Source organism: Dipodomys spectabilis, unplaced genomic scaffold (assembly GCF_019054845.1).
Source record: "Dipodomys spectabilis isolate Male_0828 unplaced genomic scaffold, ASM1905484v1 ptg000053l, whole genome shotgun sequence".
Classification (NCBI taxonomy): Eukaryota; Metazoa; Chordata; class Mammalia; order Rodentia; family Heteromyidae; genus Dipodomys; species Dipodomys spectabilis.
The window spans coordinates 31,477-165,535 of record NW_024870730.1 but is presented as its reverse complement, the minus strand read 5'-3'; the positions used below and the strand labels follow the sequence as shown (position 1 = coordinate 165,535).

Sequence of the window (134,059 nt, the reverse complement as noted above, 5' to 3'; positions counted from 1 at the left end):
GCAGTAATTGCTTCTTAATCTTTTGCCCCATGTAAATCACTTCCAGTGTTTTATGGGCCCCAAGCCTAAAGTTTGTGTTCAAAGATAGGAACTTAGTAGACTCCATTATTGACATGCTTACCAGGTGGTTCAAAGCCAGCCTGAGCAGGAAAGTCCGTGAGATTTTTATCTCCCGTAAACTACCAAAAATGCTAAAAGTGGAGCTGTGGCTAAAGTGGTAGAGTGCTAGTCTTGAGAAAAACAAGCTAAGAGAAGGCACCCCCAGGCCTGAGATCAGCCCCAGAATTGGCCCACGCACACACACACACACACACACACACACACACACACACACAGAGCCAAATAGCTCCTAATGGATTTTTTTTTTGGGGGGGGGGGGTCCAGTCGTGGGGCCTGAACTCTAGGCCTGGACGCTGTCCCTCAGCTCTTCAGCTCAAGGCTAGCGCTCTACCACTTGAGCCACAACGCCACTTCCGGCTTTTTTCTTTTTGCTTATGTGGTGCTGAGGAATCGAACCCAGGGCCTCAGGCATGCAAGGCAAGCGCTCTACCCCTGAGCCATCTTCCCAGCCCTCCTAATGGATTTTTTAAAGATAAAAAATTTTTCCTACTTCGTGTGTGGACACCTAGGCCAAGAACATCAAATGGAGGCTTTTTTAGAAGAACATTTTGTGTCATAAATCCCATTAGCAAAAGTATAGAGTTTTGCACTTACAGAAATTCAGATTGGAAATGCTGCTATATGATCCTGCCCTATGACGATCTTTTAGTCAGTACAAAATTATTGAGGATGAATCTAATGCAGGAGGCACACACCAGCTTTTTTGCTGAAACTATTTGATTTATTATGGCAGTGGAGGTAGAGCACCAGCCTTGAGTATCGTTGCTGCATAGGTTCCCCCCTTGTCCTTTGTCTCACTGCTTTGCTCTTTCCCTTCCCTTCCCTAGTTAAGATAAATGTATGTACAATACTCAGGGTACCAAAATCAAATACAGTGACACCAGGGGATAAACCATAGAGAAAAAAAAAACACAAAAGAAAAAAAGAAATAGTACATAGTACATTAAAAACAACAACAAATAAAAACTTTGTGTGTCCTTGTCTTGGGGTTCATTTCACTTAGCATCATCTTATATGGTCATATATACACACCCATTGTACTATTCTGCTAATCAGCTAAGATTATCCTAGATGTATACTAATAACTACAAATAAGGGAGACCATGGGATCTATGTTTCTTTGGGTCTGGCTTACTTCACTTAATATTGTGGAGAGCTGCGGGAGCCGCGCCCAAAGACAGCCCGGCCGTAAGGCGCGGCCACAAAAGCAACATTGTAGCTGGCGCGGCTGGGACCAAAGATGGCGCTGGCTCCCGCCTTCCGTCTTCCCGGTGACGAGTGCGCTCTGTAAAAAACAACTCCTTATATGGCTATGACTTGGCTCCTAGTTTGCTTCCGTGTTTGCAGCCCTATGGGTATATGCTACGTAGCACTTCGGGATTGGCCATCCAGGAAGCTTATAACCGGAACGCGGGGGCAGAGGGAAAGAGAAGCAGGAAGAAGCGGGCAGGAGGAGAAGCAGGAGAGAAGAAGCTGTAAACAAGGTCCTGAATAAAGAAGAACCTGTTGTCGCGTCATCCTTGCGGGTCGAGGCAGTCGCGACATAATATAATTTTTTCCAAGTTCTTCTATTTCCTTACAAATGGGGCAGTGTCATTCTTTCTGATGAAAGCATAGAATTCTATTATATGTGTGTGTATGTGTACATATATATACATATACCAGATTTTCGTGATCCATTCATCTATTGAGGGGGCATCTGGGTTGGTTCCATATCTTAGCTATGGTAAATAAAAGACCTAGATACCTAACTTTCTTTTCTTACTGGTTCTATTATATCATCAAAATAAATAGCAAACCAAGAGTGAAGCATGATTAATGGATATTGGAAATTAGTGAAAAGAGAAGACAGCTAATGACTTAGGAGAATAAAAGAAAAGATCAACTAAAAAGCTGTGCCAGATCCACTACATCATCCACTTAACATAAGACCAGTTTGTGCTGATGTTTATATTTTTATCCACTCAAACTCAGCTGCTTGGAAATAGTTTGGACCAGATAAAACTTGTGTTTAACTAAGTCTGTAGATTGCCAGGTAAGATTATGATGGGATAAAGAAATTAAGGATATGTGCAAGGAAGTAACTACATTAATGAACTGATGAATCAAATCTGGATATGGGCCATACCCATGTAATTCCAGAAAAAAATTAAAAATAACTGAAGGCACTGGAAAGCCACTTTTGTTTTTTGTTTGCTTGTTTGACTGGTACTGAGCTTGAACCCAGGACCTTGTACTCTTGCTTAGCTTTGTCCCTCAAGGCTGGTGCTCTACTATGAGAGCTGCATCTCCACTTCAATTTTGTTTGTTAATTTACCCAAAGTTTTGGACTGGAGTTACCTCTGTGCTCTTGTATGTTATAAGTGGCTGCATTGTCCTGCCATCTTCTCCTTGAGCTTTCCAAAGGTTCACATGGCTCACTTCTTAACTTTCTTCAATCTCTGTTCAAATTTCTCTTCATGAGAGAAGATTGTAAAATTCACATAGTACTTACTACCTAAATCTTCTTGTGTATGTGGACCAGAGGTATGTTTTAAACTCAGAACCTGGTAACCATCCCTTAGTTTTTTCACTTAAGGCTGGAGTTCTACCACTTGAGCCACATACCTTTTCCATCTTTTCGATGGTTAATTGGCATTAAAAGTCTCAGGAATTGTCCTGCCTGGGCTGGCTTCAAACCATGATCCTCAGATCTCAGCCTCCTGAGTAGCTAAGATTACAGACATAAGCTACCAGCACCTGGCACTTAAATTACTTTTAAGTGGACAGTTGAGTAATATTAAGCACCTTTACATTATTTTCACCTGTCAACAGGATCCATCTCTAACACATTTTTTTCTGTTGTACTAGGGATTGAACCCACGGTTTTACACGTTAGGCAAGCCCCCTACCACTATCAGGCAACAACACAAAAGGTTTAGGGCAAAAAGCCTCAGCTCCAGGAGTTCCAACCAACTAGATTCTGCTACCCATCCCAATGTGCTAGTTAAAAAAAAAAAAAAAAAAAAAAGAGCAAGCAAGGCACCCACAGTGGCTCATGCATGTAATCCTAGCTACCCAGGAGGCTTAGATCTGAGGATCATGGTTCAAAGTCAGACTAGGCAGGAAAGTCTATGAGATTCTCATCTCCAATTAGCAGAGAGTAGAGCTGTGACTCAAGTTGTAAAGAGCAAAAGAGCTCAGGGACATTGCCCAGGCCCGAGTTCAAGTTCCAAGACCAGGAAAAGAGAAAGAGACAGACAGACAGACAGAGGCAGAGACAGAGACAGAGACAGACAGACAGACAGACAGAGACAGAGACAGGGACAGACAGAGACAGAAAGGAACAGAGAAAGGAGGTTTAATCAAATGTGGACCATAAGGAAAATAAACAAAAGGACTCTATAACCCAAGACTATCTTAGGAGTACTGACATTAACTTTAGGATTAAGAGGAGGGGGAGCTTTGTGCAGGGTCTAGAGATGTATTTAATTAGGTGGTCCCAATCACAGACCTTGTTCAGTAGATCATTATCCCAGGATGTTGTGGTGGTGTCAAGTCACAATAAGAAAAAGGGATTTTTATCTGAGCAATAGCATTAGGTTTTGTCACAAGATGTTTATCCACTGATCTTGTCCTTCCTGGAGTCTTCCTATGTAACTAAGGCATTGGTGAGAGTAAAGACTCAGGCAAAAAAAAATTAAGAAAGGACAAAGTGGGAGAGAGGGCAAAATGGAGTTATTTAGGCTAGTGCCCCCCTTCAACTAGAGTAGGAGCACAAATATTGGTTAGCATAAATGAAGTTCAGGGAAGAGAAGAGCTCATGTTCTAATTTCCCAATCAATGAATTAAACTCCCCTCTCTGAGGATGTGTATTTTCTAGGTATTAAACTCTGTTCTTTGCTAGTTTCTCCCTCCACTATCATTTCTTTATAAAGTACAACTTTTCCTTGATGCTACCTTGATGTTTTTTTCTCATCTTTAGTTACCACTCAAAATTCCTCTGTCCCTTTTATACTTCCCCTGTAGTCTTCTGAAAACCAGTATCTCCAGTCCATTGATGTCTCCAAACGCATGCACATATTGACTTTTTGCCAAGTCAATTATTATCTTGAGAGCACACATGAGATTTTCTGGAGTAGACAGAGCTAGTTATTATTCCTCTAAAGGTAAATAACAACTATGTGGTTTTCCCATGCCCCTATTATTTCTCCTGAGATGACACAACAAAAGCCAGATATCACTATGTAAATATGGGACATATACTGTAGGAGAGGAACCACACACACACCACCACCACCACCAAAAAAAGTAAATAAATTTTAAAAAACGGCTGCAGTCCTTTCCCTACTAACACTCGCTTCAGACATGGAAAGAAGAAGACTCTGTATTCTCTTATAAATTAAGCTCACATGGGAAAGATCAGACCAGGCCTCTAGCTCTACAACTCAAAAATAATTTCTCCATGGTCCTGGCTCTCCCAAACTCCATGAAACAATAAACACTTGCCTCCCTATGTAAGTCTCTCTGGAATTCTCTCACTATCTAATTAATTAGAAATTGTCATTTGGGGCTTTCTAGTTTCTGTAACCTTTGCTAAAAAAAAAAAAACACTGGCCGGCTGGGTGCCAGTGGCTTACGCCTGTAATCCTAGCTACTCAGGAGGCTGAGATCTGAGGATAGCGGTTCAAAGCCAGTCCTGGCAATAAAGTCTGTGAGGCTCGTTTATCTCCAACAAGCCACCAGAAAACCAGATGTGGCCCTGTAGCTCAAGTGGTAAAGCCTTGAGCTGAAGAGCTGAGGGACAGCGCCCAGGCCCAGAACTCAAACCCCATGACCAAAAAACAAAACAAAACAAAACAAAAAATTGTAAAAAACCAACAACCAAAAACTCTGGCTCTGCAAGAACATAAAAGTAGTCTTCCACACCCCTCACATCATTTTAGACTTCAAGTTTGTTGTTGTCCATTAGATACCTAGTTGCGAATATTTGAGATTCACAGTGATTTAAACTGAAGAGCTTGTGACTAGGAGCCTGATCAGTCAGATTTGGGAGCCCCAAAAGTTCTAGGAAATCTAGAAACAGCTGGATTACAATTAGAATTACTCTACAAAAAGCATTTGATGGAACAGATGGTAAATGCCAGGTACCACAGTCACGTAGCTGCCAACAGTTGTTAGCTGCTAGCAGCAACACTAGAGGCCATAGCAAAACTTCAACTACTTCCTACTGCCACCATAGGATGGATTATCTGTATCATCATTCCCAGTTTAAACTTAGAGATTGGTGCATCCAACACATCCAGTAGATGTGTTTCTAACCCTAGCTGCAAAGACTAGGAAAGTGATCACTATCCTCTTGGCATCTAGAGTGAAAAGTGGTTCAAACAGTGGAAAGATAACCAAAAAAGGGAGGGATTTCAGATGCTAGACAGACACAAAACCACAAATTCCATAATTTTGCTGCTTTCTCTGTCATCCTTATTTCTGTCTACATCCATCCTTAATGCATAAGATAGAAATCATAGCCCAGATGTAGCCACCTCTACAACCAATATATCTCACAAGTGTGTTACTTTCTCTACCCCTTAAGCATTTCAAACATCTATCCTTTTATCTCCATCCTCATTACCTAGAGCACTATTGACTTCCATTATTTCCTCTTAGGCAAATTGCTTGTGTCCTGCTTGGATGCCCTGAGCCTTAATCATTTCAAACATCTACTCTTTTATCTCTATCTTCATTACCATGAGCACTATTGACCTCCATCACTTCCTCTTAGGCAAATTGCTTGTGCCCTGCTTGGATGTCCTGAGCCAGTCCTCACTCCTGCAACCAATCTTCCACTCTTTCACAGTACCAAAACCTTTCTAATATTGGAATGTTTCGCTTAGGTATCATTTGGTCAAATGAAAATAAACTAAGGTGGCAGCTGCAAGTTCAGTTCACTATTTTATCACCTCCAAATTATATCCTCTTAGAGGTACTTGACAAACCAAAACTGTGTTCTTGTTCAATCTGTGGCAGAATCGAATGTATTGGCCAGGATTGTGAACCAGGATAGAGCGCAAGATGGAGAACATTCAAATCAAAGACAAAACCAGTGTTTCAGCTCAGTGATGATTCAGAACCATGGACAGTGCTGCACATATGCTCACATGTGGATAGTCAGTACTGAAAAGCATCTGTTATTGTGCGCCCGAGTTGTGAGAGTGAAAGCAAGTTCAGAAGTAAATTTCAGGTACCAACTGATATCCACAGAGCTCAGATAGAGGAGTGAGACAGTCCATAAAACCCAAAGACAGATACTTCAGTAAGAAAAGGAAGTAGTGTATGCTCGAAGTATGGATAACATAACACTTGACATGAGACACTACAGTAGATCTGGCTTTATAGCTAAATTCAATATAATTTGATTCAAGCCCACAAATATTCAGTGGATCCCAACCACAGTGAGATCAGGGATTTAAGTTGCAATCTGGGTGTGAACAAATAAAGACTGGCAAATGCAATACATGCATTATGAATAGGAGTAATAGATTCTATTGGTTAGTTAAGCAGCCTAGGTCCTCTGGTGTCCTCATGATCCTGACATTTAGAGGCAGAAAGCTTAATGAATTGTTTTACAATAACCCAACAGAGATGAAGAAAGCACAATGAAAAGAAGCATTAAAAGGGGGAAAAATAAGGCGCACTTACTCCTATCCTCATGTTAGTTATCTTACCTTTTTCTCTAATCTCTCAAGTAAAAAAAATGTGACCTTACACTGACTTTCCTTGAGGAGTAAAACCACAAGCACACCTGCATATATGTCTCTGCTAATTTATATATATATATATATATATATATATATATATGAGTTGGAAACTTTCATCTTGGTTTTATGCAAAATAGATAAGTGTATGCCAATGCTGTAGAAAAAAATGGACAAGTATATAATGCACAAGGTTTGGGTGAGAGATATGGTTTCACACAATTGATAACATAGATATCCACAGATTTCTTCAATATCCCAAATGTACTTTTTCCTTAGTTTGCTATAGGATGCTTTCCTAGATAACACACTCAGTCTTTGATCATACATATTGTGGTAGCCTCTGCCCCTACAGCCTGATCCCAGAACTAGACATGTGAGCTGAGCCCACAGCCTGATGCAAGGGCTGTATACAATCAAAGCCTAGATCAGCTGATCTGCAATTGGTTTACAGACTCATAAGGATGAAAATAAGTGCTACAAAGACTTTTGTGGCTGTTTATTATGCAGCAAAAAATGATGAATTCAATAACTAATATTTTAGTCAATTAATCATGTAAGGAACTTTCATACCTATCAGTTCACTTAATTTTCACAATAACTTGTGGAACTCTCTTTGCATTGTACAGATGGGACAAGTGGTATTTAGGAAGCATAGGTTACTGCCTTAAGTTTCCCTAGCAAGTAAGTGAGGAGGAGATGTGATTTGAACTCAGATTTGTCTGTCCCCACTGCAGACCTTCATGCCCTACTGCTCTCACAATTTCCCACCATTAGTACATTCTGTATATCTACTACTTGCATAGTATCTGCTCAACAGATTTTCATTGAATGTCTAGTTAATAAGTGACATTTCCACCTAGCATACTAAATTGTGATTATTCTATATATATTTGTTTCCCTACCTTAAAATTTCTCAGCAATGAGGTTCACAAACCTTTTTTTTGTGTCACTAAGGCTAGGCTGGGAATGGCAATGCCTAATGTATTTTTGTTCTCCATGCACTTGGTGATCAGCAAAAGGGTGCTATATTTAAGCTTCCAGGAAATCCAAGCAGATTTAAGCATCATGATTATCCAGTGACACTATAAACAGACACAAAAGAATAACTTAAAAATAGTATGTTTCAATGAGTTAGCAAAACCTCTTATCTATTTCTTAAGACTTCCCATCTTTCTTCTATGTATGCCCATTCAAAAATCACTACACAAAGCAGGATGTTATGTTGGGAAAGTGCTGAACTTATAAATGGCATACTTGTAGGGAAAAAGACTTCGGAAATTCTGCATTTGGGGTTAGATATGTAGCTCAGTGGTAGTGTGCTTGTATAACACAGGCAAAGCCCTGAGGTGAAACTCTAGGACCTCAGAAAAAAGAAAAAGGAATTCCTGCTTTAATTCTAAAGTTTCAATTTTTTATTAACAAAGCTATGTGGTTTTATAAGGAGAAAGAATATTATCTAAAATTTGAAACAAATGTTTTTAACTTGTACAGGAAAATAATATAAAAAATTTATTACAAGACTAGGACATGGGAGTGTTAGGCTTTAAAGTGACTAGAACTGCAAGGACTTTTCTTGCCATGCTAGCTTTTACTCACAATCCTCAAATCTCAGCCTCCTGAATAGCTAGGATTACAGTCATGAACTACCAGTGCCATGCTCCATTCTTCCATTTTAACGCTTCTGGACTGTTTCCTACTTAGTTAAGATGAATAAGTGCAACAATGAACATAGGTGTGTTAGTATCTTTTTTGTTTCCTGACTTGTAATTTTTTGGATAAATGCCCAAGAGTGGTAATACTAGATCACACTGGATCATAGAATAGTTCTGTTTCATTTTTTTTAAGGAATCTCCAAACTGCCTTCCACAGTATTTGTACCAGTTTAAATTCCCACCAACTGTATACCAGGTTCCCTACCACCACCACTACATCCCTGCTAGCATCTGCCATTTGTATTCTTGATGATGGCCATTTTTACTGGGATGAGATAGAATTTCAGTGTTTTTTCAATTTGCATTTCCTTCATGGCCAGAGATATTAAGAAATTTTATGTGTTTATTGGTTATTTTTACTTTTGTGAAGTCTCCTTTTAGCTTCTTTACTCATTTGTTAGTTGAGTTACTGATTCTTAGTGAGTTTAGATTCTTCTGTTCTTTGTGTATTCTATATTTTGACAGAAAACTGTATGGTTAGTACTTTATCAAAGAATAATAGTAACCACTAGATGTCAGCACGTATGAAGTATAATCTGGCCAGTATACTGATGCAGATTTATTTTTTTCTTGTAAAGTCATGACTTATAGTTAAGAGTGTTTAAAAATTACATTATGTTTGCATGAAATACAAAAAATAACAAAAACTCCCTATAGTGACAACTCCTGTAACAAGAATAAAATACTCATTTAACTAGGGATACTGGTGGACCCATTGCAACAGTGAGATGTACAAGCCGTTATGTTGAAAAACGAACTTAACAACTTTGGTGGGGGCTAGGGGGAAGATCGGGTGGGGAGAGGGAAGGAGTATGGGAAGAGATGGGAAGGGGAAACAACTAGGATGCAACAATGCTTGATAAGAAATGTACTCGTTATCTTGCCCATGTAATTGTAAGTCCTCTGTACGGTATTTTCACAATACTCTTTTAATTATTGATTAATTTTCTTTGATATAATATATTGAGTAGGATTATCCTTATTTGGGTTTTCACAAGTTGTGCATTTCAAGGAACTGGTCTTTTTTTGTTGTTGTTGTTAGTTTTGGGGCTCGATCTCAGGGGTCTAGATGCTGTCCCTGAGCTTTTCTGCTCCAGGCTCTATCACTTTGAGCCACAGCTCCACTTCCAGTTTTCTGGTGGTTAATTGGAGAAAAGACTAATGAACTCTCCTGCATGGCTGGCTTTGAATTGCAATCCTCAGATCTCAGCTTCTTGAGTAGCTAGGATTATAGGGGTGAGCCACCAATGCCTGGAGGTCTTTTTTCTGTTTCTTCCCCCCCCCTCCCTCCCTTCCCGCCCCCTCTGTTTCTTTCGTTCTTTTGTGCTAGTACTAGGGCCTTGAATTCAGGGCCTGAGTCTGAGTCTGTCCCTTAGCTTTTTTGCTCAAGACTAGTGCTCTTTCATTTGAGTCACAGCTCTACTTCTGGCTCTTTTGGTGATTAATTGGAGATAAGAGTCTCACAGACTTTTTTGCCTGAAATGGCTATGAACCATGTCCTCACAGCTCAGGATCCTGAGTAGCTAGGATTACAGTCATGAACCATGGGTGCCAGTTCTTTCACTTTTGATATTAGCAATGTGTTTCCTCTCTCATTCTCGCTCCATTATCATAACTTGGCTAAAGACACCAATTTAATTTATCTCAGCAGAAAACTGGTTGATTATGTGGACTTTATTGATTTATTCTTAATTTCTTTCATTTTACCCTTCTGATTGTACTTTCATTTCTCTCTTTTCTTTGGATTTAATTTGATTCTCTTTTCTACTACCTTAAGGTAGAAACGTAAATAATTTTAGTTCTTTGTTTTTGGTACTGGGAAAGAATACAGGGCCTTGTGTATGGAAGACAATGAGCTACATCTCCAGACCTTTTTCTTTTCTAACATACACTTTCAATGCTATAAATTTCCTTTAAAGTGTGGCTTTCACAGTATTCTCATTATAGATGATACATTAGGATACACCCTGTTTCTTCTTCTAGTTGTTTATAGATCCTCTTATTATATGCAAATAACCCAAGCATACTCATGGCATTTCCTACAACATCTCAGTCCAATGTGAAGTAAGGAGGCTGAGTCTAAGTAATTTCTTATAATCATCCTGGTGCCTCTTGCTGGTTGGAGGGAGTTCTAAACCCATTGCTAAAATGCCTAGAAATGAGAGGCCATTCATTGACTGCAGATGCCTACTCAAGGTGAGCTCGGACTCTGCTTCAGAGAAATGCAGATGTCCTAGCCTTAAGAAAGCTTCGCATACAGAGAATGCTCTGATTCTGTCTTGATTACCTTCCTAAATGGCTTAAGTCAGCCATCTCTGAGCAGCCTCTAAGTATAACTTATATGGAAAGTTGAGGCATATCTTCCCTAGATAGAAAAGTTCTGCTGGTACCTGAGCTCATACCTGAGTACATCCATATAACATCTACTTTTGTTAAGGCTTGATCTCCACTCCAAGCATGTAGTTGTTGTCTTTAAAAGCTTGATGCAAGTTCTGTTTCAGGCTGCTGGTCTTTGAGACAGAGTCCACCATGCAGTCGCTGGTCCAAGATTCGACCTCTCAAAATGTGGCTTCTGTTTCTCACAATATAACAATGTAGTTCTGGGAAACAGTAAGAATTGACCCAAGCCTGTACATATCAAGACTGGAATTTTCAGGTCAGTACCCTTGACTAGTCCACGTGGCTTATTCTATGTGTGTGTGTGTGCACGTGTGTGAACACATGCTGATATTGGGGCTGAAACTCCAATTCTCACAGCTGGCACTCTATCACTTGAGTTAAATCCCCTCTTCTGGCTTTTTGCTGGGTGCTTGGAGAGATCAGAGTCTTATGGATCTATCTGTCTGTGCAAGATGGCTTCAAATCGTGATTCTCACATCTCAGCCTTCCTGAGTAGAATTATAGGATAAGGTACTGGCCCCTTTTATTTATTGGTATACATTGCAAAATTCTATTTTGTAATGCTTTTATTCTGGGCCATTGCTTTCACGATCATCAAGATATTGGTATGTTTCTCCACATCACCAGCCATAGCATGCTACTGGTTGGCAGTGGAAGGCAGTGAAGTGACAAATTATCATTTTCTGTGATACTGACTTCCAAAAATAATTCTTCCTAGAAATAGTTCTTTATTTTACTGAACTAACATTACTCCTACTCTACTCCTAACTCTACTTTTTACATAACCCTAAGTCAACTGGTAGTTTTACCTCAAAGCCTGATCTCAACCTTGAACCTTCTTGACACCTCTTTAGTAACACCAAGCCAAACTTATACTCAAATACTAGTCTTAGTCCAATAATAAGGCTTTCTTTACTCCTAAACTCAATTTGAATCCAAACCCTACAGTGAAAATCAAACTTACTTGCAACCTTAAATCTAATCTTAACTATAACCTTACCCAAGTCCTAAACATAACCAAAAGACTGTTGTTAACTCTAATTTTAACTCTACTGTGAACTCTAAAACACTAATGGTATCTATAATATACTTAATCCTAGCCCTAATCCTAAAATTAACCCAAACCCTAGACCCATACTGACTTCTTCTTTTTTCTTTCTTTTTTTTTGTCAGTCGTGAGGCTTGAACTCTGGGCCTGAGCAATGTCCCTCAGCTCTTCCCCTCAAGGCTAGCACTCTACCACTTGAGCCACAGCACCACTTCTGGTTTTCTGGTGGTTTATTAGAGATAAGAGTTTCACAGACTTTCCTGCCCAGGCTGGCTTTGAACTGCGATCCTCAGATCTCAGCCTCCTGAGTAGCTAGGATTACAGGCGTGAGCCACTGGCACCCGGCTCTAACACTACCCTTAAACCTAGTCCTTTCCATAACCGTAACTCTACTGCTAATCCTAACCCTAAACCTGATTCCAAACCTCAACCTGCTCCTTACCCAATACTAACTCTAATTTGTGTTTATACACTAAGGCTACACCTAATCCTAAAATACAGCTGCATCCTTCCTATAATCTGAAATCTAATGCTAAACCTAAACACTGAAATTTAATTCACACAGAACCCTAACCCCAATCCTAAATCTAACTCTACCCTTCTCCAAAATGTAATTCTAAGACGTTTGTTAACCTTATCATTAATTAATGATAGTTTCATCTTTGTATTTCTTTGCTACCTTAAATAAAAACAGAAATTTTCCATTTCTGTTATTGTGGATCTTTTCACAGTTATGCTTGCTATTTTAATTATTTTAATTTGTTCTACTTTGGAAACAGTTTTGACACCTAGAGCTTTATTTTAGTTGTTTCAGCTGCATAGTAACTTTAGGCTTTCAGGGCTTAGACTACATATCTGTTGTTAACTAATTAGCTTGGGCTAATTACTTGCATATTCTAATTGCCTGAGCTATCAATGCCTGAATCCACTATAATTTCTAGGATCTGAAACCTTGCTACTTCTCACTTGGTAGATTTGGCTTCTCTGTTTTGAAGCTTGGCCTCTGTCCCCTGGCTCCCCCATTAAAGAAGACTAATAGGAAAATATGAACTCCAAAATAAAATGTAATTCTTACCACTTGCTCTTCCTAATAAATGAATTGTAACTATGTAACACTATATATATATATACATGTATGTATATATACAGATACACAGACACACATAGTTAGTGTTCTAGGCAAGACACTAATTTTTTGAGAAAAGACCATTTATGTATCTTTCCAAATTTAGTTTCTCTTTCTCAACACTGGTTGTGTGTTTCTAGTATTTTGCATGTTTTTTTTCCCTAAGTCGATTAGTTGCTCAAGGACCAATTTTCTGCATGTCTGTGAACAAACTACTTAATACTTTCCCAAATCTCAGTTTTTCTATCCATAAAATAAGAATTATATGAACAACAAACAATATTAGTGTTCTGTGTAATATAATAAGCATATGTGATATAATAAGCACTCAATCAGCGTTGGTTGCTATTATTGAAACAAGTTGTTTCCAGCTGTATTATCTACTAACGTATAAATTCTATTAGAACTAGATAGTCTTATTCATTTCTGTACCATTTTGGGAAGCTTTTCTTGAAGTTGACTGACCTGTTTTATTCCTGCTATTGCCACCTCTATCCTTACTACTAATGGAGACTCATATTATCTCTCTGTAGGACTTAAAATCAGCCACAATAATTTTTACTTTGAGGAAATCTACCTACTTTAATATGATGTCTTCAATTGGGAAAGGAAGCTGCAAAATTGACTCTGGTCTTGTTTTTTTTAAAAGATCTAATTTTTGAGGCAAAGAGTACTGGCATATGGAACCTGGATATGTGCATTTCTATCAATATTAACTTATTAAACCATATATTAATTCCATTGAATAGCTTAACACAATTCATATAATTAATCATCATTCAACATGCTATTGACACTCTTCAGTCAAGGTAAATTTCCACACAAGGTGAACTGGTAGGGAATCTGTTATGGCATCATTTTATCCATGTGCTTATACAATATTAGTATTGGTAGAGAAGGTAGGGACCTACAGAGGTAGTCACAGATATATGTTTTATTTTGCTCTGCCAAACTTAGAGATCCACTTCTAGAATTAAAGTTGATTGAATTTTATTTAGACACCCATTTTGTGCAAATAGTTGCCTTTTCTCATATATATACATACACTTTCCCTACATATGTCTTAATATACTAGTAATAGTATCTATATTTAAATTTCTCTTCTAGAAACATGGCTGGGGACTCCTTTTCTCTGTTATCATTTTCAGCTTGACAGGCTTCAAGCAGTGATTTCAGATAAGTGGATCAGCCCAGGGTTCAGACTTGGTAAGGGGTATATGAAGCATGACTGGTTGTTGACCTAAACTCTAGTTTTTAAGTTACTCTTGTTGGTTTGTGTCAGTACCCACCTGTATCATAACTGATCCTAACTTATTCAGAATAGGGAAAAATGAAAAGGAAGAGAATTACTTAGTGCCTCATCAATCATTATGAGAAACTAGTGACAAACCTAGAGCCTAGTAAAGGAAAAAGAAAAATGATATAATGAAGTAAAGCAGTCAAGAGAAATAAAGTAAGAAGAGGAAAATAGAAAAAAAAGACATACATTTTTTTTAAAAAAATACCTATGAGTAATAAAAAAATAAACAGCTCTAACAATTGTTTCTAGTGTCATTGCTAATAGTCTCTTGAGGAAGAGGTTCTTTTGTTGTTGTTGTTTTGTTGAACTCTGGGCTTGGCTGCTGTCCCTGAGCGATTCGGCTCAAGGCAAGTGCTCTACCACTTAAGCCACAGCACCACTTTTGTTTTTCTGGTGTTAATTGGAGATAAGAATCTTACAGACTTTCTTGCCTGGGCTGGCTTTGAACTGTGATCCTCAGATGCCAGCCTCCTGAGTAGCTAGGATTACAGGCATGAGCCACTGGAACCAGGCTTAGAAGAGATAACTTTACAGAGTGAAATGTAGAATGTTGTTGCTTTCCTCCTCATTATGCAGCTTTTATTCACAGTGAAAAATCAGCAATTGACTCTTGGTAACATAGAAATATAAGTAGAGATATAGTTACTGATTAGGGAATTCTAATATGGACAGAGAAAGATTAAGTAATAAGACAATAGTCATCCACCAAAAGAGAAAACTTTCATACATCTTACAACTTCTGTATCATTTAGTACACATATCCTCAAGAATATGGGATCTAGGAAAAGCTGATCTGAGAAAAAAAGAATTTAAACTTCCACCAAACTTCCTAGGTAATTGTGGTGTGATTGGTTTTGGGGTACACTCTTGGAAACATAAAGTGAGTATAAATCAGAAAATGTATATAACAACTAAGAACAGAGTTTGGAGCCTAAACAATCACCATTTATTCATCATATGCCCTTTCCTTTCAATTTTAAGAGTTATTTTTTACCACACAAAAAAGTAACCAATCAATGTAGTGGTACATGTCTATCATCTCAGCATTTGTAAAAGCTGAGGCAGGAGAACTGTAAATTCTGAGACCAGTCTAGGCTACAACAGAAAAACTCTTTGGAAAAAGAATGATGGGGTAAGGAGGAGAGGGAGAAAGGAAGAGAGAGATTTAGAGAAAGATAGCAGCATTTAAAAATTATTTGCAATGCTGTGTTCCTGACAAAAATGAAAACAGTGACTCCAGGTGGTCCTTTCTGGTTTACACATTGTTCATGCCATAGAACATTAAACTATGTTCTGTACCTCTTATAATTTGTATTCAGAGAAAATTTTGAGTAACACTAATAAAACAAAATCTGTAGATAGATAGAAGTTCCTGAGTTTTAAAAACTTTGTGGGTCCAGCACTGGTGGCTCATGCTTGTAATCTTAGCTGCTCAGGAGTTTGAGATCTGAGGATCAAGGTTTGAAGGCCAGCTTGAGTGGGAAAATCGGTGAGATTCTTATCTTCAAAACTACTTAGAAAAAGCCTGAAGTGGCTCTGTGGCTCAAGTGATAGAACACTGGCCTTGAGCAAAAGAAGCTTAGGGACAGCACCCAGATCCTGAATGTAAGCCTCAGGAATGGCGGCAAAAAAAAAAAAAGAAAGAAAAAGAAAAGAAAAATAACAACAACAAAAATGGCCCAAACCAAAACCAAAAAAATGCTGTGGATCATCCTTTAATCTCTGTATTCAATGGTCAATGAGTCAGAAATAATTTTAGGTATAGAAGATGGGTGGTGATTTGAAGGTCATCAAAGGCTCTCCATTCCCCCCACCCCCAGGAATACCATATTCCTCCATGGACGGTTCAATACATTTGCCTATCTTGGAAATCATTCTATAACAGACCTGGTTAAATATCAACTACAGGAAAGGCAGTGGCCAATGATGATCTATACATACACATATATTTTATTTACCATCTAGTTCTCATCAGAGAGAAGTAGGTCTTATTGGAAGAATAACAGTAACAAATCATGAAAAATGGTCTTGGTGTACTTTCCAGAAATGAGTCAGAAATGTGGAGAAATCCTATGATAGAAGGTGGCAAAAGCTGAGCCCTGGTGACTCACATTTGTACTCCTGGCTACTCAGGAGGCTGAAATCTGGGGATCACAGTTGAAAGTCAGGCCAGGCAGAAAAGACCTTGAGATTCTTTTTTTTTTTTTTTTGTTAGTTGTGGGGCTTGAACTCTGGGCCTGGGCGCTGTCCCTCAGCTCTTCAGCTCAAGGCGAGCGCTCTACCACTTGAGCTACAGCACCACTTCCGGTTTTCTGGTGGTTTATTCGAGATAGGAGTCTCACGGTCTCTCCTGCCCGGGCTGGCTTTGAACCGCGATCCTCAGATCTCAGCCTCCTGAGTAGCTAGGATTATAGGCGTGAGCCACCAGCGCCCGGCCTTGAGATTCTTAAAACTCCAGTTAACTACTAAAAAAAAACCAGAAGTAGAAGTGTGGTCAAATGGTAGAGCACTAGCCTTGAGCAAAAAAGCTCAGGGACAGTGCCCAGGCACTGAGTTCAAGCTCCACCAGGACCAGCACACATACGTACTTTCTCTCTCCCTCTCCCTCTCTCTCTCTCTTCCCCTCTTTCTCCCCCCCATGTCACACACACACACACACACACACACACACGCACACACAAACACAGAGTTGGCCAAGGGTCTATATGAGGACCAGGATTCACATTCACATTTATCATTGTGTAGTTATTTTTTAGTTAGATGGGTGCTGCTTCTGGTCTGGTCTGGCCTAGCTAGGATAGTGGAAGAGGGTCTTGAATGGCCCCAGTTACCTATGTGACAGTTGACACACTACTGATTTTAGAGGTAACTTCAGCGGAGAGAATTTGGTTTTGGCCAGGCACTGGTGGCTAACACCCATAAGCTGAACTTCTCAGGAGGCTGAGATATGAGGATGGAAGTTCAATGCCAGCCCAGGCAGGAAAGTCTTATCTTATCTCCAATTAACCACCAAATAATCAGAAGTAGAGCTGTGATTCAAGGGGTAGAACACTAGCCAGTGCCCAGATCCTGAGTTCAAGCCCCCAAATAGGCACACACACGCATGCTCTCTCTCTCTCTCTCTCTCTCTCTCTAATTCTCTCTTCAGGCTGATGGAGGTGCCCCAATCTGGAAAATTATAACTGATCACAGTAGCACGGGACATATTGAGGTTTCCTATGGCAAACACTCCTATGAAGTGTTTTGACCCCCAAAAGGCATATGTCACTTTCATCCATAGCCTTTTGGCTACAATGAGTATATGGCCATTCCCTTCTCCAGCTGAAACTTCCATGTAGCAGTAAAGGAAATGTGGATATGAGGGAACATCAGAAATGTCTCCAATAGTCAACTCTTTTGGTAGGCCATATGGCCACGTCTCTCTTCTTCCCAAGCATAGAATCAATAATATTCTCTCCAAGGGAAACAACTCTTAAAATCCATTCAGTTATGGCATGGAGCTCAAAATTCTGGATCTTTGAGTGATTCACAATGGACTCCAACAAATCCCTGTGATTCTATTATGCATGACCAAAGAAATAATCAGTTTCCCACTCTCAGAATCACACCCACTACAGAACTGAGATTGCAGTTAACACTCCCATTCTAAAAGAGAGAAAAATGGGATAAACTCACTGGTTCCTACTCTAAAGCATCTTACTGGATGGATGTTTTGAAGATGTTCAGCCTCATGATGCAGCAACGTTGAGGATCATTGTGGCCAAAGATGATAACATGCTTTTGAAAGAAAAAGTTGACAAAGCTCAAAGGGAAAAAAGTCATTGAGTAATTAGATATTACAATTAGTGAGTGAAAAGGAAAAAACTGAGTGAATTGAACGGGCAAAACTTTTAGATAGACTAGTTGTGGCAAAGGTTTGTAGGGTCATGAACAGAAAGTTATAGCTGTCTTCATTGCTCCAAGAGAAGCTGTTGAAGAAAGCATTCTTCTAGGTAGGGGTGTGCAATGTTTTGCTGCATGACAGTCTTGAGCTCAATAATCATTGCTGAATGAAGATCAATAATTGTTATACAATTGAAGAGTACACTCTTACTTCCAATTGTTAAGAATGCAGGCATCAGCTGGGAACCCATAACTCATACCTATAATTACTCAGGAAACTGATATCCTGAAGATCATGGTTTGATGTTATCTAGGCAGAAAAATTCAGTTTGGAGACTCTACTCCCAAAATAGGCTAGAGGTATAGCTCAAGTGGTAGAGTGCCAGCTGAGCAAGCAAACTGAGCAATGGGGAAACTCTCAGTTTAAACCTCAGTACTGGCAAAAGGAAAAAGAAATTACAGGCAGCAAAAGATCTGAGAGATGAGAAAATCTTGTTGAACACATTCAACTCAGTATAAGTCAATATGCACTGCTATGACCAAGTGAAATAAAAAAGAAAGCAAATCTGTTTTCCTGATGAAATGACAAAAGTTGAGAAAGTAGAGAAACCTGTTGGTTCTCAAGTAGAACTACCTCCTGGTTTCTAATCTTTTGATCAACACAAAAAATTTTATATTAATATGTAGTATGATTCAACAGAGTCTTGAATCAACCAGGTGGGAAGGACTGTTAAAATAGTCACAAAAATACAAATTTACAAGACATAATTTTAAAAGCATTAGAATTAGTGATGAAACTGAATGATCAATAATAATATTATTATACAAATATACATTATACAATATACAATATACAAATTTTTTGTGGCTATAATAAAATATATAAATAAAGGGAGAGATATTACAAATATGGTTAAGATTAAAATCTGTGGATCTTGGATGGAGAAAAAATAAATATTTTAATGTGTAAATGAGAAAGAATGGCTGTTGAAAGCTTCCTCTTGTGAGTTCAAAATCTTTTACCTATATATTAAATTTTATTATAAAAGTGATGTACAGAGGGGATACAGTTACATAAGTAATGAGCACAAAAATCTTAAGAAGAAAAAAAAAAAGGTGAGCTGACAAAGCCCTGAGCACAGAGAGAGGCTTCATTAAGCATTACATGCAAAGGGTGAACTAATTCAGCAGTAATACTAAGTAGACACTATGTTGGAAATGAACTTTACAACTTGGGGAGGAGAGAAAGAAGGGAGGGAAAAACTGGGAGAAAAAGAGGGAGTGACACTGTTAAAAAAGAAATGTACTCAATACCTGACTTAACTCTGTATATCACCTTTTCTTTTCTTTTCTTTTGTCGGTCGTGGGGCTTGAACTCTGGGCCTGGGCGCTGTCCCTCAGCTCTTCAGCTCAAGGTGAGCACTCTACCACTTGAGCTACAGCGCCACTTCCGGTTTTCTGGTGGTTTATTCGAGACAGGAGTCTCACGGTCTCTTCTGCCCGGGCTGGCTTTGAACCGCGATCCTCAGATCTCAGCCTCCTGAGTAGCTAGGATTACAGGCGTGAGCCACCAGCACCCGGTGTATATCACCTTTTCAATACAACACAAAACAACAAAAAAATTACATGATCTGAATTGAAGTACTAGCTTTTTTTTCACTTTGTGAGTACTAGATAAAGGCAGTACAGATACTAATTTGTTCAATATATCATACAACTATTTACTTTATACCACTCCAGAGAGCAAGAAAAATAACCTGTTCACATGGGGATAAGTGATTGTATTGTAATTTATGTAAATAACATTACTGATGTACTTACATTGTCTTGGATCTCAGTTCTTCAGAAGTAGGAGTTAATTAACTTGTTTATGCTCACTTTAGGGCTCCTCTCTGCCTAAGATAGCCACAGTGCATCAGTGGCTACAATGATAGCATCCTCAATGCCCATGGTCTCCACAAGGATGGCACAGGCACAAAATAGATCTAAGTGGGGACTAGAATATGCACAAAGTCTGGTGTTTGCTTGTTTTGAGACAGTGTCTTGCTATATTACCTGGGCTGACCTCAAATGACTGGGCTGAAGTAATCCTCCTGGTTCTACCTTCCAAGTAGTGGGGATTACATGCAAATGTCACAGTGCTTGTCTTCACAATTTGGTGGGGGGGAGGAAATTAAGATTTCTATTTTGCACATGTAAAATGTATATAATGTATTAGTACACAAATTTAGGCATAAAATATACATACTGTATATTGGAGCTGATGGAGTTCTGAACATACCCTAAAATATGGCACCTTGGCAAGAAAAATGCAGGAATTTGAGGAACATAGATGTTGGGAGGATTCTAAGCCTTTCTTCTTCTTCTCCCCTAAAGCATATGAGTGATATTCTTTGTATACACAGAAGAAGGGAGCATCATTGCTTTTTCTTGGGTAGGGGAATGACAATGCTGAGAGGAATCTGTTCTATGACATCTCCCCACCATTCTACATTTTAAGCTACATTATTAAATGTATAAAAACACTTAGTCTAGGAAGTGGTGCTGTTGCCCCAGTGGTAGAGTGCTCACCTTGAGATGAAGAGCCAGGGACAGCGCCCAAGCCCAGAGTTAGTTCAAGCCCCACAACCAAGAAAACAAAACAAAACAAAACAAACACTTAGGCTTGGGTTGGGAAGGTGGCTCAGTGGTAGAGTGCTTGCCTTGCATGCATGAGGCCCTGGGTTCGATTCCTCAGCACCATATAAGCAGAAAAAGTCAGAAGTGGACCCTGTGGCTCAAGTACTAGCCTTGAGATAAAGAGCTGAAGGACAGCGCTCAGGTCTAGAGTTCAGGCTCAACGACCAACAATAACAAACAAACAAAACAAAAGCAAAAAGCAAAAAACAAAAAAAAAAAACAACAAAAAAAAACCCCCACTTAGGCTTACCTGATTATTCAGGTTTTTCATATCATGTAAATCTTGTTAATCTTATGTTTTACCTTGTTAATCTGTCATTTGTCAGTCAAATTTCCAGGAAATCCCCCTCCCAGGAATCTAAGAGGAAGAGAGGAAAAGAGGATGGCCTCCCCTACAGAAATGTGTGTTCAAAACACTTTTGAGTCTTTTAGGGAGTGAGGGCGGCAGAAGGAGGGTGATGGAGGGGGCAAGGGATGTGAAGTTCCATTATATTCATGTATGGAAATGTCATAATAAATCTTCCCTTGTACAACTAATAAATGGTTATAAAATGCTTTTAAATTATAGCAAGACAAAAAATGTAGAATATGGCTCTGATAATTTAAAATATAACTTGTAGCTTAGTGGCAGAGTACATGTTTAGTAGCACAAAAGACTCTGGGTTCAATTCTGAGTACAACACACACATAAAGTACAATTTAAAAAATTAAAAATGATCAACAATGATTCCTTCAGGATCTGGAATTGAACAAATAAATTATATTTTTTAAAAGCTGGAGTCTGGTCCTTTCTGGACTTTTCCAGCAACCAAGAGGTTGAAGCGAGGACGTGGTGGGTCTTCCTATGTGAAATTTTGGATTTCGCTGGGTCTTCCCATAGATGCTGTGATCAACTGTGCTGACAATACCAGAGCCAAAAACCTGTATATCATCTCTGTAAAGGGGATAAATGGATTAAGGTATGACTGAACAGACTTCCTACTGCTAGTGTAGTTGCATGGTGATGACTACAGTTAAGAAAGGTAAACTAGAGCTAAGAAAGAATGTATATCAGGTAGTGGTAATTCGACAATGAAAGTCATACGGGAGAAAAGATGGTGTGTTCTTTATTTTGAAGCTAATGCAGGTGTCATGGTAAACAATAAAGGGGAAATGAAAGGTTCTGCCATCACAGGACCTGTTGCAAAGGAATGTGCAGACTTGTGTCCCAGGAATGAGTCTAATGTAGGCAGCATTGCATGATCCTTTAATGCATTTGTAAAAAAAACCAGTAACCCATTATAGTTATTTGTTCCCCTCCCCCCAAAAAACAATAGTTGGAGTTTGTAGATTTATGTGACATTATGAATTGTAATAATAAACAACTTTTTTGCATTAGTTTTTCCTGGCCTGCTTACTATGTTCAACGAAGTTTTACAATTTATATCTAATCAACAACCTTACAGCTATGGATTTAGTAGATACCTCCCAAAACTCAGTATTTTTATCCATGAACAAAATAAAGACTTATTGCTGTCCAGGTCAGCTGGGTATAAATGCAACACCCTACTCAGAAAACAATGAAAGCAAAAAGGGCTGGGGACAAGGATTCAGGATGCAGAATGCCAGCCTTGTGCTAGGTACTGTTGTAGGTATGGGAGATATTAAGACTATGATAGGGCTTGTTCTCTTTGGAATAATTTTTATAATTTTAAGAGTAAAGCAAATTATCACCATGGCTCTATGCAGAAAGATTAACTGAAAAATGTAATTTCTAGAGGTATGCCTTAGGGCTTTTTATCCACTTCTGGTCTTACAAAGGCATTCCTTAATAGGTGTTTAGACTAGTAAAGCTCATCATCCACCTTTCCACATAGCCAACATTTCATCCAACAGATTATTATTATTTTTTGTTTTGTCAGTCGTGGGGCCTGAACTCTGAGCATGGGTGCTGTCCCTCAGCTATTCAGCTCAAGGCTAGCGCTCTATCACTTTAGCCACAGTGCCACATCAGCTTTTTCTGCTGATGGGTGCTAAGAAATCAAACCCAGGGCCTCATGCATGCGAGGCAAGTACTCTACCACTGAGCCACCTTCCCAGCCCCTAGATTAAAAATTTTAATGTCTCATTGTTCATTTTTGTGACAGTCTCACAATGTTATGATGATAATTTGAGATATAGAAAGAATAATGACTTGCTGATTACTTAGGATACCAGCTCTGTTATGTTTTAACATTTATTTTCTTTCAAGAATTCTCAGGACAAAAGGGATATTACATAAATACACATTACACCTGAAAGTTTTTGAAAGTCTTACAAAGCACCTAAAATAGTTATTTAAGAAGCATTTCCAAAAACAAATAGAAAGAGAAGCAAAGTTCATTTTATATGTGTGTCATTGTAATCTTCATTCATAAATAAAAAATTATGATTAAGCTTTTAAGTTATATCATACTTCAGATGGCAATAGATAATTAATTGCTGTTTTTCATTTCTAGTAATCAACATGGGCATCTATTTCCTCTCAATTTTATTTGAATCAAAATGCAAAGTAGGTACCATTGTAACAAAACATTTGTAAATGACTAATACAATGATTATAACTAAGAAATATATGTAAAAGAATCTATTACTTCTCAATTCTATTTGAATCGGAATGTAAAGTAGGTAGCATTATAAAAAAGTTGCAAATGACTAATACAATGATTATAACTAAGAATTATATATAAAAGAATCCATACTACTCAGTAAGAAATGTGTCATTTCTTAACATTATTAATAAAAAGCCATCTTTGAAACAACTCATTTTCTCATTAAGCCATTTTCCACTGGCTCTGGGGAAAGTTGAGTAATCCTCTAGGGAATCTGCTAGTTTCATTTGGAAATTTTTAGGAGAAAAGCAATGAGATTTTGCTTCTGATTTACCTGTCTGCATATATCTCACCCTTGAGACCAGAATTTTATTTTCTAGACTCTGACAATCCCATATATCTGAACTTTTTCTAATCTTAATCCAGAAGTTTCCTAATCTCAATCCAGAAGGTGAATGATGACCTTTCATAGTCTAAACACTTCTTAAGGAACACCTTAGCAAGACCATATAATTGGCATACTGCCAACAATTATATTTTTAAATCTTTCTACATACAGCCATAGTGATAATGTTTTATATTTACAATTACAGAAATTATTCCAAGGAGTTAACAAGCTCTATCTTAGTCTTAATATCTTCCATACCTACAACAGTACCCTTTATCCTTGTCCCCAGCACTTTTTGCTTTCATTGTTTTCTTTTTTTTTCTTTTCTTTTCTTGCCAGTCCTGGGGCTTGAACTCAGGGTCTGGGCACTATCCCTGAGCTTCTTTTACTCAAGGCTAGCACTCTACCACTTGAGCCACTTCTGGCTTTTTCTGTTTATGTGGTACTGTGGAATTGAACCCAAGACTTCATGCAGGCTAGGCAAGCACTCTACCACTAAGCCACCTTTCCAGCCCTCATTGTTTTCTGAGAAGGGTGTTGCATTTATGTCCAGCTGACCTGGACAGCAATCAGTATCTTATTCACGGATAAAAGTGCTGAGTTTTGGGCGATATCTATCTAACAGAGCTGTAAGGTAGTTGGTTAGATATAAATAGTAAAACTTCATTATTACACAACACTTTCAAGATTTATTCAGTATCAGTCATTTTCAAAGTTTTTCCAGATTGATCTCTGTTTTTAGTTTTACACACGTCAACTTTCGTTGGTTGAAATTTAAATCCTCTTTAATCAGTTCCACCAAATAGACCAGGCCACAAGGTTGTGTCAGTTTTTGTAGTTGGTTGGCCAGGACTGTTTAGTTCTCAGAGTAAGGGGAAAATTCGAGTGTACAGAAAGTTGTAAAATTTTATCAGATAGACAAAAACAGAGAGAAGACAAATATTTTTGGGAAGCTATACCACAAAATTAGGAATATATATACATATGTGTGTGTGTGTGTGTGTGTGTGTGTGTGTATATATCAGTATTGTAAGTTCTGGGCCTTTTAGCTCTTCCTGTGATAAATACCAAGTCTATATGATTGGATTTAAGGTTTAGTGTCTTTTATTAGGAACAGCTGATGCTAGGTTCCTTGAGCTCTCAACACCGTGCACAAGGCTCAGTGGATTCTGACATGCATTACTAATTACCACTTTGAATTGAGCTGCTAGAAATTAATTACCGCACAGCACCTCCAGAGAGTCTGTAGTGAAGGGTAAGAAGCCTGGCGCTTCCGATGAAGCTTTTGACACTTCCAGGGTGTCTCCTGCAGAAGTAAGGTCTAGGGAAGGGGTGGGGGTGGGGGAGGAGCGGGTGATATCGATCAAGATAGACTGCACTCAAAAACTGCTTTGTTAAAGGCAACTCCTTTGTACACTACTTAAACATAATAAAAATGAACGGATGAATTAAAAAGAGATTTTTTTTGACACTTTCCTACGAAGTCACGGGGTCCAAGTGGCAGGTGGGGAGTGCCCTGCCCTCCTCAGGGCGCGCTCCTAAGCACGACTTGGCGGTGCTGCACCACCAGAATGAAAAGCCGGGCACTCACAGTCTGAGCCAGAAGGGCCAACTGCGGCGACCGCGCGCTCCCGGCCCTCCCGAGAGCGCGCCTTCGAGGTCAGGGGCGGGTGGGGTGGAGACGGCGAGGCGCGTCCCCGCGCGCCCGCCGGGCCCAGGAATGAATGGAAGGTTCAATCTCGCGCGCTCGGCGCCAACAGCCAATGACGCGGCTGGGAGCGGCGGCGGGCAGGTGTGCGCGTGCCGCCGCCTGACGCAGGGCTCGGGTCGAGCCGGGCCGGTGCCGCCGCCGTGCCCGCGGTCCCCACCCCGTTCCCGCACTCCCGGTTAGCCCCGCTCCAGCCACTCGTCAGACTGCGGCGGCGGCGGCGGCGGCGGCAGCGGCGACGGCGCATCCGCGTCGCCTTCCCGGCCCGCGATGCGCTGACCCTGTCGGCCTCGCCACGCCGGGGCGCTTCCCGGGTCTCCGGGCCGCTCGCTACCGCGGCGCTCCTCCAGGAAGTGCCAGGCTCCAGGCCGCTTCCTCCGCCCCGTCCTCCCGGACTGAGCCCCACTCACGCACACACCCCCCTCGTCCTCGCTCCCAGCCAGGGCCGGCCCGGCGACGCGACCATGAGGCGCCTGAGGTAAGGCGGCGGGGCCCCGCGGGGCGCGCGGGCCGGGCCGGGGTGGGGTGCGCGCGGGGCCGGACCCGGCTCGCGGTCCGGTCCCGGGCAGGGCACGTGAGCCCCGTCGAGCCGAGCCGGGTGCCGCGCTCGGAGCGGGGAGCCAGGGGAGGGGCGAGCGCGGGGCGCGGCGGGGAAGTGACAGGTCCGGCCGCGAGTTGCGGCGCGTGCGGGAGTCGGGGCGCCGCGTCCATCCTCCGAGGGCCTGGGTTTACCAAAGCCAGCCGTGGTTGGGGGGGAGGGGGGTGGCGCGGGCGGCCGATGTACTTCCGGGTTCACACCTTTCTGTCGCAGCCCCGCGCCTCGGGGCCGGCAGTCGGGTGGGCGCGGCGCGGCCGCCCAAGCTCGCCGCCCGGGGTGGAGGAGGGTGGGGGCGAGCGGAGCCGGCCTCGGCCCCGGAGGGAGGGGGAAGAGAGCGGTGGCCGGGGGGGTGGGGGGGAGAAGGACAGGCCCCGGAGCGGACACGCTGCCGCGCGGAGCTAGAGGTGTGGGGGTCCTCGAGGCGGGGTCCCTCCCGCATCCGATGCGGGAGCGTGGGACGCGGGGCGCGCCGCCAGAGGGCGTGCGTACCTGTCCGGCGCGCTCTCCACCAGCCCGGCCGCTTTGTACCGGGGGCCGGCGTCCCGGCGTCGGGGATCCTTTCTGCCTTGGCATCGCAATTCTCGAATTAAAATCGAGTGTTTGAAGAGAACAGAGAGAGGTGCACGTGGCTTCAGATCGGTCGTGAAAAGGGTGGGAAACTAACATCCCGGAGGAGAAATGAACGATCCGTCTGCAGGAACGTTGGACCACTGGGAACACTTGTCAGCTTGTGCGGGGAGGATTTGGGCTACCGAACTTTTTTTTACCGGTTTTAATTAGGCGTTGGGCAAACCTTGCGGTGTCCTTGAGTAGCCTATTTCAGAATGTGTTTAGAACCCTCACTGCGGGGATTTCTTAAATGTAAGTAATTGTAAGTCCGCCATTTTGAGCTGTTTCATGGAACGCAGGATGAAATCTTAGGTGCCTCTGTTTCCTTGAGTTCCCCCTTCAGTGCTCTCTGTAGATTGGTTTTCATTTGTAGGTTTTTTTTAAAGGTTACCAAGAAGTATGTTTACTTGTTCCTAGCTCTCAATTCTCCAGGGAGGGTTTTTATGCCTGTCATTAATTGTTCATGCAAAAGAAAACACGTTATTCTCCTGTTCGTTGTAGTTTTTATTTCTTCACACATAATAGTGGAAGTGAAAATTATACGTGATAACTAGTATGAGAATATATTAAAAAAATTTCCACCTTGCTGGAGAAGTATGATTTAAAACAGTTTAAATCAAGAAAATAGTCATGTTTTAGTTTTTGTGTGATTCCTGATCATATTTAGCCAGATTATGCAAGAACAGTGTTTTAAAAAGGCAAAATTCTAAATCCAATAAAAATTTAAAACTTTTTGTCGATATTGTTTGTTCTTTTGAAACTTTAAAGATTAAAGTCGAGTTCCTGGAAATCGGGCCGATGTGTGATATTTTAAATGTAAATTTGTTGGGAGAGTTATGCTAATTTTTTTTCCTGCAGTAGAGTTGATAGAAAAATAGTATACAATAAGTAAAAAAAATATAATCTTCCATTTAGATTAATAACTAGACCTTTGTCCATCATGGAGGCAGTTTTTCTCAAATTAATCTTTGTAAGAAGTACAGTTCACATGCCTAATTAATGTGTTAAAAAAGCTTTAGAAATTAAGTGGAAACAGGCCTCTTTCTAGTAGTTGGGAATGGGCATCATGGATATATGATTAAGAAATTCTACTAGGATTTTCTGTTTCACAAAAAGGATCAACTAATCATTGCTTGATAATAACTTGAAGATTTAAGCAATTGAATCAGTTTGTAATGTGTATTGGATATTGGAACTGTTTATGGAAACTTCTCCATGTATAATGGATCTAAGTGATCTAATGATTATATACGCATTAGTCCATTTCAAACTGTAGAATGTTTTATTATATGTGCTCTGTGACCACCCTTTTCTTTTTTAAAGAAAGAATGAAAAGTTTGTTATGAAATTAATAAAATTCAGTACCAGATCTACTGGGTTGGTGCAAATGTAAATGAAAGCATATTGATATTTAAAATTTTGGGGCTCAAAGTTAGACTCATTTTAAAGGATGTTGCACATTTAAGTTCCCAAAAGCCAGCAGAATTGTAGTACATACTTTGGATCTAAGATTTTTCTTTGTGTGTGTGTGGTAACTCTGAACTAAGAAAAAAATTACACAGATCTTTCCTGCCTGAGACCTTAATAATGATTGATGTTTGCTTTTGTTACTTTTGGAATTTATAACACATTGATATCATAATTTATAGATCATAATTAAAGGAGAAAATGATATTAAATAAAACATGTATGCTTGGCAATTTTCAGGTAGAGTGACTGATGTCTCTTTAAAATGAAGTGCTCCAAGTTTGGAGACTATCTTAGCAAGCTGAGGTCAGGAAGTGATCTATAAGCATTTAACTTAATCCAGAGTTGATTAAGAAAAAAAAGGTGAAACAAAGATGTATCAACTTAAAAGAAATTATTAAATCTATGAACAATGAAAGGGGCATTGAAATATTTGGTCCAGTAAAGAGTTTTCTTATTTGGTATCTTTTAGTAGGATTTAGTTTTCCTTTAAAAATTTCAAGTGAACAGTGTTTTATGTTTAAATGTTTTAGAACCAGTACTTCACTTTTTTTGATCTTTAAAAGCAATATGTTTAATGAAAAGATTGTTTTGATGAATTACAAGAGGAAAAAAATAATTTCTAGCTTGCCAAGCAGAACAATGAAATTGCTCTACATTCAGATCCTTTGTATTGATTTATAGAGATGTATCGAGGAATATGTGGTATATAAAATTTAACTGCTTTGAAAAATTTGCTCACCAGTACATGTACAATAAATGTTCAATTTCTCTAACACCATGATGCTCTGTGGAGTCGCTGACCATAGTGCTGAATCAAGGCAGCCATATTGGTCACACTTCAATCTAACTGAAAGAAAACTGTACACAGAAATCGTTTGGCTTAAGTAGTATTACAGTTGTTTACAATTGTAGATCTATATTTCATAAAATTTTTTATTTAATTTTTAATGTTTTTAAAGTTTTTAATTTGTAATCATCCAAAAATTGGAGTAGTGAAATTTTATCCCAGAAGTATAGTTTGCTGTGCAGCATTGATTTTGAATAATGCCAGTAAAATCAATAGGATCGATCAATGCTAGAGATTTTCTTTCTTTGAAAGTGCCTACTTCCAGATTATGGGCAGCTGTTAGAACCAATATAATCAACCAATGAATTAACTCAAAAACCATACAATTTTAGTTGATATCATGGTGAGTTTGAGTATTTACCATTGTAAACAGTTTTTGATTCATGTTCATATCCTGGCATTATAAAAAATTAATATCACAATATATGACTATTGATCCTAGCAAAATTAGGAGACTCTCATTTCAGAAAAGAACAAATTAGAGAAAGTTCTATAATAAGGAAATTTTGAAGTTTCAGTGATCTGAATGTAGCACACGTAGGGAACATTTCCATTGTTTTAAGCAGGCTTTCAGTGCTTACAGTAATATATTGTGGTCTTAATTGCATGACATGAAACAATTGCACTGATATGAAACAGTTGTAGAAAGTATTGGAAAAGGAATGTTGTAATACTTTTATAATTTCAGCAAAAATATGCTATTTTAAGCTAGAACTTCCACATTATTTTCCTAAAAATAGAATTGGTAGACATGTAGTATCATCAAATTAAAGGTCAAAGGTGACAAACCAGGACAAAGAGCACGCAGCTCATTTTGAAGCAATCAGTTTCTAGTTTTTTCATGGTTGAACAAAAGCTTAATTATATAGAGGAAAAGGTCTTAAAGTTAAAGGAATACTTCTAATGTTGGAAAAATATGTTTCAAATTGCCTAGATGTGTTCAAATCAATATTTTATGGTATGTTTAGGAATGCAAGTGTTGAAGATACTGTATGTTTTTCAGATAATTTTTCAATGTAACATTTGTTTAGGATGCTATAAACAAATAGATTAGCTTTTTAGTAGCTTACATTTTTTCTGGATTTGTAAATTATTGCTATTATTTTTTCTTTACAAAAATGGTGTATTGGTTTATTCTTCATTATTTAAAATAATGTTTTTCTAAAGTATTACATTTATTTCACCATTAGATTATTGTCAGTGATGTAATCATGAATAACCTCTCAAATATCTCTTTTTCATTAAAATATTTTTAAATATTTACTGAAAATATTTAGAATCATTAAAAATTCTCATTTAGTTCTTAAATCTATGGTAGGGTTAATATTTTAATTTAACAATATATATTGGAGCTTAATGTGTGTTAAATAATATTTTCTTGATAATATTAAATGCAAGTGTTGTTAAGTTTTACTTAGAGTCTTTTTGTTTATTCAAATTATCTGCTATAAAGTGTTTAATCATAAGGTTTTGGTGGCTTCCAAATATAGGTGATACAGCTTTTAAAAGATGGATTTGCTGCTATTTTGACTCTTTCTTTAGCCAAAAACAAGATCTTAAAGTTTATCTCTTTGCTTAATGTAACCTAAGCAATGACTTAACCTGTGAGCTATTTTATAATAGAAAGTTATTGTTTCATAAAATGGAAAGTACAAACATTTGAATTGGCAAAACCAACTGCGCTAGGACTCAGTTGTATTGTGTCTTAGTTGTGTTTATATTTCAGAATTGTGTTTAGCAGTTAATGTTTGTGACTTAATCTGTTTTCATACAACCTTGACAGCATGCTGGTTTACTGAAATTGTTATTCACTGAAGTTTTTTGTTTTCTATAATTCATTCTTATTTTTAGGATTTGAAGAGCATAATTACAAAACCAATAAAATCTCAATTTGTAAAATGATTGAACAAGTTAAATTCATCTCTGTGATTCAGCAGCATTACAATTATTGTCCTTTAAAGTTATTTTTGTAATATATTAAAAGTTAAATTGTATAGTTTGTAACTGAAAAAGCACAACTTTGAAAATTTTCATTAAGTAGTAGGTTTTTTTTTTTTTTTGGTCGGTTGTGGGGCTTGAACTCGGCCTGAGCACTGTCCCTGCGCTTTTCAGCTCAAGGCAAGCACTCTACCGCTTGAGCCACAGAGCCACTTCCAGTTTTCGAGTAGTTTATTGGAGATAAGAGTCTCACTGACTTTCCTGACTGGGTTCGCTTTGAACTGCGATCCTCAGATCTCAGCCTCCTGAGCAGCTAGGATTACAGGCGTGAGCCACCAGCGCCTGGCTAAGTAGTATAGTTTTATATTCTCAAAATAATTTAAAACGTATATCACCAAGTATAAAACTATGTAAATTTAAAACTCCAATAAGTTTTTCTTTTTTCTTTTTTGCCAGCCCTGGGGCTTGTACTCAGGGCCTGGGGTGCTGTCCCTGAGGTTCTTTTGCTCAAGGCTAGCACTGTAGCCCTTGAACCATGGCTCCACTTCTGGCTTTTTCTGTGTATGTGGAACTGAGGAATCGAACCTGGGGCTTCATGCGTGCTAAGTGCACTCTACCACTGAGCCACATTCCCAGCTCCCCTCCCCCCCATAAGATTTTTTTAACTGCCAAAGTTACAGGTAAATATTTGTGTTGATATCTCAGTTGTATATTTACTTTACTTCTGTGTGACTGAGGATGCAACACTATGTCCAGTTAATATCTAAAATTACAGTGGGATTTTTAACTGCAAAATAATTTCTCTAGATTCCCATTAGGCAACCTTTGAATATAGTCTGTTTAGTAACTTACAATTAATAATAATTACACTAAGGTTGCAATTAGTAAAATTCTTACAGAGGAGAGGAGAGTGTAAGGAAAAAAATATATTTTTGGCTGGACATTGGACTTGAACTTAGGGCCTGGGTACTCTCCTTGAGCTCTTTTGCTTAAGACTAGTGCCCTACCACTTTGAGCCACAGCTCTACTTCTGGTTTCCTAGTGGTTGAGTGGAGATAAGAATTTCACACATTTTCCTGCTTGGGCTGGCTTTGAACCTTGGTCTTCAGATCTCAGCCCCCTGTGTAGCTAGGATTACAAGCATAAGTCACCATTGGGAAGTAAGAAAACATTTGGATAAAGTACCTATATTCACAGTTAGCACATTTATGTGTTAAATTTCCACATGTAATAATCTCAGTATATTTTCTATGTTAAGTTATAATCAATGTAAAAAAAAGTATTTTACTTTAGGTTGTTCTGATGGTTGTGTAGCATGTCTGCTATATGATTAACTGACATTTAAAGACTTTTCCTGCTACTTGTTCTAAAAAATTGCATTGTTGCCTGTTTTCCTTTCTGAAATATATTTTAAGGCTGATAATTGAGATGTACTCTAAATAGTTTTGTTATAAAATTTAAGGTGACTGGTAAATTACAATATATTTTAAAATTACATCTACATATAGTAATAAAAGTTGTCCTAAATATTTTTAAATTTTTTGAGAAATTGTGAATAAAAGTTTTGTGATAGTTAATAATATTCTTGATCACTATTTTTTGTGGAATTTTGCATTTTATTAGTATCAAGAAAAAGTTAAAAGGTAAATGTTTAGAAATAAACTTCTGAGTAATGTGGTTTGTAGTAGTATTTTATTTTTATTCATTTCTCAATTCTCTGGCTCAGTAGCTTGACAGTTTCTGAATAAACAAGACATTTAGTTACATTAGTGTTTTTTAAAAATCAAAATATTGGGGCTGGGAAGATGGCTCAGTGGTAGAGTGCTTGCCTTACATGCATGAGGCCCTGGGTTCGATTCCTCAGCACCACATAAGTAGAAAAAGCTGGAAATGGTGCTGTGGCTCAAGTGGTAGAGCACTAGCCTTGAGCTGAAGAGCTGAGGGACAGTGCCCAGGCCCAGAGTTCAGGCACCATGACTGGCAAAAAAAAAAAAAATCAAAATATTTCAGGGTGTTTTTAAAATTTTTTTTCTGCTTTTGGTACTGTACTAGGGCTTGAACTCAAGGCATGGGTGCTGTCTTTTGGGTGCTGGCACTCCACCACTTGAGCTACTTCTGAGTTTTAGTGGCTGATTGACAGTTACATTTTTTTTTCTAATGAAAAAATGATTTACACACAAAATTTTTTGTTTGCAAGTCTTTTATTTCCATAAAAGCCATTCTAGAGATTGTAAATCCAGATTCAGAAGTTTTATTAAGTCATTCATTTATTGGAAATTAATGTGCTAGGATTAAAATCATGAGTTAAAAATTGGAAATCTCCACTACCATAGAGCACAAATTCAAGTTAAGAGAAATAATATTTTTTAGAGAGCTAAGTACTATCTAGTACTACCAAGTACTATCTAGTGCTGTATTACAGAGTAAAGGCACTGTCTGAATTCAGTAAGAAACAGTAAGGAAAAGAGCTTTAATTTACATGGGGCTCAGGAACTAGTATAGTGAAGGATAGAGAAATGAATTCCAGGATTCATAGTCCTAATTAGATTTTATTTTCTAATCATTTTAGTGAGCTCTTATTTAACCAAAAATTGTACGAAGTAACCTATCCATTTGTAAAAAATTTACCTTGTTTTGGAGGAGTATTCATAAATTTAAAGAACTTAAATATTGTTACTCAAAAAAGTCACAAGAATATGAACATTTACATGTCAAACAACTTATAGAACATTTACACATTTACCTATGTTACATACAACATACCATTCCTATCATAGTTATGCAATAAGCATAACTTAATTTTGTTTACCCATTTTCTCATTTGTGAACATTTTTAAAGCATTTCTTAGCATCAGTGGAGATGTAGCAGAGGAGTGCTATGCCCAAGATCCTAGGTTCTATCCTCAGTAACACAAAAAGGCAAAAGGGCAAAAAAAGAAAAAAATCCTACCAACCTGCAGTCATCAGTTAAATACATGCATTGTCTGGGAAGTGATTCCATTTCACTTTACTTTCCAAATTAGTGATCTTTGAACCTCAGCCTCAAGGCTTCTGGGGAATTACATATGGATGTCACTTTGCCTGGCTGTCAATAGAACTCTTAAAGGTTATTACTTAGCCAAACTCTGTTATGTTGATTTTAACTTTTTTTTTTTTTTTTTGCCAGTCCTGAGCTTGAATTAAGGACCTGGGCACTGTCCTCGAGCTTCTTTTGCTCAAGGCTAGCACTCTAGCACTTGAACCACAGTGCCACTTCTGGTTTTTTCTGTTTATGTAGTACTGAGGAATGGAACCCAGGGCTTCATGCATGCTAGGCAAGCACTCTACCACTAAGCCACCTTCTCAGCCCTGTTGATTTTAACTTTATTAAACCTGTAATTTGTAATTTATTTAAGTTAGCTGAAAACAATATTTAACAACTCTTAACTGTTGGATTTATACATTAAAATACATTGGTTTGAAGTTTTCTGAAATTTAAGCAGATAGCAAGAACTAAGTGTAGGCTATGCATGTTGATAAAAGGAAATGGCATAAACCAGGGTTTTGCTGAAATATGTATAAAAATATACTCAAATATAAATGAAATGTACAAAATAAGACTTGATATAGGTTCATGTATGGGAAACCTCGAGTTCAGTAAGGTTTAATAACATTATTAGAGTCTGTCATTGTGTCTTTTGGTTGTAACACAGGATAACAGGGATTTAATGTACAGAGGTTCATGTGTCTTTTGTTCACATTCTTTCTCTATTCTTTTCAAATCCTAATGGAATTGTCATCCTTTGTAAGAATGTAAGAATATAAGGTCAATGTTCAGTTAGAACTCTGTACTTAGAAAAGCTCTAATTCCTTTTGAGAAAAAATTAAATTTCAACATAAAAGAATTTACATGTAACAGTAAACAGGAAAATAGCAAAGTGTCTAAAAGACAAGGAAAAAAAAGACAACCCTGGATGGTAGTAGAAAAGAGATACATACATACTCCAACCAAACTGTTTTCTAAAACATAGTAACTCTGATTCCAAAATAAAAGTAATAATTCAGGAATTTCTCTTCCAAGTGCTTCTACTTGTATGGCCTATTTATGGCAAGTTTCATTGTGTTGTGGCATCTATCAGTGGTTGGCTAGATCAGAAATATTCATGTTTTTAAAATGAAATCATTTTACTTATTAAAACTAGACATAAAATATACTTGGTGATTAAATGTGCTACTATTGATTTTCTTCTCAAAAAGTATTTGAGCAGGGTGCCAGTGGCTTCTTAGGAGGCTGAGATCTGAGAATCGTAGTTCAAAGCCAGCCAGGGCAAGAAAGTCCATGACACTCTTACCTCCAGTTAACCACCCGAAACCTGGAAGTGGCTCTGTGGCTCAAGTGGTTGAGTGCTTGCCTTGAGCTGAAGAGCTCAGGGATAGTGCCCAGGCCCAGAGTTCAAGCCCTACAACTGACCAAAAAAAAGTATTTGAATGTACCAGACTATATATACTGTAACAATAGGTACTATAGTAAGTTTTTCATAATATACCATTTAAAATATACCTGAAGAGAATAGTCAGGTTCCTCAAGAAACTTTGATATTATAGATTAAGATGGTTTTAACTGTGGTAAAGTACTTAGATTCTTGAATTAAAGTGTAAGAGATTAAAAAGTTTTAAAACTACATTGTAAATGAATCAATGCCCTTTACTACATTTCAATAGTCTTGTTTAAAATGCTTTTACGGCCTATGTGTTTTAATAGCAATAAGACTCAAGTTTATACCAATTGGTTATCTAATTTTGCTAGGTGAGTCTTAAACTGTATACAAAAAAGTTTACAGGTCATTTCACAGAGTCAAAACCTGGGCATTTTATTGCTTTCTAATGAGCCATTAAGCTGAAGAAGAGGCACTTAAATAGGCAATTAATGTAGTACTGACTTGAGCTCTCTGATTTTAGGTTCTTCAGAAGACGATGAGGTCATTCAACCAGGTTTCATCAGCCCCAGGTTAGTCTGCTTTTTAAATTAAGTATTTTAAAATATTTTATTTAATGTTTTAGAAGGTCACTAGGGACATGAGGAAACTTGATCAACCTTCATAATTTCTCCATTTTGATTTTCTACTTTAGCAAGATGGGTATGGTGTCCTACTGTACACCATCCATAGCACACCTTTTATAAAACTGCTACTCCCACCACAACTCCATGTATGGCATCATTAACTCAACTTTCTGCCTTGAGTTTAACAGTACTGGATTTTGTGATTCCTTTTTCCATTGGTAATAATAATAGATATTTAAATATGTAGAGAAAGGAAAAGTATTAATGACTTATTCATTGTTTTAAATTCTGAATAGTCACTGACAAATACCTGTTGAGTTTAAGTAAAAATTGAGACGTGATGCTGTTTTCAAACAATTCATCATAAAAAAGTACAATACATTATAAACTTTTTGAAGGAATTCCCCTTATTTGGGAAGCTTATTTATATTGTTTTTTACATACAAATATCAAATTTTGCTCATTATCCTACTGAAAAATTTAATATTTTTAAACCTAAATTTCTGATGCAGAAGTGTATCTTTATACAATACCCATATTAACTTCCATAATATATTATTAGGTAGTAATTTATTTGATAATGTTATTCATGATTCTGCCCTGGACTCAGTTCTTGACTAGTTGTCCATTGAAAGCACACATAAGAGCTGTGATAGAAGAATTCATAGCTACAAACAAAATGACACTATTCTCTTATGAAACTTTCAAACAGAGACTGAGTAGCTAGGGAAATGCAGTAAAGATCAAAGGTTTCAATGTTTGAAGAGTATGATAGGTATTGCTTTTTGACACTTTTTTTCCCTGTAGCAAATCTTTGAACATGGAGATGATACTTCAATGACTATTGTAGTAAATGAGGTTCTCAGAAGTTGCTACAATATTTTTATATACCAACTAGTTTTTTTTTTTTATTGATTATGACTTTCTCTGGAGGCAAATAGGTTAATACTGAGACATTTTTCTTTTCTGTTGGGAAATAATGTTTACACCAACGTGTTAACTGACTGCAATAAACTTTCATGTCTGTGTTTCCTTGTGATTAAAATGGGTGTTGGTAGAGGAAAGGTACTACTTTCACTAAAGCAAAAGTTTTTTTTTTCTGGAGATTGAATTTTAAGTTGAAAGACTGCATATCAGTGGGGCCCATCTCCTCTTTGTGTAGATAAGAAAACTGAGGTCCTGGGAGGCTTAGAGAGTAGCCCAAGGCCACAAGATTAGTGAATGGGATCCAAACTCCCTGGCCTTCAATTTCTAGCTGTGTGTTTTTTACTCCACAGATTTACTTTCCACACAGACATCTTTAAAACCTGAACATTTCTTCTTTCCTTTTCTTTTACTACTCCTCTGTTTTTTCATCCCTTTTTTGTGTTCCTGCTCTTTTCTCCCAACTAAACTCAAAGTATAGATATTGACATCATACTTGGGTATTAAATAGCCATACTTTTTTTTCACTTGATTATTTCCTTTGGTCGTAGGCAGCTTCAACTAATAAACCTTTATTTCTTTTGGAGAGGGAGAAATAAATGTGTATTCCTCCCACATAGTTAGGGTTTTCTATCACTGCAAAAAGTTCTTTAAATTATTAAATGTATGTGTTCAAATGATGTAGGTGAAAAATAATGCTTTTCATTTTTCAAACACATCATGAAATAATATAAAGCCTATTGCTTTGTGAGTTTTCTAACCTGTTGCTATCTTAACTAAAATCAAGAGACAATATTTGCTGAGCATTTTTGAAAATATTTGGTAGGGTAATTCTAAAATTTAATTATTTCCTTTTTATTGGGAGAGAACCATGTTCATGTAAAAGGAAATTTTGTAATTAGTTTTTTTCAAAAAGATATTCTATAAAATGATGTTCTTAAAACAATGACCCCTTTCTGAATTAAAAGTTGCTCTAAACCTTTACTGAAACAATCACTAACTAAAAAGAAAGAAGCCTTTCCAAATGTTTGTTTTATGTAAAGGCAAGGAATAGTAAACTTTAAAAAAATTATGCTACTCAGCTCCACAATCATATGTAATTATTCTCAGAAATGCATTAAAATATTAAGAAAATGTTTAAGAAATTTGTTCCAACTATGAAAGATTCTAAAAGGAACAGTTTTTTTTTTTCTTTTTAAGCCATTGCATTTTGCTCCAGATAAGAAAGCCAAATAAGAACAGAATTGTGTTTTTGGAAACAAAAACAAAGTGCCCCCAGGTTCTGAAATGCCTCTCTATCAAAGCTCCCTGTCCGTTGCACCTTTTTTTTTTTTTTTTTTGTGAAGAATGTTAAGAAAGTTGCTGCCAAGGTAGTTTGCAGAAATACAGTAAAACGTCGGTTTCCCGACTTGTAGGTAGACAATCCTTATGCGGGAAAGATCTTGCCAGAAACGACCTGGTTCCCCTAAATCCACCCTACCAGTAGTCACCCCCCTCCCGCAGGCGTTTGCAGATCTTTCAAAGGAAGGCTGGGGGCTTTTCTCCTGGCTTCCAGATAGTAGCAGCCGCCTGGGCTGGCTGAAGTCAGTTCCATTTTAAGCGTAGCATGGTAGAGACAGGAGCAGATATTTCTTAGGTTCTGATTCTTCCTTTCTCCTTGACTTTTCTTACCTTAGTAGCCCTAAGGTCTGGGATCTCGTAACAGGATCAAATTATAAATGATATATTTTGGAGATTTAGTGAGGATACTAGATTGTGCCTTGTGTTTTTGCTTTGGTAGTCAAAGCACCTTTTTCGTTTCTTTGTTCTTAGGGACGGAGTGACAGTGCCTTAATTAGTAAGATAGCACCAGCCTTGTTTGGAATGCCTGATTTCTAGAAAGGAGGTGATAGGATAGATAAAGAGAAAAGTGATACAAGATGGAAAGGTGAGAAGTTGCAGGCTGGAGGTGGAGGCAGTGAGGGGAAAGGAAGGAAAAAGGCAAGGAAAGGAGGGTCTCCGAACCTTGGGGCCCATGCTGCTTGTGAACGGGCTGCAAACCTAATGCTGGGGCTGCAGCCCCAGTTGGTGGGGTGGGGAGGAAGGGTGGAGTCGGACACTGCAGTGCCACAGCCCCTCCCCCTAGTTTTAAGAAGAACTGAAGCATTGTTTCTTAGTTTAATAAAAGTCACTCCTTGCTTCTACTAGAAAACAACGATGGTGGGCTCTGGCTCTTCTTTAGCTCTTTGCATTGTATTATGGAGAGGAGGGGGCTGACAAACTGTGAACCTCTTTTAAAATGGGGAAACCTAAGATTGTGACAATTAAAGGACATATGGCTGATTATTTCTTGGATTCTAGACCTACTGCATTGATGATTTTTTTTTTGTAGCTGCTTGAATTAATTTTAAAGACATTTCGAAAGAACTATGATATACAAAGCTATAAAACATTTGGCTTTAACAGGTATAAAACATGCGTTTTGAGTCAAACACAGGTCTTTCTGGCACTAAAAACAAGTAGGAAATGAGAAAAAAATTAAAACCAGAAGACTTCAGGAAGGTGACAAATTGAAAAGCATTGTAGGAGACTCATAGGACCTTTTTATGTGAAAGAAGCACTCTGAGCTTTAAGAGCTTATGGTCAGTTTATAAAAGGATCTTAGGCTCAAAAGATTTGGGAAAGGGGGAGAAAAGACAAATCTATTTAAAAGATTATGCCATGTCCTTGAATTGGTGAGATTCTTTACTTTTCTGCCTTTCCAACTCCCTTCTCTTCCCTTTTCTTTCTTTTTTCAGCCTTCTACCACTTTACCCCGTTTCTTTATCCCATCCCCACAGTATGTAAATTTGCCTTAAATTCTTTGTGAATGAATTTTAGGATTCTCTGGGTTCCCAGTTGGAAAAAGCCTTCTACACAACTTGAAAGGCTGATGTCCCTCTCAGGAAATGAATGAGTCGATAACCTCTGACACCAGTGGCCAGTCCAGTGAACCCTACCTTAATTCCTCTAATACTGGAGGCCCCTAATCAGGCATAATGTGAATTTCATAACTATGCCATCCAATATTGTTCAACTGTGGTATTCTAGTTACTTATATATTGATGGGTTTGAATTTTGTCAAATTTAGTTTAGGATTCAGAATACAGTTTTTGTGTTTCTGACCTGTGATTAATGATTTTTTGTGATTTTTCTAATGAAAAACAAATGATGATAAAACGTTATTTACCATGAATATTAAACAAAACCAAACTACACTGCCCTGTGAATTTTTCGATAATTACTTTTAGTAAATGATAGCACTTCATCCCAATTTAATACTTTTTCAGATTATTTTTCCCTAATACTAGATGTTATTTTAAGTAATTCTTTAAAATACAAAATAGCTTTTTATTTTGTAGTAAAATACTTTTATATTTATAACTATAATTAAAGTTTAGTATTTAATGTCTACCTTATAATTTAATGCTACCTTATAAGTCAATAATAAGTGTAATAATGTTTCTATTGAAAATGTCTAATAAATTTTTTGTTAATATATATTTTTTTCAGAGTGTAGAACTTTTGTTACACTAACAGAACATTTGGGTTTTTATACTTTTTCCTTTTCTGCTAGCTGACACATTATTGCCATCAAAATAAAAACTTGCCTTCTTCCCTGAGAATAACAAAAGAAATAAACAGATGAAACATCTTTACAAATTAAACAGTTGTGATTGACATTTTTGATCATACCCCCCTGAAAATACTATTTTTGTATGCATCCATTCTTTCAGATCTGAACCAATGAAATTTATTTTTAGTTGCTTGAGTGAAAAAGGTGTTTATAGGTGTGTGTGTTTTTCAATAGCTTTTGCAGGCAGAATCCCAACATTTTAGGTTGTAGGAAACACTGTGGGCTTGCTTGAAGACCTGGGGAGGGAGCTTGCAGGGCATGGCCAGCCGGGCATGGTGGGGGAGGGTCAGCTGGTAGCTTTGCCTAAGGGAAGTGGTATCTGTACAGTTAGTTTTTCCTTAAACTGCTTGTTTAAGAAAATGGGGGTTGGGTTGGAGGAAGACTGGTGGGTGCCTTTTAATGCTTCTAACTGGGTGATATTTTGTATTTTAAAGTAAAACATTTCTAGGTAAACTGATACCCACTAGAATATTCGATCACCACCATCGAATAGTAACCATCTTTTAAGCCACTTTGAAAAGTAGAAACTAAGCATTTGAAACTTGGGGATCAATGCGGAAGGAACAAGGAGTTTAATCCGCTATTAAATTTTCGTTTAATTCACCTCTTCTCCTCGACGACATGGAGGTGATACCTTTAAAGGCAGGCTCCAGTCACTATTTTAGGAGCTTACCTTGTCCCCCGGGCCCCTCTTTCTACACCCACCCGCACCAAGGCCGGCTTTTCCTCCCCCACCTCTTTCTCCCGCTGGGCTTTGCTGCCTCCTCTCTTGGCAGCTCCTCTTCACCTCCCCTGCCCTGCTCCCCTCCCCCTCCAGCTCTCTGTCTCTTGCTCTTGGGGAACAATCGCCACTGATTGAGGTTCACTCTATGTTCGGCTGGAAAACTGGGTTGTTATTTAGGAAGTCATTAATCACATCTCCTCCCCCGGAAAGAGATGGCGGAGAAACCTGTGAAGTACAATTCCTTACCAGTCCTTTGTAAAACTGTTCTGAAATGATGAACCTAGATAGGAGCTGATTGCCTGAAGGTAATAACGATTTTTTTTCTGGCAGAATTTTTATTTTAAATTTGAAAAAAAAATTCAGGCCATATTAGGTAATGATGTGTTTTTTTTGCTTTTTGGTCGCCGTGTTTTTTTGTTTTAAATCAATATCTGAAGTTTAATGAAGATGTAATTAGGTTTAAACTAGTCTTTTATAAATCATGCGTTTTCATCTAAGAATTAAATTATCCCAAGGAAGTACATTGCGAGGAGTAGCTGAACTCCTAGGGGAAAGAAAAATAAGAATATCAGTTGCTCTATTTAAATGGCTCGTCCCCATGAGCTCATTGAGATAGACTTGTGTGTAGGGCACGCGTGTGCACATTTATGACTGCCGTTTTTCCTAAATCCACTACTCTCAAGGACCCGCTATTGTGTTTAAATAGAAGCACAAAATCAGCATTCTGATTAATCATTAAGGAGGTTCCTAAATTGTCCTTCAGATAACATGTTTGAGCTTTTTCCGTATTCATTCATAAATTATTTTGATGTCAGCGCAGATGAAATGGCGATTGGTTATCTCTTCCTCTTGCCAGCCCCTTAAGGATCCGAGGTGAAATTAGTAGCAAGAAAGCATGTAATTGACAAAGTCACGTGTGCTCAGGGGGGCCAGAAACTGGAGAGAGCAGAGGGGAAAAAAAAATCAAAAGAAGGAAAGCACATTAGACCATGCGAGCTAAATTTGTGATCGCAGAAAATCAAGATGTTAGATTGATGCAGAAGATCACTCCGTTCCAAAGGGAAAGTTTTCATCTTACGAGTTTGGCGCTGAGGGCCGGTGGGGCAACATGGCCGAAGGTTAATTTTCTTTTCTATTGTTTTACTGTGATTTTCTTCCTTCTTTTCTCTCCCTATTCCCTTTCTCACCCTTCTCTGCCCATCTCCCCCTTCCCCTTTACCCTAATACTAGGGCATTAACTCCCCACCCCTGCATCTCCAATGGGTCTTTCTGCAAACCTATTGTTACAGATCTCCAAAAATGTTTTGTACCGCCCACACTGATTCACAACTTGAAAAGCTTTCAGGGGGCTATTGTTTGAATTGTGTGAGTGTGATTAAGCGCAGTTTCAGTTAGTGAGCCCAAGAAAACTTTTATACACCTGCCTCCTCCCCCATTCTACCCCAACTTTAATTGAAAGTTGTGTGTGGGGGCGGGGAGGGGAATGCACATTGCAAATTCACTGCTGTGGCATGTGCATTACCATCTTCAGGATTTTGATTTCCCTTTTCTCCTTGCGCCCACCAGAGAAAATAGTTTCTAGGAAATTTTTCTTTGTGAATGGGATCAGTGTTAAATCAGCAACATGCAAGTAAAGTATGGCATGCTGAACTGTATTTGGCTGAGAAAACGGAGTTAAATGAAAACAGTACACGTATGTACAGAAACATGGAAGTTGGTGTGATCGATAGAACCCTGTGGCTTTCCGCTTCCCTTTTAACCCTTTTCATTTAAATATTTTATGTAGAAGGAATCAAACCGTTTACTTTCTCTATTTTTTTTTTAAAGCTACTCTCCTTTCCCCAAGCATTTTTTTTTCCCTTCTCACATTGAACACAGTATGGAACTAACTGACTTTTTTTTTTTTTTTTTTTTTGGTCTTGTTCCATCTCAGGCGGGGCAAGCAAAGGTGGTGGAGAAGAGCCCGGGAAACTGCCAGAGCAGGCAGAAGAGGAATCCCAGGTTTTGCATGGAACTGGCCACTGTAAGTGGTTCAATGTGCGCATGGGATTTGGATTCATCTCTATGATAAACCGAGAAGGACGCCCCTTGGATATTCCAGTTGATGTATTTGTACACCAAGTAAGCCAAACTTTTTTTCCACTTCACCATTTTCCATGTGGAAGATTTGATATGTAGTTTTGTTAATATACATACAATAATATTCCCTTTGGTATTGAAAGATAAAATCCTCCTTAAAATCATGTGATAGTACTGTTTGTAGGAAAAATGTGTGAGCTCCTCTCAGGATATCTTTTTCTAAACAGAAAGTGAAATCTTTCAAATTTCACTACTTAGATTATTAGCATTTTCTCTTCATTCAACAGCAAAATTGCATTTTGGTAGCTTCCGGTATCATTGATTTGCAGCATACTCAGTCCTCCAGGTTTAGTGAATGAATTAAAAACATGAATGAAGAAACAATAATTATTTGAGGTTTTTTAAATATAGAAAAACATTTTGATATTGTAAGAAATGTATATGTTTCTCATATTTTAGATATCAGTAATCACAGTAGCTCCATGTATTATCCCTGTCATCCCTGTAGTCATTTGTAGATTCAGATCAGAATAATTTAATTTCATAGTAAGATGAAATAGAACAGTGTTGCCTGGAATGGATTTGAAGAAATGCCAGAGAGCATTCTTGGTGCTTGGTGTAGAACATTGGTCCAAGCATACTATCTCTTTAAGAGCCTGAACTGGGGGAAAAAAATGTGGCCAAAGGAGGCTCTAGATGGTGTGTTTAAAATGTGCTGGTCTACTATTTGGAGATTGAGTAATTGTGTTGTAATTTCTAAAGATGTTTTAAATACCAAATGTTCATCATGACTTCTCATTTAAAAAACTATGTCTGTTAATCTCTTTGTAGTAAAAAACGGTGCTTATAGTTTGCAAGTCTGTTTCATCATAAGACTGAAATATAAACTCTCAAGTAAATTAATTGAATTAATTGTTGGAAATAAAGAGGATCAGGAGTAAAGCGGGTATTTTTGCTTGACATCTAAGTCTGAAAGAATTAAAGGAATGGCTATTTACACTGCAAGTTGACTGACATAGATGCATACCTGAAATACTTAGCATCTCTTAAAAAAGGGTATGTTTATTTTATACTGTGTTGTCTGTTCCTGGTACTATTACCATCTCCCTGCAACCCTTCCCCCATAAATATCTTCAAATCACATATATAAACAAGAGGAACATATGAAACGATTCTGTTTTGATCTGTTGTTCTGTGGTGCTTTAATAGTTCCCTGACCTTACTAAATACAGTGTTTTCCTTTCCTACCAACCTGGCCATCATTACTGGCTATTCAAATGTGAATTTAAAGGGATTTAAATAAAAAACAGGAGTCTACATATAGGATACTGAATTTTTTTACTTCTTGCTTTGTATTTAAAAATAATGAGCTTTTATTCTCCTATGGATGGCTGAAATCATTGATGAATTATTTTTCGCTCAGGTTCTTGCTTCTTCCTTTGAACCTTCTTTTGGTTGTTAAATTTTTCTTTACGATCTCATAAATTTGTTTTATTGATCAAGGAAAACAATAGCACTTTTCTTTTTTGTTTGGTAACACTTTGTTATAATTGATTTTGCATATTTTTTTAAAAAAAAACTTCAAATACTATTTAACCAGTGCTAATGTACAGAATCATAAGAGATCTGAATTTAATCTGCTTAGCAGTTGTTAAACATTCCTGCATCAACTGAATTTAAAAAAGATATTGGTAGCAACATTTTTTATATATAGCTAACAATTTCTTGATTATTATTTGTTTCACATTAATCTTCTGTCTTTCATCTATCATGTATATATAAAAAGGGAAGTATTGAATGATGCCTAAAGAACTTAATGAATAATTACTTTGAAGAAGGCAGAAATCCTACTGATTTCAGCCAGGCAACTACAAGTAATAGTTAGATTGCCTTAAATAAATGATCAGTATGAAATTGTCTGAGCATGTTTTACAGAATCATGTGTAGTTCATAGCTCTTTGATAAATTTTTGAAAACTTAAAAATAAATTTCAGCTATCATTTTTATTATATATTTTTGAAAACATGCCAGGCGCACTCTCTCTCTCTCTCTCAATATATATGATTTTTTACATTGTATCTCTGTGCTGTTTTGTTAATGCACGAATACACATGATAGATAATTAGAAATTTTAAATGTTCAGCTGGGCCAGTGTCTGAAAATCATATTATATGTGTGATAGGTATATAGGTGTATCCCCAAAAGTACAGATGTTATTGAATTTCTTTTTTAAGTATTTGAATGAATTTTTAATATTACGTATTGGGGAAATAAAAATTATTTGTTTCTTTTTTTATTTTTTATGTGAACATACTGTACAGAGGGGTTTATTTTAGGTTCTTTAAAATCGTATTTGAACTTCATGCAAAGGTACCCAGGATTTTTTTTCTTTTTCTAAAAATATTGACCCCCCCCCAAAAAAAAGTACATCTAAACAATTCAGTTGCTGTGAAATGAGGAGGGTGTGTGTGTGTGTGTGTGTGTGTGTGTGTGTGTGTGTGTGTGTGTATGTATATTTTGATAGAAGCCTAGATTTATTACCTAATGTTATTTAAAAATTATTGGCATTAATGTAATTAACATATCCTGTAGTACTTGTGATATCTAAATCCTAACTTTGAAAGATGTACTTAGGTGTTATACTGTCACTATCTGATAAACATTTTGGTAAATGCAGTGAGATTCTGCTATTGGAGGATAGTGTGTGACACTGGTGGTTTAAAAGGACAGTCTGCTGGGTGCTGGTGGCTCATGCCTCTGTAATCCTAGCTACTCAGGAGGCTGAGATCTGAGAATCACGGTTCAAAGCCAGCCGGGGCAGGAAAATCAGTGAGACTATCTTCAATAAACTACTCAGAAAAAGCCAGAAGTGGCACTGTGGTTCAAGTAGTAGAGAGAGCTCTTGCCTTGAGCAAAAGAATTTCAGGGAGACTGGAAATGTGGCTTAGTGGTATTGTGCTTGCCTACCATGCATGAAGCCCTGGGTTCGATTTCCTCAGTACCATATAAATAGAAAAAGCTGGAATTGGCTCTGTGGCTCAAGAGGGAGAGTGCTAGCTTTGAGCAAAAGAAGCTCAGGGACTGTCAGGCCCTGAGTTCAAGCCCCAGGGCTGGCAAAAAAAAAAGTCTTCACAAAGAAGCTCAGGGACATGGCCCAGGCACAGAGTTCAGGTCAAGGACTGGTAAAAAATAAATAAAATAAAAGGACAGTCTAACTTTTCTAACTGGTAAATGTTCACAATTTTGTGGGTGGAAAAGATATGTTAATAATAGTATAATTGTAATTTGTAGTTATAATTTATAGAATTTAATAATGAATATTATATTCTATAAAAAATTGACAAAAATATATAAATAATGTATAAGTTTTGTCATGTTACTCTGTTTTGGTGGTTGTTCTTAAAATATTTAATTGAAGTTTGAATTTTTTGATGGTGATTCAAGTTGTAAAATAGGATAATTTTTCGAAATGTTCTAATTCATTCCAAAACTCAAAGATTTGTCTCAGTTAGAGCATTTATGGTTTCTGCAGATTTGAAAAATTCTTACTAAGATTCTTACCTTAGTAGAATGTAGTTTTGTTTTTTTGTTTTTGTTTTGTCAGTCATGTGGCTTCCAACTCTGGGCCTGGGTGAAGTCCCTGAGCTTCTTTTGCTCAAGGCTAGCACTTTACCACTTGAGCCACAGCACCACTTCTGGGTTTTTCTGTGTATGTGGTACTGAGAAATTGAACCCAGGGCATCATGCATGCTAGGCAAGCACTCTACCACTAAGCCACATTCCCAGCCCTACCACTTGATCTCAAGGCTAGTGCTCTACCACTTAAGCCACAGTGCCACTTCTAGAATGTAATTTTTTATAAGTGCAAATAATTAATAATTAGTTTATGTTGGTAAGTTTTAAAAAAGTGTTTATAATTAGATGGTATGCTAACATGACTAAGTTACCTGGAAAAGGTGAGTAGCAGGACTTTTTGGAATGTAAGTTTTTAATAGAACAAACAGTTCATGACATCTTAGAGGACTTGAATGCTAATTAAATATTAGTCATTTTTCTAAAAAAAAGGCAGTGTTACTTATTAAACTACCTGTGGTTATTTATAGATCATGTAAATTGCCTTTACATAGATCTTGAAGCTATCTTCAAAATATATCTTAACTAAGAAAATAGTGTCAAATTTTGTTTTCTTCTGGAAAAGTATAGCATTCAGTTTTCTTAATGACCTCGCATTAGCTTATTTGCATAATAAAACTCATTATACATGGGAGTTATGTGAATTTGGAATTTATTGCTTTGATATGTGATGTAAAGAATTTTTATCTCATAAGTTGTACAAATTTTTTCCAGAGGGAAAAAACAGTAAGTGAAACATTTATTACAATTGGAGTTTGTTTTGTTTGTGCTAATCCTGGAGCTTGAACTCAAAGCCTAGGTGCTATCCTTGAGCTTTGTTGTTCAAGACTGGTACTCTTAACACTTTAGTCACAGCTCTACTTCTGGGTCCTTTTGGTGGATAATTGGAGATTGGGGACTTTCCTTCCTAGACTAGTTTCGAACTTCAATCCTCAGATCTCAGCCTCCTGGTACCTGGGATGACAGGTGTGAGTCACCCATGCCTGCCTTGCATGTGGTTTTGAAATAATCACTTTTCAAGTATTGGTGTTTTCTTACGCTTTTTATTTCTGACTCACAGTTTTTATATTTTATGGATAATAAAAATATCCATATTACAGAGATTCTGTATGTTTTGTATTTCTTTTGTTATGTGGCTTAGAAAACATCTTATGAAGTGAATTTATTTTCAAACTATTTTTTTTTCTGGTGCCAGAATCAAACTGAGCCTCAGGCATGTTAAGTAAACTGTTTACCACAGAGGTACATTTCCAGCCCCACATAGCCATTGTAAAAATAATTTTGATAGACATCCTGGTCTGAGCCTCTAATTTCAGAATTTTGTAAGATAAATATATTCATGATTTTGAAGCCTGTTTGGGCTATGTAGTAAGACCTATCCCAAAGAAAATTTGTAATCTTACTGCTATGATCATTAACATTTACAACTCATTTATAAGGCAAGTTATATATTTTAATATTCTGAAGATAGGTTTGAATCTATGAGAAATTGAAAATGATTTTCCCAGTTGATCACTTCAGAAGAATGGCAAACTAAAACCCTTTCAAACTGTTTAATCATAAAATTCAATGCATTTAAGTCATCACCATTTTGTAATAATACTTTATCATAGCTTCAAAGATACTGAATACTTTCCTTTGGTTTCCCCTTCTCTTTCGTATACTTAAATTTAAAAGATGCCCTTATTTATTATTACTTTAAACTTAAATGTGAATCAGATATATATTTAAGACACAGTTGTGTTTCTTAATTTGTTTTTCTATTTTTAATTGTTGCTGAAGATTGAACCTAAAGTCTTGCTTGCTCATTCTAAGCCAAGGGGTTTACTACCTAGCTACACCACAAGACCTTTCACTTTTTCAAGATTTTTTTTCACACATAGTGTAAGATAAGGAGATTGTCCTGTACCTCTCTTACACACCTAACATCTCCCACTCTCAACATCTTTTACCAGCATAGTACATTTGTTACAAATGACCAGTTTTACTTTGATTCATCATAGTCGCCCAAAGTCCATTCTGTACAATAGGGTTAGTTTTTGGTTTATATACTTTAAAAACAACTAATTTAGAATTTATTTTTAAATACTTCTTATTAACATCAATTAGTTGTAAAAGGAGATATAGTTTGAATTGTTCATATATGCATACAATGTATTCTCCCCCTTTCTCCCCCCTTTTCCACACATTGTACTGTTCCTTTTTTTTTTTTTTATTCCTGAAGCACCACTCACAGCAAGTGAAATATCAAACTTTTTTTTTTTTTTGCCAGTCCTGGGGCCCTGGGGCTTGAACTCAGGGCCTGGGTCCTGTCCCTGAGTTCTTTGGGTTAAGGCTGGCACTTTACCTCTTGAGCCACAGCACCACTTCTGGCATTTTTGTTTGTTTATGTGGTACTGAGGAATTGAACGTAGCACTTTACCACTAAGCCACATTCCCAGCCCTCAAACATTTTTTTTTTAAAGTAGACAAGTGACAAAACACAAGTATTTAGTATTCTTTTACTTCTGAATTCTTGCTTTTCAGGAAAAGTTAAAAACTCAGTTATTGTAAAAGAAAGTCTTTGCGATCCTTGTTGCTTTCAGGCAGGAATTAAACATTTGTGTTTATTTTGTTTCCTCTTTAGAAATTACATTAATATTGAGGTACATTTGCATATCTTAACTAAGCAATTTTTTTGGTATTGTGATTAATCTTGAAAAAAATATTATTTACTATCTTTTTAGTTTGAAATCAAGTATAATCTAAACAAAGTGAGAGCATTTCTGATTTATTAAATTGGAGTGATATCTTAAATGTGACCTGGCTTGGGACTCAGTATGAAATATATCCTCAATTATTCTTTTTTACATTGAGATTTTTAGATACATAGAGCTTGTTCTGTATATAGCTACTATATGTTATGGCCTTTGTAGTTTATGCAAAACAAATAATTTGTATTCTTCCCCCAAATAATTTGATTATCCCACCTTCTAACTCTTGTTAATATTAAGCTTCTAACTGTAATATGTTCAAGCAAGTATATTTCTGGTTACTGGGATATATTTAGAAAATGATGTTTTAGAACTATTCTGTTAAGTTACAAAAGGGTTAAATTTTGACACATCAAGAAAGAATAACAAATTGGATAATACTTTAGTGATTGCTTTCCTCTCCTAATTAACTATTGGATTGTTTGGAATTGCCTTGTAAAATAAGATTTACAGATACAGACTTGATCTTAGATTTTTCTGTAATGTAATTATAAACTACAGTAAGAATACTTGACTTTCTAGGTTGTATAATAGAAATTATCAAGTATAGTAATATTACCCTACTTTTTAGGTTATGAAGAATAGAAACTATCAGTAAGTATATGTGGAGTAAATAAAATATAAAATGGCTTTTACCCAAATGAAATCACGTTAAAATGTTTTCAGTTGTTTTTACTTTTTGTTGAAAGTTAAATTGTTATCTTTTATGAGCTTTCCTTAAAATTGGGCAAAATAGTTTCTTATGCAATGTAGTTTTTTAACTCTAAAGTTTTAAAAAAAATTTAGCTTATGATAGGGATACTGTTTGAACTTATTTGGCTCACCTATAATCTCTATTTGGGAGGCTGAAACAGGAAGATCAATTTAAAGACAATATAGGCAACATAGTGAGACCCTGTTGCTCTAAAAAGAAGAAACAGTGTATACTAAGGTTTAGAAGTATAAAACAGTGGTACTGATACACTCACACTCTTAAGTACTGGTGATAGTAGATATTCTATCACCTCAGCCGAACGTCTATCCATTTGTTTATTATTTGTTTATTTTTTGCTTTAGTTATTTTTCTTCTTTGTGTATAAGGCTGTCCTTGTATTGTGAATTTTCTACTTGTGTCTTCCACATATCTTGAGATAACAGGTATGATTCATGGTACCCAGCTAGCCATGGACATATTTTTAATAGTTTATTGACCATGGGACTTTTACTTGTTTCTTCACTTGTCAGAATTGTCAGTGGTTGAGGAATCAGTATTTGTTATATATAGTATGACATAGTAAGAGAAGGAACACTGGAAAGAAGGTTTGAGGTCTAGCTGTGCTATATGGTGACTTTGGGTCAGTTACTTCTTGGTAGCTTTCCTGTTCTCATGAGTAAAATGTAGTCACTATTTTTCATCTATTTTAGAAGGTTAACATAACATACATGAGGCAGGCACCTGTGGCTTATGCCTGTGCTTCTGAGGAGTCTGAGATCTGAGGATCATTGTTCTGAGCCATCCTGTCCAGGGAGACTCCGAATTCAACATAACCAGCAAAAGCTTAGCTGCAGTTGTAACAGAAATTGTAGTGTTAGCCAGGAGAAAGCAAACCAAATGAGAACACCAGGCCCTATGGTAAAGCAAAAGAGAGACAGGCTAACTGACAGACAGAAAAAAAAGTAAAAGAAAATACATGAAAACAACTTAAAGACTGTAATAATCATAGATTTTAGTTTTAACCTTTATTTGAATTTCCATATTTATTGATATTTTTACCACATAAATGGTTGCTAGACTTTGAAAAGATGTGAAGCTTATTGTTCAGTGTATTTTTAGCCTCATTAGATTTATTGAAGTACAATTTATATGTACAATAACATTCAGCAAGTGAACATATTCTTAGATGAATTTTAAGGTTATATAACCCCTAGGACTGTCATGATGTGGGATATTTTTGTTACTTCAGGAAATCCACTTATACCTATTGGCAGTCACCCTTGAAAGACAAGAGGATCAGCTAGCATATGTGATCATGGATAAATCATCTTAATTGGTTATCTGAACTTGTTCCTTCAACTTAGTCTCAGACACAGGCCACAGTCTAGTGTTATCAAATTAGGCCCACAATAATTTCCAAGTTTCTTATCTGCTTGTCTTTACTTACTTCTGCCTGGAAATTACTTATATACATGTAGGTTTTCTGCTGAGAAAGGAGAAATTAATTTATACTTATTCTATGATCTTTAGTCTCAATTACATTTATCTTTTTAAAAGAAAATTTTGTGCTGGTATTGGGGCTTGAACTCAGGGTATGGGCACTGTTCCTTACCTGTTTTGCTCAACACTGGCTTTCTACCATTTAATTTCACACTTCTACTTTTTTCTGGGTAATTGGAAATAAAGGTCTCAAGAACTTTCCTCTCTGGGCTGGCTTCAAACCACAATCCTCAGATCTCAGTCACCAAGTAGGAATAAAGGAATAAGCCACTAGTACTGGCTTAATTTCATTATCTCAAAGGTGCTCTTTCATACACTATCAACTGCTCACCAGAGGGCATAATTAGGCTTATTGGTATTCATATTTCTTATCAGAAAATCTGTTGAATTTCAGTCAACTGGGTTTTTGCATAAACATCCTTAGAATATAAGTCAAGATGGTGGCTCTTATTGTAGATAAATATTTTAAAACAATGGTTACATAGAAAAATTTTGATTTAGTAATTTTCTATTAAAATAATTTTTATTGATAACTTAGTATAAAATGCTATTGGATGATAGATTCAAGGATTCTACTCTATAGCTTCCTATATGTTTTTTGGTTTTCTAAGTTTTGTCACACTTTTAAATAAGATTTTTTTCCCATTTAATATTGTTTATTTTGTAAAAGGCAAGGTTTCTTTCTCCTATGTATGATGTACTTTCCTTTTTTTAACAAAGTAACAAATTTCATTCTACTAATTTATGTGGGGATGGCTATAATACCAGGTAAATGTCAAGATATGATTTTATGTATTAAAATACTACATTTTCAGATTTTATGTGGCAAACTTACTTTGCCAGTGCTCAAAATAATCAATTACTGTACTATTGATAATATACTTACTTTTTGCCACCTTTTGTTGTCTTTTGTTATGAAAGTCAACTTTTAAATTTATTACTTTCATCAATGTTACAGTGGAAGTCTTTTAAATTTTCTGAGTTTAATTTGCAAATTACTTTAAGTTTTGGGTTAATTTTATAGTTTTGTTATGTGATATACAGACTTCATGTAAATTTCCAAATACTTTTACTTTGGCTAGACTTGCTCATAACCATTTCTTTCCTTAACTTTTTAACAAACTTTCTTTGGCTATTTAGTATTGCCTAAATTGTTGCAATCTTAATTTTTTTTCTCTTAAATGAATTGTCTTTTTCTTTAGTTTAGTCTGTCTAAAACAAAAGTGGCAATTTCAATATTGTAAAGTTTGTAATGAATTATATCAACCTTTCTCCTAAGTATGATTTTAATAGTATCTGGTTTTGTTTACAAGATAGAAACACTGGTATTTACAAATTACTTATGCTTTTCAGAAACTCTTAAATAGATTATGAATATTAGAGACAAATACCTATCATACTTCATTTTAAACTATAAATTTTAAAGGGTGAATGAATTTTTTTTAACTGTTGGAGATAAAAAGCTTTCCTCTTTAGGATTGGTTAAAATTGTATTCGTAATTTAATCACAGTATTCAAAGTATTTACTTTTTTTTGTATTTCTTTAAGTTATGCTTTTAGTTGAATGTAGGGACAGTTGGATTTGCTTGTCTGCCTCTTTTGGTCTTTCCTCTCTGCTGCCTCTCTCTGCCATTGAAAAATTTTGAATGGTGAGGAATTTGCGCCTTTTGGCTCAGGTTGCAGGCCTACTTAATCAAGACAGAGAAGCCTGGGTCAGGACTATTCATTACTTATCTTTTCCTTGGGCTGCCTTCTCTAGAGAAAAACAAAAAAGAAAAGCAACAATACTGGATGTATATAAAGCCTGTACTATAAAAGTAGGCAGTAGTTGATGCTTGATTGTCACTCTAAGTGGTGCCTTAATTTCACTATCTGGAGAAGATTTTTATTCATAGCAATTCATTTCACATATGTATATATTTATGTATAGTTTTTTTTAAGCTTATATTATCTTTGTGATATTATAGAAGTAGTATTATAGAAGTGTCCTTTTGGTAGTGAAAGCATGTTGATAAGACATTTTGAGTTCAAAAAGCCCATTAAAATGTAGTGATTACTTAAGAAAAATTGAATTAGTGTACGTCAGATTATAAAAAGCTTCCAAGTATTTTATTTTGATGTGCTTAAAGTCTACCATTAATGTTCAATCTTAAAATTGCCATGAATAAATAATAGCACACGTTTATGAGCTGTGTCAATAATTATGAAAAGTCTTTACATCTAGACCTGGCTTTAAGCAAATACAAAATACTTTGTTCTTATCTCAGTAGCCCTTAAAAGTATACAGCTCTGGTTCAGGACGGCAAGACCACCCATCATCCTGGACATTGGATACTCCTATTTATTCAAGAGGTTTGTGAAGTATCTGTGTGCCAGTGGGGGATGGGGTATGTATCTGTGTAGGAAATCACAGTTAGTGATTTTACCCTCAACCAAAGCAGCAAATAATTCAGTTTACAAACTGAATTATGTCCCTACAGAATTTTGTTGATGCTAAATCCTAATTTAAATTGCTTATTGTTATTTCATTTTAGGGCAAGTTATATTCACAGTTTTGATGCTCTCAACAGGTGAAAAAACTAGGCCTCTGTTAAGACTAACCTCAATCCATTATAGCTTTTGGGCTTACATGCCCACCTAAAATTGGCCTTGGATAGCTAATACCAAGCTTTTGTTTCTTCTTGTAGAAAGCAAAGAAAACATTTCTTTTTCTTCCATCACTGAAGCCATGTGACTTTCCTTTTTGTTAAACACGGATAGGGCTGAAGCAAATTTTAAGAAGATAAATTTTAATTCACATGTTTCATATGTTGAAGTGTTTGTTTTGAGATGACTATACATTGTTTTACATTCATACTTTTTTTTAAGGAGTTCAGAAAAGCTTATTACTTAACGTTTGAAAATAGTACTGACTTTTAAATCTATACCCAGTAGTTTTTCAGTGCTTATTTTCTGTCACTATTTGAAGTTCCTAAACTTTAATGCATTTCTCAAGCCTTGAAATGTAAGAAACTAGAGGTAGTGGTTGGAATGAATTGTGAAAGGAAAAAACCATGATAGAAAGGAGAGAATATGTTAATGTGTTATATCTAAGTATAAAAGAGGATTTATTAGCTATATTTCTTCTTGCTCCTCTTTCACCTTTTTAGCATTGTGTAGCTGAGAGGAAAGTCTGACGGAGTCTTTCAATCTTTTTTTTTTTTTATTGTGAAAATACTGTACAGAGGGGTTACAATTACATGGGCAAGATAATGAGTACATTTCTTATCAAGCATTGTAGCCTCCTCCTTTATTTCCCCTTCCCATCCCTTCCCATCCTCCCCCTGCCCCACCCCACCCAATCTTCCCTGCTCCCCCCCCAGTCTTTCAATCTTTTATATCAGCAGACTAATATTTTATTGTGAAATAATGAGAATATACATTTGATGCGTAGTCCTAATCTGATGATTTAGTCATGTTATAATTTACTATAAGCTACTAAATATTTAATTTAAATTTGTACTTGTTATATTCATGTTTGAATTATAGTTCAGTAAACAGTTTAGCTGTCCCTAAATAAGTAACATTTATGAAACATAGTTTCCTGAAGTGCTAACCTGCTGTCAGTTTTGGGTCTTGAACTCATGGCCTTGGGTACTGTCTCTGAGCTGTTTTTGCTCAGGCTAGTGCTTTACTACTTGAGCCATAGCTACACTAACACTGCCTGTCTTTTTGGAGATAAGAGTTTCAGGGACTTTTCTGCCTGGGCTGATTTTGAACCACTCAGATCTCAGCCTCCTGAGTAGCTAGGATTATAGACATGAGCCATTGATTTTTAAAAAATATATGTTGTTCTTTGATACATATTTCCAGATAGGTTCTGTTAAAGACTTAATAGGATTTTAAAATTTCATTATGCGTTTTATTTAAATATTATTTTTATATTTACTTCAATAAAATGCTCCTGACTATTGTTACATTAAAATTATTGCTTTCATTGTTTTATAGACTTAGATATTAAAATGATGTTTGATCACAGGATTTGCTATCAATCTATAATAACTTGGTTAGCTGGATTTGAAAATATAATTCTCTTTGAGGATGAACAAGAAGTAAAAGTCACTTAAGCTTTAGTAATATGTTTGATAATTTAAAACAATTTAAAAATTATATGGAAGATTCATGGATCTTCATAAAAAGGCTGGTTGAGTTTTTGTTAATAACATTTCATTATCTCTTTTAACCTAGGGTATAGATGTGGTCTGTAATGTGTGTTGATCCACACTTTCATTGATACTAAAATTTTACCCTAAATAATTTATTTTCTATGTCCTTTATAGTTGATTGTTTCAACTTTTATTTGCTTCATTACATTTTAAGTCTTTGTTGGTATTTTAATTGATGTTTTTCACTAAAATTTTGCTTTAGGGAAAAGTTAACATACTAAATCTTTCAAATCCATGATCTTTCATTAGGTATCTGGATAGAAAGGTACTCAAGGAATGCAACTATTAAATAGCATTTGATTCTAATACTATGTATTTGTTGTTGAAACAATTCATTTGAGGTGTCTTATAACTGAGCTTTTAAATGAAAAATTAAACAAGCAAAAGCCAACTTTAAAAAATTGCCAGAATCTTTTCTGTGATACTTGTTTTTTTTTAACTTAAGAAATTTTAGTTATTATTAAAATTTGATATTAAAAGGTAAAAAGTTGAAGGATTTTCCTTTTATAGTTCATTTTCTTGGAGATCTTTAATTTCTGTGTGGAGAAGTACTTTTTGAGATCAAAGTCTAGAATGAATGTCTGACTTTAAGTATCTTCATGTTTTCAAATAGCCAAGGCTCAGCTCAGCTGGTGTTGTTAGCACATGCCTTTAATCCTAGTTACTCAGGAGTCTGAGTTCTAAGAGAGAGTTAGAAGTCAGCCTGGGCAGAAAAGTCCAAGAGACCTCACTCTCCAATTAACAAGGAAAATGTTGGAGTGGAGGCATGGATCAAGTTATTAAAACATCAGCTTTAATTAAAAAAAAAAAAGGCCAAGTGAGAGCTTAAGCCTGTGAGCTTGAGCCCCTGGCCATTATGCACACACACACACACACACACACACACACACACACACACACACACATTATGTACACACACACACACACACATGTACACACACACACACACACACACACACACACACACACACACACCCTGGCCATTATGTACACACACACACGTCTAAAGGCTCATTTAGATTAAGGTTGGGGATATAATATCATTTGATTATAAATTTATATTTTAAATATATGGTTGATAAGTAATTTGTTTCTTTCATTTGTGTGTGTATGTGTGCAGATCCTGGAGCTTGAACTCAGGGCCTGGGCACTGTCTCTAGGGTTTCTTCTGCTCAAGACTAGCACTTTACCGCTTGAACCACAGCTCCACTTCCAGGTTTATTTATTTGTTTATTTATTTTGTCATGGGGCTTCAAGGTGGGCCTAGGTCACTGAACTGTGTTCATCAGATCTCAGTCTCCTGAGTACCTAGGATAACAGGTGTAAGACATTAGTGCCCAGGAATTTCCAACTTTTTTGGTAGTGTATTGGAGATAAGAGTCTCACAGACTTTCCTACCCAGGCTGGCTTTGAATCACAATCCTTAGCTCTCAGCTTCCTGAGATGATGGGATTACATGTGTGAACCACCCTTGCCTGGCAGTAATTTGTTTGTATCAAAGAAGTTTGAGCCATCAAAATATGTTTAGGAGATTGTATTATTAGGTAATAACTACTTTTTAATCCTGTCTTATAAGATGTCCAAAGTATCTGGTCACTGTTAAACCATAACTACTTTAATGAAGTTCAAAATTTCCTGTGAGATTTACTGTTCAATATATATTAAAAAATCTTGTAAGACATGAATTTTTTTCAGAGGGAGGAAAAAATGTCATTTTTACTTTTAAGCTACACATTGAAAATAAATTACCTAAATTATAAATTTTGCTGTTCCCAAATTGCCTGATCATTGTAATTTGATCTGCCATCAGGAATTTTTGCAGCTCTGAGTGTTTTTTCTTTCCTTTCTTTCTCCTCCCCCATTCTCCTTTGGGAAAGAAGCTTTAAGTTCTAACTCTACAGATACCAGGAAAAAGCAATCACTCAGCAGAAAGTGTCTGTGGAAAAGCAATTTCTTGGGTAAGAGTGTAGTTGAACAGAGGTTACAATGGATTCTAAATTAACTTAGAGTTCATTTTTTGACACAGTTGGGCATTGCTGTCATTGAAAAAACGGTGACTACTTAGTATATTTAGGTATTACCAAAGCCAAAACCAGTCCTTCTAAAGATAATGTTTATTTGTCTAAAACACTATATCAAGATGGCTTTTGAAACTACAGACTGACTGGCAAAATAGACTGACAATAAAAATAAGCTGATATTGATAGGCCCTGAAATGTTGTAATTATTTACTTCTTTAGAGAGACTGTTTATGACATTGATATTTTTTCAGGTTGAGTGAGACAATGCAGGTGTAGACACTTTAAACCATAGTGTTAAAATTGCTGAAGTTCCTAAGTTCCTCTGATAGTGTTCTAGATATTTCTGCTAATATTTCTAGATGTAAAATTGTAATCTCTATTTATATCCACATGTACTTGGTTCCGTTTGTTTTTCTTGTTGATCCTAGTTTGAACAACTTAAGCCAGTATGGTCATGGAATTCTCATAGTTAGCTTAGGTAAGATTTTAGTGGTCATAATTTGTATCTGAAAGATATTAAAAATGAATTTGTTATATAAAATGCTCAAATTAAATAAGATTTCAAAATATATTGAAATTTAAAAATATTTGCTAAAATTGAGTTGGGTGCCAGTGGCTAACACCTGTAATCCCAGCTACTCAGGAGGCTGAGATCTGAGGCTCATGGTTCAAAGCCAGCCCGGTCAGGAAAGTCCGTGAGACTCTTATCTCCAATAAACCACTCAGAAAACCGATGCTGTAGCTCAAGTAGTAGAGTGCTACCCTTGAGCTGAAGAGCTGAGGGACAGCGCCTAGGCCCCGAGTTCAAGCCCCACAACTGATGAAAAAAATTGTTAAAATGGTTAAGAAAATTTGAAGCAACTAAAATTTTAGTGTATAAACTATCTTTTAACAGAATGATTATTTATTTATTTATTTATGCATGGTAGGTCATAGGTCTTAACTCAGGGCCTGGGCTCTGTCCCTGAGGTTTTCTGCTCAAAGCTAGGGCTCTACTACTTTGAGCCACATCTCCATTTCTGGTTTTCTGGGGGAATTGGAGATAAGAGTCTTACAGACTTTCCTGCTCTGGCTGGCTTCAAACTGCAATCCTCAGACCTCAGCCTCTTGAGTTGTTAGGATTATAGGCATGAGCCACCAGCGCCTGGCAACAAAATGATTTTTAAAATTACAGTTGTGATTCTTTGTACCTCCTTTTTGGTTCAAAACCCTTTCCAGATTGACATTTATATGTATGTTTCATTTTAGCTGCTTGCTAATACTGAGTTACCCCAACTATCAGTCCCTAGGCATAGGCACTAATTAACCATCAGATGACATACAGTTCCTGATTGATCATTCAAAGCTCCAGTGGCTTCTGTTCTGCCAACTAGAGAACCCTTAAGCTACAGCCAATTGGTGTAGTAATGATTAGTAGTATCATGATTAATAGTAATTATGATAGTAAGAATGAACAACACAAAACGACAATAGAATCATTTTTACAGTACTTGTATGTACCATGTACTGTGCATTTTATAATAATGAAATTTTTAAATTGTGAAAATAGATTCAGTTATTGTCACAATTTTACCAATGAGGAAAGTAATCATAGTACTGCTCATTGCCTAATTTTGTACACTTAACAGTGACTTTAGAGCAGAACTCTTTAAGTCTATAGATTCCAGCCACATTTGGCTACTTTTCTTTTGGGTTATATGTTTTGTGCTAGAGATTTAGTTGCAAGCAAAAGGCATAGAATTCTGACCTCTTAGAGAGGTTTGCTTAAACAGTTGCCTCAACATATCAAAGTAAAATTAAAAACTGCTCTAAGACAGTGAAGAGAAGAGTTACCCTGCTATGAATGCAAGATAGTGAGGTGCCTAAATTAGTCTTTGCCTAAGGAAGGCCTTTAGAGGAAGAGATGAAGAATAAATAGACAAGGAAAAACAAGAAAGGGAACATTCTCACAGAGGAAGGGTTGTATACAAAGGAAAAGAACTTTTGAAATGAGTTCTGGAAATTACTGGGAAAGTACCAGCCTCAGAGAGAGCATTCTGTGTTGTAAATGTGTGAGAGTGTGGATAGGCAAGAGGCTCCTGGAAAGGTAAGGTCAGTGTGTGGCTAAGGTGCCAGATCTTGATGGGTAGAAGGACGGAGAGTGGAGGAAGGAGCTAGTAGGGGAGAGTGGTGGGAGGTGAAACTCAAACCCTCCTTGGTTTATTTTTGAACAGGCAGGTGCTTGTGGGTTTTTTTGTTTGTTTTTAGATTTTTTTTTTATTGTTCTTCACCCTGAGAATGACTATATGTGGATTTCTTTGTTCATTCCCTTCAAGCATCATTGATCATATTTTCTGAGTTAATTTTAAACTTCACAGCTAGATAGCCAAGCTCTTCATGATCTGATTCAGCTTTATTTTTCTGATTTTCCTTGCTTGCTTTGACAAGTAGGACCTGCTGTTTTGTGGCTCTACAATTGTTGCTTTGTCCTTTACACAAATAAATCTGCCTTTCACCCAAATTCTTTTCCGTGTTTCGCATTCTAAGTTGTTGTATTCTTTCAGATCTACCAATGGACTCAAGTCTAGAGTTTGAACTCAGGGCCTCACATTTACTACAGAGGCACTGTACTACTTTGAGCATGTCCCTAGCTCTAAACTAAATATTAATGATCAGAGCAGAGTTTGATTGGTTATTCTAGGGCTTATACCTGACAAAGGGCCTGAAGTACAGGCAAAATCAGATGAAAAATCATTGGAATTTAAAGTAGGCATATGATGTGATTTGATGTCAAGGGCTTCCTGTAGTGAGCAGGTTGCTGCTTTCCAAAGGAACCTTGGGACAAGCAGTCTTCATGAAGAGACTGATCTCCAGGTTGGGGATGTAGCTCAGTAAGTGAGCTCCTGGTATATTCATGACCCTGAGTTTGATTCTCAGAACAACAACAAAGAAAAGGCAACCCTGTAAGTTTATTCAGTAATTATTGAACAGCTGTACGTGAGTACAAAAATGATAAAATTGAGTGAAAATACTTTTCCTCAAACACCAATTACCATTTCATATTTTGTTTATAGTTCTATCTCCAATGTGAAAATAGGGAAATAGAGCAATAATCTTTCATATAAAATACAGCATCTTAAATTTTAAAAATATTAACATTTGAATTCTGAAAATCTCAGGAGACTTGGAATAGGAAACACATATAAAACAAAAGGAAGATATCAATCTGGGCTCTGTGCTACATGCCTGTAATTCTAACACTGCTATATAGAGCACAGCTATAAAGAAATAGAACACAGAGCTATAAAGAAAGAAACAAGCAAACACAGCAATTTAAAAGGAAAAAGTTTATTTTGTGAAGAATAATAGAAAATTAAATTAACATATTATATGATGATAGGATAGGTTTAATTTTAGAATGTTCTAAAGAAATGTATTATGAGCTAGAGGTATGTTTCAAAGGGTAAAATGTCTGCCTATTAAGCACAAGCACATGGGGCTGGGAAGGTGGCTCAGTGGTAGAGTGCTTGCCTTGAATGCATGAGGCCTTGGGTTCTATTCCTCAGCACCACAAAAGCAGAAAAAGCCAGAAGTGGTGCTGTGGCTCAAGTGGTAGAGCACTAGCCTTGATCTGAAGCTGAGAGACAGTGCTCAGGCCCAAAGTTCAGGCCCCACGACCGACAAAAAAACCCAAAAACCAAAAAACAAGCACAAGCACAAAGCTCAGAGTTTAAACTCAAATATTGCAAAAAAAGAAAAGTACTTTGAAATGCATATAGTAGCACTGTTAGTAAAGAGAAATGAAGGTTAATAATCAGTAGAATATCTCAACCTAGATACTTTGGGTCAGATTAGACCTTAGATAATTCCATGCTGTGAGAGGCTAGTTTGTGCTGTTGGCAATATCCCTGTCCACAACTAGCAAGCCGCACACCTCCCCAGTGTGACAACAAAAAAATTTCTCCAGACATCATTAAATGTCCCCTGGAGGGCAAAATCACTTCCATTTGGAAATTTAATTTTGTGATATTTGTTAAGTATTTTCTGAAATGGCTACTACCTTTTGTTTAGACAGAACACCTGACTATGAAAGATTTTATTTTAGTTAGTAAAATCCAGCATCACAAAGAATGTAGGACATTGCCACCCACATTATATATACACCTTAGCCTTTGTTTCCTTTGTGCTGTTATTTCCTGTTGTTTCTAAAACACTGCTATTTTAAAATCTTTCCTCCCATTTTTGCTCATTTTACCATTTTATGGCCCCTTCCCCCTTTCAACTCCAGCCCCTACTCCTTTTCCTGGTGTAGAGCTTCTGTAGGAAATTGATAATCCATGTCTTTCTGCTTCAAAGTCTTTAACACCCGGAGTTGGCTACTAAGAGAAATTGACTATGTTCCTGTGATTGTCAGTTTCTCCGATTAATCAATTTTTCTTGACCAGAGAAGCTGTTGTTAACAAAAAAAAAATGACTTAAAATTTTAATCATTTGCTTATTGCTGCTTTGCTTGCATTTGTTCTTCTGCCCCATCACTTTACCCTTTTATTGTAAAGTTTTAATTCTTAGTAGTCAAATAGCTATACAAAATATTATAATAATTATAAGATATAATAAATATGTATTATAAAATATATAGTTCATGTATCCTCATGAAGTATACCTAATTTAAATACTTGCATAATTTATAAATTTGTTTCGTGTTTAGAAGACACGAAGCCCTCACTTTTAACCCTTGTTTTGAACCTTCGTTCACTTTCCAGCAAAAACTAAGGGAAAACAATTGTATCTAACATGCTTGAAAGGGAATCAGGCTATCAAGGAAACTGATAGATGCAAAGAAAAACAAGAGTTACTTGTTGCCTCTTTTTTTTAGAGTTTTTTTTTTGTCAGTCATAGGGCTTGAATTCTGGGCCTGGGTGCTCTTCAGCTCAAGGCAAGTGCTGTACCACTTAAGCTACAGCACCACTTCGGTTTTCTAGTTGTTAATTGGAGATAAGAGTCTCATGGACTTTCCTGCCCAGGCTGCTTTGAACTGTGATCCTTAGATAGATCTCAGCCTCCTGAGTAGCTAGGATTATAGGTGTGAACCTCCTGTGCCGGGTTTTAGAGATGTTTAAAAAAAATGTGCCAACTACTTGTTCTAGTTAGTTAAAAGAAACTTAAACAGCTAAGTTAACCAGAAAATAGTTATATTTGTTGGTGAATGTATTTACAAAATGAGCAAAATGTATTTGGAGTATTCTTTAGGTGTTACATAAAGGACATAGTGACACTAGACATACAGATACTGAACATAGTGACACTAGATACAGACATGATCATCATAGGAAGATGGACTTCTAAACAAATTTGGCTCAAAGGCAGCTACTCTAGTTACTTAGGATGGAGCTAGGATTACTTGGCAAATCTTGGTATGATGGAACAATGATTTTCAATCTTTATTTTTTTCAGTTTTCTAATTTTCTGGGGCACCAGATTCTTGTGTACAACTGCTTATTCTCAGTTTATGTATTTGTCCTGGTATAATAGGAAAAATCTTACTGACCATTACTGAGCTCCAAATCATCCTTTAACTGTGCTCTGACCAGCTCCTGAGCTAGAAATATCCCAAACTATCAAACTGCCTAAAATTTTTCCTTCTGAGGACTACACATTTTACTGTACAAGTAGAGAATAAGTGACTTAAAAATATAAACATCTGCTGGTCACTAGTGGCTCATACCTGTATATCCCAGCTACTCAGGAGACTGAGATCTGATGATTACAGTTCATAGCCAGCTGGGGCAGGAAAGTCTGTGAAACTCTTACCTCCCATTAACCACCAGAAATATGGAAATAGATTTGTGGCTTTGAGCACATAAGTTCAGGGGCAGTAGTTAGGCCCTGATTTCAAGCCCCAAGACCAGCACACACATACATACACACACACACACACACACACACACACACACACACACACACACACACACTACATATATAGCCATATATATATATTTATATATATGACTTAATAACTTTGCTAGTTTATAGACTATTAAATTTTTAATGGTTATTTGGTAAATATTTAATTATTGACCTTCCAGAAAATTGTGTTATAATTTTACTGACACATTGTGTGATATAGTATGCAACAGGAATTGGTAAGTAGTATGTAATACTTCTTTATTGTAAATTTCATGTAGTGAATTGGTTCTCACTGAATGCTTATGTTGTTTTTTTTAAATTGATTAACAAGTAACAATATTTTACAGGAATGAGTGATAGTTTTTTGAAACTAATAAGTACTACAAAAGAAAATCAGCACACACAATAGTATATTAAATTGTTTGAGGATATTGTGAGCCAATCTTTGCTGAAGTGAATACAAGTTTTGAATACAGTCCTTAAAATTAGCCTGTTTGATTTACAGTGTAAGGACTCTAGACACAATAGGTTAATTTAATCACTAACATCTTCTTCATCTAAGTACCCAGAAGGATCAACAAATCAATATATCACGCTCTAGTGTAGTATATATTAATGTCCATGCCATAAATACTTCCATCACGGCCCCTTTCAAGCTATGAATAGGTATTAGATGGATGGGAAAAACCATTTAGTCTGTAGGGATGACAATATCTTTTCTTACCTTTCTAGGTACTGTGAATAAGACTGGCAAAAGACAGACTGAAAATAGAGAAACATACAAATTTATTTAATACAAGCTTTAGATGCCACAGGAACCCTGTAAGGAAATAAAGACTTCAATAAATGATTTAGCCTACTTGTTTTTGTTAGGTGTGATGAATAATAGAAAGTCATGAAAAATAAGGGAATAAATCTTACATTTTTAACTATGGGATATGTAACAAGGCCTTTTTGATATTTGCCTTGTCTATATGTTAATTGATTGGAGAAGTACTTTATATAGTCTTATTATATTGTCATTTTATTTTAATCATACATGGGTTTAGCAAATACCAATCTTCTAATCTGTGGCTTGCCTTTTAATTTTCTTATAGTAGATGTTTTCAATTTTCAGTCCAAGTTGTTATATCTTCCTTTTATTGTTATGATATATGCTTTGATATCTTAATGAATATGCTATTTGAATCTGTGGGTTTCCTTTGCAATTTTCTTAATAGTAGATAGAGATTTGAAATGTTTTAGTGCCTAATTTGTTATATTTTGATGTCCTAATAAAGACATTGACTGTTATTTCTTCCAGACATTTTATAAGTTTAGCTTGTACCTTTAAGTTTATAATCCATATCAAGTTAAGTAATATTTATTATTATTGGCGATAGAACAGTCTGCTACAGTTCAGTTAATTGGTTTGTTCCTTCTTGTAGTAGATTATGCTGCTAATGAGTGTAAGAATAGAGCATCTGATAGCTCAAACTCTTCAGCCTCATTCTTTTTCTCAGTATTTTCTTTTTCCTTATACAATAACTTCTTTTGTTGTTCTTTTTTGAGATAATGTCTTGCTATGAAGCCCAGGCTGTCTTCAAACTCACTGTGTAACCCTGGCTGGCCTCTAACACATTTAAGATTCTTCTGCCTCAGCTTTTTGAGTGCTGTGAATTATAGGTGTGCACCTACAGTTGACACAGTTTGTAGTAATAGAATTTAAACCCAGAGCCTCATACTTGGTCCATCTGGCTTTTAGTTTGTTTTCCAGGTAGGTTCTTTTGCAGGACTGGCCTTAAATTACAATTGTCTTATATCTGCCTCCCTAAGTAGATTGGACTACAGGCATGAACCACTCTTCTGGTAACTGTTAATTACTAACAAGAAAAACCTTTATGCATTCTGACTGTGATTATTTTGCATCTATGTATTAATTTCAGGGAGAAACTTCATTTTAAAAAATACTGAATTAGCCGGGCGCTGGTGGCTCACGCCTGTAATCCTAGCTACTCAGGAGGCTGAGATCTGAGGATCGCGGTTCAAAGCCAGCCCGGGCAGGAGAGACCGTGAGACTCCTATCTCCAATAAACCACCAGAAAACCGGAAGTGGCACTGTGGCTCAAGTGGTAGAGCACTAGCCTTGAGCTGAAGAGCTGAGGGACAGCGCCCAGGCCCAGAGTTCAAGCCTCACGACCGACCAAAAAAAAAAAAACAACTGAATTAGCCAATCCATGAGCCTTTATCATAGAGCTTTTATCAGAGATTAAAAAAAAATTTCAGCACAAATCTTGTTGGATTTAATCTTTTAAACATCTGGTTAGCTACTGATTAAAAGTTTATTCCCCACAGAGGAAAAAAACAAAAGAGAAGACAGTAGAAATGTAAAATACCGCCCTTAATTCCTACTAAATATTCTTACTCAAAGTTTTTAGATTTATCTTTTTTCTGTGTAATTGATCATGTCATTTTCAAATGATAGTAATTTTGCTTCACATCTCAATTTTTTTTTTTTTTTTTACCATATCTCAATGTCTCTATAGCTTATGTTCTCTTTCTTTCCTCCTCCTTGTACCTCCAGCATATGCTAGGCAAGCATTCTTAGAACTGAACTGTGCCCCTGACTGCATTTTCTATTTTCACGTATTGGGACATTGACTAAAAGTAGTGATAACTGACATCTTTGCATTTCAACTCACAGAGGCAATATTTAATAATACTAATTTGATAATAAGCATTTTAGGTGTATCAATTTATAGCAGTTTCCATTATTCATAGTTTTCTGGTAGTATTTATTGTGAGTAGAGGTTTTTATCAAATGCTTTTTCTGCATATACTGAGGTGGGCTTATTTTATTCTGTTGATGTGGTGGATTGTTTTGCTTGCATTTCAAATGTTAAACTATTTTTATTGTCCTGGAATAAATTGCACTTGGTTATGAAATGCTTCTTTCTACATAGCATCAAATCTAATTTGTCAGTTTTTTACATAGAAAATTTACATTCATGTTCATGAGATATTGTATTATTTTTCTTTGAACTTTATTAAAAAGCCTTTATTAAAAAGCCTTTTCTCCTTTTCTGTCCCCCCACTTCCTCACCCCTGTCTCCCACCCCCCAGGTGTGGAGCTTGAATTCAGGGCCTGGACACTGTCCCTGAGCTCTTTAGCTCAAGGCTAGTGCTCTACAACTTTGAGCCACAGAGCCACTTTGGTTTTCTGGTGGTTATTTGGAGAGAGTCTTACAGTAGAGGTTTTCGATTTTCAATCCTATTTGTTATATTTTTCTCTTAATAGTTAGGTGTTTTGATATCCTAATGAATATGGTAAAACTAAAGAGACTCTTTCTTGCCTGGCCTGGCCTTAAACTGCAGTCCTCAGATCTCAGCCTCCTTAGTAGCTAAGATTATAGGTGTCAGCTACCTGTGCTGGCTCCTTTTCTGTCCCCGCCCCCCCCCCCCCCCCCCAGCCCATTAGATTTATTTTCAAATCACACTATCCAAGCAAAGATAGTTTCTAAGACACATTAAAAAAAAAGAGAGAGACAAATGTCTGCCTTAGAAGTTTATCAATAAGCTCTTATAGATACATATATGATATAATGACAGAGTGGTTGAGTCCTTTTATAGCATTCATTAGATGAGGTCCCATGTCTGAGAACACTGTACTCAGACACATGGTCAGACAGAAATCAGCATGACTTTCAATGGATGTTTTTTTTCCCCTTCAATTTTAATATCCTTTAGTTGGGGAGAGAAAGTATCCCATTTTTATCTGCAGTGTCTAAGATTTTACAAATCACTGGAGATTCAACTCTCAAGAATATACTGACAGGAGTAAGGCTCTAGCATATATAAAGTAATAGCACGTGGAGAATCTGATTCTTTACAGACTTTTTGTCAGAGTTATATTACTTTCGCCATGGACAGTGGCTCAAGCTTATAACACTTAGCTACTTAGGTGACAAAGATTGTTTAAGGACAGTCCAGGCCAAAAATGAAAGAAAGGAAAGGAAATAAGGGGGGGGAGAGAGAGAGGGAGAAAGGAAACATTTTTGTGAGACTCTTATTTTGGCCATTGACTGGGTAGAGAGGTATGTATGTGCCTGTCATCCCAGCCTCACTGGGAAGCAAAATAGGAACATCAAAGTCCAGGATGGCCTGGATGTAAAGCAAGACCCTATCTCAAAAATACCCAATGCAACAAGGGACTGATAGAATAACTCAAATGTTAGATTGTGTATCTAGCAAGTGCAAGGCCTTGACTGTAATCCCCACTACTGCCAAAAAAAAATCGTATTATTTTAGCCTTACAAAAGTTTGGAAATGCTCACTAGTGCAGCTATATAACCTGGAGGTTGTAATACAGGTAGCTTTTAAATTACTTATTCAACTTTTTAACTAGATGAATGACCATATGTGTGTGTGTATTTAATCACATGTTAATACTTACAAGTTGTGTTTTTGAAGGAATTTATGTATTTATATGTCTTTTCAAGCTTATTTCCTAACAGACAACAATAGCCTCTTCTTCCTTCTTAATTGCTGTGTGATCTTATGATTTGAATGATATTTTAATTTTTATTCCTTATGTTGGAAATTTGTGTGTTTCTCTTTCCTTCTCTTTGTGGTGTTCTAGATCAAATGCAGGTCCTTACATGTGCTAGGCAACCATTCTACCACTGACTTATACCTGAATCTGTTTATCTTAATTGATCAGACATCTTATGTAAGAGAAATATCTAGAGGAAATGATTCTCAAACCATTATAACCAGAGCAGACATTTCACATACTTGGTATGATAGATGAGATGACAGTATGAGAAAGTCAGCTGAAAGTGGCGCTGTAGCTCAAGTGGTAGAGCGCTCGCCTTGAGTTGAAGAGCTGAGGGACAGCACCCAGGCCGAGTTCAAGCCCCACGACCGACAAAAAAAAAAAAAAAAAAATATATAGAGAAAGTCAGCTGAAGACGTGGGGAGTAAGGTAGGAGGTTTGGGCTTGAACTTGCTGATCGTTTAGTATATAATTTATTGACACTAGGGAGTTTCTGAAAGACTTTAAGCAAGGTACTAACTGAAACATTTATGCTCTAGTTGGTTACTCTAGTATATTAAGAATGGAGGGGAGGTGGAACTTTAATCCTTGGAAAAGAAGGCTGAAGACTTAAGTAAAACAGTAACTTGGATCCAGGCATTGGTGGCTCACATTTTAATCCTAGCTAAACAGGAGGGTGAGATCTTAAGATAAAGATGGGAGTCAGCCTAGGAAGATAAATCTGAAAGATTCTTATCTCCAGTTAATCAACAAAAAGAGAGAAATGGAGGTGTAGAGAGCTAGCCGTGAATGAAAAAGCTTAGAACATATGGCCCAGAGTTCAAGACCCAGTATACCAGTTCTCATTCTGTCTCTGTCTCTTTGTCTGTCTGTGTCTGTCTGTCTGTCTCTCTCTCTCTCTATCTCTCTGTCTCTCTGTCTGTCTCTCTCTCTCTTTCACACACACACACACACAAAACTACAACAAAACAAGAACAAAAACCAGCACAGAAATACTGGAGACCATGACATCCTCAAGACTTTTTGTTGTTGTTGGTCATGGGGCTTGAACTCCGGGCCTGAGCACTGTCCCTGAGCTCTTTTGTGACAGGCTAGCAGTACTCTACCAATTTGAGCCACAGCACCACTTGGAATTTTCTGGTGGTTAACTGAAGATAACAGTCTCATGGACTTTCTTGCCCAGGCAGGATTTGAACCTTGATCCTCAGACCTCAGCCTCCTAAGTAGCTAAGATTACAGGCATGAGCCACACAGTGCAAAAGTAGAAAAGTATAGTATGATTATTATTAGGTTTCTAACTTGGGCAATTCAGTGAATAGAAGAATTCTTACAAAGGATGAGAATTTTAGGTAAGGAAAAGCAGCAATTGATGGCAGGGAACTGGATATTGAGTTCTATTTTACAGGTTATAGGAACTCACGCTCACATTTATAAAATAGAAGTCAGTATCCAGACAATTGGGTTTATTAACCTGTAGCAGTAAAAGAAATAGCATATAATATGGAATTTTGGGGCATCTCAGTAAGAAAATGTTAAAAAGGACTTTCTAGGATATGGGTTTTTGTTAGGTAACTTGGGGAGAGGGCCAACAAGAGGTTAAATCTGGATTAGGTACTGTCAGAAAGCAGGAATGATCCTGTTTATGATTATCTTAATATTCTTATCCAGAAAACACAAGGAAATAATCAGCTAAAACCAGAATTGCTAAGAAAGCAGTTATATTAGCTTGAAAACAGGAGTGTTTGAACATTTTTCAATTTTAACAAAGTTCTTGTTTTTGTTTCCATTTGGATAAGGTTGCAAAGTAGCCTTGCCTGATTTGGTGTTCTGTAAAATTGCTTATGTTCAACAGAAAAACATCAAGTCCAGCTGATAGCGCCAGACCAGTGCCCTGCTGTCAGGGTTAGTTACTTTTGTTTTTCTCCATCTGAACAGTTACAAGGGAGGAAGAGAATTTAGCAAAAGTGTGGTGGCAAAGACAAATGTTGAGTGATTGTAGGAAGTGTTCTAGTAAGTCTGTTGTTATGATATAGTAAGGATAGTAACTGAAGGAAGTTTAGAGTAATTGTGAGGAAATTCCAGTTGGCATATGGTTATAATGGTTAAACTCAGATTTAGTTGGAGTAGATTTCTTGGTCAGTTTGTTGTTGAAATTAGACCTTAGGACCTCTTAGTAGGCTCTACCTCCTAAATGTCACATTACTTCTCTCATCACTCCACTGAGTGGAGTTCTAGTATATGAACCCTTGAAAGACAAACCACATCCAAACCATCACTGAGAATAAGCAAGAAAAATCATCTAGGTTGATCAGATAATCAGATACCCATCTCCCTAACACTCCTTATTAGCAAGGATTCCAGACGGGTGAGCCACCAGCTGCTCAACCAGATCCCCATTCTTATTTAAAAAGCTTTAGAATCCTGTCTGTGGTAGCAGTAGTCCTAAGTTATTATGTATTTTTTAAGCAAACTGAATGCTACAACTATACTACTGTGTATGTACACACACGTCATTTTATGTATGTTGATATAGATCAGAGTTTTTTTTTTTTTTTTTTTTTTTGGGTTCGGTCGTGGGGCCTGAACTCTGGGTCTGGGCGCTGTCCCTCAGCTCTTCAGCTCAAGGCTAGTGCTCTACCACTTGAGCCACAGCGCCACTTCCGGCTTTTTTCTCTTTGCTTATGTGGTGCTGGGAATCGAACCCAGGGCCTCAGGCATGCAAGGCAAGCGCTCTACCACTGAGCCACCTTCCCAGCCCCAGATCAGAGTTTTTTGTATTTGAAAATGACATTTTCAGTATATTATATCCTAATCCAGACTTCTATTTTTAGCAATATTCATTTATTGTAGTGATTTATTTATTGTACTAACAGTGTTGAGCGATCACGTATTCTTAACCATAACTCTGTGCCTTTCTAGCGCTAGCTGAGAAAGCTGTGAGAAATCTGACTGCATGTAGAGAGTAATTATCCTTTTGTGTAAGCATTCTTCTAATAGCAGGTACTACATTTCCAAACGACTATTTAGATTTGATGAGTGTCAGAAGAGACAAATGATCAGGGTTGTAAAGGATATGTGTAAGAGAAAGGAAAAATTATTAATAATATTGATGAAGGACCAACAAACAGAGGTGACAGAGAAAGTGTGCTAATGAGAATTTTTAGAAATAAAAACAGTATTGCTGAATGATGATTTGTTATTTAAGGAGATACTCTGGTATTCTTACTGATAAAATGAGCTTTTCTTTTCTTTTTGTTATTTTTTTTTTTTTTTCTTTTGAGACCTGTTCTTACTTTGTAGCCAGCCTCTCAACTGCTGGAATTACAAGGGAATGTACCATTTTTCCTGGCAGTTTTTCTTGATAATTAAAAAAAAATTCTTTGGGAGTTGGAAACTGGAGGTCTGAAGGATTGTGAGTTTGAGGCCAGCCTGGGCTAACTTAGTGAGGTTTTGTCATAGATAACAAAACAAGAAAATCCCTATCTGTAGCTGGGAGATAATTTTCTAAGATGTAATATTAAAGTAGAGGGAAGGAAGACAGTTTATAACACACTCACAAATTAATGAAGTCTTGGCTTAAAATTATCTTTTTCTATTTTTTCTGGTTACTTTAACTGTTGGTCGTAACAGTAAGCATCAACATGGTGAAACTAAGGCATTGCCTTACATATATCCAGTGATTTTTTCCATGAAAGAGTTAGAGCAGGGTTATGGAACTTGTTTCATGCCTGGAAAGATCCCCTGGGGCTTCGTGACCCTTCTGTGATCATTGGAGCAGGCTGGGCACTTGAACAGATCTTTTTTTTAAGAGGAGGAGTGTTTGCTAATTCTTCATCCAACCCACCATCAGCCATAAAGGTTTTCTCCCAAGGCATATAATATCCTGTTGTCTTATACATAAGTTGTAAAGCAAATGTTTTTATATAGTCAATTAAAATATGTTTAAAAATAATACACTTTGTCATATTTATATTTTCTTTTACAACAGTAGGATAAAGATGCAGTTCACTTTCTTTTTCACCTAATTTTAGTTCAGTATAATACTAGAAATCCTAGTTGAACAATTAGAAAAAGGAAATAAATAAAAATTATCTAAATTAATAAGAGAAAAATTGTATGTATATCACTCTAAAATTGTTAGAACAAACAAATTCAGTAAAGTTTTAGTGTCCAAGATGCCTCCTAAAATTATTTACACTTCTTCACATGAATAAAATATCAAAATTACATTAAGAAACTTACATTTATAATAGTTACAAAAAGAATACAATCTTTGGAATAAAATTAGACTAGGAGCCAAAATATCCATAGTCTAAGAACTGCATGATATCACTGAAAGAAATTGGAACAATATAAATAAATGGAAAGGCACCTTATGTTTATTGCTAAGATACGAGTACTAACAAAAGCAAGGTTCCATATTGTCCCTTTCAAAGCCACAGTAATAGAAAAAAAAAAAAATCAATCTTAAAGTTCACTGAAATGTCAAGGGGTCTCAAATAGCTAAAACAATATTGTGAACTTGTAGTTTTCTCTATATATAATCTTGTTATCTACAATGATAATTTGACTTCTTTTTCAATTTAGTTGTCTTTTATTTCTTTCTCTTGCTTTCCTGCTTTGGTAAGAACTTCTAGTACTATATTTAAAAACATGGTGAGAGTAGATATTCTTTTCATGTTCTAAATCTTAGAAAGTGTTCAGCTTTTCCTAACTTAGTCTAGTGTTCAGCAATTATATCATAAAGGAATGAGCCATATATTCATTCCTTGTATTATGGTGATCTTTATACTGTGAAATAAGTTTGCTATTATTTTGTGGGGTTTTTGCTCCTATGTTCATCAAAGATACTAGCCTGAATTTTCTTTTTTTATTGTATTCATATCTGGCTGTTGGTATCAGAGTAATACATGTCTCATAAAATGTGTTTAGAAATTACTCCATTTCAATTTAAGGAGAACTATTGTCAGTTCCTTTGTAAATGTTTGGTAGAATATAGCATTAATGCTATCTCATTCCTGGCTTTTCACTGATGAGAGATTTAATCTTGTTATCATTCTGTTTGCTTTTCTGTTTCTTCATGACTTAGCTTTGATAAGATGTATGTGTCCAGAAATTTGTTCATTACTGTGAAGTTATAAATTAGCATATTTTTTTTCTAGTAATCTCTAATGATCCTTTGTATTTCTTGAAATAAGTTGTAATGGTTCCCTTTTTATTCTGATTTCATTTGAATCTACTTTCTTTCTTACTACCTAGGATTTTACAAATATCACTTAATTTTTCAAAGAACAAGTTCTGTAATTTTTGGTGTATTTCATTTATTCCTAGTCTGATTTTCCTCCCTCCCTCCCTCCCTCCCTTCCTCCCTTCCTTCCTTCCTTCCTTCCTTCCTTTCTTCCTTCCTTCCTTCCTTCCTTCCTTCCTTCCTTCCTTCCTTCCTCCCTCCCTCCCTCCCTCCCTCCCTCCCTCCCTCTCCCTTTCCCTCTCCCTCCCCCTCCCCCCCCTCTTTCTCTCACTCGTTGCAAGTGTTTGGTTTGTCATCTTTTCCCCTAGCTCCTTGAGATGCAGTGATAGGTTGCTTATTTGAAAATTTTCTGCTTTTTGTGTTGATATTGGTTGCTATAAGCTTTTCTGTCATTAATGCTTTTGCTGTATCCAATATATTCTAGTGGTTGTGTGCTCCATTTTCATTTAAGAAAATTTAAATCCATCTGTTGATTTTTTTTCCTTCAGCCATTGTTTTTTTTTTCAGAGTAAATTATGTAATTACTGTATTTGTATAGTTTTCAGAGCTTTTCTTGTTATGGATTTATGGTTTTAGTACACTGTGGTCAAAAGATGGTTGATGACAATTCAGTTTTGTTGTTGTTGTCAGTTGTAGGGCTTGAACAAAGGGTCTGGGCACTGTCTCTGAGCTCTTCAGCTCAAGGCTAGCACTCTCTACTACTTGAGGCACAGCACTACTAGTGTTTTTGGAGTGGTTAAGTGGAAGTAAGAGTTTCATGGGGATTTCTGCCCAAACTAGCTTCAAACCTTGATCCTTAGATCTCAGCCATCTGAGTAGCGGGGATTACAGGTGTGAGGTACCCGTGCTTGGCTAACAATTCAGTTTTTAAAAATTGGTTGAGACTTGCTTCTGGCAAATTATATGATCTAACCTGGAGAATGTTCCATATGTTGATGAGATGAGATGATTGCATATTGTGCTGCTCATAAATGGAATTATCCATACATGTTTATTAGGTCCATTGGTCCAGGATATAATTGAACTCTGTTATTTCTTTGTTGATTTTTCTGTGTGAATAATCTGTCCTTTCTGAAAATGAGATTTTAAATTCCCTACTCCCCCTTTTTTTTCATTACTGAGAATCGAACTCAGTGCCTCACAAACTCCTACCTAATAGAATTACATTGGAGTCTATCTTTAGGTCTAATATTTGTATATTTGGTTGCTCAATATTAGGTTTGTATGTACTTATTTGGGGATTTTGTCTTGCTGAGTTTATCATATATAATAACTCTCCTTGTCTCTTTTTACTAGTTTTTCTTTCAATCTTATGTTCAACAGTGTCTTTATTTTTTTAATTTATTTTTTTTGGCGGTGCTAATGATCAAACCCAGGTTCTTGCTCATGCATTACCTTTGTCATCAGACTGCCTAAATTTATATATTAGTTCTGGTGATTGCTTTAAAGATTCCTAAATACTTATACTAAATTTATATATTAGTTCTGGTGATTGCTTTAAAGATTCCTTAATACTCATATATCTGTTTTGTAAACAGAGACAGGTCCCCATCCTTTCCAATATTGCTGCCTATTTTCCTTGATTGTAATGTCTCTGACCTTCAGTTTGTAGTTGAATAGAGATAACAAAAATGAACGTTCATGTTTTACTCTTAATCCAAGGAGGAAAGTGTTTTAAGGTTGAATTAGCTTTAGATTTTTACATAGATGTTATTTAGAAGATTGAGAATATTTCCCTTTCTCTTTTCTTTTTCTCCCCCTCCCTCTTTTTTCTTGTCTTTTCCCCTCTCTCCTCCCTTCCTCCTTTCCTTCCTTTCTTTTTTTCTTGTCTTCTTTCCTCTCCCCTTCCTCTCTTCCTCTCTCCCTTTCTCTCTCTCTTTTTTCTCTTCTCTTTTCTTTCTTTTGCCAATACAGGTCTTGAATTCAGAGCTATTTGCTCTCATTTGACTTTTTTGCTTACCACTAAGACTTTACCACTTGAGCCACACTTCTAGTCCAGCATTTTTCAGTTTTTCTGCTTGAGCTGGCTTTCAACCACAATTTTCAAATCTGGATGCTCTCAGATCCTACCCTAGTAGCTAAGATTATAGATAGGCTTTAGCCACTGGAACCCATTTTCTTTACTTTTATTGTATTTGGGGTTGTTCTGCTGTTATCGTTTCATTTTCTATGTTTCAGAGAATAGAAAACTCAAACTCATACTTGTTTTCTCCTGATATATTTTTGGTCAGTTGTAGGGCTTCAGCTCTGGGCTTGGGTGCTATCCCTGTGCTCTTCAGCTCAAGGTGAGCACTCTGTTGCTTGAGCCACAGTGCCACTTCCAGTTTTCTAGTGGTTTATTGGAGATGAGAGTCTCACGGACTTTGCTGCCCTAGGCTGGCTTTGAACCATGATCCTTAGATTTCATCCTTCTGAGTTAGCTAGGGTTACAGGCGTGAGCCACCGACCAGCACCTGGCATGTAATATATATTTGCAATCCAGATCATTTCTATGATCTACAATTTTTTTAATTTCACCTCTCAATCAAGCGCACAATTGGCCATTCTGTATTTTAGTTTCTAGCCAGAGATAGCATCGTATTCCATAAGTTGAAGACTCAGTCCACAAAATTGCCTTAAAGTCAGGCCCAGTCGCAAGTCTAAACCTCTGAGACTTTAAACTGGGGTTCCCACAACTCTTTCCCTGAGTTCAATTATTTTATTGGAATGGCTCATTTTTACTAGAACTCCGGGAATCACTATACTTACACAGGTATGCATCCAGTATAGAGTGAGGTCTGGGAGGATCCTGAGTATAGGAGGAAAATAGTGCAACATTCTTCTCACTGGCTAATGAGTTGTTGGTCATCTTTCTGAAACTGTGTGTCAACTTTCCAAATACTGACCATTTGAGTTTTTATGAAGACTTTGTTGCATAGGCATTATTGAACCTTGAGCAACCATGTGGCAGTGTGATTGGGCAAAAAAGTGTGATAAAGCTAATAAATTGCAGTAGGGAAATCCAGCATGGCCTGTCTGTTCAGATTCTTATCCTATCTATACAGCATTCCTTCCTTGGGGGTAGAAATAGGTAGAAATGGGGGTCCTATGATCAACTCTCAGACAAGATAGCTCAAAGAATTTCTTTTATGGTTACCAGCTACAGTTAAGGAAAGATTTGAGTACATTTTTGGACTCTGACTTGCCTTAGGAAAAATGAAAGAACAAGTAAAAAGAGAGCAGGAGTAGATGAAAAGGAGAGTTTCTGAGGCTAGCTTTGAGGCTTGCAGTGCCATTACATTATTCTAGTCACAGAAAATGACAAGGGCATTGGGAATAATGAGACTGCAACTGAAAAGCAAAAACTGCACAAATCACAGTGTTTTTTTTTTAAAGTTCGATCTTACTAAGTCATTTATGTATTCATAGTATTTCTTTAAGTGAATGTTAGATTGGTTCTGATAACCCCACTTTGATTCTTGAGATTTATAGATCTTTATTTCTCTCTTATTAGTTTAACCAAGGATTTATCAATTTTGTTGAAAGAACTGGCTTTTAACTTTCTTGATTTTCTCTTATTGGTTTTCCTTACTTCATTGATGTTTGAACTTAAACTTTCTTCCTTATACCAACTGGTACTGGGGCTTGAACTCAGGATTTCACTCTCACTTATTTTTTGCTTTTTTTTTTTTTTTGGTGTCAGTCTTAGGGCTTGAACTCAGAACCTGAATATTGTCCCTAAGCTTTTTTACTCAAGGCTAGCAATCTACCACTTGAGCCACAGCTACACTTTGGCTTCTTATTCTTTTTTTTTAATTTTTATTTTTTATGGTTAACTGGAGGTAAGAGTTCCATGGACTTTTCCTGCCCAGGCTGGTCTTACACTACAAGTCTCAGATCTCAGCCTCCTGAGTAACTTGGATTACAGGCATGAGCCATCAGCTCCAGGCTCACTTGGCTTTTTCTTCACCACTGGCACTCTTACTATTTGAGCCATTCCTCCACTTGTAAACAACTTTTAAAAGTTTATTCAGCTATCTCTTAAGTTCTTAGTTTCAAAGAGGAGCAATAAAATACAATGTCTACCATAAAAGAATCAATTTTCTATAATTTTTTTGTATTAGAGAAGTTTTACAGCTAATTCTTTTTTTTAAGTGGTAGGACAGTTTATTACAAAGGGATTCATGTTAATAGACGGAAGCAAGTCATCTCTAGGATGGGAAAGACTTACGTGTGTGTGTGTGTGTGTGTGTGTGTGTGTGTGTGTGTGTGTGAGAGAGAGAGAGAGTGTGTGTGAGTCATGGGGCTTGAACTCTGGGCCTGGGTGCTGTCCCTCAGCTCTTCAGCTCAAGGCTCTTCCACTTGAGCCACAGCGCCTTTTCTGGTTGGTTAATTGGAGAATGAGAGTCTCATGGACTTTCCTGCCCGGGCTGGCTTTGAACAATGATCCTCAGATCTCAGCCTCCTGAGTTGCTAGGATTACAGGCATGAGCCACTGATGTCTGGAAATTTTTTTTTTAGATTTATTTTATATTTGATTTTAGACATTATATATTACTTATTATACTTCAGTGCCACAAAGACTTGATGTTAAAATCAGTCTATGTCTTCTGGTTTATGTTATTTTTAAAAAAATTTATTGTTAAGGTGATATACCAAGGAGTTACAGTTACATACATAGTGAGTACATTTCTTGTCAAACTTGTTACCCCCTCCCTCATTTTTCTCCCACTTTCCTTCCCCCTAACCCCCTCCCCAAGTTGTACAATTCATTTCCAACAGATGGTCTTGCGAATGTCGCTGTTGCCTTGGTTCCCCCCTTGTCCTTTGTCTCACCATTTTGTTGTTCTCCTTCCCTTCCCTAATTCAGATAAACATACATAAAGTACCAAGGTACCAAAATAAAATACAGTGACAAAAGGGGATATATCATAGGGGGAAGAACGTACAAAAGAAACAAGAAATCACATAATATGTTAAAAACAACAAAGAAAAACCTCTTGTTTCCATGTCTTGGAAGTTATTTCACTTAGCATCATCTTATATATCTATGGCCACACCACCCTGAATGCACCTGGAAGACTTGTTAAATTTTAAAGGTCAAGAAAATGAAAGGATAAAAGCATGTATTGAATAGGGAGGCCTACTAGAAGCCAAAGCTTTACACTTCTAAAGTTTAGTGACTATGTTGTTGATGAATGATTGAAACATACCAGAGAACATTATACTAGTCATCTTGGTTTATATGGACTTTCACTATTAAGAGTACAGCTTTGAATTCTGGTTTTGCCATTCATCAGATAGGAGTTTCTATCGTCATCCTCATCTTGAAGAGAAAATGTTCCAGCTAATTTTTGTTCTCTCTCTCCCTCTTACTTGTACCCCACTATTCTGATTTTCTCCCTCTGCCTCAAACATATATTGATCACCAGCTGTATTTCTGGGATGGCTTTAAGTAAGTGAAAAATTACATTTCCTTTCAAGAAACTTAAGACCTTACAGAAAATCAAACACATAATAGTATGATAGTTGCTGATACTGGTGATATACTAGGTGCATAGTTGGGACAATATTTGGTATAGAGTCTCTATACATAAAGATGTTATGAAAAAGCTCTGGTAGTGGGCTGGGACGTTGGCTCAGTGGTAAGAATGCTTGCCTTGCACGCATGAGGATCTGGGTTCAATTCCTCAGTACCGCATAAGCAGAAAAAAAGCTGGAAGTGGTGCTGTGGCTCAAGTGATGAGGGACAGTGCCTAGGTCTAGAGTTCAGCCCCCACGACTGACAAAAAGAGAAGAAAAGAAAAGAAAAAGCTTTGATTTGATATCTAGAAATTTTCCTAGTAAAGGTAAGTTGGATTAAATGAAAGGCAGTACAGTGCTGGTTACAGAACCTTAATACATGTGAGTGCCTTCAGGTAGGAGAGCATACTGGGTGCTTAAAAGAATAACAATATAAACCAAATATTGTGCTAAGCACTGTTCTAGACATTTTACATTGATTATTTGGGACAATAACTGTAGCAAGTAGTTTTTATTCCTAGAAGATATTAGGTAATATTAGTTTGTAGATAAGGGGACTGTGGTTTGGTTTCTAGGTGGTTTGTTGTCATTGCTTTTTATTTCTTTTTAGAATTTCTGGTTGTGCAGCTTGAATTTGTAAGTAGGAGAAGCAAGGTTCACATTGAACATTAACCCATCCATTTGTTTCCATAATATTTTTCATTTTTATTTTTCTGATGCCATTTGCATTTGAGCATTGTGGCCAGTCTTAGTATATCTGTCTCTTCTCTCCCTCCTCTCTTTTTTCCTCTCATTTCTCTCCCTCCCCCCACCTCTCTGTGTTGCTAGGAGTTGAAGCAGAACCTTGTGCATACCAGACAAGTGCTCTCCAGGTATATCAATAAGGGCTAGTAAAAATGAGGGATGGGAGTTCTGTAAAGTTGAATGGGTAGGGAACCAGCCTTTATAGCAGTGGTCTCCTAATTTTCAAAATGAGTAGGGATTTGTGTGCAGGATTCAGTAATGTACTAGTTACATAAATGTTTTCTTCCGTTTCTTTGGTGAAAGGCCTTAAATTGTTGGATTTGAGGCACTTCTTGATTTATGATTTCATGAGTGTAGGTAGGTGGGTGGATGACATGGACACTGACCCTAATGTAAACCTTCCTAACTTACCCTCTGTTTGCAAGCTTGTTCATGTCACTCATCATATATAATGTATGAGAAAGGCTTTTTGCAGTTGTGTTAGAAATGCTGATTCTTACCAGAGTTGCAGTCCCATCTGGTAGTTTTATAAGGTAGATATGGCTCCTTCAACTGAGTTTTTAGTCAGCATCCTAACTTCAAGAATTCTCTCTTCTGTTTTCTTTTCCTTATTGTGAACCCATTGCCTGTTACTCTCATTTTGAAGACACATCTATTCAACCTACCCTTTTGAAGTAGAAGTCAGCTTATGTTATCTAAGGAAGGAGATATGTTCTTACCTCCATTTTTTGCTACAGGATTACACTGTAGCAAAACTTAAGTGTCTTCCTGATCCTGTTACAGAAAAGGAAAAACATAGGTCAAAGAGACAGGTAAAAAATACAGTAAATAGTTCTACCCAGGGATTGAAATACACAAATAAAGTATACATTTGTCCTATTCTCATTTGACTCCACATTTCTGTCATGTCTCTTAAGCAATTGAGAGAAAGAATAGTAAGGAAAAATGAAGATCCATATTTTAATGACTATGTAATATGTTTGTGCCACAACAAATTAAAAAAAAATTGGAATAAAGGGAAGTAAGAGGAAAGGAAATCTTACATGTTGGAATAGGAAGAGCATAGATTGAAGGAGTTAGTTGAACTAGCTTATGGTCAGAATCGCTTTGTTCCGTTCCGTTGTAAGCTGATAACAGTGTCTCCTTCTTAGGCGTGTTAGCCTATTTTTTTTTTCCTGCCAGTCCTGGAGGTTGAACTCGGTCCTGGGTGCTGTCTCTGACTATTTGTGCTCAAAGCTAGCACTTTCCCACTTGAGCCACTGCTCCACTTCTAGCTCTTTGGTATTAAATTAGAGATAAGAGTCTCACAGACTTTTCTGTCTGGGCTGGCTTTGAACCATGATCCTCAGATGTCAGTCTCAGCTAACATTACAGGCCTGAGTCACCACTATGCTGTTAGCAGGTTTTTTTGTTTGTTTTGCTATTGTTGTTTGTTTTGTTTTGTCTTGCTTTTGTACGTCCTAGGGCTTGAACTCTGGGCCTGGGTGCTATCTCTGAGTTCCATTTTCTCAAGGCTAGCACTTTATCACTTGAGCCACAGTGCCATTTGTACTTTCCTACCCAAACTGGTTTTGAACTGCTATCTTTAGATAGATCTCAGCCTCCTGAATAGCTAGGATTACAGATCTGAGCCACTGGTGCCCAGCTGTTAGCAGTTTTTTTTTTTTTTTTTTAATGTTCTTCATTCATTTGGTCATTCCTTTGTTTACTTTTTCACTCAGTGGTAGTTATTCTCCATATGACTTTCCTATATTTTGTCTAAGTAAATGGGACAGATGTAAAGGTAAGTCTAAACACCAGAAGGCCCTAACTTGTCTAGGTAGGCATTAATTTGCATTCATTAATTAGGTGGTTGGAACATCATGAGGCATATTGAGTATGGGTGATGTTTCCTTAAAATGCGTAGAAGAAAGGACAAACAAGGAAAATAAATACATACTAGCTTTGAGTGGAGTCAGAAGAAGGATAGCTTTACTACCTTAAACTATTACAGTGTTATCTACATTTTATTCCAGAAAAATCAAGTATAGTGAGTGTCATCTTGACCTTAAGCATAAAAGAATTAGTTAATTAATCTACTTATTTAATGTCGGTCATGGGGATTGAACTCAGGGCCTGGGCACTGCCCCTGAGTTCTTGCTTAAGTTTAGTGCTCTATCTGAGCCAGTGTCACTTTTGGTTTTCTGTGGTGAATTGGAGATAAGAGTCTGATAGACTTTCCTTTCAACACTGACTTTGAACCATGATCCTTAAAGCTCTGCCTCCTGATTAGCTAGATTTACAGGTGTGAGCTACCAGTGCCCAGTAAGAATTTATTTTTTATAGCAGAAGTAAGATCCACACAATTTCACTTTGCGTGAGCAAAGTCACTTATAAAGCTTGGTTCATGCTTTTATTTATTTATTTTTTAAATAAGAGTTTAAAAAATGTTTGATTTCACTGGTGCTAAACCTAGAATTGCATTAGGCCCTTTGTAAAATACTAAGATATACACTACGTTCTTTAGCCTTAATTACAAGATAATTCCAAAGGAGTAAAACATGTGGAAGATGTATGTAATTATTTGCATAGTACATCAATGCACTATAATCTCTACATGAAAAAAATCAAGTGAAAGAGAAAAGAATGATCAGATTGGGGCAACTGAGGGAAACATTTGAATTATGCCTTGAAGATTTAATAAGATTTTCATAGATAACTATGAATAGGGGAGTGTTGCTCTAACCAGAATAATCTAGATGAGGTGAGATGATCTTCATGGAAGTTCATACAAGCTGGTATTACTAAAGGAAGGTTTTTTGTTTTGTTTTGTTTAGATAGAAGTAAGGGTATAAACAATCTCATCCAAAATCTAAGAAAGTGGTATTTACAGATTTCTGAGATAGAGACTAATAAACTTAATGTATTCAGAGAGAATGGCCAGCTGTGGAGAGTGCTGTGGATCAGGGAGGAGATGATGTAGAAATAATGCAAGAATGAGTATACTTATCCTGGTAGGGTATATTAGGGCCTGAAATAGGGGAATAGTATTCCAGTGATATGAATGGTAGAGATGAAAAAAATTGTGAGGTAAAAATGGACAGGATTCAATAAATAGTTTAGTTACAAATAAGCAGTAGAATCAATATGACTAGAAAAATAGAGGACTCCTTAATAAAAATTCAGTTGATTTTTGTGACAAAATATATTTAGGTAATTCTTCACCTTTTAGTAACTCATATTTTAGCTCTTTTCGTTTAATAGCGAAGAGAGATGTTCTCTGGGAGCTCTTGTCTTTTTTGCCATACATTGTAGTACATATTAATTATGTATTGTCAAGTTTATCTACCTAAATTGTCTTACATACAGGAAGAACATGTATGATGAAATAAAAGTATTCTTACAGAGTATCATGAAAAATAACCAGAATTTTACTTTAAATTTGGAAAAGCAGTTTACTTACAAATGATAGTTATAAAAAATCTTAATGATGGAAAATGAAATCAAAAGAAGGTGAATGTACACTATAATAGAAGATAAATAAGTGACAAATTTTGTTTTAGGAATAAAATATATAAATATTTGATATCTATAATTAAAGCTGCTGTTCCTTCATTCTTATTATTTGAGTAGCTAAACTGTGTGTTGTCTGATTTAAAAGAAATAATCTGTTCTACCTTGAATGGGAAAAGAGGAAAGAAATAAATGCAAGAGTTGGTGTACAGAAAATAGAAGAGATGCTTTAAAATAGCTGAAATAACTTTTGAAATGATGATTTATTAAAGAGTGTAGGCAGTTGTAATTCTTTTCCCCCCACTACATACCATCAAACAGCAGAAAAGAAGCTGTCAAATTTTAGACCTCAGTGTGAAGAATTTCATTATGTTCAATGACCTGCTATAAAAAAGTAGATTTATTAACTGTTTTCATGAATTACTTTCACAACGAGTACTCTCCTTTTTCATTAAACTTTGAAATACTGTTTTAATTTATTCCATGTAATTATTTTAATTACAATTTTAGCAATCTTCCTTTATTTGTGGGATATGCATTGTATGATGTCCAGCAGGTTATGGATGATCTAGGGAAGGTATTGTAATACTAAATTGTATGCATGCTATGTTGTTTTCTTCTAAATAAATAAAAAAAATGTAATTTCCTTTTTCACTAAGCACCTGTTAGCCATAGTGGCTGTAATTTGAAGTACTGAAGCAAAACCAGCATGAATTCCCCTTTCCCTCCACCTTCTGGGCTTTTAATTAGCCTTGCATTTAATTGACAGGAGCCCTACCACTTGAGCCAAGAACCTAGCCCTTTTTAATTATTTATTTTTCAAATATGGTCTCCTGTTAATGCCTCATCCAACCTAGATCTTACACTTTCCATGTAGCTAGGGTAATAGGTGTACTACTAGGTCCAGTAATTTTTCTTTGGTTAAGATGACTTTGAAAATGATTTTTTTTCCTGGGCTGAAGATCCTTATAATCCTCCCAAAAGCTTGAATCCCAGGTACCTGTCTAGATTTGTTCTTAGTGTTGCTCTTAGCACCTCAGCATATGGTTTTCTTTTCTTATTAAGAACTTTTGCCTTTCATTTAAAGGAAGTACTTTATAGCTACTTTTATGTATGTATGAATTGTTGGCATCAGTATTCTTGTACTATCAGGCCTGTAACCAGTAGAGAACAACCTGTTGATCTGATAACCAGTATGGTTGTTTATTAATATGGGCAAGTGGTGGGATGATGGGATGATTCATATTCTGAGTGGGATGGCTACAGATTACATCATGGAATCTGAAATGTGTGAATTATTTCTGAAATTTTCCATTAAATATGATCATTGTTGACTTCAGGCCACTCAAACAAAGTGAAATTGTGGGTGTGGGGAACCACTGTATTTAGCTACTATATTTGGCAGTTTTCTGTTCTGTAGTGAAATAACAATAGCAAGACAATTTTATAAATAAAGAACTTTATTTTTACTTGCCCCCCCCAAAGTTTAATTTCTGAATTGGCCCTTGAATTCAGGAAAGGCTTTTACAGTATATACAAAGGGATTTAAGTATATAAGTTAATCATTTAAAAATATTTTTTGGTATATTTTGAAGCAGTGTATTCATGTTGATAAAGGAATTAATATTGAAAAAGACAATGAGTATTTGAAACCAAGGCTATAATTTAATTAGAAATAAGTTTTTGCAAAAAATAAACTATATTTCAAATGATAAAAGTCAACATTTTTTGTAAAAAGCTCAAAAAGTATAGTAGAGAAGATCTAGGAGATTTCATCATCTTCCCAAACAGAACTGGTAAAAATGATTTTATGTGGTTTACTGTCCTGTTCTGTACCCTATCTCAATAGAAAGAAGAATGTTTCTTTTAACAACTTTATGAAATGGCATTATGGTGACATATCATTTGTTAATTTTTTTTTTACTCTTCCTATGTCAGTGTATATAGATCTCAAATAAAAATTAATGCTTTAATAATGTTATATCATATGGCTCTATTATAATTTATTTTATCAGTGAGATTTAATGAACATTTGATGGTTGTAATTTTTTTTACCAGACTGCTGAGTCTATTTTCAATGAAAAATAAAAAGTTTATTTATAGCTAAGTCAAAGAATTTGTACTTTAAATTTTTTTTTTTTTTGTCGGTCATGGGGCCTGAACTCTGGGCCTGGGCACTGTCCCTTAGCTCTTCAGCTCAAGACTAGCCCTCTACCACTTGAGCCACAGCACCATTTGTTTTTTTCCTGCTTATATGGTGCTGAGGAATCGAACCCAGGGCCTCATACATGGGTGGTAAGCACTCTACCACTGAGCCACCTTCCTAGCCCCTTGTACTTTTGTATGACCAAATTGCTTTTTTAAAACATGTTAGTAGTTTATTCTCTCTTTGTCAGCATTGACATCATAAACATTAAATGTATACATTTCAGAGATTAAAGAAAACTATGCTTTTGTTATAGACAACTTGTAACTTGCTTTGCAAATCTTTTTAGCAGTAATTTATCATCATAATCTCTCTTTCTCCTTGTCTCCCTACTTTTTACAGAGTAAACTTTTCATGGAAGGATTTAGAAGTTTAAAAGAAGGAGAACCAGTGGAATTCACATTTAAGAAATCTTCCAAAGGCCTTGAATCAATACGGGTAACAGGACCAGGTGGGAGTCCCTGTTTAGGAAGTGAAAGAAGACCCAAAGGGAAGACACTACAAAAAAGAAAACCAAAGGGAGATAGGTAATTATTTTACCTGGGAAAGTTCTTAGTTTGTTGTATTTGGAAAAGAGTTTTAAATTTTTCTTAATTGTTTATGTTAAAGAGTCTATATAGCTTAGGCAAAAGAAAAATGCCACCACCATGTAGTTGAATAGAATATGTCAAAAATATAGTCTGATACCACAGAATATACTAAACTCATAAATTATTGCATAAGTCACTGAACAGTCCCTTGACCATCCTTTTCTCTAGACTGTTCTGAGACCATAAATGAGTAGCTGAAGTTCCCAGCACACAGAAATGTATATCCTAAGTTTAGTAGCATTTCACTGTGAAAATACACTAACTACTTTGCTTGTATATGATAACTCACATATAGGAAATCTAAGCAGTATAATTAACTAAAGTAATCATAACCATAGGTTTGAATTATAAAATATATGCTATTTGAAACTTAGAATTTTTTTTCACTTAATAAATCACTACTTCATGCCAATAATTAGTGCTTATATAAATTCCCAATGTAAAAATATACTAAGATTTAATTTAAATGAACAGTGCTGTTAGTAGATATTTAGATTATTAGTTGTATTTTAAATTTATCAGTAGTTCTACTGAATTCTTATGTGTACATTTTTAAAAGTTATTTGAATCTGTCCTTAGATTAAATACTAGTAAAAATTCTAAATAGATACTTAAAATTTTTTTTGATACTTATCACCTGCTGTCTAGAACAATTAGGGTCAAAATACAACCCCTTCAAAAGTGAAACAGCTCATTGAGTCTTATTTATTAACTTTTTCAGTTACATAGTATAAGAGATTTGTATCTCATTGTTTTTCTTCACATCTTTTGAATACTCTAGATTGAGTATATTTTTATGTTTTCATTTTTTTCTTCTACAAATTGCACATTTCTTGTGTGCTAGCCTTTAATATTATTGATGTTTACTTGTTATTGACATGTTTTCTCTTTATACATTTAAAATGTGTGGCTTTTATCTCAATTTTGGAACAAATACTATTTCTATTTTTTTATCTTGTGAGAAGATTGATTTTAGTTTTAGCAATAATCATTTAAAAATATAATAGAAGTTTTGAACTTTTTATAGAAACTAGTCTGTGACTCTCCCTGATGCTACCCAAGTTTGAATTCCATCTCACTTTCCAGCCCTACAAAGTTAAAGCATTCTAAGGACTAGATATTGTATGCCTATTATCTTAGCACTTGGGAGGCTGAAGCAGAAAGATTGTACATACAATCCCAGCCTGCTTTATATAGCAACACCTTTTGTCAAAATAAATGAAAGCTGCACTATATGGGGCAGAGTGTGTAGTTCTCTGGTACAGCACATGTGAGGCCCCGGATTTAATCCTTAGCACCCAGAAAAGCTATGTACACTCCAGTTATCTATATTTTTTATATCATTTTGGTTTTTTGAAAAATCTTTCCAATATGACTTATTTTTGAAGAGAGGATCTACTTTCAAGACTGCTAATAACCTCATTATCATTATAGCATTTGTTGTTTAGTCCCTACCTTCCCACTGAGTTGAAAAGGCACTGGTTTAAGAACAAATTCCACTTGTATACACATGTTTAGGAATTCATTTTGTATGGCAATAAAAGAAGTCCATGAATATGGGTAAAAGCTTAATGATGCCCTTACTGTTAAGTTGGTTCTCTGCTTACAGACAAATGATAATGTTGATAATACTAATAGTAATAACACTATCTGCAAATACAAGGCAAAGATTAGATTCAATATTTAATGGTATACTTCTAGAATGTTTTATGTGTTTTCTCGTTTGGAATCTATAAGAGGGAGAGTGGTGGAGGCTGAGAATGGAAGCATTAAGATAGTATTATATGGGATTTTTGTCAACCATTATAAAAACTTTGATTATAGAGAAAATGGTAAGTCACAGAAACTTTATGTTAGAAAATAAAATAATCTGATTTACTTCCTTGTGTTTCTCATTATGACAAAAATACCTTAGAAAATCAGTTTAAATAAGAAAGGTATTCAGTTTCAGAGGTTTCATTCCATGGTTTCTTACCTCCATTGTTCTGGGCCTGTGGTGTGGTAGAGCATCATGTCATAGAGCAAAGCTCACCTTATGGCTGCTAGGAAATGGAGTAGTGGGGAAGAAAGGTCCAAGGCCTCCTGAAGTTTCTACTACTCCCCCAATACCTCATAAGCTATAAATCAGTCAGTGGATTAGTCCACTGATGATATTCAAGTTCTTATGACTCAATCACTTCTCAAGCCCTACTTCTGTACTTTGTCTTCAACACATGAACTTTTGGGCAACATTTTAGATCCAAATCCTAATATCATTTAAAGTATCATAGTGTTATTTGGAGAGGCAAGGATGCAAGATGAATATCAATAAGGAAAAGCATTTCCACTGATTCAGGAAAGAGATGGTGGTGGTTTGGATTGGGGTGGTAGATTTGGAAGTAGTGAGCGAAAATTCCCATATGTTTTGAAGGTGGAGACGGCAGGATTTACTGATGGATCAGATGTGGACTGTGAGAGAAGAAGAGTCCAGGATGTCTCCAAGGTTTGTTTGGCCTGGGTAACAGGAAAGATGGAGGGATCCTTTACCAAAATGGGGAAGACTACAAAAGGAGTAGTAAATCAAAAGTATGGTTTGGGAAATACTTAAGTTAGAGGTCCATAATGAACATACAAGTGGAGGTATAAATTTGGCAGATGAATGCATGATACAGTGTTCTAAGGCTACAGGTAAAAATTGAGCAATATTGAGTGAAAGATGGAATTAACAGCCATAGTACTGAATGTGATCACAATCAGAGCAAGTATGCATAAAATATGATTGAACCTAGGGGGATTCCATCATAGAGGAGGAGGAAATGCAAAGGGCACCAAGAAGGAGGAAAATGGGAAGAAACTCCCAAGAGGATTTTGTTTTGGAAGACAAGAAAAGAATTTCAAGGGAGGGTCAAAGAGTTGTCAGTAATGCTGATAATAAAATGATCAAGGTCTACTGATATGACCCTCTTTAGCAATATGGAAGTCATTAGTGAAGTTGCTGGTAGGAATGTAAACTTACGTGGTGGTGTTTGTTCAGCAGAGGGAAAGAAGAAGAATCAAAGATAGTAAGTAGATAGTTTTGGAGTGAAATTTTCCAATAAGTGGGAACAGAAAATGAAATTATAGAATGTTTATGTGCTGGTTTGTAATGATCCAGTAAAGGAAAGATTTATCATGCAGGAGAGAGGACAGTTGTTGGGTTGATTCTTAAAGTGAATGTGAAGACTAGAGTTTAAACCACAATGTAGAATCAGTTTTGAAGATAGACTGCGCACTGTTCAAAACTTGGGCAAAGCACAGGGTACTGCCTTGGATATACCTGGTTAGGTAGTCGCAAAGGTGAGATTTCTTACCATTATTAATTATTTGTTTAATGAAATTTGCAGCTAGGTTCTGAAGTGAGAGTGACAGTAGAAAAGGAGGGTTGGGTCTTACTGAGGAAAAAGGTATACACTGGAAAAAGAATTCCAGGTTGTACCAAAGACCCATTTTAGATTAGTATACAGGAATTTAAAATAAAGTGACTTTTTTTCTACATTGTTTACTTCATGGCTTGAACTGTGAAATAGACATTTCAAAGGATTTATCCAGTTGGGCTTTTCCTAGTTGAGAATGGCAGAGAGAAGCAAGGATACTGAAGATGAAGAGAACAGTTATTATGATAATGATATTATATGAACTGAATATGTGAAGACATAGTAGTTAGGCTTATATGGGGTAGGTTGCAGTGGAGTTAAAAGAATTCTTGCAGTTGGGTTAGTAAAAGGAATAGTATGATAAAATAGAAGGTGGTGCTGGTCAGAAGTGAATAACTACTCCAGTGCTGTTGCTTATTGAATATCTTATTTTGGTTAAGGTTTTGATATACTTGCTATTTAGTGATTTCCAACTTTAAAAGTTTGGAAAGCCTGTAATCTTTCTTAGTAGCATTAACAATCTTAAATTGCAACTTGGGTTGCTAATCCCAAGTGCCACATCCCACTTTTTATATAACAGTGTCAACATGCAATAAAATACTCAAATAAACATGGAGACTTCTGAATAGAAACGGAAACAATGAGAATCCAAAATTTGATAGTGTTAAAACAAGATGTGGCAATAGAACAATGTTTTGCTTCATAAATGACTTAATTCCCTAACTTTACAGACTTTAGAGAGATTTGATAACTTTCTTGAATTCTTTGGAAGATGTTAACTATGTCTCTATGTCCTTGCATGGTTTTAGTAATGGCAATAAAACTTAAATTTAGATTTCATGGTTATTAGAGTAACTATGAAAAGTTACAAAATATTGTGGATTCTTATATTTTCATTTGCTTACTTTTCCCTATATTTTTCTTCATGCTTTATCAATTTCATTGATATATAATTTTATTGTATTTTACTGGATTTCAAGAATTCTGCTCTTGGACTAATTTGTTATGCTGGTTTTTCCTGATACCTTATGTAGTATTGTTACTTCCTATCATTTTATTTTACTTTTACTTTGTGTTGTGAAGTTGTTAGAATATAAGAAAGTAGGAAAAATGTTGCGCTCGACACTCATATACACTGATGTCTGATAAATAATTCGAAACATTTTTAGGGAATAGTATATTATAAATGCCATAATACTTTAGCATCTTTATAAAATTAATACAATAGTTTCTCTAATAGCACCCCAAAAATACCAGTTGTATGCTAAAATTTGTTCTCTAAAACTTTCTTTTATATCCTTCTTTTTCAAACCAGAATCCAGTTGAAGAACATGACTTTTATTTCCATTTTGCATGTCTTAAATCTCTTCTCACCTAGAACAGCACCTGTGTAATTTCATGACATGAACTTGTTGAGGAGCCTAGACTGCTTGTCTTGAAGAATATGTCATGTCATTCCAGTGTATTTAAACTTGCTTCTCTTATTCCTGCATTGCCTATAAATTAGAAGTACTATGCTAAATTTTTTGAACTTGACTCTAACAAAATCCTTTCTATCTTACTTTCCATTTATGTCTAAGGGCTACAGGAGCTAGTCAACACCAAGATGAATCCAGCTCAGAGTGAGTTTGCATACTAGTTTGTTTTGTAATTACGAGGTATTTCACCTTTGGCAAGAATATCCTGAAGTAATGCTGTGTTCACTCTGTCTCCTTTCAAGTGGCACACAGTTTTGAGCTTTTCACATTTGTAATGATAATTAGCTTTGACTTCATGGTCAAGATGGCATAAACCAAGCCTTTTCACTTTACAATTATTTTCATTTTTATAATTAGTATATATTTTGTGAGGAAATAGTTAACTCTCTCATCATTTTATTATTTTTTAAATTATGTTAATCAGAACCATACCTTTCTATTTTCCTCAAAGGTTTAAAATGTGTATTTCTATGTGTGTGCCAGTCCTGGAGCTTGAACTCAAGCCCTGGACACTGTCGCTGAGCTTAAATGCTCAAGGCTATCGCTCTACCACTTGAGCCACAGCTCCATTTCCAGCTTTTTTTGGTAGTTAATTGGAGAGTCTCAAGGACTTTTCTGTGTGTTGACTTTGAATCTCATTCTTCAGATCTCAGCTTCCTGCGTAGCTAGGATTATAGGCATAAGCCACCCACCATTGGCTTGTTTAGTGTTATTGGCTTTTTTTTTTTTAGTGCTCAGATTTCCTAAATTTGGCTACTAGTAGCTCAGAGGCTACTAGTAGCTAGTAGTCTAGGTCCTGTATCATTTAATAGGTTCCTGGCATGTTTTATTTAATTATCCATGTAAGATACTTTCATACTCAATAATTTCTAAAGCATTTAAAATAATTATTTTAGGGTTTGGGATATAGATCAGTGGTAAAGCTGTTCCCAGGCATACACCACAGGCCTTGGTCTCAGTCCCTAGTATGGATGATGATGATGATGATGATGATGATGATAATGGTGGTGGTGGTAATAATGATGATGATAATACTGATTTTGTTTGCTAAAATACTAGAAAGCTAGAATTCTGGTTAACTCTTGTTAAAAGAAGAAAGAAACACTGGTTTATTTGTGTACATTTTGTTTGGAATGTTGACTGCATTTATTTCTTTCAAGTATACAATATGGCCAGTTCGTTTTTGGAACACAGTTCCATAAATTTTAATGTTTACATATTCATGTAGTTACCACTATAATCTGTATTCAGAATAGTCTATTGTCCTCTTACTTATCCCTTGCCCATAATGCCTGACAAGCCTGTTCTTTCTCTCTCTCTCTCTTTTTTTCCCTTTGGTTGATCTGGTTGGTCGTGGGCCTGAACTCTGGGCCTGGATGCTGTCCCTCAGCTCTTCAGCTCAAGGCTAGCACTCTACCACTTGAGCCACAGCGCCACTTCTGGCTTTTTTCTTTTTTGCTTATGTGGTGCTGAGGAATCGAACCCCGGGCCTCATGCCTGCAAGGCAAGCGCTCTACCACTGAGCCACCTTCCCAGCCCTGTTCTTTCTCATTTTAGTTGTCTTAGTGTAAATTGCATAAGAAGGAATCATGTACTATGTAGGCTTTTGAAATTAGATTTTCAGTCAGCATAAAGCCTTTCAAATTAACATAAAATGTTAAGTATATAAGTAGTTCATCCTTTTTTTTTTTTTTTTTTTTTTTTACTGCTGAGTAGTGTTCCATTAGGAAGATGTGACATTCTATATCCATCAGTTGAAGGGGTATTTTGTATACTTTCCAGGTATAGTAGTTGGAACAGAATAATACAGAGATTTTCATAGGTTTGTGTGAACCTTAGTTTGTATTTTTGGAGTGGGATTGTTGGCTTTTATGGTCATTGGTATTTACTTAATTTTATTAAGAAACTATCAAATTGTTTTCCAGGGTGATTGTGCTATTTTGTATTCTTACAAGCTTTACATTAAGAGTTCTACCTGCTGTTTATCTAGGCCAGTATTTGGTATTGTCACTCTGTTTTTTGTGTTTATATTTTTAATTGTGACCGTTCTAACAGCTATGCAGTGATTGCCATAGTTTACTTTTTCTGGGGGGTGGGGTGTGTCATAGGGCTTGAACTCTGGGCCTGGGCACTGTCCCTGAGCTCTTCAGCTCAAGATGAGCACTCTACCACTTAAGCCATAGTGCCACTTTCCCAGTTTTCTGGTGGTTTATTGGAAATAAGTGTCTTACGGACTTTCCTGCCCAGGCTGGCTTTGAACTGTGATCCTCAGAACTCAGCCTCCTCAGTAGCTAGGATTACAGGTGTGAGCCACCAGGGCCTGGCTCATGGTTTACTTTTAATTTCCCAAATAGCTACTGATGTTGAACATGTGATGTCATCTTTATATCCTCTGGTTAAATGTCTGTGTCTTTCCCTTTTTTAAAAAAACTGAATTGTGGGCTGGGAAGGTGGCTCAGTGGTAGAGCGCTTGCCTTGCATGCATGAGGACCTGGGTTCGATTCCTCAGCACCACATAAGCAGAAAAAAAAAGCCGGAAGTGGCGCTGTGGCTGAAGTGGTAGAGTGCTAAGCCTTGAGCTGAAGAGCTGAGGGACAGTGCCCAGGCCTAGAGTTCAGACCCCACGACCGGATCCAAAAAAAAAACCTGAATTGTTTGTCTTTTTATTGTTGCACTTTGAGAGTTTTTTATATATGTTGTGGATACAACATATGTGATGTGCAAATATTTTCTGTGACTTATCTTTCCAATCACTTAAATATCTCTTCCAGAGCAAAATTTGTTTCTTTTCTTTTCTTCATTTTTTGGTGGTACTGGAGGTTAAACTTAGGGCTACATGCTTGCTAGGCAGGCACTTTAATACTGGAACCCTGCCTCAGTCTTTTTTGTGTTAATCATTTTTTGAGATAGGGTGTACTATTTATATCCAGTCAGTCTGGATTTCAATCCTTCTGTTTATGCCTCCATAGCCTACATGACAGGCATGTACCACTATTTCCAGACTTTCATTGAATGTGAAGGGATCTCCTCCTGAATTTTTGTCTGGGCTGACCAGGAGCTATAAGTTATGCTTTGTAGCCACTGTGTTAGCTTGACTCTTCAAAAAAAAATTTTTTTTATTTGATGTCATGTTGAAGAATTTTTGAGAGCATGATTCAAGTGGTAGAGTACCTGCCTAGCAAGCTCAAGGTTCTCAGATTATATCTCAGTACCACCGAAAAAAATTCCTTACCATGTTTTCTCTAGTGCATTTACAATTTGCATTTATATCAATGATCCATTTAGAGTTACTAGTTTTTGTATAAGGATTAGGTCAAGATTTATTTTTGCTTATGAATATGGCTTATAAAAAAAGAATGTTGTGTGTGTGTGCGTGTGTGTGTGTGTGTGTGTGTGTGTGTGTGTGTGTGTGTGTGTGTGTGTGTGTCCTGGCCCTTGGGCTTGAAATCAGTACCTTGGCACTGTGCCTTAGCTTTCTTGCTCAAAGCCAGCTCTCTTCTACTTAAACCACAGCTCCACTTCCAGCTTTTTTGGTGGTCAATTGGAAATAAGAGTCTCATGGATTTCTGTTTTTGAATTGCAGTCCTCAGATCTCAGCCTCCTGAGTAGCTAGGATTACAGATGTGAGCCACTGCTGCCCAGCTTTCTGACAGTGTTTTTAGGTTGGAAACTTTAATTGGTTATTTCAAATTAAAAATGCAAACTTTGTAAAGATTTTAAGAAATGAAATTAACATGCTTAACATTCAGAATATGGTGTCATCACTCTGGAGAATTTGCTTATTTCTGACTTTTTTTTTTTTTGGGTCCGGTCGTGGGGCCTGAACTTGGCCTGAGCGCTGTCCCTCAGCTCTTAAGCTCAACGCTAGCTCTACCACTTGAGCCACAGCACCACTTCTGGCTTTTTTACTTTTTGCTTATGTGGTGCTGAGGAATCGAACCCAGGGCCTCAAGCATGCAAGGCAAGCACTCTATCACTGAGCTACCTCCTTCCCAGCCCCTATTTCTGACCTTTTTGTATAAGGTTACAACCATTTTGTGAAAAATGTTATTTTTGTAACAAGATGTTATGTTTGAAGATGATGCCTTAATTACAAGTATACTAGTTTTTTAACAGAGAAAGTGCATGCTTTTATAATTGTGTTAAAATTCAGCTTGCCTGATAATAAACAAAAAAATTCTCAAGTGATAGAGCCAGATTCAGAATATGCTAAATATTCATTCCATTTAACAAAAAGTTAGAAATTTCCATTTAAAAATTTTTTAATTTCTAGGGTCTAGTTACCTAATAATAGTAAACATACTGTTTTATCTTAAAACTTCTACAGTTAAAAGTTCTCTTAGAAAATGTACTCATTATCTTGCCCATGTAATTGTAACCCCTCTGTGCAGTATTTTCACAATAAAAAAGAAAAAAAAAAAAGTTCTCTTAGAAATTCAAATGAAATAATTTTTAGACTTACTTTTTCTTTTTAGTTTTTATGTTCATTTTCAAGAGAATAAAGAGATTTAAAAGCCATATAGAGCCTTTTTTTAGAATTTTTTTTATTATTGTGAAGATACTGTACAGAGGGGTTACAATTACATGGGCAAGATAATGAGTACATTTCTTATCAAGCATTGTAGCCTCCTCCTTTGTTTCCCCTTCCCATCCCATCCTCCCCCCACCCTCCCTAGAGCCTTCTTTATAATAAAATGAATATTGTTGTTGATAAAAGAATTGTGGGTTTCTTCTAAAACTATCATATATTTAGTACCTTTTCCCTTAAAACACACACAATATACTAGGAGGATAACGAAGTAGCTTCTTATTTATTGTGGGAGAGGGTAGTGAGATAAATTATTTGCCATTAATTCATTTTTAGTATTTGTATGAAATAATCATTTGAGTATATAACATCTAATTAAATAGTTATATAAAATACTGTTTATATTAGTGACTATTTTGAAGGAATGAAGGAATCTAGTCTGGAGGTGTTTATTCAGACTAAATTATTTTAGTCCTTAGTAATGAGTGAATAAAATAACTTTTATGAGCATCTGAAGTGCGTGCTTATGTGATTGATATATACATTGGGTGTATACATACAGCTTTGGAGTTTTGTTTAGTTTATGATTTCTCATTTTACCTCCTTTTAAAAAATTCTTTTTCCTCTAGGGTAGTGACTATAGTCTTTGTTCTCCTTAATCTTCCATGTCTTTTGACCCAACCACATACTCCAAGAAGTGCTATTCACAATAAGGAAAGTTTTCTTTTCAGCAACGTTGACTTGAGATTTTTTTAATAACTTAGAAAAGAATACAATGTTCTGCTTTCATTTCATTATGTGTAATATTTAATCTGCATAATTGCTTTAGCAGATGAGTAAGCTTTTTGATTTTCTATACAGGTCAAAGTAGTAATGTATTTTTTAAAGAAAGGTTAATAATAATTGGCATTGCTACTTTTGATGTGGAAGTGTAAGGTTCCTTTTATTTGACCATATTTGAAAGACTTATTATCCTTTATAATATACTCTTTATACTTAAAGATGATTGTTGATATCCCTAGTAGTCTAATGTTAAACTGGTACATTATAATGTACCATCATTTCAGGTCAGAAAGGGTAGGGTGAACATAGGGTGAAGCTAATTATATGTTATATGATCAGAATGGCCTTTCTTTCTTTTCTTTTTTTTTTAAGAAATTAGAAATGTTTGATAGTAAAACTATTTTTACAAGGCCATGATTTTGTGAGTTCAAATCTTAGAATTTTCAACAAGGTTTGGAGAGTCATAAGGTTTTTGCTTCAGGGATTATAAAAATGTACTTAGAGCAGGGTGACTGTGGCTCACACCTCTAGCTACTCAGGAAGCTGAGATCTGCATATATATCATGGTTCAAAGCCAGTCTGGGCAGGAAATCCCTAAGACTCTTATCTCCAATTAACCATCAAAAAGCCAGAAATGTAGCTGTATCTCATGTGGTAGAACCCTAGCCTTGAGCAAAAAGCTCAGGGACAGCTTCCAGGCTGGGAGTTCACTTCCAGGAGTGGCATGTGTGTGCATGCACATGTGTGCACACTAATACACATACACACAGAAACAGTGTATTTAAGCTTTCTTTATTAGAGGATTAAATACTTGGTTTCTTACAATGAAAAATATTCCATAGAATCCTCCTTCACTCTTGGATCAAATGAGTTTGAAATTAACTAGCAGTGGTCCTGTCCCTACCTCCAATGTCTGCAGCAATATCATTCTTTCATTTGCTAGCTCAGTGGTATAATTTGAAGTTTTCTAGTGACTATATACTTGGGAAATCTAGGGTTGTATGTTTTGAAATCTTCATAATATACCTGAAAATAATAATTAGGTTCATGGTGTTATTTTATTAAGGATTGTCTGTTTTACTTTAACATGAAATCTGTTCAGTAATTTTATTTTCATGTATATTTTATTCCTGAATCTGTTTCCAAATGAAAAATTAAAATACTAATGAAGTGCTAGAGATATTTGAGAAATGTAAATCAACAAATTCCAATAAATAACTGTTTCACCCTGATACTTGTATGATTAGATTAAGGAATTTGCTGTTTAGTAGGTTCCTATTGTGGCAGAAAAATCTCTCAGGCATGAATTGATAGTCCAGATCCTTTGAGGTCTGTCTATTCTGACCTTTGACCCCTATTCTTACAAGGTCAAAGTCTGAGGGCAGGAGATTAAGGCAGTTTAAAGACTGGAATGGTAAATGGAATGGAAAAATTAGCCAGCACATTTTGGTTGCAAAACATCAAAGTCATCAAGTAGTTTACTTATTTTAAACCTGGCTTATGGGCATAAGAAGCTAATTTTACTGTGTTCGTTGCCAGAAAAAAAATTATACCCATAATTCACTTTAAGGTCTTGTTTATAAATTGTTTATAAATGTTATAAATTAAGTTCAGCAAAACATCAGGAAATATAAAAATAGTTGGTCACAATATTAGTATGTTGTAATCTGTTTGCAGTTTAAATGCTCTATTTAAATTGAGAAAAGATTTCTTAGTTTTTCCTATGAAATATTTATCAACAGTGTTGATTAACAATATATATGTATATGTACATATATATATATCTACACCACCTTATAATTTGAAGTGACTGAGGATTTAACTGTAATTACATAGTTTTAAAATATTTTAATAGGTGGAAAATAGAATAGGCAAATTGACCAGGTAGAAACAATTTGTCCCTTTATTTCTCCTTTGCTCTTTAAAATTTTGTATCTTACCTGTTCCTTATGCCTCTAAATTATATGCTTTTCATTGTAACTCCAAAAATGTAGACTAGGAAATGTTCCTCTTTAATTCCTTTGTGTTGGTCCCATGTAAGAAATTCCCCACAATCCTTTTTTTTTTACATTTGTTGTATCCTGGACAGCTGTGAATTTGCATCTTCTGCTTCCTACTAATGACTAGCTAGGATGGCTGTTGAATAATTGAACTGTTGCATACAAGTTTTCATTCATCAATGTAGAGAGTTAGGAAATAAAACCAATAGAATAGCCAAGTGTCTTTAATTCTTCTGAGTTTTTTTAATTTTATCCCCAAATTTCCTTATTATAGACCTAATTTTGAGATGGTTTTCCTAACCTTTTCTTATGATTATTTGGCCAGAGATCTTTAATGAGGCAATTATGGTTGTTTCCTTCGTTCACATTATCTTAGCAGATGCTCTCCCTGCTGTGACCTCTGTTCAGACCATGCAGACAATGTGCCATTCTCATCACCCTCTGCCAGACATTGTGTGGGCTGGCTTCATTTTGGTATTGCATAGGTCTCCCAAGATGCCTGATGGGAACAGACAGAAGCCAAGTGACAAATAAGCAGGATTTGAGGTTGATTTTTTTTTTCATCCTAAGCATAATAAATAGTAAAATAATGCAGGGGGAGGGGGAAGGGAGGGGGAAAGAGCGTTCCAGAAGCAGCCCTAAAAACATTACAAGCAGAAATTAAGGTTTTAAAAAGTAACATTATTTCACATTCTTCCTTTGGATGATAGCTCTAGTTAACAAAAAAAAAGAGAGATCAAATATTTATTGTATGGTTTTAGTGTAAAGGTCTTGTGAGAATTGGGTAATATTTTAAAACTTTGAGATCTTTTCAAAAGGGAATGAGTTTAGCCTCTAATAATAAGTATGCATGTTTTAAATTAACATTGTGCATTGTTTAAAATATCACTTCTGAAGTTTAAGCTTGAATTCTCTTGTATTCTTTGTTCTATCTATGGTGTCTAATTTGTTTCTGTGAAAACAGGGTAAGGAATAATCAAGTTGAAGGGTAATTAACAGAAAGCTTCTGCATTAATGTAGCTAAAGCCCTGCACTGAAATAGCAGTTCTGTGCTGAAGTCCAAGCAGGAAGGTAGGGCAAGGGGCACAGCCTTTATTCTACATTAAGAAGGATGAGTCAAACTCTGTTTTGAGAAAGTGGAACAGCCTATACAATGGGTCTTCCATTTTTATACTACAATTTTAATTTTCTTAATTTGGATAAATAGTTTAACAGCAAAGACTTGAGCCCATAAAGAGATTGTTATTTTTGTTGGTATTATAGGACTACTGTATGTTAAAATTTAAGCAGTATGTAAATTAGTGTCTTGCATTTATCACTAAGAAGTAGAATTAAGTGAAGTGTCTTTTTTGTAAGTTCTCATTTATAAACAACGAAAGTACTAGTTTAAATGTATTTCTTATAACATCAGAAAACAAAGATTAAGGCAGGCATGATGGTGACACATCTTTTTTCTTTTTTTCTTTTTCAATTTTAGGGATCATATCTATGGGTTGCCTACCTAGATAAGCAGTTTTACCACTGGGATACATCCCCAGCCTGGTCACATAAGTTTTAAATTTTATTTTAATCATGGGAAGGATAAAGTGTTTTCTTTTATTAAAACAAAATCCAGAATAAAGCAAGGAAGAACTCAATAATTATGGTTTCTAAAATGCTTCAAGTTTAGTTTTACCTTATTGAAATACAGATTAATAAAGAACAAAATCATATGTCTTCCTTGTTTTGTTTTCCTTTCTTTCCCTTTTCCCTTCCCATCTTTTTCTTACCTCCCTTCTTTTTCCCTTTTTGTTTCTCTCTCTTATTTTATCCTTGCCCCTCTTCCCCTTCCCTTTTTACCTCCCCTTTTCTTCTCTTTGTTGCCTTGTCTGTCTTCTTTTTCAAATAAATCCAGGTCAAGCACTGGCTATCTCTGTCTGTCTGTCTGTCTATCTATCTATATCTGTCTGTCTGTCTTTCTGTCTTCGGAATTCCAACTCAAGACTCAATTATTTGAAAAGCATGCAGGACATTAAAAAAGGCCAGGGAAAACTGAAAGTTGTCCCTGGAGAGGTACTTACAAACCATTGCCTCTGGCTACAGCCTCTGTAGATTTGCAAAGAGCTTTGAGTGGCTGCTGTTGGCTACCAGGACTAATAGTGGTGAATGTGTGTCCATCTGTTAACCATATCTGAACATGTAGATCCCCTAAGAATAATAACTTCTGCTTTACTCCCCCCATTCCCCCCCACCTCTAGCCCTGGGATTTGAATTCAGAGCCAAGGCACTGTCCCTGAGTATTTTTGGCTCAAAGATAGTGCACTATCACTTGAGCCACAGCTCTACCTCTGGCTTTTTGTTGGTTAATTGGAGATAATAATCTCATGGACTTTACTGCCCAGGCTGGGTTTGAACCTTGATCCTCAGTTCTCAGCCTCCTGAATAGCTGAGATTACAGGGATAGCCGCCCATGACAGTGCTTCTGCTTTACCTTTCAGGACTTGACTAAATTCCTCCTGGCTCAGTCTAACCTGGAACTGTTCATGAAGGGAAATACAGCTGTTAGCACAATAAAAACAAAGCTAGAAAAATGTAAGATAGGGGACAAAATATACTTGAAACGTGGTCCTTGGACCAAGAGTAGCATCACATGGGATCTTTTTAGAAATTTGCATTCTAAGACTTCATCACAGACTTGTTCTGAAGTGTGGATCTTTTGTCACCAAGTATTGAGAGAGAGAGAGACTGTGTGTGTGTGTGTGTGTGTGTGTGTGTGTGTGTGTGTGTGTGTGTGTGTGTGTGTGTGTGTGTGTGTGTGTGTGTGTGTGTGTGTGTGTGTGTGTGTGTGTGTGTACGTACGTACCCAACAAACCTTCTAGGTAATTTTGATATATACTCTGAAGTTTGAGAGCCACTGGCTCAAAAAGGGACAATGAAGTTATTGACTCCATAATTTATAATTCTAGAAATTGAGGTAGTAGTTTCTGGTACATGTGGATTTAAGTACTCAATCTCATTGTCAGGAGGAATATAATTCCAGCAATTTCAACAGAAGCCCAAGATTGATTTCATTGACATAGCATAGAATGTGATACTCTGATTTTCCAGACATGAATCATTTTTTCACAAATTTGTTCACTTTTTGTAGTAGTAGAATTAAAAATAGGATAGAGATGATTTTTGAAAATAAAATAAAATTATTCTAAGAAGAGATACAAAGTGGAAGTAGGTAGAAACAACTGACATCCATATAACAATGCTATTTAAAGTGTCCATTCTGCAACTTGTTACCAGACAGGAGTACATGCTGTAGCATATAATTCCTCATCAAACCATCTGCCTATAGAAAGTTTTACTTGTCCCGAGTATTCATTTTTTCTTATGTTTACAGGGTTTTTTTTGTTACCTATTTACATGTTTCTTCTTTATATGCTGCTTTTTATTTTTCTGTAAATCTATTTCAGCTGTCAGTGCTCCTAAACTGAATTTGTATCTTTTCTCTTGGTGTTTCTATTTCTTGTCTTACTTTTTCTTGTAAGATCTTTTTGAACATTGAGTTCATCCAGAATATTGAGTGAGCTCTCAGGTTTTCCTTACTGCTTTAATTTTTAGTTCTTTTGACCAGTTTGTGGTAAACCTCTCTTCAGATGTCATTGGGAACCACATTTTTACAAGTGCATCTTTCTCAGGTTATTTTGTCTCTCCTTATAAGTTACTGGGTTTTTTCCCTCTAGTTGGGATTGTTTTTAAAATCCTTAACATGAAACTAGAAATGGCTTTTACCTCTCTTGAGGAGAAAACAATGTAAGAGTAGGAAAAATAATCTAAGTGCACAGGATAAACTAATTACTGGGCATCCATAAGATACGCACATTATTAAGCAATTTAGTTTTCTCTTTCTATTGTTTGAAAGAGTAAACAATAAAGAGGAAAATAGTCATTTCATTGCATGTTTTTTGCTTTTCTTTTTGTCTGCCCCTTCTCTTCTGGCACCCCAACTCACGAGGACTGAATTCTGGCAGGAATGACCTCCAATATTGTAGAGATGCTTATATAACATTCACAATTAAAGAAAGAAATTTCATTTATATTTATATATGGAACTATATAGTTTACAATGCATTTTTAAATGTCTCTTTTGAGGTCAGCAGTAACCATGTGAATTAACATTTATCTATAAAGACAGATTTAGAGAGGGTGAAACATAAGTAGGATGAGAAAAATCAGAGATGAAATAAAAAATTTTTTAAATCACCTGGTTTATGGGCTAAACTTCCCACTTTTAGGTTTTTAGTGATGACCTTAAGCTCCACCCTCCTTCCACTGTAAGATCAGAGTTCTTAAAACATTTACAAATTGTAATATACATGTATATGTAATAATTTTGGCTTCCCCTTTCCTTTCCATGCCAGCTGCTTGAAGCATGTCATTCAGATTTCCACTTGTCTGTCACTGTTGCCATTCATCTACCTGGCATGGTTTCTGTCTCTGCATCTATACTCACTTTGTCATAACTTTAAGAGCCTTGTAGCCAAGCCAACTCCTGTCCAAAGTCATCCTTATTCTTCCTACTAGTTGTGATTGAAACACTTTGCCAAGTTCTATATTTTGCTTTTTCTTTTTTTCTTGTTGGTGGTAATGAGGATTGAGCCTAGAGTTAGTGAGTAGCAGGACAAAGATTGTTTGAGGATGTCCTGCCACTGAGATATACCCCACCCATTCTTAGTTCTTGAGACCAGATCTTACCAAGTTTCCCAGGCTGGCATTGAACTTAAACTTTTGCCACAGCCTTCTAGGCACCTGGAATTCAGTGCTACCATCATTACCAACATACCCAGCCAGAGAACCAATTGTTTTTTGGTGGTACAGGGATTTGAACTCAGTGTCTTGTTTCTGGGGAGCCATGCCCCCAGACCTTTTTCTTTCCTTTCAGGTAGGGTTTCGTTTTTCCCCCAGGCTAGACTCAGTCTCCTGAATAGCTGGGATTATAGGTGTCAACCACCTGTGTGTTTTACAGATATGGTCTCATTAACTTTTTGCCCTAGATAGTCTCAAACCTTCAACCTCCATCTCTTCCTCTTGTGTAGCTGGGATCATAGATCTAGATTATCATGCTCTGCTAAAAAACTATTTTAAAGTATTATTACAGATAATTCACAGTATTAATAAATGATAAAAGAATTTAAACATAATAACCTAATTTTTATCCTGTTCTTCTGTAGTATGATAATGTATATACCCAGAATGGGTACTATCCTAGTACTAGCCAGTATATGCCTGTAGATCTTGGAACATAATTGTAAATACTGATCCAGCTCCTGTTTATTGTAACTTCTGATTTGTTCTTTCACTTAGATCCTCAAAATGGAATACTTTAAAAAATTTTTACAACTCAAAATTTGGTTAAGGAGAGGCTAGTCATTTTCTGAAGCCTATAAGTACAAAACATTCTCATTTTTGACACTGATTAAAATGATGGTCATGGATTTTTTTTTAAATCAGTGTTTTCAGCATTTGTCCTTAAAGTTACAGACCTCAGTAAAGGTGAACAGGTACTGTCAAATGGCCTTTGAGCAAAAATTCCTGTCCAAAAAGTAAATTAGATGATAATATTTTATCTGTAGATAGGATCTTTTCCTTTGTGCTGCTGTCTTTACATTTGTACTCTTGTTTGTCTTAATGATTGTGAACTGTCTTTTTGTCAAGCCTCTCTGCTTTATGGATAATGAAAAAATTCAGAATTCTTACCTGTATTCAGCGAACAAATTTTCAAAATAACAACTATGAAATTTTTTTATGTATATTCTTGGAAAATCAGGCAATTCTTTGAGAAACTAAGACACGGAAGGATTAAGGGATAATGATGATTTGCTTTACTATCATTCCACTAGATGATTATATCATCTTCTGTTTCCTTTTCTTATTTTACCACATTATTAATTTTAGTCATAGTCTCATACAAGAATTTTATCTTAATAGATCTTATTACATATGATTCTAATAAACATAATTTCCTTTTCAAAATAGAGGAAAAGTAAGAATTAGAAGAAACAGAAAAATTCAAATTGGACCTAATTTTCACCTGCAGGTTAAAATTAGCAGTAGATTTAGCTTATTTCCTTTCTAGAATCTGTGTGCTCCGAAGACTGTGTCAATAATGATTTTCTGCCTCTCACACAGTGACGTCTATGTTTATTGTATGTTAATGGGTAATGTTCAAAGACTAACATCACAGCTCATCCAGATATATAATGAGTAAACCTGCAAGATTTAAACGAGAGAACCAGGCAGGTGCTGTAATTGGTTCAATAGAGCACCATACTTGGAGATAGGAATAGTGAAATAAATGTGCAAATGGAGACACAACCAGCTCCTGCCCTAGGGAAGGGAAATCAATTGCACTTCTACCAGCCAGGATAGCATTGTCTCTGGAGAAGAACAGCTGTGTATTGTTCCATTATCAGTGTGGAAAGAGCTGTAAAACAGCCTGGTCAAAAATCAGACCCACATAGTATCAAAGTGTATGCTCTGGATCTAGACCCTCCAGTTTTCCTCTGAAGCTTAGCTTTTTCTGTATATATATGGCATTCAGTCAAGTTACAGAAATTAATTATGTTAAAAGAACTTCTCAGTCAGTATAGTAAATGAAGTCTTTGCAACTAACTTCCTTCCTTCCTTCCTTCCTTCCTTCCTTCCTTCCTTCCTTCCTTCCTTCCTTCCTTCCTTCCTTCCTTCCTTCCTTCCTTCCTTCCTTCCTTCCTTCCTTTCTTTCTTTCTTTCTTTCTTTCTTTCTTTCTTTCTTTCTTTCTTTCTTTCTTTCTTTCATTAGATAGGATTTCACTAGATAGCCTGGGCTAGTATAGAACTTATCCTCTCAAGTGCTTGGGATTATACCAGCTGTACATACAATACCTTTAAATGTTTCATTTATAAACTATAATTGTGGAATAAAACTGTTAAATATTGTCCCCCCCCAAAAAAAGAGTTCCCAACTGACAGTGTTTTTCAAGACTTTTTTAACAAAAAAATAATTAGTAATTTTAGCCATGCACCGCAGGCTCATATCTGCATAGCTACTCAGGAGGCTGACATCTGAAAATTTCAATTTGAACCCAGCTCTGGCAGGAAAGTCTATGAGACTCTTTATCTCCAGTTAAATTACAGAAAAAGGCTGAAGTGGTAGAATGCTAGGCTTGAGCAAAAAGATGTCAGGGATGTGTCCAGGCCCATAGTTCAAGCCAGGACCAGAAAAACAAAATAAAACAAAAAACATTAGTAATTTTATTTATTTCGTTCTGCTGAGGAAACTAGAGTTTTTCATGTAAATTTCCACAAACCAAATATAGAAAGTAACACAAGATATAAAAACTTATCATTCAAATACTTAATGGAATTATCCTTACTAGAAAACCATTTTTTGAGCCTGGTGTGATAGGATTTACAACCCTACTAAGATTGGGCGGATTGTAGTTCAAGGTTAGCCAGAAAAAATTTTAAACCAACCAAAACCAAAAACAAAAAAAAACAAAAAAAAACCTCTCAGCTCAGTGATGCTCACTTTTTTATCCCAAATACTAGAGAAGAGGAAGATCACATTTTCAGGTAAGAAAAGGGAGATTCTATATGAAAAATAACCTAACACAAAAGGGCTAAGCCCTGAACTCAGCCCCTAGTACCTTAAAAAAAAAAGTAAAGCCATTTTTTTTTCATTGGTTTATGGAGCATATACAAATAAATGTGTTGACATGTTCATTCTAACCCAAATGTGTTGACATGTTCATTCTAACCCTAATCATTAGTCATTATTTAGAGTTTTGGAATAATTGTGAACTATCTGGCTCGATCTGTGGGATCTTAATGCTTTCTCATACTTGCCCTCAGTTTTTAACCTCCAGCCTGTTTCACAGCTGCCTCTCCTTACATCAGTGGTCTGTACTCTTTATAGCCTAGCTTTTAAATACTCAGTTAGGGAGTTGGGATTCCTTAAGGAATCAGTGTTCAGAGAATAGCTCTGCAGAGATGTCTTAGATGCTTTGCTATGAAGGTTTAGTCACATAAAAAGATTCATAACATGAAGCTTCTCTAATAAGGAGAAGTAAAACAGTAGCCATATGTACCTTAGATGACTTCACCGTTAGGTCTAGTTTTTCAAGATCAGACCTATGCAAGAGGAGAAAATTATCACAGTTTAAAGAGCTTATCTGAACATGATAGCAGCTTTTCTTGCTCAGTTTTCACTTGCGTGGAGAACAATTTAAGAACTGCTGATTCTTGGCAAAGAGTAATACATGGTCAGTCACAAGAAGACCAATTTAACTAGAGGGAAAATGGGACAGAGGTATTTACTTCTCATCTGTACTTCCATCATTGTCCTTAACTGTAGCTGATGCTGGAATGAGACATCAAACCTAGGGGTTTTTATTAAAGCAGTTTTTTTTTAACTCTTTTTTGTTTGCTTTTGGGGGGTGTGGGAGTGCAAGAATTATACTATAGTAGGTGAACTCAGGGCTTCAAACCTGCTAGGCAGGCACTTGATTATCACTGGGGCTGTGTCCCCAGAAGGTGACCATTTATTAAATTTATTATGTTTGGATAGAGTAGTGTGTTTCTGTCTAGAGCCAGCATCCCAGACTGCTATCCTCCTACATACACCTCCCTTGTAGTTGAAAATACCATTCTAAAACATCACACTAGGGCTATTTGTTGACATGGTGTCTCACTAATTTTTGCCTGGGCTGAATTTGAGCTGGGATCCTGCTAATTTAATCTTGGACTCTAGAGTAGCTAAAATTACAGGTATGTAATGCCATTCTTATCTCTTTCAGATTATTACATAGTTGTCATGATAGGAGATAGTTCTGTACAATATTCTTTTGCTCCGTGCATACAAGGACATGCTTTATATAATTCACAACAAGCAGCATACTCTTAAGACAGCTGATCCTTTGGAAATATTTTTTAATGATGTTCATATAAATATTGTCAAAATGCAGAGGTCATGAATACTGTTTACTCACTCAGTAATAAAGTTCTAATTCAGGATTTTATAGGCAGTAATACAAACTAATGAATGTTTTAACATCTAGAATAACCAATAAAATACACAGTTGTTGGGGTAACTTTTTCTTCTTCTTCTTCTTTTTTTTTTTGTGGGTCATGGGCTTGAACTCTAAGCCTGGTGCCGTCACTTAGCTCTTCAGCTCAAAGCGAGTTCTCTACCGCTTAAGCCACAGCACTACCAGTTTTTTAGTAGTTTATTGGAGATAAGAGTCTCACAGACTTTCCTGCCTGGGCTGGCTTTGAACCGCCATCCTCAGATCTCAGCCTCCTGATTAGCTAGGATTACAGGCATGAGCCACCAGTGCCTGGCAGGATAACTTCTTTTAATCTACCTCCTCTCTCCTCCCTTCTTTAGACAGCTATCTTTCTTCTGCTGAATCACTCATGCCCCAAAACTGATTCTTGAACTTAGTTTATCTTTTCTTCCTGTGGGATTTCTCATCCCATCTTCCTTCAATTTTTCTTTTTAATACCAGTCCTTGGGCTTCAACTCCGAGCCTGGGAACTGCCCATAAGCTTTTTTACTCAGGCTAGTGTTCCACCATTTAAACTACAGCTCTACTTCTGGCTTTTTAGTGGTCAATTGGAGATTAAGGTCTCATGGACTTTCCTGTCTGGGCTGGCTTCATACCATAATCCTCAGATCTCAGTCTCCTTAATAGCTAGGATTGCAGGTATGAGCCACTGTTGCTTGGCTTGCTTTCCGTTTTAATAGAGAAATAAATATGTGATAAAAAGTGACAAAATGCATATGTGATCAAAACAAAGCTGGTCACTTGGTTTAGGGGACATTGTTTGGGTAGTAAATTATTACTTTATTTAGCAAGTGAACATAGTTAAATTCCTTTATCAAAATTTCTTTGTGCATCAAGTGAAAATAGTGAAAAAATGTCGATACACTCTTAGAAAATTAACAGTGTATAACAAATGATTTTATAATTCCTGAATAATGTCATAGATAAAAGTAATGCTGTCTTTCATACCCAAAGCTTAAAAAAAAAATCATATGATGAGCAAATTTGGAATTTGGAATGATGAAAATCAAGAACTCCTGTTTGTAAGTTTTCAGCCAGTTGGCTAGATCAATGAACAAACATTACAGAATATGGATTATAATCTTAATTCTTCTGTCTAAGCAAATACCTAATTTAGATCATTCCCACCTAAGTTGAATATATTCTTGCTTTACATTTGATGGTATGAATAACCTTCTAAAAGTCAGTGTGATCAAATATGGTAGACAAACCAAACTTCAAACAAGAGCAAAAGTTACCAATATGAATAGTTCTAATACTGTTTCTATGCACTTGGCTTTCTTTGTCTCTGCATATGCACGCTGTTCCTCATCTGAAGCTCCTTCTTCTTTCTTGTGGGTACTGAAAGCAGCTGTAGCAGAGTGCCTACTAGGGTTGGCTCCTGTTTCATAACAGGACTGCTTTTACTCTCAAGAAATTGCAAAGCATTAAATTACCTATGTTTGAGCACATCTTTCTCCCTCTTTTTTCAACTCTTCCATTAGCCAGAACAGATTACCTGTCTGGGATGTTGTTTGTCATCTAAATGAGAGATAACATTTCCATTTCAGATATAGATTTAACTTATGACCTAGAATTCATTATTATGTTTCTTTTCAAGTTAGAGTAGTACAAAGTGGAAAATGTTCAACAAACGATTATTGTTGGAATTGCTGCAGAGTCTTATCAAGTACTTTTAAACATAGTGAATTCTTTTTTGAATGTCTGGTTTGTAACTACCCAAGTGCCCTGACATGAAAGAACTCCCTTTGGCCCCAATTCCTCTGATGATTTCCTTCTGTGGTTTCTTCTCTTTTAGATTGTCTCCAAGCTCCATCCTGACTATGACCTGCACTACACTGCATGACATACCCTTCCCAAATTTCCATCTTACCTTGTTTTTATTAGATGATGTGATAAAGGGCTTGTGAAAAGAGTTCCTTGGTGTATTTTAGCTGATTTTCAAGGTACTTCCAGGCTTTTTTTTTTTTTACAGCTGTTATTACAAGATAGACCATGGTATTAATCAGAGCCCACAAGCTAATAAATCTAAGACAATCCCTAAAACAGGCAAAGAGATAAAATTCTAGTCAGTACATAAATCTCTCGCCTAGCTATTATACATATTTAGTACAGAGGTATCTGATGCATACAATGCATCTATTCCAAAGTTGTGTACATAATATATGTTGTTATTATTATTACAGTATTGGGGATTGAACCAACAACTTTAGACACTTGCCTCATGTCTCTAGCTCTTTTTTGTATTGGTTACTTTTGATGTAGGGTTTCACTTTGTACCTAGGTTGTAATGCTCCTGCTTGTGCTTCCCTGTGTACCAGGGGATGACTGGCACACACCACTGTGCTCAGCCATTGTGCTTCATCTGTAGCTAGCATTAACAGGCTCACACCCGAGGCTAGTCTCAAATTGCCATCCCATATTTCTTCCTTCTAAGTAGCTAGGGTTATAGGCTTGAGCCACAACTGGCTCAAAAAATACATTTTTAACTGCATGTTTTTATTTTTTAGATTTTATGAAGATGATTGCATGGGTATTATAAACAGTTGAATTCATGAACAGGCAAAAATATAGATAGTTCTTCATCATATAACTAGTAACTCAAAGAATATAGTAGACTCAAAGAGCATAGTAGTTGACAAAAAATGAGTAACAGGAAAATCCTTTGAACTCAATTCAAAGCCCAAATGAGTTTAATAAGTCTCAAAACAGATTTGAAGAAGATGGAGAATTCAGTCCTACTGCCAGCTGTTTTAGAGCTTTAAGTTCACTTTGGTTTTATACTACCAGAAGTAGGTTATACAAGACCATTCAGATACTTATGCTCTAGAAGGAACTGCTTGGCAATTTCATTGACTAAATTTCATTTTTAATTTAATAATATTGGGAACTTATTCAGGGTAGTCTAATTAAACTGGTTTCTAAACTGCTACAGACTTTTCCTCTTAAAGTGGAGAGAGTAAGAGTGAACAATAATTACCTTATTAAGCCGGGTGCTGGTGATGCACACCTGTCTGTAATCCTAGCTACTCAGGAGGCTGAGATCTGAGGATCTTGGTTCAAAGCCAGCCCAGGTAGGAGGAAAGTCTGTGAGCCTCATCTCCAATTAACCACCAGGAAACTGGAAGTGGCACTGTGGCTCAAGTGGTAGAGCGCTAGCTTTGAGGTGAAGAGCTGAGGGACAGCACCCAGGCCCAGAGTTCAGACCCACGATGACCGACCAAAAAAACCAACAGCAACAACGATAAAACTTTTTCACATTTTCTTGATCCATTCATCTACTTAAAATCTTTTCTTAACTGGACCCTTCGATAATTAAAACATAGCACCAGAACAGAGAAATGACTTCTGAAATAAAGGTAAAACTCAGGAGGTTTTTGTAATGTTTTCTTTCTACACAAAAAGATTTTATATATGTTTGTTGCATGCATGCATGCATGCATGCATGTATGTATGTATGTATATATGTATATATGTATGTATGTACATACCAATACCGAGCTACCAATACTGAGGTACCAATACCGAGGCTTGAACTCAGACCCAGAGCTTGTTTGTTCATGGTTGGTACTCTGTCACTTGAGCTACACCTCTACTCTGGCTCTGCTGTTAATTGGAGAAAAGGATGTCACAAACTGGGCTGACTTGAGTCCTTGATCTTCAGATCTCTAGCTAGGATCACAGTCATGAGCCATTGGTACTAGACATAATCAGATATTTCTATGATGAAAAGCTATGGGCTTTCCAGCTATCATAGCCAAAAATTTCAAGAAGTCTTTTATTTCTCAGAAAGGAAATAAGTTGCACATGACTACACTCCCTTCTTTTTTCTGTCTGTTCATCTTTCTTTTCTCTTCTTCCCTTCTTTCCTTTGTTCATTTTTTTTCAGAGATATCAGTGACCTGTTGAAAACAGAGTTTTGAAAGATTTACTCTCTTTGGAACCATAGGCTTTACATTAATAAAATGATTCCTTGGTAAGATTATCAGTGGCAAATGGGTTTACATACAGCTGAGGTTCTGAAGTAGCTTTATACTGTCTAGTTATTTAACAGTGATGTTTGGAGCTTCACTCTTAATGAGTCTTATTTAATTGATCTGGAGTAGGAGTAGGCATTGGTATTTTTTTTAATTCCAAGATAATTAATTCTAGAACTATTGTTAAAGAGCTCCACCTCCATGACTAACAATGATAATGAAGGTCAGTCTCAGACAGACATCTGGGTAGAAAGTGAGACTCATATCATAAAAATAACCATAGAAAACTGGGGCTGGAGGCATGGTGTGGCAGCCAAGAGCCAGCCTACCAAGTTTGTAGCCCTGAGTTCAAATCATAGCACCACTGTTTATCCCCAAAAATGCATACAAAGGGGCTGGGAAGGTGGCTCAGTGGTAGAGTGCTTCCCTTGCATACATGAGGCCCTGGTTCGATTCCTAAGCACCACTTAAGCAGAAAAAGCCAGAAGTGGCGCTGTGGCTCAAGTGGTAGAGCGCTAGCCTTGAGCTGAAGAGCTGAGGGATAGCACACAGGCCCAGAGTTCAGGCCCATGACTGACACCCTCCCCCCCCCCCCCAAAAATGCATACAAATACTTAAATCATGTTTTGAACACAAATTATGATTTGCTATTTTTACTTAGTGGTTTCTTTGGGGACCTTTTGAGGTCATTGTATACACTTGTTACTTAAGTGATTTTAATGCAAAAGTATCTTGGTATAGGTGGGCTTTATTTTTCAGTTTTACATATTTATAGTGTAATGGTGAAGAATGTGGACTCTAGCCAGACCATCTGGGTTCCACTGTAATTATTGATAATACTTTTTCTAGCTCCTTACCAATATAGACATGCTCAAATTGACATCATTGTGTTTATCAGTGAATATTCATAGAGTAAGAGTTACTAGGTCCGAGGACGTGTGTATGAATATTTTAAAATGCTGTCAACTCCAAGACAACTGGCAGTCTCCATTTATAGTCATTTTAACCAGTAGAATCTGATTGCAATTCATATCAGTTAGATTTCTTAGGCTAAAATGGCAGCCTTTTCTTATTGAATCAGCTTGATAGCACTGGTTATAGCATGCTGGCCTAAAGTTCTGATTTACAGTCTTAAAACATACTACTAAAAGGAATTAGGAAAATTATTTGCAGTAGTTTAAAACAAAACATTTTTAATATATCAAATATAGGAAGAATGGAAATAAAACCTGGAATTGTCAGTTTAAAAAAAATCTGGTCTTGATTAGTCCTTTTGACTTTAATACTTTGATTTTATAGATAGGTTATCTCAAGGAGAAGCTGATCTCCTTCCCAACAGTATAGTGCTAAAACAGTAACCCAGATCTCATAAAAATTGGCTTCAAACTCTGTGAGTATATGCTTTAAATTCAAGATATGTGTATAAAATTACATCAGTATTCTTAGCCATAAATTTTATATGATAAAAATGGAAGTGAAATGCATTATTTTCTATTAAAATTTCCTTCTAGGTAAACCTTATGAGTCTTATTTTGTTACCAGTGCAGTGAGAGATTGCAACATTCAGTAGGAGTTAAAGGGAAGACTAAATTTTTCACCACATTGAAAATCTTTACTGTGTGAAAAATCTTTACCTGGTAAACTCTTAGTGAATTGAACCTATTTATTACTATCTATTATTTTAGTTCTGTTTAGCCCTATATCATGATATATACTAGCTGGTATTTTTGAAAATTCAATATTTTTAATGCTGTACTTACGAAGATTAGTACTTAGTAAATACTATCTAAAAATTACTATATTTACTAAATACTATTGTATTTAACAAATATTAACTTTATTAAAATACGTTACTAGCTGGGCATTGGTGGCTCATGCCTGTAATCCTAGCTACTCAGGAGACTGAGATCTGAGGATTGTGGTTCAAAGCCAGAGACTCTTATCTCCAATAAACCACTCAAAAAACCCAGAAATAGCACTGTGGCTCAAGTAGTAGAGCACTCGCTTTGATCTGAAGGACAGTGCCCAGGCCCAGAGTTCAAGCCCCATGACCAAAAACAAAAAATGTTATTATTTAATTTGCTTACAGTCTGAGGATTTAGACATAAAAAGAATGAAATAAAAGAAGCAAACTATTAAAAAAAAAAGCAAACGCATCTAAGAACAGTTTGTTTGACAAAGATCAGAAGACGTACATTGTAAAAGAACCTCTCTAGTTTTTGTGTCACATCAAAGTTTCCTCTGTACTCAGGGCAGATCCTATAGAGAGGATAAACCATACCAAGGTAAATGTTTAGATTGCTAAAAGCTACCAGAAAAACCCAGGTCTTCTTGTGGAAGATTGCTTTCACAGACACAATGTGTGTTTCTTGCCTTTAGGAGGTACAAGGTAGACAGTTTATTCTTATCAAAAGCTACACTCTGAATCTGTTATTTAAGTCATTAAAAAATTTATCTTTAAATAGTTGTACAAAGGGTTTCAACATGTCAGTTTTAAAATTATCAACGTCTTTTTTGTTTTGTTTTGTTTGTTTGTTTTGGCTGGTCCTTGGGCTTGAACTCAGAGCCTGGGTAATATCCCTGAGCCTCTTTGTGCTCAAAGCTAGTGTTCTACCTTTTGAACCACAGAGCTACTTTCCGCTTTTTCTGGGCAGTTTATTGGAGATAAGAGTGGCAGGATTTGGGGAGGTGGGGAGCGAAAGGATAGTAGGGGAAAAACAAAGGAGGGGGTAACAATGTTTGATTAGAAATATACTTATTACCTTACTCATGTAACTGTAACCCCTCTGTACAGTCTCTTTACAATGAAAAGTAAAAAAGTCTTACATGCTTTTCTGCCCAGACTGGCTTTGAACTGTGACCCTCAGAACTTAGCCTCTTGAGTAGCTAAGATTATAGACATTATCTTTAAATAGTTGTACAAAGGGGTTTCAACATGTCAATTTGTGAGTACAATGCATCTTGATCAGTGTTACCCCTTCCATCATTTTTCCCCCTTCTATCCCACCCCAACCATGCTCTCAAATTTTCTAGTTCCATAGGTGTACATTGAATACTATGGCTGCATTTGCCTACTGTTTCTCTCCTCTCTGCCCCTCTCCCCTTCACCCCTACCACCTCAGATAAAGTATATTTCAGGTTCCTTTTGTTAACTGTTCAGAGGGTTACCATGAAAATCCACTCTTGCATATACCATACTTTAGTCTTTTTGATTGTGTATATATTTAATTTGTATGTGTGTATGTGTGTGCGTGTACACCAGTACTAGGGCTTGAACTCAGGGCCTTGAGCTCTTGCTCATTTTGTCTACTCATGGCTGGTTCTTTACTCCTTGAGCTACACTTCCAGTTCTTCAGAGTCATTTCCTTTTCAGCTCTTTTGAGTCTCTCACCACCTTCCACCACCGCTGGATTATGGTAACACTATCATGTGTTGTGTAACTGACATATAATTGAATTAGAAACTAGGGGTTCCGACATGTTAGAATAAATTATAGAGCTAATGAGTGTTATGAGTGTGTGTTTCCATGTGTCTTGGGTGTTTCCATGTGTCTTCTGTGTGTGCTTCTATGTGTCATGTGTGCCTATATGCTGGGAATTGACAACAGGATCTCATATGCTAAGCTACACACCCCACCCCTCATTTCTAGATTTTAGTTGCACTGTTTTGAGGCTTGCTAAACATTTTCTTTAAAGAGTAGTCTTTTCTGCAGTTTGCCCTTCCTATGTTTATATTTTCTTCCTGTCTGAAGCATGTGCTGCTTTTTCCAGTCTACTTTCCCTGGTACCGCTTTACTCTCCTTTGAGCATTCCCTTCCTCTTCAGAAGCTTCTGGATTTCAGCACCCTTGTCTTTAGTTCCCCCATCACACCCGTGGGAATGGATGAGTTTCCACACACATTCATAACACTTTCAAACACTGAGAAGTGCCCTGACTTCTCTTTTTTCCATTATACTTTCAGACAGACACATTTCGCTTCCTTTGGTATACTCCCTAAATTTTTGTTTATTTTGGGGTGGGTACTGGGATTTGACTGTGGTGCCTTCTGCTTGCTAGGCAGGCACAAGACCACTTTTGCCATGCTTCCAACCCTTTTTGCTTTATTTATTTCTTCAGAGAGGGTCATGTTTGTGAAAGTGGGGTCTTGCTCACTTCGTGCCAGGGCTGGCCTCTGACTGTGGTTCTCCTACTTCTGAGTGCCTGGGATTACAGTTACACCCAACTTATACAAACTTTTTTTAACCTGGTTTTTAAATGACTTTTGGGATCAAGGGAGAATGTACTTTTGATGAAGTTTTCATTTAGGACATTTGAGTATCTTATTTTTAAATATTGTCTACATATACTTTAGTCTGGTGATCCTCAGTTGAGCTTACTTCTAACTATTATTGCTGACATCCTTTCAACATATTCACTTGTTTGGACCTAAAAAAATTATATAAGGGTCATAAGCAGATCTAAATTATGATTTACAAATGAGAATTTTCATTAGAAAAATGTAATCCTCAAAAATGTGGAGATAAGCCAGGCACTGGTGGCTCAAGCCTGTAATTCTAATTACTCAGGAGACTAAGCTTTGAGGATTGCTGTTTGAAGCTAGCCCAGTCAGGAAAGTCCATAAGACTCTTATCTCTAATTAATCATTTAAAAATGGAAAATGAAGCTCAAGTGGTATAGTACTAGTTGTGAGCACAAAAACTTAGGAACAGCAGTCAGGCCCAGACTGTGTTCAAGCCCCAGAATTGACACACACACACACACACACACACACACACACACACACACACACACACACACACACACACACACACACACACACACACACCCCAAACAAACCCCCAAAACAAAAAAGAAAAACATGGATATTGTTTTTATTAACTTCTTACCTAATGTAGGTATTTAAAATATATACATATATGTGAATATACACAGAAATTATATAATTACTTCAGTTCTAAAGGCCTAAAGATTTAGATGATTCTGTGTACTGGTTGTTTCCTCCTTTCCTTTAAAAAATTAGAAACTTATTCTGATAGTCTTATTTTCTTCACTGCACTGGAGATTGATTCCAGGGCATCACACGGGTTCAGCAAGCAGATAATTTTTATGTTTCATGTTGGACCATGCAAATATATACCTAAATATTATTTTAATTTTCTCCATATAGTCTTTTGCTTGTGATATGTTGTTCTTATATACCTTAAACATATAGCTATATGTGGACATGTGATTTTTGTGCTCATTTCAATGTAATATTCAAACAAACTCATTTGGAAAAGAGTGGAATATGCACAGAGGCTTGACTCATGTTTAGTGTGTGTAGAGTATGTGTCTGTGGTATTGTTTATGAGCTGAAAAGTCTCTGGACATTTCCACCGTGGTGCTAACCTGTTGTGAAGGAAGGAGATTCATTAATGGGGTGTGATCTGTGTTCTTGATAAGAATGATTGACAGTGTGTAATTAAATAAATAAATAAATAAATACCATTCCCCCTCTCCCCCCCCCAAGGCTAACCACTCATACACAGACTACCAATCTTTTCAATGAGAAAGGCAGTCAGGCCTAGTGATAGCACGTATCTTAAGAGTCAGAGGGGTAAATTAACTATGCAAGTCCAAATGCAAGGAAATCAAAATTGCAACTTCTACTAGCCAAGTGTAATATTAACTGCCTAAGTATTATCAAAGACTTCACTGGTGAACGTAGAATTCTTGCATCAGGGCTCTGGTTAATGAGTGGGCAGTTTGTCTGAATTGGATGGTGTAGTCTGTACCATGGTGACTGGTGAAATGCTGTGTACACTGGAGAGCTGACTCTAATACTGAAGCCTTTCACCTCTTGTCTCTCTTTGAAAATGAGCTGCTCACTGGGTGTTATTCTCAGAAAGTGAATTTAACTCAAAAGAAGGTATTTTACACATGGGAAAATTGAAGAATTCACTTACCTATTATAGAAGAGAACTATGTGAAAAACATTATTATTATAAGTAATACAGTCATAATTTTCAAAGATAACGTTTTTAAAGTATTATTTTGGGTATCTAAACTTAAGCATTAATCAGTATTTTTTATCTTATCTTTATTTTCCTTCAATTTTGTACCATCTCTTAGAACCAATGGCCAAGGCACTACTGAATCCAAATTGCAATGCTGTTAATTACTTTATGGAATGTAATTGCATAATTAGAACACTTGATGTTTGGAATCTTTCACTTAATTTTTGAAAATATGATGTAATCTGTTAAAAATTAATATCCTTAGTTCTTGCAAAGGATAAAAGCCATCTTATGATTCTATTCTAAAGCCTTAAGTTGATATCAACTTCTGGAGAAATAGACAGTGGCTATTCCAGTTTAACTTCGGTCCTTACATACATGGCTTCTTAGGTTAGTAGTTTGTCTTTAACTAAAAGGGTTATGTAAGCTATTAAGCTTTATGTTCTCACATACATATAAATCATCTCAATTTTTATTGTCAATGTGGTCTTTAGCAAACCCTCATAGTTACTACCTATTGTGTTTTTGATTTATTAAAAAAAATTGGGGAGCTGGGTGCTGGTGGCTCATGCCTGTAATTCTAGCTACTTAGGATTGATATCTGAGAATGGTGGTTCAAAGCGAGCCCAGGCAAGAAAGTCCATGAGGGCCTTATTTTCAATTAATAACAAAACCAAAAAGTGAGCTATGGCTCAAGTGGTAGAGCACTAGCCTTGAGCAAAAAAGCTCAGGCCCTGAATTTTATACACACAGGCACACACACACAACTGTCTCTGTCACACACACATGTGAAAGTTTTTCCACTCATTGTGAACTAGTGTCAGACTTAAGTAATTTGCTTGAAATATTTAGTTTTTTTCTCCCTACCACTGCTAGGTCCAGACACTTCCTGTACTGCATAAAAGTTACTTGACGATTACCCCAAACATTTGTTCTCAGTAACTAGATACCTGCTATGTCAGATTTCACTGTACAAAGGAAAATATTCTTCAAATTCATGACTTCCATAATAAAAACAATACTAAAGGAAGTGCTAAATTCATAACATTTAATTTGATCAATAATGTTACCAATTACTGAGCAAATGGTCAGTTTACATCATGACAAACAGCTGTGTTTTTATACACACATTTTAAAAGACAGGTTGGTTTTTATTGACTGTGGACTGCCCTCTAGTGGACTGAACCGTTCTTTAGAAATAACCTGTCTGATTTCAGTGAGTCATTTCGTGGTGGAAATGATTACTGATTTGGTATTCTTGTTTTTTACTGTCTATCATAGGTAGCAAATTAATTTTATAAAGTTTCTGGAACATGTTAGGGATGATAGTCCTTGAAAGAATTAATATAGACAATTAAAATAGTATTATATATTTATAAGAAGGGATATTAAGCTGATTTCATTGACAATTTATGTGTTTTGGTAATGTTACCTACATTCCTGTGTCAATTATTTTACATAAATTAATTATTAAATGATTGGTTTAAGTTCTTTTCAATGATACATGCTACTTCTAAGATGCTCTCCTCATTTTTGCAGATGCTACAACTGTGGCGGCCTTGACCATCATGCTAAGGAATGTAGTCTACCTCCTCAGCCAAAGAAGTGCCATTACTGTCAGAGCATCCTGCACATGGTAGCAAACTGCCCACATAGAACTGTTGCCCAGCTGCCTGCCAGTTCTCAGGGAAGACAGGAAGCAGAGTCTCAGCCATGTACTTCAGCTTCCCCTTCAGAAGTGGGGGGTGGACGTGACTGCACATCACCATCATTTCCTCGGTCAGAGATCTCAGAAAGGTCAGGCAGGTCGCCTCAAGAAGCTTCCTCTCCAAAAGCATCTGTAGCACCAGAAGAGCCAAACAAAAAGGGGCCTTCTGTTCAAAAAAGGAAAAAGACATAATGCTTGTTAACATATCTCTCTCTCTCTCTCTCTCTCTCTCTCTCTCTCTCTCTCTTTCTCTCTCTCTTTCCTCCTTCTCTCCCCCACCTCCCTCCCCTGTTGCGAAGTCTACCTCATGCAAGTACAGGGAAACAGTATTCTACAGACTGCAGATTACCCAGGATTTTAACTACTGTTGAGTAACTGTGAGTTTTTTAAAAAGACAAATCACTCTAAGCAAATTATATTTCGCAGGGTGTCATGTTTTATGTAATTCAAAAGAGATACTATGTATGTGGATACATGCATGTGTGCATTTGAAGGCTTTTACAGAGGACTGTAAGCATGTATATAAAGAGCTTTTTCTTTATATATGTGTATATGAATATAAGCACATACCCATACATAATTGGAGATCTCTAAGAACTAAAACTCCATGTGAAACATTTAGGATGGCTTCAGAAATAATCCCTGGAGTTTTTCTTTAAATACCAGGTTTTGTATTACATAAAAATAAAAACATGACTGTTAACTTTTGGGTGAACCAAAGGACCTCAGATCTCAGAGCTGCCAATCATATGGTACTAAAGGTTTTTTAAAACATCCAGTTTTCTCCTGGGTCTGGGATTGCCTCTTTTTCTTGATACTTACAGAGTGTTTTTTGTTTGTTTGTTTTTTGGGTTTTTTTTTTTTTTTTTTTTGGTCCTCCTGTTAAAAGGTATTTTAACTCTACATGCCTCGGACTGCCATAAGCTTTTCTGATTCTGGGATACATACCTCTAGAAAAGACAATGAATGTGTAATCTCTGTGCTGATATTTCAGTGTTTTTAATTCTGTGTTATGATTGTAAATTACATGCCTATTAAGAGAAATGAAAGGGAGGGTGATGTATTAATGTAGTGACTTGATAATTTTCAGTGGTATTTTGATAACCATTTCATTATCATCTCTTATGTGTTCTGAGATTTTAAAGGGTTGTGGCAACAGTAGCTTTCCTTGACTAAGTCAGTCTTTTAACCATCACTTAGAGCAGGGAGCCTTCCCTATTACTACTGAAGACCTTGGAGGAAAACTCCAAACATTTGATGGATAATTTTGGTGGCTATTTTATATTCCCCCAGGAGAGTTTTCTAACTTGATTCTAAAACAGTAAAATCAAATTGAATGAAATGCTGAGATTTGTGATGAAAATTAAGTGGATCCTCACAATTGTCCAATAAATGTGATCTGTGAATTTTACTAAAAAGCCTAGTATTTGGTGACACGTAACTAGAATGACAAGCCAGGGCAGAAGTGTCAAAACTTCTCTGCCACTCAAACCACTCCACCCCCCCAGCCACCATCTACAATAATGTCATAGATGTTACCTCAGTACTTAGATTGAAGCCTCCACATGGTGGATATTCCAAGTGAACATTCAGCAGTACTGAGGATAGGGAATGTTTTTCAGATCAGTTTTCAGGTGTAGTAGCAAAGTGATTAGGTTCCATTAGGTTTCCATCATGAAAAAAAATTTTTTTTGGAGTTATCCTGTCTCTAGATATTAAGGGCAAATTTCTAAAATATCTCCAAGAAGGTACCAATTAAATAACTATAAGGATTAATGTTGACTATATATATACACACACACACACATATATATATATATAATTTTATATGAGCCTATTGGTATAAGCTCAGATAATCAAAAGAAGAAACCAACATGACTCAGATGAAACTGCTGAACAGTTCCTGCTCCCTCATGCATCCTGTCAGGGGAGACTGGTAGAGTTGTTGCTGCCTCAGCCAGCCACCGGGAGAAGCCACCCTACACTGGCTTCCTGCTCCTGAGAACTCAACCTGAGTTCCACTATAGTGCTTGTGAGCGTTTCCCCAGTACAAACTGAAATACTAGTGTGCTGGGATGCAAACCTTACCTTTGACGATATTGAATGTGATAGCTGTAGTAAGTATTTCCTTGCCTTATGTGAGGATTTCAAGCTTGCTTAAATTATGTAGACAAATCAAAGTGGCATTGCTTAATTTTAGCATACATGATAAGAAATTTGACAGCAAAAATGAAAAATATGACAGTGTCACTTTGAAAATTCAAACCAAAGTTTCTTGACTTGATTAGAATAGGAAATTATGGACTTGAAAATTGGATATTCCCTGTTTACTAATGAAGTTCAGAGCTGAGATCAGGGGAAAAGAGTGAAACTAGAAAACAGAAACACTTGAACTGCAGACTTTACGGGTGCAATGACATCTTTTTCAGCATCTGGCCAGACTGAACTACTAAGAGCACATACCAAACCTATTTTAGGATTAAAAGTTGGGGTCTATATTTTTATATGAGAATATTGTCACTGTTACATAACATACTCAGGACAAAGAACTTTGCTCAGGGAACATACCATAAAATGTTTCTTTACAGACTAATCTACAGTCCTGCTTGCTCGAAACAAGCCAAATAACTTAGAACTTTATGTAAGTACATGTACTTGATGTTAGTAACTACCTCTCAGTTTGACATAAATCATAATCCTGAATACCACATATCAGTTCTGTTTTTATTTCACATGAAAGTCCTTTAAAGCAGAATTCTTCAACTCCTTATAAATGTGAATATCATTGATGTGAGCACATTGTTCAACGACATGAGTGAAACACTCTGTTTACAGCAAAAGGCTACCTCATAGTTGATACATAGCACACCTTTATGCTGCTCCAGCCTTACACTGTCTGGTAATCCTTGGGTACAGACCTTTTATATCTATATCACACATACCAGTCCACAGCTGCACGTATCTCCCAAACACTTGTGAACAATGAAGCATCTCATTTAGTTAGCGTCGTCTCCAAGCATTTCTTTAAGGCTGTCATGTATTTAAAGAATTACGGGAGCTCTTCAACTTGACCAAAACAGAACACCGAAGCAATCTTGTAAAATAGCCCCCTGTAGTAGAATGTAGGAAGGGGGAGCTGAAAGAGTAAATGTGTGTTTAGTTGTACTTTCCTGGGCAAACAATGTAAAGATGCCAATCTCCTTCATTTACTGGTCTCTGCTGCCCTGCAGCCAAAGCACATTGCAGCATCCCTAGGCAAGTAACTAGCACTGGCTCACCAAGTAAACTAAAAATACAGTGCCATTCATAGCTACTGAGGGGGAGCACCAGTCTGCAGGGGTTACTAATAGTGGGCCAATATGCTTGTGAATTAAGCTGTCTCCACCTCGCACAAATGTAATACCTATAAAAGATGTCCTACCAGTCTCTTAGCCCTGTGAGCCACTCATTTGCTGCATGGCAGATTATAGTGGAAACATAATTATACTTGCATTTCTAGTGTTTGGATGTATTTTTACAATCGAAAGAGTTTTACCTGCTTTTAACTTGGAAGTTTTAGTGTGCAATGTAAAGATTAAGAACCATCATGTTATTAGCATTGGCCCACCTCCAATATGAGATGTTTTCATTGCCCCCTCTTTTTTTTTTTTTTTTTTGTTTTTGTAATTTTGGCTCAGTTTGATTTTGCACCCGTGCAGCCCCAAGTTACTGCTGGTTGTATTTAGTTTGTGAATAGAAGCTCATAAGTATTAATATACTTTGTAACATTCACTGTAAGATGAATTATACAGGACACGAGAAATCTCATTAAGTCTTAAAGTTAATTTAAGTTAATTTATCTGTTTTCTCTGAGAAATGTTTATCATAAAATATATATATTTGTTTCCTTTTTGGTTATAAAATCCAGGAAAGTATGTTCAAGTACAACTGCCCTGACTTTAATTCTAGATGTCTTAATGAGATTTGTGGTTAGGAAAAACCAACTTGTTGAAAGTACCAAGGAGATGTGGTGGTTATGTGATCTGTGTCCTAGTTGTTCAGTTAGAGGGAGAGATTGATAGGATTCATTGTTAAATTTTATGCTTGGAACAAAGCTGCAAAATTATGGTAAAGTATTGTCATGTGATAAAGTATTATAATATTTAATACATCTATGGCTTAACATTTGTGAGAGTTACCAGCTTGACAACAATGGTGTTGACTACCTCTTAAATCACTTACATCTGTCAACCTATGGCACCTACCTACCAAGCTGGCTTTAATTCGTATGTGTTGCTTTTTTGATATTAACAAGTCTAACCGTACTAGAGACCAAAGTGAACCTTGATTTCTGTGTATTTTTAATACAGTGTTTGCTAGCATTTTAAAATTATCCTGTATAGTATTTAGATTACCTCATTGTCTATTTTGACTTAACATTGTTTACGAGTGAAAACTTAAAAGCAAACTCTTAAGCTGTGTTTTTAAAGGACAACAAAGTGGATGTTTGGAATGTCACTTCACTTTTGTTCAGTTGCCTTGATGGACTTTAAGACTGTTTGTTTCTGCAGACATGGGTTTTATATTCTCATCATGTGCCTAATGTCTTATTCTGTTCATTGTGGATGTTTTGAGGCAAAAAGTTACTTCATTAAAAATAAAAACTGTAACATTGGCATTTATGATGGGCTTTGGACATTTTTCATGACTTATGTGATTCGTAAATTTAAAGAAATGGCTAAAAGGCTATTAAAGGAGAATTATAAGCCGGGCGCCAGTGGCTCACACCTGTAATCCTAGCTACTCAGGAGGCTGAGATCTGAGGATCACAGTTCAAAGCCAGCCGGACAAGAAAGTCTGTGAGACTCTTATCTCCGATAAACCACTAGAAAACCTGGTGCTGTGGCTCAAGTGGTAGAGCGCTTGCCTTGAGCTGAAGAGCACAGGGACAGCGCCCAGGCCCACAGTTCAAGCCCACGACTGACAAAAAAAAAAAAAGGAGAATTATAGCAGTGAGCATATTCAATGTCTTTAGCATGTTCTCGAGTAGTGGTGGTTAGCATGGAACTCAGAACAAAGTAAATGAAGAAAGCAAGTCCTTGTCATCTCTGGGAATTGTCCTATAGACCCAGCCAGGAATGTACAAGCTTGCTAGTCAGGACATACTTAGTAGTCAGAAAGAATGGCCTGAAATAAAATTCAAAGCCTTTTGGAGAAGTCATTTTAGAATTTTCTTACAGGGTTTTCCTAATATATGTAAAGAAATGGAAAAGAACAATCACACAGGGGTATACCAGTACTAGATACTTACGTGACTGTGAATTGAACAACTTGTGTAAACTGTGAAGTTCTATAAGCGGGCCTGTTCCATAGTTGAACTTAACTTCCTACTTGATACTTGATGATGATGATGATAATGATGATGTTGATGACGACGACGACGACGGTGACGACGACGACTTTAGGTATTCTACTATGGCTCCTATTTTTTTTATATATATTTTAGAAGCCGGGCGCCGGTGGCTCACGCCTGTAATCCTAGCTACTCAGGAGGCTGAGATTTGAGGATCACGGTTCAAAGCCAGTCCAGGCAAGGAAAGTCTGTGAGACTCATCTCCAGTAAACCACTAGAAAACTGGAAGTGGCGCTGTGGCTCAAGCTGTAGAGCGCTCACCTTAAGCTGAAGAGCTGAGGGATAGTGCCCAAGCCCAGAGTTCAAACCCCATGACCGACCAAAAAAATATATATACTTTTGTGTACATATGTATATATATTATAGTTATATATTAAGCTATATATATATAACTATATATACATAAAAATATATAATATATATAATATGTATAACTAATATATATATTAGTTATATATATATGTGTAAAATATATATATTAGTTGTGGCATAAACAGCAACCAACCGTTTTTACATGTACACTTCCAGGAAATACTATTTCATATGTTTGTACAATAGCAGATGATGTACTTTTCTTAGGATATAAAGAGCTTTCTAACAGCTCTTTTGTTAAAAAAATTGCGCTTTACCTTAGAGTATATGAAACATAGCTTTAAAAAAGAGAAATACATGGGGCTGGGAAGGTGGCTCAGTGGTAGAGTGCTTGCCTTGCATGCATGAGGCCCTGGGTTCGATTCTTTAGCACCCATAAGCAGAAAACGCTGGAAGTGGCGCTGTGGCTCATGTGGTAGAGTGCTAGCCTTGAGCTGAAGAGCTGAGGGACAGTGCCCAGATCCAGAGTTCAGGCCCATGACCAACCAAAAAGAAAAGAAAAGAAATACACAGCATCACCTGAAAATAATCAGTAACATTTTAAAATTAATTTTAAAATGAGGAAAAGCCTTTAAAAGCATTTTTTAAAAAAAAGTTACACACAGTCCTGTTGCCTGTAAATACCTATGAGTATTTTAAATTTTATTTTGGTCAGAATAGATATGTATGCATATGCCTAGACACATGGAGGTGACTTAACTTAGGTCACTTGGTATGTGGTTTGGAGCCTTATACTTTTTCCTCACATCTGTCATTCAGTGTTTGGCATATCTGTAAAGATGGTTAATCAGACACAGGTGGGGACTCGCAGGCTGGATGGCTTAAATGAAGGGAATTCCCAACCAGAAGGGCATTGGTGGCTCACCTCTGTAATCCTAGCTATTTAGGAGACTATATAAGGGGATCAGGATTCAAAGCCAGCCTGGGCAGGAAAGTCCATGAGACTTACCTCCAATTAATTACCAGAAAGCCGGAAATGGTGCTGTAGTCAAGTAGAATGTGAGCCTCAAGCAAAAGCAAGCTCAGGGACAGCATCCAGAGTTCAACCCCCTAGGGCTAGCACAAAAAGGAAAAGAAAAGAAAAAGAGACCGCATCAACAAAAGGTAAGAGCCCAGGATATGAAGTGTGGGTGCCAGACATCAAGAAAGGATCTAGTTGACTGGACAGAGCATGGAAACCCAACATTTGGAAGGCACTGGAGCAGCTAGGAGCTTGGGAGCTGCAAATCTTGGAAAAGGGGACTCTCCTGAGGTCAGCACCTCCTTCAATGACAATGTCTTTGTCAGGAGAGCGTGCTCCTGCCTGGGGTGACACTGGAAGAGAAACTAAACAGGAAGTGGCAGTCTTGCTGAGAGGAACAACAGAAAATTGAAGGACAAACACTGGAGAGGAGGGCTCACGGAAGAGGAAGCCTCCAAAATTGTCATGCAGATTCCTTGTCAAGACTGTAAGTGATTCTTTTTTTGTTTTGTTTTGTTTTGTTTTGGGTCCCGTTTGGGCCTGACCTCTGGCCTGGGCGCTGTCCCTCAGCTCTTCAGCTCAAGGCTAGCACTACCACTTGAGACACAGCGCCACTTCCGGCTTTTTTCTTTTTGCTTATGTGGTGCTGAGGAATCGAACCCAGGGCCTCATGCATGCAAGGCAAGCGCTCTACCACTGAGCCACCTTCCCAGCCCTGTAAGTGATTCTTAAGACTCAGCAGGAAACAGCAATTAAGAGCAGATGCCTAGGGACCAAAAACGTGAGAAGATGCTAATGTTCAGGATGGTCCTGACACTAGATACCCTCTGTCTCACTTTTGCTGCTCTTGGCTGGGAACTCAGGCACTGACGCTTTCCTTTGCTTTATTTATAGATAGTGAATTAGATGGGTCCTGATAAACACGCTAAGATTGTTGTCTATGTATACACCGATTGTAGTCAAGGAATGATAGTCATGCCGAAGTACCAAAGCTCAGGACTTAGGCGAAAGGGTGAAATTTGAGACAGGCCAAACTTAACAAAGCCTAAAACTAAGTTACCAACAGGTACGTTACCTACCTACCACCCAAAAAATCTATAATATTTTCTTTGTAGGTATATTAAAAAAATCTGTTTTTGTTTGTTTGTTTTCTGTTTTGGGCCCGTCCTGAGGCTTGAACTCAGGACCTGAGCACTGTCCCTGAGCTTCTTTTACTCAAGGCTAGCATTCTACCACGTCAGCCACAGCGCCACTTCTGGCTTTTTCTGTTTATGTGGTGCTGAGGAATCGAACCCAGTGCTTCATGCAAAAATCTGTTTTAAAAAATTATTTTAAAGTAGTTGTACAAAGGAGGTGCTATTTAACAAAGCAGTTTATCAATACAGTGCATCTTGATCAGTGTCACCCCCTCAACCCACCTCTTCCCTTACTTTTCTTAATTTTGTGTATATGCAGTGAATTCTTGATTGCATTCTCCCCTCCCCTGCTTCATTCTCTACCCCTCTCCCCTGGTGCCACCCTCCTTTTTTGTAATTACCCATTCCCAGGCTGGCTTTAAATGGCCATCCTCAGATCTCAGACTCCTAAGTAGCTAGGATTACAGGCGTCTCACTTAAAATTTATTTTTGATAGTGCAAATGGGGCAGATAGAAAAAAAATCAGAGTAATTGGAAGGGAAATAGACTGTATAGGATGGGAAAGCCATCGGCACAAGTGAAAGGAAGTGAGTACTGGATGTTTTACTTGTGTGTATATACCTATACAAATGTATATACTTGTACAAATGTACAAAAGTCTGACAAATCAAATATCCATATTCAATAATAGCTTTACTAGTTTCACTGAATCTTTCCTTAGCTTACATTTTATCACCCATCCACCCTTTTTTGGGGGGGAGGTCCCGTTTGTGGGGCCTGAACTTTGGGCTTGGGCGCTATCCCTCAGCTCTTCAGCTCAAGGCTAGCGCTCTACCACTTGAGCCACAGCGCCACTTCCAGCTTTTTTCTTTTTGCTTATGTGGTGCTGAGGAATTGAACCCAGGACCTCAGGCATGCAAGGCAAGCTCTCTACCACCGAGCTACCTTCCCAGCCCAACCCACCCTTTTTTTTAACCCTCAACTTGCCTAATTTATAATGGTCATAGTTTCCGTCATATGCACAAAGCATTTGTGTGTGTGTGTGTGTGTGTGTGTGTGTGTGTGTGTGTGTGTCTGTCTCTCTGCTGGTACTAAAGTTTGAACTCAGGGCCTGATGACTATCCCTTAGCTTTTTTGCTCAAAGTTGGTACTCTACCACTTGAGCCACAGCTCTAATTCTGGTTTTTTAATATTAAAAAATTTATTATTGTGGTGTACAGAGGGGTTACAGTTACATAAGGGGCGATGTCACCCCTTCTCTCGCTCTCTCCCAGTTTTTCCTTCCCATCCCTCACCTACATTGTATAGTTCATTTTCAACATAATTTTCAGTGAGTACCATTGTCGCATTTGTTCACCCTTTGTCCCTCCACTTCTCTCTTTTCATTCTCAAAAGACATATAAACAAACAAAAAAGGAAACAAAAAATGCAAGAAGGAAAAGTCCTCGTTTTCATTTCCTGGAGTTCCTCTCTGTTCCTCTCCTCAATAAAAGAGAATATCTGAGATCCTAATGCCAGGATAAACAATTCTGAGCTTTCATTCTTCAACTGTGCCTTCTCCAGCCTGTTCCTTACCCAAGAGCACATATTTGAAGACATTACACAATGTCTACATACACTACATGTCTAGATGTTTACATTATTTCTATGATTTAAAAAAAGATTTGCGCCGGTCACCGATGGCTCACACCTGTAATCCTAGCTACTCAGGAGGCTGAGATCTGAGGATCGCAGTTCAAAGCCAGCCGGGGCAGGAAAGTCTATGAGACTCTTATCTCCAATAAACCACTAGAAAACCGGAAGTGGTGCTGTGGCTGAAGTGGTAGAGTGCTCGCCTTGAGCTGAAGAGCTGAGGGACAGCGCCCAGGCCCAAAGCCCCACGACTGACCAAAAAACAAAAAAGACTTGCTTTTAACGACCAGATGCCCTGGGTTTTCACATTTTATGAGTAGTGACCATGACATGTATTGCTGCTTAGAACCACCAGAGGGTACTCTTCCCTTGCTCTGAAATAAAAATTTTTCATAGCCTCATAGCTACAATGTGAACGTCAGTATTTCATATAATCAACCTACAAGCCTGCCTCATAAAACTTTTGATTGGAAAAATATAATTCTTAGCTCTTCTTGAGTGCTGTTAGAGAAGGCAGAGGTGGTGTACATCATGCTGACATTGGTAATGATCCTTGTCTAGAGCAAAACCATCTTCTTTGATCATACTTCTCGGCCTTTTAGTAATAAACATCCAAAGTGTAAAAACGTGGGGCTGGAGGCACCATCTTACTAATTAAAATGTTGATTTTGTTTTTCTTCTTGGACAGCTTATAAGAGCTGGCTATGTTCCGATGCTGAGGGGGAATGCTATCTTAAGGTGCCCGGGCCAGTAGGCTAAATAAAGAGAGCCTCTTGAATGCACTGTACCAATTTTGAAGCCTAGAGACTCCTGATGCCCAGATGAATTGCAGGAGAATGTCTGATTTGAACATGTAGCCAGGGGTAAGAATCACCATGCCAGGAAACTCCGCTCTGCAGCCATAGCTTTCTCTTATTCCCTGAGGACAGAGACAGAGGAACCAAGTTGGGCTTTTATTATAAGAACCTGGATGTGGAAGGGTGCACAGGCCAGAAGCAGAGATGATTAGAAAATATTTTTTATTTCATTGAAAAATGATAAGCCCATTCCCTGTTCACATAAAAAAAATTCTCTTAAAACTTTCACAAAACTTTTATTTTCAGGAAATCATTAATAATTTTTTTAAAATGGCATTGTTTTCTGCTTTAGGCCATGTTGGGATTCAAACCCAGGCCTTGAATTGCTTGGCTGCTGCTCTGCCACTTGAGCCACACCTCCAGTTTATCTTTTTGGGGGGTTGTTATTTTGGAGATGGAATCACACAGGCTTTTCTGCCTGGACTGGTTTTAAACTGAGATCCTCTAGTTCTCAGTTTCCTGAGTAGCTGGAATAACAGATGTGAGCCACTAGCACCTAGCTTATTTCTCGCAAACTTGAACAAATCCAGCTTAACCGAAGCCAGAGCTGGTGTCTCATGTCTGCTTTATGTTCAATATTCTGTAATGCTATTTTGATTAATGTATATGAAGAAAATATCATAGTTAATTGGCTATAAGAGCCTCACAGATTTTTCTGCCTGGGCTGACTTTGAAGCACAATCCTCCGATCTCAGCCTCCTGAGTAGCTAGGATTACAGAGATGAACCTGGTGCTGGGCTCATTGAGTGATTTAAAAATTTTTTTTTTCATTGTGAGAAAAACATGTCACAAAAAAGAAGATTATGCATTTGGAAGCTATCACATTCACAGTGCTGTTTTCAGCCTGGAAATCCTTATCTTCTGCTTAGATTCTTCTACTAGGTGTCCAGTTACTTATTCAGCATCTCTCCATTATTGCAAAGGCCTCTCAATTCATCCTAAGGAAGAAACTCCGGCTTTTTAGTCAAAGCTGGACCTTGGCCCTGTCTCTAGCCAGGAAATGAGCAGTGATGCAAGCCAGGAGCCTTGTCCTCTTCGCTGCCACCTATGTGCCCACGAATCCCCAGCCAGGGCCTGCCAGTGTTGCCTCATGGCAAGCTGCAGCCACATCTGACAGGAAACCCACAGACAACTCCCAAGAGCTCTTGAGATGAACACCACAGCTGAACTCAGGAAGTTGCCCCACAGCTGCTCAATAGGAAGTGGACGGCTGGGAATCTAGACATCAGCCCTTGGTGACATGGCTCTAAGAGCCACAAAATCCATTCCTTTTATGGTAACATAAGATTCCTTCATATTGGGGTCGAGCCACAAAGTGAGCTGACAGATCTGTGGTATGATACCTTGGAAGGATGATGGAAAAGCAGACTGTCCCCCTCCTCTGCCCCAGAAGAGATCCAAGGTAGGTTCTCTGACTCCTTCAGGTGACTCCTCATTGTGCAAGGCCTGATCAATGAGAAGGGAATGTTGGGAATGGTGAATGAAAGGCTGCACTTCACAATCCTCATGGGGGAGCTCTGCAGTCTTCTTCCACGGTGGTGCTGTCCCCACAGTCCTCTTCTTCCCTCTTCAGAGGCGGCCAGGCCAGAGGCACAGAGCTTCAGAAATTCATCCAACCAAGAGCAACCCTGCTGCTGTATGTTTAGACTAAACCAGAGCAATTCTCATTATAACCAAACAACAAAAATCAAACCACCCAAGTCACCCACATGTAAAAGGAGTGAAATAAACACACATTTTTCTAAGTAAGAAATTTATTTGATCAAACAGTAATATATGAAGGTTCTTTAAGCTGTAGGGCTCTAATCACACATGATTTATCTTTATTAGAAAGTAAAGCTTATCAATGTAAATGGCACTTAAAAATAGCTTCCTAAAATGTAGGTATAAAGCACTCGTGAAATCCTTGGGAGTTTTTAAAACTAGGTTGCAAATACAACAGAAAAAGCAGGTTTCTTAAACTGATGACACTGAGATCATGTCAGAGTGTTGGTGGTTCTGTGATGGACAAAACATGGCAACGTCAGTGAGAGTGTGGCCTGCGAAGCACAGAACCATAGTGAGATGGCCAGCCTGGCGCTCCGCATAGTGTCCTATCCAACCCTGGGGTCAGGTGGGAATGCTAATACCTCTGCTTGGCCACAGTTAGAAAGGAGGTTGGCAAACCAGTGTTGGAAAAGGGGAGAGGAAGAGAAACTGAAGCATGACAGGGTCAAACAAATGACTGATGAAATGGATTCATTTTGAACAATGAGAATCCTTGGAAGCTGCACCCTGGGGACCATAGGAAGACACAGAGCCCAAAGGTAGGGACTGACCTGTCTGCCATGGGCTGCCAGGTGCACTGGAGAGCAGGCAGTGTGTAGGTTACATTTGCCAGCATCTAACTGAATTGGTTTGGAAAACCACAGTGAGACCTAAGAAGCAAACATGGGTAGCTCCATTCATAGAGCTAGCAAAGCTTCAGACACATGTAAAGGGGAGGCAGGTAGCAAAGTGGCATCTGAAGACACACACTGAGCAGCAGAGCCCCAAAAGGTCCAATGCTCCCTATCACTGTATCACTATTTGGTGATAGGGAACAAAGAAAAGCCAAAGGTGGCAACTAAAAAAATAATGATAGAGCACCCATTATTACTAACTTAAGATAAGCATCACTGAGGATTTATATCTGTGCTATTGGCCTTATAAATATAGGTATTACAAAAGTTTGCAAAATATTTGAAATGACACATTCTGGCATAAATACTTCATTTCAGATTCAAACAAATGACTTGATGTTGCATGTAAAATCATAGATTGGGAGACTATATAGAGAACAATTTTTATAGATCATTTTCTAAATTTTGATCATGAATGAATGAATGCCAAGGAAACACTGGAAGTATCTTACTGCAGACATGGGCAGCAAGCGTGTTTTTATCTGGTGTTTTTTTTTTTTTTTTTTTTTTACACCGAACAACGATACACTTGTTCATCTGGTTGAACGAATTTAAAGTCATCCAGGAGCCCTTACACTTAAAACCGTTTTCTGTTTTCTTATCTGCTACTTCACAGTCCAGTCTACGTGGGTGGGAGGGCTCTTCAGCGGCTGTGGCTCCTTTTTTCTGAGGCTCATTGTGTTCCCTAGGGGGCATGCCTTTAAACACTGGCTTATGTTTCTCATTCAGGGAAAATGGCTTTTTAAAGATTCCTAATCTTGAGATTCTAATCTCCATTATCAGTGACACCATACACATACATTTCAATAAAAACCCACATTTCAGTAACAGCAGAAAATGATTTTATATCACCTACTTTTAGCTGTGTAAACTAACAGAGCTCTCAACCCTACTCCAAGGACCCCCAGTCTCCCCGCCTCCCCCTACCACCACAAAGCTATGCCAATATTATCACATCATCCCAGGCATGGTTTCCGTACATAGAAGGCTAGTTCCACCTCAGAGACCATGGCAATCTTCAAGTCAATGCTGTCATTCACATTGCTTCTTTTCTCTGAAAGAAACTCCTAGCTAAGCACATGTAAAAGCCTGTTACATCAATAAAGTAGAATCATTGGCCTTTCTAATCGGAAAAGGAGCCAATATTTGACAGAGGTGGAGGAAGGTGGTCTCAGTTGTGTGTAAATGTCCTCAAGGAGACCTAGTGTACAAACTGAACTCAAGTGAAAAGTGAAGCTGGCTTCCGGGAAGAGGGCTAGGTGGGCCTAGACTAGCTTGTTTCTCTTTTCTAGCAGAGAAGTTACCTCATGTTCAGAAATGCTTCACCAGAACATGCCTTCACTGGGAACTTTTCTTAGCTATTGCACATGGCAGGGGACTTGTTAAGCTGCTTCCGGGGGATGAAACAAAATAAACATGATGGATTGAGTTGCCTAGCCAGTCAATGCCTCCTCAATGCAGTGCCACAGCCACCAATCAGCCTGATGGAAGCCAAGCTGCTCTCTCATTCTCCAGCCAAATACCACCGGGCCCTAAAACATGACCAGTACAAATGAGTGATCTGCCATCGAGGCCTTCATAGAAACACTTCGACTGAGTCTCCATGGCTCAGCCTGTGGTGTACTCTTCTTGATGTCTGTGTCCACATCCACAGTTGTGGCACACTGACTATTACTATGATGATGATGATGATGATTAGAGATAGGTTTTCATTGTGTAGCCAAGGCTAGCCTTGAACTCAAGATTTCCCTTCCTCTGTCTCTCAAGTG

At 36.8% G+C, this 134,059-nt stretch overlaps 1 protein-coding gene and 1 pseudogene across 2 annotated transcripts; both read left to right on the top strand.

Annotated features, from left to right (window-relative positions):
- The first annotated feature begins 17,260 nt into the window (after window positions 1-17,260).
- On the top strand, window positions 17,261-22,246 carry LOC122107732 (annotated as a pseudogene).
- Window positions 22,247-42,584: 20,338 nt separating this feature from the next.
- On the top strand, window positions 42,585-119,691 carry Lin28b (lin-28 homolog B). 2 transcript variants are annotated; one of them, XM_042679606.1, is made up of 5 exons: window positions 42,585-42,594; window positions 43,410-43,597; window positions 86,316-86,500; window positions 88,974-89,045; window positions 119,331-119,691. In XM_042679606.1, the coding sequence occupies exons 1-5, from the start codon at window positions 42,585-42,587 to the stop codon at window positions 119,689-119,691; spliced, it is 816 nt and encodes a 271-aa protein (XP_042535540.1). The 2 variants fall into 2 exon arrangements, with proteins under 2 accessions (XP_042535540.1, XP_042535541.1); XM_042679607.1 differs by lacking the exon at window positions 88,974-89,045.
- The last annotated feature ends 14,368 nt before the right edge of the window (window positions 119,692-134,059 follow it).

What these genes read in the sequence shown, in the direction of transcription:
- Lin28b (XM_042679606.1), top strand. An exon ending in AGAAAACCAAAGGGAGATAG is followed by an intron (nt 86,501 to 88,973) that starts GTAATTATTTTA and finishes TATGTTTTGAAG; the next exon opens with GTGGAGACGGCAGGATTTAC. An exon ending in GAGTCCAGGATGTCTCCAAG is followed by an intron (nt 89,046 to 119,330) that starts GTTTGTTTGGCC and finishes TCATTTTTGCAG; the next exon opens with ATGCTACAACTGTGGCGGCC.